Raw genomic sequence first — 144,179 nt, 5'->3', positions numbered from 1 at the left:
CTAGACTCTGACTATTCAGCCAAACCATTGGCTACAGCCTATCAATCAGCACATAAATGCACATTTAACCATTTCTCCTTCCAAGCAAAGTGAACAATCAGGTACACTGCCCAAAGTTCTGTGCCCTGGGAAGATTTTCCTTAACCACTGTCCTTCAGGGATGTCCCAGAGAGGGGTTGTAGTGCTGCAGCTGTCTACTCTCAGGTGGTGCCTGCATATCATGATGAACAATCCATAAACCAGGCCTGACTCTTCTCTTCCTCTGTCAACTAATCATAGGTAACTCCCCATGAGGCCATAAATGCAGGCTGGGAGAGAAAAGGCAGTGTAGCAGGAGTAGGGACCATGGGCACTTGGGCCACTTCCTCCTGTAACTCATTTGTGCCTTTGAGGCCTGTTCAGGCCCAATCACGTATCTATGATGATGGGCCACTTCTGTTTGATGATGGAATGTTGCTGTGCAAACCCAACTTTATGGTTTGGTAGATTAGATAACACCCAGTTCATGATGGGCAGCTCAGGTCACATGTTAACTTGATGGCCCATAGTGTCTTGCCTATTTATTAGTTGTAAGAGGGACATAGTGTCTTGCCTATTTATTAGTTGTAAGAGGGACCAGATGCAACAAGTTATCCTCCACCTTAAAAGGAATATCTCCACATGCCCTACACCACTGGACTCTAGAAATTTCACTGAGGTAGAAAGTCTCTGAATTTTTGTGGAATTTATTTCTCACCTTCTGAAGGCAAATGTCTTACCAATGTTTAGAGGAGTTTGCTACTTCTTGTTCACTGGATCCAGGCCAGCATAGTATCATCCATGTATTGGACCAGTGTGATATCATGTGAAAGGGAAAGGCAATCAAGATCTCTGTGGACTAAATTATGACATGGGCTAGAGAAATGATATACCCTTGAGCTAAAACAATGAATGTGTATTGCTGGCCTTGTCAGCTGAAAGCAAATACTTTTGGCTGACCTGATGAACAAGGATGGAGAAAAAGGCATTCTCTAGATCAACAGCTGCATACAAAGTACCAGGAGATGTGTTAATTTGCTCAATAATGAAACTACATCTTGTACAGCAGCTGCAATTGGAGTTACTATCTGGTTAAACTTATAATAATCCACTGTCATTCTCCAAGATCCACTTGTCTTCTGCAGAGGCCAAAAAAGAGAGTTGAATGAAGATGTGGTGGGAATCACCAACCTTGCATCTTTCAAGCCCTTGATGGTGGCACAAATCTCTGCAATACCTTCAGGAAAGCAATTTGCTTTTGAGTTACTATTTTCCTAGGTAGAAGCAGTTCTAATGGCTTCCAATTGGATTTTTTCACCATAATAGCCCTCACTCCACAGGTCAGGGAACAAATTACGGGATTCTGCCAGTTGCAAGTATGTCTACTCCAATTACATGTTCTGGAACTGGGTATTAACTACAGATGGGTTCAAAGACCTGCTGTGAGACACACCTGAGCCAAAACTCCATTGATCATCTAACCTCCATAAGCTCCTACTCTGACTGGTGGGCCACAGTGACATTTTGAGTCTTCTGGAATTAATGCCACTTCAGAGCCAGTGTTCAGTAGTCCCTAAAAGTTCTAGTTATTTCCTTTTCCCCAAAGCACAGTTACCCTAGTAAAAGGCTGTAGGTCCCTTTGGGGAAGGCTAGGAGAAAGATTAATAGTATGAATTTTCAGTAATGTGCTGGGTTCCTTTCTCAAGGGAACTTAGCCTTCCCTTCATTCAAGAGTTTCTGGGTCTATAAACTGGCTCAAGTCTGGGAACTGATTGAGGGGCTGTGACTCCTTGTTTTTATTATTTAAGTTAGACTTTTGTTTACTTGACCTAAAAATTTTCTGCTTATACAAATCAAGTAAGAATTTAGTAGGCCTTCTATCTATTTCACCTCTAGGAACACCATAATTAACTAGCCAATACCATACATCTGCATGAGTCAGACTATTCTGATTCCTGCTTTGATTCTACTGTCCACTATGCTAACTATACCCAGCTTTTCTTTGGTGATTGAGTGCCACTGCTTGGCCCCTGTCACCCTGGGATCCAATTACTCCCATTGCATTTAGATTTTCCAATTGAGTGGTTGCAGTTCCCACTGTAAGTTCTAGCCTAGAAAGAAGAGCAATTACAGAGCTCTTCAAGAATGCTGGGAGTCCCTGACAAACTTATTTCTCATGGTAATGATTAAAGGTGTGTCTTCTGGACCCTCCCAGTGTGGGAGAGTAGGTCTCAAATGACAAATTCTCTAACACTCCAATATCCCTAAGACTTTGAATCCCCTCCTCTATGTTAAACCAAGAAGGTTGGGCATTTCCAACTCACTCACAGTGAATCATATTTTGGTCCATGTGTCAGCCAACGAAACATATAAATAGAGCCATTTCTAATCCCCTAACCTACAACATTAAACGCAAAATGTCTGCTTAGTGGGCGCATATCAATAAATTTGACGTGATCCAACTTTATGTTCCTTCCAGCATTACCCAACACCCTTACATCCATTTCCATACATATTCCCTGGATTTCTGCTTGTATAAATTAGAAAACTTTAGTTCTTTGGAGAATAGCGACCCTCCTGATGGGTCACACATTGTATCTCACATTTAGGGGTTTGCTGGGACTTGAGTTAGTTATAGGTCTAGAGGCAAAGAGTGATTGTGGGGTGGGTTCTGAAGAGAATCAGCATTGTCTTGCATGGCAGCCATCTCAAGGGAGGCCATTACTGTTTCCTTAGGCAATTCAGGATTAAAACACTCAGGTGAGTTGGAAAGATCAATACTACTATGGATGGAGAGGCCACTACCACTGGGGATGGGGATGCTGCTGCCACTGGTGGTGGGGAGACTTCTTCCACTGGCCAAGAAGGTACTTCAGAATTTAGGGTCTCAATGTCCCCAGCTTCATCAGGGTCTTCTGACATGTCCCCATCCCATTGGTAAAGAAGGTCTCATTCTTTACTAATCAATGCTCTCACTTTAACAGGAGACATCCTGCAAGGTTGGCAGTCTAACTTTCACTATAATTCAGCCAATTGCAAAATGAGATTCTGTATTTTATTTTCAGCAATTTCACTCCTACAGCTACAAGGGATAAAGGTCTCCTACAGGGCACACAAAAAAGAACCTGGTCATTTATGTGGCCCTTGAGCTAAGAATTCAAATTTCTAAGCTCATCTTTCTCTTTCATCACTTCATCCAGAGACATTAGAAACAGTCAAGCAACATCATTATATTCATTAGTTTTCCAAAATGTTCTAAAGTATCTTATATAGAATCATTTAGTTCCTAGATACTTAGAGTGGTTGACTAGGGGTGTCCAATGCAGATATTTTGTGTATCTCTATAAACAATTCATACCATGGACTATCCGCGCTCTCTTCACTATCAGAAACAGAGTCATTATTGTCTCCATATCTAATAATATCAGAGAGCCAATATCAGAAACCCCTGAACCAATTCAGAACACCTGTTCTTAAAATTCTGTTCCTCTAAAACCACTCCTGATACCAAAATCTGTATTAGTCAGGGTTCTCCAGAGAAAGAGACCAATGGGACATATATAAATATACAGAAAGGAACATATTATGAGTGGTTGGCTCAAAAGATTACAAGGTTGAGTAGTCCCATGGTCTGCTGTCTGCAAGCTGGAGGCCCAGCAAAGCAGGTGGTATAGTTCCAGTCCAAGCCCAATGGCCTCAGAACCAGGGGAGCCAATGGTGTGAATCCCAGTACAAGTCTGAAGGTCCAAGAACCAGGATCATCAGTGTTTCAGGGCAAGAATAGATGGATATCCACTTCAAGCAAACAAAGAAAATTTGCCCTTTCTCCACCTTTTTGTTGTATTTGGGCCCTCAGTGGATGACACTATGCCCACTTGCACTGTTGAGAGTGATCTTCTTTACTCAGTCTACTGATTCAAATGCTAGTCTCTTCCAGGAACACCCTCACCCATATACCCAGAAATAATATTTGACCAGCTATCTGGGAACCCTTTAGTCCAATCAAGTTGACACATAAAATTGATCACCACATCTATTATAGGTTAAATTAATAAATGTATGAGTGAGTCAGGTTAGTTCCATAATGTTATCACTTAATAAGACACTTTACAAAGTGGCAGTCAGAAATGCTTTTACACCCATGTAGGCGGGGTGTATGGGACCTCTGCAGTGGGGCGAGGGGGTCTGCGTCAGCAGAACAGGGTGTGTGAATGGGGTAGGGCTGCATTGGTGAGGTGTGTGGGCCCACAGGCAGTGGGGCTTAGCAGATGCAGCAGACTTGTGCCACTGGCCTTCTCAAACAGCCACACAGGGGATCTGTCCCACCTTACAACACCTGAAATGATTGTGTGCTGCCATGCCTGGGGCCAGCCCCACCCAGATGCACTCCTGAAAAAGCTGACAACAGCCTATCAAGCCAGAGGCCTACAGCAATTGTGACCCTCTGAGCCGAACAACCAGCCATGCTGAGGGCCTGACTCAACAGCAGAACAGCAGCAAGTGTGTGCTATTAGACCTTGCAGCCAGCTGTGCCGGGGCTCCCCCACCTAATAAAGTGACTGTTGCAGCCACACACAGCTGAGCCTTACAACCAGCTGTCTCAGGGGCCAGGCTAGCCTACCTATGCACCCACAGCAGGAGCAACCCTGCAACAACAGAAAAGACCATGTAGCCCACACAAGGGACACTCTGGGAACATTTGGAACTGCTGATGAGAAGGAACCACATTGCTGGGTCCCATAAGGCATCTCTTACATAAGACCACATCTCCGAGATTGGAAGACATAGCTGATCTACCTAATACACAGATATAAGCACACAGAAATAGGCAAAATGAGGAGGCAAAGGAATAGGTTCCAAATAAGGGAATAGGACAAATCCTCAGAAAAAGAACTAAACAAAACAGAGATAAAAAATCTACCTGATAAAGAATACAGACTAGTAGTCATAGCATGCTCACTGATCTTGGGAGAAGAATAAATGAAGACAGTGAGAACTTCAACAAAGAATTGGAAAATATAAAAAAGAACAAATTGGAACTGAAGAATACAATAATGGAAATGAAAAATTCACTAGAGGGAATCAACAGCAGAGTAGCTGAAAAAGAAGAACAGATCAGTGAGCTGGAGGAAAGAATAAAGGAAATTACCCATGCTGAACAGATAAAACAAAAAATAATTTAAAAGAACAAGGACAGTCTAAGGAACTTCTGGGATAACATCAAGTATACTAATATCTGAATTATAGGTGTCCCAGAAAGAGAAGAGACAGACAAAGGGGCAGAGAACCTATTTGAAGAAATAATAGCTGAAATTTTTCTAATCTAGAGAAGGAAATAGACATCCAGGTACAGGAAGCACAGAGAACACCAAACAAGATGATCTCAAAGGGGCCCACACCAAGACACATTATAATTGAAATGTCAAGAATTAAAGATAAAGAGAGAATCCTAAAAGCTGCAAGAGAAAGTCAACAAGTTACTTACAAAGGAAACCCCATAAAGCTATCAGCTGACTTCTCAGCAGAAACCTTACAGGCTACAAGAGAGTGGCATCATATATTCAAAGTGCAGAAAGGAAAAAGTCTATAGCCAAGAATACTCTACCCTGCAAGGTTATCATTCAGAATGGAAGGAGAGATAAAGAGTTTTCCAGACAAGCAAAACCTAAAGGAGTTTAATCACCAATAAAATGGCCTTACAAGAAATGTTAAATGGACTTATTTAAGTGGAAAAGAAAAGACCATACATAGGAATAAGAAAATTACCAAAGAAAAAAATCACTGGCAAAGACAAATATACAGTAAAGGTAGCAGATCAACCACCTATAGATTTATATGAAGGACAAAAGACAAAAGTACTAAAATTATCTATTTCCATGATAAGAGGTCAAGGGATACACACACACACAAAAAAAAAAGGTTAAGTATGATATCAAAAATATAAAATGTGAGGTGGTGGGGAGTAAAAATGTAGGGCTTTTAGAAAGAAGTCAAACTTAAGAGACCATCAACTTAATATAGACTGCTATTTACATAGGTTATTATATATAAACCTCATGGTAATCACAAACCAGAAACCTATAATAAATACAAAAAAAAAAAGAGAGAAAGGAAACCAAACATAATACCAAAGAAAGTCATCAAACCGCAAGAGAAGAGAGCAAGAGAAGAAGAAAAGAACAGAGAGCTATTCAGACATCCAGAAAAAAAGTAACAAAATGGCAATAAGTGTATACTTATCAACAGCTACTTTAAATGTCAATGGACTAAACGCTCCAATCAAAAAACAGGGTGGCTGAATGGATAAAAAACAAGACCCATATATATGCTGCATACAAGAGACAAACTTCAGACCTAAAGACACTCACAAACTGAGAGTGAAAAGATGGAAAAAGATACTCCATGCAAATGGCAATGAAAAGAAAGCTGGGGCAGCAATGCCTATATCAGACAAAATAAACTTTAAAACAAAAACTGTAACAAGAGACAAAGAAAAGCACTACATCATAATAAACGGCAGAAAAGAAAGAGGAGAAATTACAGTGGACACCCAAGAAATACAAATGATTATAAGAGAATACTAAGAAAAGCTATCCACCAACAAATTGGGTAAACTAGAAGAAATGGATAAATTCCTAGAATTGTAAAAAGTCCCAAAACTGAATCAAGAAGAAATAGAGAATTTGAATAGACCAATCACCAGTGAGGAGATCAAAACAGTAATCAAAAACCTCCCAAAAAACAAAGCTCCAGGACCAGACAGCTTCCCCAGTGAATTCTACCAAAGATTCAAAGACTTAATACCCACCCTTCTCAAACTCGTCCAGAAAAATTGAGGAAGAGGGGAAGCCTCCTAAGTCCATTACCTGACACCAAAACCAGACAAGGACAACACGAAAAAAGAAAATTATAGGCCAATATCACTGACGCAAATAGATGCAAAAATTCTCTACAAAATACTTGCAAATCGAATACAACAATACATTAAAAAGATCATTCACCTTGATCAAGTGGGATTTATTCCAGGGATGCAGGGAGGGTTCAACATCCTCAAATGAATCAATATGATACACCACATTAACAAAATGAAGAATAAAAATCACATTATCATCTCAGTAGATGCAGAGAAAGCATTCGACAAGATACAGCATACATTTATGTTTAAAACTCTGAATTAAATGGGTATAAGAAGGAAAGGACTCAACATAATAAAGGCCGCATATGACAAACCATAGCTAATATCATACTCAACAGTGAAAAACTGAAAGCTATCTCTTTAAGAACAGGAACCCCAAGGATGCCCACTTTTGCCTCTCTCATTTAACATAGCATTGGAAGTCTCTGCCAGAGCAATCAGGCAAGAAAAAGAAATAAAATTAATCCAAATAGGAAAGGAAGAAGTAAAACTGTCACTATTTGCAGATGACATAGTAATATATATGGAAAACCCTAAGAATCCACCAAAAAACTATCAGAAATAATAAATGAAGAAGGTAAAGTTGTGGATACAAAATCAACATACAAACATCAGTTGTGTTTCTATACACTAACAACGAAATAGCAGAAAGAGAACTTAAGAATACAATCCCGGGCCAGCCCCGTGGCTTGGTGGTTAAGTGCGCGCGCTCTGATGCTGGTGGCCCAGGTTCGGATCCCGGGCGCACACCGAGGCACCACTTCTCCGTCCATCCTGAGGCCGAGTCCCACGTACAGCAACTAGAAGGATGTGCAGCTATGACATACAACTATCTACTGGGGCTTTGGGGGGGAAAAAAAAAAAAGAATACAATCCCATTTATAATCACAACAAAAAGAATAAAATACCTAGGAATAAATTCAATCAAAGAGGTGAAAGACCTGTACACTGAAAACTATAAAACATTGTTGAAAGAAATCACAGAAGACACAAAGAAATGGAAAGATATTCCATGCTCTTGGATTGGAAGAATTAACATAGTTAAAATGCCCATATTACCTAAAGCAATCTACAGATTCAATGCAATCCCTATCAAATTCCCAGTGACATTAGTCACAGAAATAGAACAAAGAATCCTAAAATTTATATGGACTCCAAATAGCCAAAGCAGTCCTGAGAAAAAAGAACAAAGCTGGACTTCAAAATATACTACAAAGCTATAGTAATCAAAACAGCATGGTACTGGCACAAAAACAGGCACACAGATCAACAGAACATAATCAAGAATGCAGAAATAAACCCACACACCTATAGACAGCTAATTTTCAACAGGGGAACCAAGAACATACAATAGATAAAGGAAAGTATCTTCAGTAAGTAGTGTTGGGAAAACTGTAGGTCCATAAGCAAAAGAATGAAAGTAGACCATTATTTTACACCATACACAAAAATTAACTCAAAATGGATTTGATTTGAATGTAAGACCCGAAACCATAAAAGTTCTGGAATAAAACATAGGCAGTATGCTTTTCAACATCAGTCTTAGCAGCATATTTTAAAATACCATGTCTCACCAGGCAAGGGAAAAAAATGAAAAAAAATAACAGATGGGACTATATCAAACTAACAAGTTTCTGCACAGAAAGGAAACCATCAACAAAATGAAAACACAACAATCTAATAATTGTGAGAAGATATTTGCAAACCATATATCCGACAAAAGGTTAATCTCCAAAATATATAAAGAACTCATACATCTCAACAACAAAGAAACAAACAACCCAATACAACAATGTGCAAAAGATCTGAACAGACATTTTTCCAAAGAAGATATACAGATGGCCAATGGACACATGAAAAGATGTTCAACATCACTAATTATTAGGGAAATGACAATCACAATTACAATGAGATATCATCTCACATCGATGAGAATGGCTATAATTAACAAGACAAGAAATAACAAGTGTCGAAGAGGATACGAAGGAAAGAGAACTCTCATATACTGCTGGTGGGAATGTAAACTTGTGCAGCTACTATGGGAAACAGTATGGATAGTCCTCAAAAAATTAAGAACTACCATATGATCCAGCTATTCTACTTCTGGGTATTTATCCAAAGGACACAAAAACACGAATGTGTAAAGATATATGAACCCCTACGTTCATTGCAACTTTATTCACAATAGCCAAGACTTGGAAATAACCCATATGTCCATCAAAGGATGAATGAATAAGGAAGATGTGGTATATATACACAATGGAATACTACTCAGCTATAAAAAAAGATGAAATCTTGCCATTTGTGACAACATAGATGGGCCTTGAGGGTATTATGCTAAGCAAAGTAAGTCAGAGAAAGTCAAATACCATATGATTTCACTCATAAGTAAAAGGTAAAAACAACAACAATAAACAAACACATAGATACAGAGATTATATTGGTGGTTATCAGAGGGGAGGAAGGGGAGGTGAAAAGGGTGATAGGGCACATGTGTATGGTGATAGATGGTAATCAGTCTTTGGGTGGTGAACATGATGCAGTCTACACAGAAATCAAAATATAACGATGTACACCTCAAATTTATATAATGTTATAAACCAATGTTACGGCAATAAAAAAATTAATTGAAAAAAATTTTTAAATTAAACAAAAACAAAAAATAGTAATGCTTTTACAGCTTTTCTTTTGTCAGATTTATTAAGATATAATCGACATATAACATTGTGTAAGTTTAAGGTGTACAATTTGTTGATTTGATACATTTATATACCGCAAAATGATTACCCTCATGAGGTTAGTTAACACCTCCATCACATCATATAATTATCATTTCATTTTTGCTGAGAATATATAAGATATACTATCTTAGCAAGCTTCAAGTATATAATACAGTATTATTAACTAATCATCTTTCCATATATTAGCTCTCCAGAACTCATTCTTCTTAAAACTAGAAGTTTGCAACCTTTGACCAATATCTCCCCGTTTCCCCCATCCCTCAGCTTCTGGTAACCACCATTCTACTCAGTGCTTCTATGAAGTTAGCTTTTTCAGATTCCACATATGAGTGAGATCATACAGTATTTGTTTTTCTCTGATTTATCTCACTTAGCATAATCCCATCAAAGTGATCCATGTTGTCACATATGACAGGATTTCCTTCTTTCTCATGGCTGAATAATATTTCATTGTGTATATACACACATATATATATATACCACATCTTCTTTATCCACTCATCCACTGATGAACACTTAGGTTGTTTCCATATTTTGGCTATTGTGAATAATGCTGCAATAGACATGGCGGTGCAGATCTCTCTTCAAGATCCTGTTTTCATTTCCTTTGGATATATATCCAGAAGTGGGATTGCTGGATCATATGATAGTTCTATTTTTAATTCTTTAAGGAATCTCTATACTGTTTTCAATAGTAGTTGTACCAATTTATATTCCCACCAACATACCTAAGGGCTCTGTTTTCTCCATAGTCTGGCCAACATTTGGTATCACTTGTCTTTTTGATAATAGTCATTATAAAAGATATGAAGTGACATCTCATTGTGGTTTTGATTTGCATTTCCCTAATGATGAGTGATATCAAGCATATTTTCATGTAGCTGCTGGCCATTTGTATGTCTTCCTTGGAAAACTGTCTATTCAGATCCTCTGCTCATTTTTTAATCATCTGCTTTGTATTTTTGGTTGGTTGGTTGTTTTTTGCTATTGAGTTGTATGAATTCCCTATATATTTTGGATATTAACCCCTCATCAGTTTAAGACTTATGAATATTTTCTCCCATTCCATAGATCGCCTTTTCATTTTGTTGGTTATTTATTTTGCTGTGCAGAAGCTTTTTAGTTTGATGTAGCCCCACTTTAATTTTTGCTTTTTTGTTCATTTCTGCTTTTGCTGTGATATCCAAAAACATCTTTGCCAAGATCAATGTCAAGGACCTTTTCCCTTATGTTTTTTTCTAGGAGTTTTACAGTTTAAGGTCTTATGTCTAAGTCTTTAATCCATTTTAGTTCATTTTTGTGAGTGGTGTAAGAAAGAAAGTCAATTTAATTCTCCTAAATGTGGTTATCCAGTTCTCCCAACACCATTTATTGAAGAAACTATCCTTTACCCATTGCGTATTCTTGGCTCTTTTGTAAAATATTATTTGCCCATATATGTGGGGATTTAATTCTGAGCTCTCTAATCTGTTCCATTGATATATGTATCTACTTTTATGCCAGTACCACACTGTTTGATTACTATAGCTTTGTAGTAGTTTGAAAGCAAGAAGTTGATTCCTCAAGTTATGTTCTTTCTCAAGTTCTTTGGCTATTCAGGGTCTTTGGAGATCCCATACAAATTTTAGATTGTTTTTTTCTATTACTGTGAAAAATTCCATTAGAATTTGATAGAGGTTGCATTGAACCTATAGAATGTTTGAGTAGTATGAAAATTTTAACAATATTAATTATTCTGATCCATCTACACAGGATATCTTTCCATTTGTTTATGTCATCTTTAATTTCTTTCATCAAAGTCTTGTAGTTTTCACTATACAGATCTTTCACCTCCTTAGTTAAATTTATTCTTAACTATTTTACTGATTTTGATGCTACTGTGAATGGGATTATTTTCTTATTTCTTCTTAAGATATTTCATTGTTAGTGTATAGAAGTGAAATTGATTTCTTTATGTTGATTTTGTATCCTGCAACTTTATTGAATTTGCTTATTAGTTCTAACATTTTTTGGTGGAGTTTTTAAGATTTTGTACATATATGATCATATAATCTGCAAACAGAGAAAATTTTACTTCTTTCTTCCCAGTTTTGATACCTTTTATTTCTTTTTCTTGTCTGATTGCTCTGGTTAGGACTTCCAGTTCTGTCAAATAGGAGTGGTGAGAGTGGGCACTCTTTTTTTCTTCCTGATCCTAGAAAAACTTTCAACCTTTCACTGATGAGTATGATGTTAGCTGTGGACTTGTCATATATGGCCTTTATTATGTTGAGGTATGTTTATTCTATACCTTATTTGTTGAGCATTTTTATCATGAAACGATGTTATATTTTATCAAGTACTTTTTCTGCATCTATTGAGATGATCACACAATTTTTATCTTTAATTCTATTAATGTGATATATCACATGTATTTATTTGCCCATATTGAAGTATCCTTACATCCCAGGGATAAATACCACTTCATCATTGTCTATGATGCTTTTAATGTGCTGTTGAATTTAGTTTCCTAATAACTTGTTCAGAATTCTTGCATTTGTATCCATCAAGGTTATTGATCTATAGTTTTCTTTTCTTGTAGTGTCCTTATCTGGCTTTGGTATAAGGGTAATGCTAGCCTTGTAAAATGAGTTTGGGAGTCTTCCTTCCTCTTCAGTTTTTTGGCAGAGTGTGACAAGGGTTGGCATTAATTCTTTTTTAAATGTTTGGTAGAATTCAACAGTGAAATCATCTAGTCCTGGGCTTTCCTCTTTTGGAAGGTTTTTGATTACTGAATCAATTTCCTTACTCGTTACTGGTATGGTCAGATTTTCTATTTTCTTATAATTTAGTCTTGGCAGGTTGTATGTTTCTAGAAATTCCTCCATTTCTTCTAGGTTATCCAATTTTTTGGTATATAATTGTTCATGGTAGTCTCTTATGATCCTTCATATTTGTGTGGTATCAGTTGTAATGTCTCCTCTTTCATTTCTGATTTTATTTATTTAAAATGAATAAATTTTTATCTCTTTATTTTAAGAAGTCATTTATCTTTTTTTATTAGTCTACCTAAAAGTTTGTCAATTTTTTTTTACCTTTTAAAAAAAATAGCTCTTGTTTTCTTTATCTTTTCTATTGCTTTTCTGGTCTTTATTTAATTTATTTCCAGTCTGATCTTTGTTATTTCTTTCCTCTCCTAACTTTGGTCTTAGTTCGTTCTTCTTCTTCTAGTTCTTTGAGGTGTAATCTTAGGTTGTTTATTTGAGATTGTTCGTGTTTCTTAACATTGGCTTTTATCACAATAAACTTCCCTCTTAGAACTGTTTTTGCTCCATTCCTTAGGTTTTAGTATGTTGTGTTTCCATTTTCTTTCATTTTAATATATTTCTTGATTTCCCTTTTTTTCAACGTTTAAAAATTTTATTTTCTGTCAGCCTTATTTCCATTTTCTGTTTAAGAGTCTGTGGAAGAACAGCTTAAGACAGTTCAGTGGTTGTTCCTACTTGTTCAGAAGTCTGAGCAGTGGGAGCCACCAGCCAGTCTTCATGGAAGGCTGAGCACTCTAGCCTTCAGTAGTTAACTGCTGAATAGTCACAGAGGACACCTTCATGTCTTCTGACCAGACTTCAACCTCAGATTGAGTAGCAGTAAACTCTGGAGCTGGAGCCATCCATTCACCCTGAAATTCCTCTTTGGTCACAGCCTTTTCAGCAATGGCCTCCTTTTCCTTTTCAATCTGTTCAGGATCTCTGTAGAAGGAGAGATCAAGCATGACCTCCCATGGTGTTCATAGGAGATGGTCCACACATGCACAAAACTTCCTGGGCCAGCATCTACCACATCAGATCCACTGAGAGAGCTACCTTGTTGTTGCATGGGATGGCAATGTCCACATAGCGCAGAGGAGAGTCTGGGTTATACAGAGCAATGATAGGCAGGTTAACATAGACACCTCTGTGAGAGGCTGATGGTCAGCCCTGGGATCAGTAACTACCAGATTCTTGGCTCTTAGAAGGCTTCTTGGATCTTATTAGTGAATATTCCAGGAGTGAAACAGCTAGCAATAGGAGTGGCTCCAGTTGCAGCAGCAAACTTCAGCACAACTCACTGGCCGTTATTCCTGAAGGATTTGTCACTGACATCAGCCAGGTTTTTAATGGTACAAGCTGCCAGCGCAAGCTTCTCCCAGGTTGTTTCCAGATTTGTGATGTAGATGCCATCACTTTTCCTTTTGTAGATGTACTGTTCCATGTGGAAGTCAAGGTTGGCGCCTTGGGTTTCTGCCACAAGGAATTTGAGGACATCCTCCTCCTTCATTTGCAGAACAACAAGGGCTCTGGACATCATGAAATTCTCCCTCTAAATTATGACAGGAACCCAGGGTAATGCCATATGGACCCATCTCTGGGTACTGCAGAAAGGTTTGATTTCCCTTTTGATTTCTTCTCTGGCCCATTGGTTGTTCAGAAGTGTGTGGTTTAATTTCCACATATTTATGAATTTCCAGCTTTCCTCCTGTTGTTTATTTCTGGTTTTATAACACTGTGGTTGCAAAAGATACTTGGTATGATTTCAATCTTCTGAAATTTGTTAAGACTTGTTTTGTGATCTATCATATGATTTATCCTGGAGAATGTTCTGTGTGCACTTGAGAAGAATGTGTATTCTGCTGCTGTTGGGTGAAATGTTCTGTATGTCTGTTAGGTCCATTTGGTCCTAAGCATGGTTCAAGTCCAATATTTCCTTGTTGTTTTCTGTCTAAATGATCTATCCATTGTTGAAAGTGAAGTATTAAAGGCCCCTACTATTTATAAATTTTCTTTATGAAATAAACATTATCAATCTGATTCATTTTCCATCAAGGTTAAAATTTCATAGGTTTCTCATACAGTATAAGGTTTTTCAACTTCTTGGCTATCACAAATTATGTCTAACTTATCACAAGTTAGGTCTCTCACCTTAAGCAAGTTACCCTCTTTCTCTGAATCTTTGTCCCCTCACCTGAGATTAATATAATAGTTATTGGATAGATGTAAAGATTAATGAGGAAAAAAGATGTCAAACACAGGAACGTCATTCAGCACAGTAGGTTAATTTCCTTCTCTTCACTTCATTACTGCACACACAAGGATGAAACTAACTTTCCTACTCTGAAAATGAAAGGATTGAATTTGCATAAAGTTTGTGTCCTCATCAGAAATACTTTTACTTTAACTTTTTAGAAAAAATTAATTTGCAGTGGGTTAGCTTGGTCATAACTTAAGCTGACTCTACAAATCATTGAGTTAAATTCTTTATTGCCTAGCATAAACATTTATCATTTCCTCCACTAAGGTATCCACTATTCTTTCTATTTGGGGAAACCCTTCGTAATACTTCCTGCTTCCATCTCTAGAAACCAAACATACCAGATATCCCATGTCCCTACACTACAGAAGTCTATGTCTGAGCACTAGACCTAGGATTGGGGGAAATTATTTAGCTGTAGAATTAAGAACACCTGATGGATTCTGTTTATTGTATTTATATGAGATGATAGATGCTAACTAAGCCTATGTCAATCATGTCTCAATAAAACTGGAAAAAAATAAAATAAGAACTTACATTCACATCAAAAAAATACATGATGGAGATACAGGAGACAAAAATCATTGTAATGGTTATATGTTTTTAAACATGAATATAATACAATTGCCAAAACTGGGGAAAGGAGTATATATGCAAAATAAAATAAGCTCAAGGATTGTCTCATAAGTATTAATTAAAAGAAAAATATCGTACTTTAAATCAGACGTTGTAGAAGACAAAAGGGATCAAAAGAAGACCAATTTCAATATTGCTTATGATAGGAAACCAGTTAAGAGTAACTAATAAATAAAAGACTAAGGATATTATAGGAAGATAACCATCAGAAAAAAACAGGAACCTTCTTAAACACTAGAAGTTCCACCTCTGAAAGGGAGAGCAAATAAAACAGACCAGATAGTGAAGGACCACGCATTTGCTTATGTGCAGTTTTATATATAAAACAATATGCTAGAACTAAAGTAAAATATATTGGTCACATCAATAACTATTACCTCATCTATTAAGACAAAAAGATTTTCATGTTGGCTAACAAAGTAAAATGCAACTCAATGTTGTATACAAGAGACATACTTAATAAAACAGATTAAGAAAGGTTAAAAATGAAAAGAATTTGCCAGGAAGTACAAATAAAAAGAAAGCAGGGCTTATGATCTTGATATCTGACAGCATTCAGACCACAGGTCATTAAGATATAAAGCAGACAACTTAATGCTAAATGCTATCGTTTACAGGTAAAGCATAGTTATTAATATCTATGCACATCAATAACTTTTATAAAATAGAAATTAAAGGAAATACTAAGAGAAATAGACACAAGTTGGACAAAAAATAGTATGGCTATAGAAAACCATAAAATGTATTCAATAAGGAAAGTCCTCTAGACATACTGAACCCTAAACCCTAATAATTGAGAGTAAATTTTCTCTTCAAGCGCACATGGAACATTTATGAAAATTGATCATATTAAGCCACAAAGAACAAAACTTTAGCACATTCTCAATGGTGAAAATAAAACAAACATCATTACAAACAAGGATAATAATTGTTTGTGATAATTGAGTTGCAAAAGACTGAAAGCAACCCAAATATCTATCAGTAAAGAACTGATTTAATAAACCATATTACATTCCCACAATTACCAAGGAGTTGTAAAAAAGGGTCAAGGACTTCCTGCATATATTGCTATGAAATGATCAAAGACATATTATTAAATGAAAAAAGCAAGTTCAGAACAGTCTATGAAGTTAGCTTTTATCTAAAGAGTGGGGAATATGACATATAGATATATATATATTATATGATAATATATACTTTTTTAAATGGTGATCCACAAGGAAGAAGAACAAGGAGTGGGAGGGACAGAGATGAAAGCTGAACTTCGCTAAAGGTACGTTGTTTTATAGCTTTAACTTTGCAATCATATAAATGTCTTAAATAATTATAAAACTAAATCAACACACACACACAAGCAAACCCTAAAAATAAAACAAATTTAACTTGGGGCCGGCCCCATGGCTTAGCGGTTAAGTGCACGCTCCACTACTGGCGGCCCAGTTCGGATCCCAGGCGCACACCGACGCAACGTTTGTCTGGCCATGCTGAGCCGGCAGCGTCCCACATACAGCAACTAGCAGGACGTGCAACTACGACATACAACTATCTACTGAGGCTTTGGGGAAAAAAAAGGAGGAGGATTGGCAATAGATGTTAGCTCAGGGCCAGTCTTCCTCAGCAAAAAGAGGAGGATTGGCATGGATGTTAGCTCAGGGCTGATCTTCCTCACACACACACACACACACACACACAAAACAAATAAACTTAATAGTATATCGAGTTGGTAGCTTAACTATACAAAGAATTATTACAAGTGATTGTAAAATACAGTGATTGACTGCATTATCTGTAATGAGATATATCTTAAGGGCAAAATTACCCACTAAGAAATCTTAAGTTGCATTCAGTAATCATATTGTTTAAAGTAATAGTATTTTAAAAGTATCATTTGTTTGTTTCAAGATTAATCAAATATATAATTGTGCTAGTAAAATTGGAAACTAGGGTTTTCAGTATGGGAGAAAGGAGATATGATATATAATCCATCAAAGAACTTGGGTAAAAACCCTACCATTTTCAATATGAATTGAAAATATTTATCTGAAACCAGGATGTAGTTTTCTCTTTCAAAAAATACATATTGCCTAGCTCTTTCCACTGAAAAGATCTAGAAGCAATGACTAGCCCAACAGCAATGAGCACACTTAAGTCTCGGGACTGTCGTCTCCAAGTACTACTTTTCACTAAAGAAATGAGGCCTCCTTGGAAAGATAGCCCAGCATATATATAGAAAATGTCTGGAAAATGTTGTCTTACTTGAAAGCAAGTAAGTTACCAAAGACTACCGAAGTTTTGTCAAAAAGACACAAAATCTTTTTTCTTTCCTGTCTGAATAATTCAGTCTACAAGTCACAAGGAGATTCCAAGCAATGTAAACATCCAAGCAAGGGTTTGGAGGTTTAAGTTGCTGCTGCATCCAGTGCATGGTGTCAGAGGCCAAGGAGGATGAGAAAAGAGAACCTGCAGAGCAAAGGGGCAATGGTGACCCAGTGTGGGGGTGTTGAAGACTGAGCAGGATAAGGAGAGTGTCGGTACAAGAAGACGGCATGGTAAGGGTCCAGTGCAATCAATGACTCAGCAAGATGAGGACAGATTTTGCTTTAAAAGGCAGCAGCAGCAACAGAAGATTGGCTACATAAGGAGATTCTTCAAATGAGCAAATTTATTGAGGATAATAGGACCCAGATTTTGACTTTGGAATCAGAGAAGAAAATTTAAAATATGGAAAGAGAGAAAACTAGAATAAACCTTGTATTAGATTGGCATCAGCTATATCAGAGCCAAATTAGATATAAGATACAGAAATGAATATGAATGTGGTTGAATGTGTCTGTATATATACATATATTTGTCTGTGTATAAATATATATATGTGTATATATATATGAATATATTCTGTTTCTAGCTCTGCCACATCCCAATAGCAATGAGCATAACTTGTACCCCGATCCCAGTTTGTAAATTCCTTTCCTCACAGAAGAAACCAGGGATCTTTAGAAAAATGACTGATTCCAGGGCTGGTGCAGGGGAAGATAGATGACTCAGGAAATTATTCTTTATGTTACACAGCGAGGTAGTGCTCAAATAATGGGGACATGTCAAAAAGACAGAGAACCAGCTTGAACAGGCTCCCACTGGTCAAATCTTGCACAATTTGAACATCAAAATAAATAGTGATAGTCACAGTTTACAACTCATTAAATAAAATAGAAATCCATGAGTTCACACTGGTATAAATAAATACAAATATACATGCATACATGTGTATATACAAATATATATGAATAAATAGAGGAGGGAGCATTTCCCTTATGGTTATATAATAACTGGTGAATGTAGGAAGAAAGAAGGATAGGATAGAATTAGGAAAATCACCATTTGGCAACCATAATAGAAATAATCCAAACAAGAAACATAGATGTTTAAACTGGCAGGTGAAAGTTTGATGAGCAATGGGATATTTACACATTCTCAAAGTACCTCCCCACAAAATACATATTGATTGTTAAAACAGATTAATTCTACAGTGGAGAAAATCAGCAGATACCATGTTAATCAAGTGATCATGGTTTACATCAGTAATACAACAAATCGAAATTGTGTACAACCTGACAGAGTGAAGAGAAAGGAACCTAGCATGACTGTTGCGATATTCCTGACAAAAATGCATAACCTGAATTGAATAATGAGAAAACACAAGAGAAACCCAAATTGAAGTGCATTCTACCAAATAACTGGCCTGTAATCTTCAAAAGTATCAAGGATGTGAAAGTCAAGGAAAGACTGAAGAACTGTTCCAGATTGAAGATTAAAGAGACATGACAAATAAATGCAGTGTATGATCTTGGATCTTAAATCCTATTGCTATGAGACATTAAGATAATGGGCAAAACGTTGAATATGGTCCGTGGATTAGTCGATAGTAATGTACCAATGTTAATTTCTTGATTTTGGTGATTATGTAGGAGAATGTACTTATTGCAGGAAACACATGCCAAGTGTTTGGGAGTGATAAGGAGGCATCATGTCAGCAACTTATGCTCAAATGGTTCAGGAAAACATTAAGCTCATCATATCCTTAAAAACAAAACAAAACACAGAAGCCATTTTGAAGGGGTTTCTCCTGCCCAAAAGGAAGGCAATTGGAGGATTAGTAAGAATAATGATTGAAATGCAGTATGTTTAAATCTATGATTTTGAAAAGAAACACATTGATCAAATTTGGAGGTTTTTAAGGCAATAAATCATTGTCTCAAATTTTTGTAATAAACAGGAAAATAAATAAACATTTATCATGTCTTTCATGCATGAATCACATAAATGGAGTAATCAAGTAGCGGATAAAGGAGAAGTTATTTCTCCTTATAGGTGAATTGGAGCTAATAAATGTATCACCATTTTGAAAGTCCCAATGAAATAATGGATCTAAGCAATAATCATCGATGGCTGCTAAAAACACTAAGAGGAAGGTTGATGGTGAACTTTGTCAGATGAAGCTGACAACACCTCAACTCACTAATCTATCTTAATACCAGGCCAAAAGAGACAGTCAGGCATTATGTACCTCCTGATGTGACACAATAGGCAATCTAATATATTAATATTCTTGGCAAAATAAAACAAAATCTGATCAAGACTCTACATCTAACTATCTGTTTATAGAAAATTCTATATAGAGTAAATGATGCTATTTATTCCACAAATAAATAGTAAGAAAAAAAGAGGGAAGGGGAACTGCTATAGATTTAAAGGAACTTAAGAGGCATGTCCACAAAATGCAATACATGGCTCTGTTTGGATCATTATTCAAACAAACCAGCCATAAAGCAAATTGTGGAGATTTGAACATAGTCTGTTTACTAAATAATTTTAAGGAATTGTTTAAATTAGAAATATGATAATATTGCGGATTTTTCTTAACATGCCTCCAGACAGCTATACACAGATAATTATTGAAATTAGGTAATGGATCCATGGGTTCATTGTACTAACCACTCTACTTTTGTACATGTTAGAAAGTGTCGATACTAAAAAGTTTTAAAATGTGTTAAAAATCTTTTTTTAAATACATTAATAAGCTCTTCTTTAACAGCTGGAAATTTCTCCTTGAAATCATATCTCCATTGCTTTTTACATCCAAAATTTTACAGTAATGTATTATACTTCTTCCTTCACAAGTCTTTTATTGACTACCATTCTTCTCAGAAACAAATACGTAAATTAATTGAAATTTTCTTTAATTCCCTGTGACGAGTCTTTAAGTGTTCAAAATTTTCTCTGGATTATTATTTTTTTAATTATTTTATTGAGGTCATATTGGTTTATAACTGTGTAATTTCAAGTGTACATTATTATATATCAGTTTCTGTATAGACTGTATTGTGCTCACCACCAATAGTCTAGTTTTTATCCGTCACCATATGTATGTGCCCCTTTACCCCTTTCGCACACCACCCAACCCCCTTCGCCTGTGGTAACCACTAATCTCTTCTCCTTATCCACGTGTTTAATTATCTTCCACATATGAGTGAAATCATACAGTGTTTGTCCTTCTCTGTCTGGCTTATTTCGCTTAACACATAATATCCTCAAGGTCTATCCATGTTGTTGCACATGGGACGATTTTTTCTTTTTTTATGGCTGAGTAGTATTCCATTGTTTATATATACTACATCTTCTTTATCCATTCATCAGTTGATGGACACTTGGGTTGCTTCCACAGCTTGGCTGTTGTGAATAATGCTGCAATGAACATAGGGTTGCATAAATCTCTCTGTATTGTTGATTTAATGTTCTTTGTATAAATATTCAGTAGTGGGATAGCTGGATTGTATGGTATTTCTATTTTTAATTTTTTGAGAAATCTCCGTACCGTTTTCCATAGTGGCTACGCCAGTTTGCATTCCCACCAACAGCCAACACCATTTATTGAAGAGACTCTCCTTCCTCCATTGTATATTCTTGGCTCCTTTGTTGAAAATTAGCTGTCCATAGATGTGTGGTTTTATTTCTGGAATTTCAACTCTGTTCCATTGATCTGTGTCTCTGTTTTTCTGCCAGTACCATGGTGTTTTGATTACTATAGCTTTGTAGTATATTTTGAACTTGGGGAGTGTGATACCTCCAGCTTTGTTCTTTTTTCTCAGGATATTTTTGGCTATTCAAGGTCTTTTGTTGTTCTGCATACGTTTTAGGATTCTTTGTTCTATTTCCGTAAAGAATGTCATTTGGATGCTGAATGGGATTGCATTGAATCTGTAGATTGCTTTAGGTAATATGAACATTTTAACTATGTTTATTCTTCCAATCCATGAGCATGGAATATCTTTCCATTTCTTTATGTCTTCTTCAATTTCTTTCAATAATATCTTACTGTTTTTAGCATATAGGTCTTTCACTTCCTTGGTTAAATTTATTCCTAGATATTTTGTTTTTTTGTTGCAATTGTAAATGGAACTGTATTCTTGACTTCTCTTTCTGCTAGTTCATTATTAGTGTATAGAAATGCAACTAGTGTATAGAAACGCAACTGATTTTTGTAAGTTGATTTTGTACCCCGCAACTTTGCTGTAGTTGTTGATTATTTCTGATATTTTTCCAGCGGATTCTTTAGGGTTTTCTATATATAGAATCATGTCATCCACAAACAGTGAGAGTTTCACTTCTTCCTTTCCAATTTGGATGCCTTTTATTTCTTTTTCTTGCATAATTGCTAGGCCCAAAACCTCCAGTACTATGTTGAACAAGAGTGGTAAGAGTGGGCACCCTTGTCTTGTTCCTCTTTTCAGAAGGCTTTCAGTTTTTCACCATTGAATATGATGTTTGCTGTGGGTTTGTCATATATGGCCTTTATTATGTTGAGGTATTTTCCTTCCATACCCATTTTAGTGAGCGTTTTTATCATAAATTAATGTTGGATCTTGTCAAATTCTTTCTCTGCATCTATTGAGATGATCATGTGATTTTTATTCCTCATTCTGTTAATGTGGTATATCACATTGATTGATCTGTGGATGTTGAACCATCCCTGCATCCTTGGTATAAATATCACTTGATCATGGGGTATGATCCTTTTAATATATTGCTGTATTCAATTTCCTAATATTTTGTTGAGGATTTTTTTATCCATGTTCATCAGCAATATTGGCCTGTGATTTTTCTTCTTTGTGTTGTCCTTGTCTGGCTTTGGTATCAGGGTAATACTGGCCTCATAGAATGAGTTAGGAAGCATTCTCTTTTCTTCAGTTTTTTGGAAGAGTATGAGAAGGATAGGTATCAAGTCTTCTTTGAATGTTTTGCAGAATTCTCCAGAGAAGCAGTCTAGTCCTGAACTTTTGTTTTGGGGGAGGTTTTTGATTACTGTTTCAATCTCTTTACTTGGATTAATTATTATTAACTTTTCTGTGTTCATTCAAATGTTTGTCTTTTTTAACTGAAGGACAACAAGTAAAGATGAGTTAAACAGAATATCCCAAGTCTTCAGGGAACATGTCCCAAGAAATTTCTGAATACCTCACCTTGACCTTAATAGTGATGCTTAATGACCTTTGTGGGCCACCAATCCCCAAGGTCTTCACAATACCTAGAAACTCAGTCATCAACTTTCTTAGACATTGTACCCGTGAGTCATCTTTTGCTTACCGCATTATCTTTTTGTAAGGTTAACCCTGGGCTTGGGCAGTAAATGTTCTTGCTGGCCCAAGAAATTCCTAGTAAAAATGTAATTACTTAAATCACATATGCTCAGTGTAGAAAGACACAACACAATACAATAACCTTTATTTCAGAGTTTCTTTTCATAAAGTCATCTCTAGATTTTTCTGCAAGAAGTTTACCCATGATTGGATCAAATTGACCACTAAGCCAGTTTATAATGACTGGTTCAGACCAGGAAATTCATAGCAGCTTACATTTCAAATAAAAGCCACCCTTCTAACTGAGCCAACCATCGCAGCTTGAGGAGTGGTGGACTGAAAAAAAACCACAGTGGGAAACAGATATTAAGGTTCCTCACTGAGCAGGTAAATGATTAATTCTTTCAGTATCTCTCTTTTTAGAAGACTGTAATCTAAACGATATATTATTCAAATTCAGAGATTCACAAGTATGTAGAGAAATAAAATATCTTAACTATAATTGGTTTCATTTAGAATCATTCTTAATTTTATCTCACTTGTTGAACAAAAATCTATCAGAAATGAGTTCAAGTTAAAGATGCTATGACACTCGATTCTCGCTTACTGATGGATTTTACAGTGCAACAGCCACTGGAGGTCAAACGCACTCATTGTACCCATGAGTCATCTTTTGCTCACCGCATTTATCTTTTTGTAAGGTTAGCCATTGGCTTGGGCAGCAAATGTTCTTGCCAGCCCTGTGTGCACTTTTGTCCAATACTAAGTCCATTATAGAATTGATGTGCTTCTGTATCTTTGCAAGTATATGCACAGATTTGCCTCTCTTTCAGTGAATATTTATCTATGTATATTTTTTAATTTTCTAGCATGTATTATTGAAGTAGGTTGCATACAGGTAATACAGCATATCAAATTTTCAAACACATTTGTAAAAATTTACCTAATTACTTTTGGGTAACTTTTTTCAAAGCAGTACCTGGGTATAGATTTTGTGAACTTATAAATCTAAATATGTATCCTCCTTACTGCAGTGCATTGATTCATTATGTCACCTTTAAGATACTAATTCCTCTAGGCTTCTGGCATTTCTGGGATTACTCTTTGCATTAACACCCAGCAAAAATTAAATAAAGCCCCAGTCTACTCTGTAAGGGAATTCCAGCACCCTCCACTGTATTTCTGAAAATTATTTACTACGGGAGAGGTAAATAATCTACTATGTGGAGTATTTTTATGCAAAGGTCTTATTCATCTTTACCAAAGGGGGAAAAAAACTTGAATAAATTGAGACACGCCACTCTTCAAAAAGAAAATTTTAAATGTAAACTTTTTTAAAAAAACTTAAATGCAGACATTTCAAACAATTTTGCATATTTTATTTGGATTGTAACAAATTGATTTCAAGATTTACTGGGAAAAATGACAGCTTAGTAGACTCAAAATATTTTTTATAAAGAAGGGTAATAAGGAAGGATTTGCTGTGCCAGACATTGAAATGTTATCAAGCAACAATTATTAAAAGTACTGATTTGTAGATGATTGAAACAAAATGGACAGCCCCAAAACAGATCCTAGTTCATTTTATTTCAGAATATTGAACATGAAAAGAGTGGCATTACAAATTAGTGAGTAATGACTGTCTATTTGATAGACAGCATGGGAAAATTGATGAAATATCTAGAAATATTTGTCAAACTAAATCTATATCCCAAAAACATACATTGATATAAATTTTAAATGGATTTTTAAAACTGTGAAAAAATTAATACACAAAAAAGGAAGTAAATATATACTTGTATATTTTTTTTTGGCCAAGAGGTAAGATTTTCTAAGCAATAAAGCAATTAAAAAATTACAATGGAAATAATAAACATTATAGCATAAACTTAATAGAATCACTTCTGTTGGTCAGAAAACACCATAAACATTTCTTTTTAAATCCTACCAGCAAAAATTTACTTCATATATAATAGACAAGTCAGTGCCATTCCTTATAAAAATCAAAAAGATAAACTCTCGGGAGCAAAATGAATGAACAGAATAAATACATAATACATCAAAGAAATTTTTATTTTTTTTATTTTTTTTTGCAAGTTTTTTTTTTTTATGTATATTTTTCTACTTTCAGATGCTCTCTTCCTTTTTGTGAAGACATATTGTCATTTTTTTTTTAAAGATTTTATTTATTTTTTTTTTCCCCCACAGCCCCAGTAGATAGTTGTATGTCACAGCTGCACATCCTTCTAGTTGCTGTATGTGGGACGCGGCCTCAGCATGGCCGGAGAAGCAGCGCGCCGGTGGGAGCCCGGGATCCGAACTCGGGTCGCCAGCAGTGGAGCGCGCTCACTTAACCACCAAGCCACGGGGCCGGCCCCCCAGCAAAGAAATTTTTAAATGGCTAAATCAGACAAATGTTTCATACCACTGGAGTCAGAGAAGTGAAAACTATAAAAATAATATATTCTTTCACCTATCATATTCATGAAAATTTTTCAAAGTGAAAATCATGAACATTGGTGAAAGAGCGGTGATGGGCATACTCCCACATGTGGCTCAGGTGAATAGATATTGCATAATGGTTCCAGAATCAAGTGAGAAACATATATCAAGAAGCATAAAATATTGTCATCTTTTACCCCAATGATTCCCTATATTAGAGTTTATCCTAAGAAACTATCCAGAAAAATGTGCAGTGGTTTGTTACATATTTTCTCCACTATGATTTTCATAATAGCCACAAATTGAAATATAATCAACTGAGAACTGGCTAAGGAAAGTGTTGGCTGAATCTTCTTTTCCTACACAACTTTGGGTTACAGATTGAAGTTCATGGCATTCAGCCCCACTTTACATACATGTCTAGTAGTCACTCAAGATTATTGCACTAGAAAGGGCTATCTCCCAACTAGATTCCCTGGTTGACGGACATTCTGGACTGATGGAATTGACAGAGGAGAGCCAGCCAAAGTAAGTTCTGCTACAAGGCCTTTTCAGATCATTGTTCCCCATGACAGTGTGGTGACTCACTACAACTGCCTGTCCCAGGCTATAATATGCCACCTGCAGCCTATAATATCAATTCCTCTCTCATCCTAACTTCACCTCTTGCCATTTCCAAAACACACAGAAGACACATTCATAGAGAAACCCTAACCATTAGGCATCGTAGACAGAATTCACAGGTTCGATGTACTTTCCCACACACCTATGGAAATGGTTGAGATGTGAAAAATGAAGTTCATTAACTACAAAGTAAAAAGTTACCAAATATACATTAATAATGTTTAATTAAATATTCGGGAAATATAGCGTTAGTCAACTGTAACGCCTATGAATTCTTAATAGAAGTAAAAATCAAATTTTAATAGCATACTATGTATGTTTTTATTTTTTTTTATTTTTTTTTTTTAATTTTTTGTTTATTGCAGTAACATTGGTTTATAACATTGTAAAAATTTCAGGTGTACATCATTGTACTTCTATTTCTGCATGGTCTACATCATGTTCACCACCAAAATACTAATTACAACCCATCACCACACACATCGACCGAATTATCCCTTTCACCCTCCTCCCTCCCCTCTTCCCCTCTGGTAACCACCAATCCAATCTCTGTCCCTATGTGTTTGTTTATTGTTGTTATTATCTACTACTTAATGAAGGAAATCATACGGTATTTGACCTTCTCCCTCTGACTTATTTCACTTTGCATTATACCCTCAATGTCCATCCATGTTGTCACAAATGGCTGGATTTCGTCGTTTCTTATGGCTGAGTAGTATTCCATTGTGTATATATACCACAGCTTCTGTATGTATGTTTTTAATATGAGACTATACCTATATTTTAACATATTTGATATGATGTGTGGTGGAATCAACAAAAGTAGAAGTGTCTAGGGCCTTGAAAGGTCTACAAAAATAGCCATGAAAATACTACTGGAAGGGGCAAAGGTAGGCATAAAGGAGTTCTGTATACTAGTCTGGCTCCTTTAAAGAACAATAAATGAGCTGTAAAGAAAAGGTCATCCAGTTCTCAGATGACTCTCATGCACCTCCCCCATGGAGAAGTGACAAAGTAACTCCCAACACTACAAGCTAGTTGGTTTACAATGTTCCATAAGAAAAAGTTTGCATTGTTCTTAGATATTGACTCTTGAGTGAGCATTTCCAGTTCTGGCAATACGGTGATAGATCATTTTGGCTATCCAAGCAATAGAACATAGCTCTCTATGCAGCTTGTTAATTGAACACAAAGTGGTCAGGTAAGATGTTTTCCATAATTTGTGAGATTTTGTGGGGAAACGCTGCTCCACTTTTTGTGGGGAAATGCTGCTCCTTCACAATATTGAGTCATCTATGTGAACAATAAAATTTTTATAATCTGTTGTTTCCACTTTCTGGTCCTTCATTACCCTTATCTACAGAGATCAAGAAGTGAAGATAATGGACACATCCAATGCCAGCTCAGGTAGTGACGTCATTTTGCTGGGCTTTTCTGATCAACCTTAACTGGAGCCCATTATCTCTGTGGCTGTTTTGATTGTCTATATCATGACTCTTCTAAATAATACAGCAATTATTCTGGTATCTTTTCTGGACAGCCGACTTCACACACCCATGTACTTCTTTCTCAGTAATCTGTCACTTTTGGACATCTGTTACACAACTAGTATTGTTCCTCAGATGTTGGTAAATCTGTGGGGGCCAAACAAATCAATTACTTATGTGGGTTGTATTCTACTTTTCTTCTTTGCCTATGATTTTGGTGCAACAGAATGCCTTTTATAGGTTGTCATGGCCTATAACCGCTACGCAGCAGTCTGCCAACCCCTTCACTACATGCTTATCATGCACCCACAATTTTGTAAGAAGATGGTGGCAGCATCATGGTTGACTGGCCTGTGTGGTGCCCTGAGTATGAGCTCCTTTGCTTTTACACTGCCACTATGTGGTCAACATATGATGGATAACGTCTTTTGTGAGATGCCTGCCTTTCCTAAGATAGCCTGTGAGTACACCAAAGTAATGTATGCTACCATTTACACACTTGGAGTCATTTACCTTCTTTTGCCACTATTTTTCATTCTCTTCTCATATGGAATCATCACTCAAGCTGTGACTAATGTCAAGTCAGGTAGAGAATGGAAGAAGTTGCTTAACACCTGTGGCTCTCACCTCACTGTGGTCAGCCTCTTTTATGGCAGTGCCATCTACATGTACTTGCAACCAAAGAAAAGTTCCACTCAAAATGTGGATAAATTTCTTACCCTCTTTTACACCATTATCACCCCAAGTCTTAACCCATTAATATTCACTCTAAGGAATAAAGATGTCAAAGGGGCATTAAAATGGTTTTGTATAAGAATTCGGGGTTCAGAGCAAATGTCAATAGAATAGGAGGATTAATAATAACACTGATTAATATATATAATTTCATTTACATGTAGTATCTCATTTAATCTGCACAATGACTTTGAAACTCAGACATCTTTGTTCACATTTTTGAGGAAAGAATCTGGGGTCAGAGAAGTTCATTAACTTGCTGGGGTAATAATACTTCTCAGTGAAAATAATGCAAGATTAAAATACAAATCTACCTAACTTCAATATCCCAACTTTTCTAAAACACCACACTGCTCTGACTAAAAAAAAAAACAAAAACAAAAACAAACAAAAAAAAACTTTGTGTTGTGAATGTAACAAATCATAAGAGACCAATGCTTTCTGTTTACACATGAAGCAGCTAATAAAAATACTTTCATTAGTTTATAACAAGCTTTTCTACTACTGCATCACCTTTAATTCAGAAGACTGTGGTAAATTGTTATCAGTGAAATCTTAGCATCACTTCTCCCATAAGATGTCTCAAATCTTCCATTTCTCCCTTCAGATGAACTGCCACTTGTTTTCCTACAAATAAAGAAATTTACCCAAACTAGTTTGAACTTTGATACAGGCTATAGTTTGTTATTTCTTATGGCAATGTATAATGTTTATGAATAACCCTTTTTGAAAATTATTAGTGAACTAAGTGATTTAAAATAGTGAATTACTAGTATAAAATAATTAAGTATTTTATGTTGTTGTTGCCCAATCTATGACAATGTACATTTGAATTTATAATATGTAGCCATTGAACAGTCTTTTTTTATATACCATTAGGAGAATAGTTGTAAAAATGAGGATGAAAATCTATTGGTGGAAAAAATTGTTTGATTTTTTTCCTGCAGAGGTATTTGCTTAGTCAATTCTAAAGTAACTAACTCATTCTGAAAATGAAAAGTTTTATAATTTTTGAATGATATTTTGACTTTCTTACCTAAAATGGCAAGTTCAGTGAGAGCATTCTAATGAAGGCACTTCCGTAGACACTTTCAAAGTAATTAATAGAGAAGAGAAATGCTAAGTCCTTTAGTTAGGAGTTTATTATGCTATTTTAGATCATATGAAAGACCTATTGCTGTACTAGATTAAACTTTTTTCATGGGGAAATTTTGTCTACATTTAAAACTGTGAGATATTTTTGTTATCAAAAAAAATAATAATTTCAATTGAGTTTATCTCTTGAAGGAGGCCAGCCTTTAAACTGGTATGAAAAAGACTATAATTTCATCTCTGACAGTCTTGGGACCAAGAAGTTTTGAAATAGATATCCACCTGGCATAAAAATATTGATGTAATGACTTTCAATTGCTAATGCAACCATGTGCCATTTCATCTAGTTAATACCTAGTTATGGAAAATAAGCACAATAACAATTTTCCAAAATGAATTCCATTAGCTGAATGATGCACCTACAGATGATGCTTTATCCAAATGATTTTTAAGTAAAATAGTGAAATCTATTAATTGAAAAATTCTACAAGTTATCCCCAATGTTTGAATGGTCAAATTCTTTCACTGTACTTCTTTCTTTTCACTGGATAAAAATTAGTCATAAAAATGCATTCTTTGCTAAAAATTAGTCGTAACAGAGTAAAAAACAATCTAATACATACATAACTAGTTTCAGAAAACTTATTTTAATATTAGAAATTAAAGTCTTTAGACTTTAGAATGTAATTACAGTCTTCAACAAATACTAAATGAGTCCCTACTTTGTGTCAACTACTATAATAGATGTTGGAGATACTTCAGGGGACAAAAGGTAATCCCGGCTCATAGATCTTACAGCAAGTATTATTAGCTGACTAAAATAGACAGTTTTTTCTACCTTAGTTGGAAAAAAAAATTTTAATTCCATGTTACAGAGTATGATATCAGTATGTAATTGTCGATCCATGATTAAATCAATGTATAACAACAATGGTTGAAAAGTCAGGAAATTGTAGTCTGAGAATCTCCTTTACCCATGTTTAAAAGGCAAAAGCACCTCTAAGAAGGTGAAAACCTGTTGTCAGCTGAAATTCATTTCTCATAGCAAGATTTATTCTGATGTCATTTTTAGAAGATGATATATAATGGAATCATCTGTAGGACTTTAAAATCAGAGAGCTATGCTACCTCTCAAAGAACTGAATCATATTTGTCAAAAGGCTGATGCTTAGCCAAGATTGAAAACAAGTGGCCTATGAAATTATAAAATCTAGGGATAGGATATTCATAAATTTGAGTCAGTCCATCACTTCATGTACTCTTTATTTATTGCTAGGGCTAACATTCTGTAATGTAGTGCCAAAATTTCAGATGAAAAGAGAGAAATAGATATAGTAACTCTAATGGAAGCAAGGATATTGGGAGTAAAGAAGACATTTCAAGTATGGGACTTGAAATGCCCACTAGATAAGTTTGCAATGGAAAAACTCATTAGTAAATAATTCTATATCCAAATAAATTGTCTTTTATATGTGATGGCAGAAGACAGAAGCTTTTCTGATATGGAATATCTCAGATAGTAGACAATTCAAGTAATTTCTTAAAATTTTCAGAATTCATGCAGCCAAGGAAAAGATCAATCAAAATGTGAAATAAACCAGAAACAGCAGACTAAAGAAAGGAAAAGCAGTAAAGGATTATTTGTTACCAGGGCATGCAATATATTGTTGATTAGTACTCAGCATCCATTTTAGTATCCTTCTGGTTTGTTTTCTTGTACTACAAGAGCTAGAAAATGAAAACTTAATTAGACATACTCATGTAAGAATTTGAAGTTGAAAGGCAGGTAGAGACTATTCTCTGTAGTGTGTGTCTGTTTTCTCCTGGAAAGTGAAGATGTAGGGATGCCAGCATTTCATCTTGAGCTCGATAGTTGTCAGGATGTAGACTTGGTAGTAGTTTCAGCCAGATCCTCTGCTTCAGTGTGTTTAGTTAATCTAATAAGATTAGCTACAAAAAGAAAACTTGAACTAACACAATGTTCAATGGTGAAATAATTAACATTTTCCCCCTGAATTTAGGAACAAGATAAATTAAAATTCAATTTAAAATTGTACTAGAAACCTTAAAAAAAATTAATAAGTGAATTTAAAAGGTGGCTAGATGCAAGATGAAAATACAAAACTCAACTATATTTTTATATAAGCAATAAACAATAGGAAATTGAAATTTAAAAATAATACCAGTTACAATATCATTTTTAAAAATCAGATACTAGGAATAAATCTAAACAAATTATGTACAAAACCTCTACATTGAAAACTACTAAACATCACTAAGAGAAATCAAAGAAGGTTTAAATAAATATGGAGATGTACCATGTTCATGGATTGGAAGACATAAAATTGTTAAAATGTCAATTTTCCCCAAACTGATCTCTAGATTCAAAATATCTCCAACTATGTAGGCAGAATAATAGCCCCCCAAAGATGCCCCATCCTATTCCTTTGAACCTGTGAAGATAGTATGTGGCAAGAGGAAATTAAAGTTGCAGATAGAATTAAGGCTGCTAATTAGATAAATATGGAGATTATCTTGAATTATCTAGATGAGTCCAGTGTAATCACAAGTGTCCTTAAATGATGGGAAAAGGAGGCCAAAGAGTCAGTGTCAGCATGGTCAATGTGAGAAAGACTAGACTGGCCATTGCTGGCTTGAAGATGGAAAGAGGCCATGAGCCAATGAACATGGGCAACCTCTAGAAACTGGAAAAGGTGAGAAAATGGATTCTCCTCAGAGCCTCCAGAAAATAGTGCAACCCTACCAACACGTTGAGTTTATCTCAGTGACACTCATTTTGGATTTCTGATCTCCAGAAATATAAGGTAATGAATTTGTGTTATTTAAAGCTGCTAAATTTTTGGTAATTTGTAACAGCAGCAATAGGAAACTAACATGCCAACAAAAATTTTTAAGAAATTTACCAGCTGACTCTAAAACTGGCATAGATATACAAATACCTAGAATACCCCCAAACCATCTTGAAAGAGAAGAACAAATTTGGAGGAATTACATTACCTGATTCTTAGATTCACTATAAAACTACAATAATCAGAACAGTGCAGTACTGGCCTAAGCATAGACAAATAAGTCAATAGAGAGTCCAGAAATAGACATGTAGGGTCACTTGATTTTGATAAAGGTACAAAGATTATTTAGCAAGGAAAAGATAATATTTTCAACAAATGGTGCCAAAATTTCTGGATATCCTATGGAAAATATTGAAGCTAAACTTCTACCTTACACTATACATAAAAATTAACTTGAATTGAATCATAGACCTAAACACAAAAACTTCAACTATAAAGCTTCTAGAATAAAATACAGAAGAATATCTTCACAATCTTAGAGTAAGCAAAGACTAATCATAGAAGGAAAATTCATATATTGGACTTCTCAAAATTAAAACTTTGCCTTTTGGGGGCCGGCCTGGTGGCGTAGTGTTAAGTTTGCCCACTTTGCTTTGGCAGCCCATGGTTCGCAGATTCGGATCTCCAGTGCGAACCTGCACAGCACTCATCAAGCCATGCTGTGGCAGCACCCCACATATAAATAGAGGAAGTTTGGCACAGATGTTAACTCAGGGCTGATCTTCCTCACCAAAACAAAACAAAACTTTGTCTCTTCAAAAGACACCAATAAGGAATTAAAAGGTAAGCCATAGTCATAGGTTACTGCATATTCTGGACAGTCTGTAACTGAAACAGAAAAGTAATTAAAATTCCCATAAATGAATAAAATGACTGCTGGGACTTTTTGTCTCCTCTTTTTGGGGAGAGGATGATTTTCATTTGCCTGAACAATAGCTATATGTGGTTAGGCAGAAGCATAAAATTGTTAGCTAGTTTTTAAAAGTTCATATATGTACACAAGGGTATGTATGGATGCTGAGTAACTAAAGATGAGCTGAATATTAAAATGGATACACAGTTAAATTGTGCTACATTGTAAACTTTCAACTCTAAACCTACTTTTCTATATCCTACTCTGCAGTTCTGGATTTGATCATCTAAAACCTCATTTCTTCTTTGCAAGATGGCGTCTAGTTAAATTCTATCAGATCCATAAAGAGGCATTAAAAGACAGGATGAGGCAAGAAGGAACTTCCTTATTACTCTTGTTTTTGTTCCTGTGAGCATTAACCCAGTAACAATACTTCACCCAGAAATAGTAATTGACTTCAATCTCCAAATATTTTAGTGATCCTAAAACCAGTCTCATTGTACCTCTCCAGAGTTACCAGTATCAACAAGGCAGCACTCACTCCTCAGTGCTCCAGAGGCACCAGCTGCAGTCAAGTGGAGACCTCTGTTTGGTAGTCTGAGTCTCAGCTCTGCAAGTCTCTCCTCAACCATCTTAATTCTCTTCCCTTTATATCCCCAACCCTAAGAAGTGGAAGATAAGTCCTACAGTTATCATGTCAGCCATTTCAGAGTTTCCTTTGTTTTTTAAGTCTTCCAACACCTGTTTAAAATATTTTTATATTAAACTCTCTTTGTTTCAATAACTTACATTTCTTACATGCCTGGACTCAGACTAAATCTGTACCTTTAAAAAATCCTTAAAGTATATTTTAATAGCATATAGAATTATAAGGATAAATTGACAAATATACTCTCATGGTGTATAATTTCAATTCACTTTTCTTAGTTATCATAGGTTAGACAACCCCAACAAACAGAGATACAGAATATTAGAACAACAATTAACAAGCTTGACATAAAGTATACATTCTTCTCAAGTACACATTGTAAATTTTCAATTTTTGATCGTGTTCTAGGTTTTACAATATATTTAAATAATTTTTTAAAACCATTTCCTCTGACCAAATTAAGTTAATATTTTAAAGATAATAAAGACAAATAAATTTTTACATATTGGGGGATTGAAACTCATGGTTAAAAGAATAAATTATAGTAGAAATTTAAAATGCTTAGAACCAGAAGAGTGACATCATCAAAATAGTGAAATAGGAGTTTTCTACCATCTTCCCCTCAAAGGACACTGATTTTGACAATCACCAAAAGATGACAGTGCCTCTGTGGAACTCTAGGAGTCCAGTAGAGAAGTCGTAGCACACTGTTGGAACAAAAAAAGTCCAAGATTGCATGCATTGAAGAGGGTAAGAAGAAAAGTTTTACTTTATTACCCATGTCACTCCTCCTCCAAGGAGGTGCCAGTGCCAAGAGAGAACTTCTCAGCCTGTGACTTCTCCTTTGGGGGACAGTCAGAGCATGTGATTGAGCACCTGGCTTCCCCAGCTGTGCAGGACACTGCCAAAGAGACCCACTTCTTTCTTACCCCATTCAGAATGCTGAGATGTGCTGCACAAGTGGCAGGCAGGCAGAGTCTGAGAGAACAGCAGCCAGGGCTCTTGGAGAGCAACAAAGGGATGTAGTTCCTACTAAATGCCTTGCAAACTATATCAGGAAGCCCACACATGAGCCACTGGGGACAACCTCACCTGCAGATACCCACAACTGGCCCAGAGGAAGCCCCAAGGCTCTGCACATCTCACCCACAAACACTCCACCTCTTGGCCAGCTCCCTGTGCATGGCCTCAAGGGTAGAAGGGGAAGCCTTTGCAGACAGCTAGTGAGCATGCACAAAAAGATGGCCTGACTCTGTGAGATTGGGAGAAAGCACAAGCTTGAGCATTCAGCACCACCCTAGGAAAAGCAAATGGCAGGCTTTCAGCATCCAGCCTAACTTTCCAGGATTGAAAGAAGGCAAACAGTCTTAAGAATTCCCCCCTAAGAGAGAACAAGAAGTGTGGAGCAAGCATATCCATAGAAAATGGCTGAGAAAGCCTCAGAATCCTTAACAGGGCTAACAAAAGGTATTTCTCTCCTGAATCAGTAAAGACTGGAGGAGGTGACTGCTTCTTCAAATATGCAAAACTTCAAGGAACAGAAAAATCAAGGAAACACGACACCACCAAAGGAACACAATAATTGTCCAGAAACTGACCCCAAAAAAAGGGACGTCTGTGATTTTCCCAATAAAGAATTCAAAAGAATTGTTTAAGGGAACTCAATGAGCTACAAGAAAACACGGAAAGATAATTCAATGAAATTAGGAAAACAACACAAAAACCAAATGAGAAGTTTAACAGAGATATAGAAATCATAAAATAGAACCAAAAGAAATTCTGAAGCTGAATAATACAATGAAGGAAATGAAAAATGCAATAGAGAGCATTGACAGCAGAAGAGATCAAGCAAAAGAAAGAATCTGTGAAGGAGAAGTCAGAACTTTGAAATTATCCAGTCAGAGGAGAACAAAGAAAAAAGAACAAAAAATAAAAAAGAAAGCCTGCATGAATTTAGGAATACCATTAAAGAAACAATCTAGCACACTATTGGATTCCCAGAGGGACATGAGAGGGAGAAAGGAGCATAAAGCTTATTTAAAGAAATAATGGCTGAGAACTTCCCAAATCTGGGGAGAGATTTGAATATCCAAGTTCATAAAGCTCATATGTTCCCAACAAGTTTCAACCTAAAAGATCTTTTCAAAGACACATTCTAATAAAACTGTCTAAAGTCAAATGCAAAGAGAGAATTTTAAAAGCAAGAAGAGGAAAAAAAGTCCTCACCTACAAGCAAACTCCCATAAGGCTATCAGTAGATTTCTCAGCAAAAACCTTACAGGCCAGGAGAGAGTGGGATGATATATTCAAAGTGTTGAAAGAAAAAATTGCCAACCAAAAATACTTTACCTGGTAAAGTTGTCCATCAAAAATAAAGAGTAGATAAAGACTTTGCCAGACAAACAACAGCTGAATAGAGTTCCAGTTCAAGAGGATAACATAGGAGGTTCTTGAACTCCCCTCCTGCCATGGACACACCGAATCTACAGCTACATGCAGAACAATTTCTTCTAAAGGAAATCTAGAAACTAGTTGAGTGATTCCTACACATCAGGTGAATGAGAAAAAACCCACACCAAAATGTGAAGGAGAGGCTGAGACACAATCTCACCATAAATCCCACCACTGGCATGGCAACACACAACCAGAAGAGAATTCACAACTCCAGCTTCTCCCTGAGAAGTGAAGTGTTTGGACCCCACATCTGGTGCCTCAGCTTTTAAGACTTCCACCTGAGAGACAGGCCCCTAAAACATCTAGCTTTGAAAGCCAACAGGGCTTACATCCACAAGATCCACAAGGATATAGCAAACTAAGAAATAGTTCTCAACAGGCTCATGAGGACTCACAATGGCTATACCCCCAGGGCCCAGCACAGAGGCAGCAGACTGAAATACACCTAGTGTTTCCATGAAAGAGGCCTTTTCTCTCATCTTAAAAGCTATAGCCTAAAGGAAAGACTTCTAATTTAACACACATCCAGGAGGTGACTGCAATCCTTTCCAGAAACTGTGAAGGCATATGGGCACCATCTTTGCACTTTCCCTCTGCCTCATTCCAGGTTGCCAGTACTTCCCAGAAAAGAGCTTTTACACACGTCTGGTGCCCTGGTTTTGTGGCCACTACCCAGGGGACATACCTTGATCACCTGGCTCTGGTGGCCAGCAGGGCTTAGGTTTTCAGGCTCCACAGGACTGTAACAAACAGAGAAAAATTTTATAACTGGTTATCCCCAGAGGGCACAGTGCAGAGGCAGCAGACTGAAATGCCCAACCTTTCCTGAAAGAGCCCTATCTGAAGATCTTAAGAGCTGCAGATTGAGGGTCAGGCTTCTAATTTAATACACATTGAGGGGCCTACTGCAATCCTCTCCAGAGACTGGGGAGGTTGGTGGGTGCCTCATGTTATCCCTCTGCCTCATTCCAGGCTGCCAGTGTCTCCATGAAAGGAAACACATATCTGACACCCCAGCTTTTGTGGCTGCCACTCAGAGAACACATCCCTTGATAGGCTGGCTCCGGGGCCAGCAAGACTTGTGTTCACTTGGATGGTAGCAAACAAAGAAACAGTTCTTAAATGGCTATCATCCCAGGGCTCAGTGCAGAGACAACACACAGAAATACCATCTCCTACTCTTCCCCTGAGAGAGGTCTATTTACATACTTAAAATATGATGCCTGAGGATACACTTTGCAATCAATCTGTATCTACATGCTGACTGACTGAGACTCTCCCCTTTGGGACACTGACAGGCCTTGGCACATCTTCAAATACTGGAAGCCACTAATAACAATGAAGGTTTCTAGGACATTCACAAGGGTTTGAGAGACAACCATGATCTAGGGCAGGGTTGAACAATAAGGTTCATCTCCTACACAAGGCATCTCCTTCAAAACTGGAAGAGGTTGTTTTATCTAATGCATAGACACCAACACAGATAGTCAAGGAAAATGAAGATACAAAGGACTATGTTCCGAATGAAAGAACAAGATAAAACCCCAAAACAGACCTTAGTGAAATGGAGATAAGTAATTTATCTGATAAAGAGTTCAAAATAAATATTATAAAGATGCTGACCAAGGTCAGGAGAACAACACATGGACGAAGTGAGAATTTCAACAAAGAAAAAATATAAGAAAGTACCAAACAGAAATCACAGAGCCGAAGAAGACAATAAGTGAATGAAAAATACAATTGAGGGGTTCAACAGCAAACTAAGCCAAGTGAAAGAAAAGATCAGTGAACTCAAAGGCAGGACAAAGGAATTCATCCAATCAGAGAAGAAAAGAGAGTGAAGAAATCTGAAAGGACTTATATGACACCATCAAACTGACCAATACATGCATTATAGACGTTAAAGAAAAATAAGAGAGAGAGAAATGGACAGAAAGCTTACTCGAAGAAATAACTGATGAAACTTCCCAAACCTGAGGAAAGAAATAAGCATCCAGATCCACAAAGCCCGTAGAGTTCCAAATGAGACGAATCCAAAGAAACTCACAAAAGACACATTATAATTAAATTGTCAAAAGTTAAAGACAAGGAGAGAATCTTAAAAGAATCAAGAGAAAAACAACTTATTACATACAAGGGAACCCTCATAAGACTTCCAGCAGGATTTTTCAGGAGAAACTTTTCAGGCCAGAAGAGAGTGGCATGATATAGTCAAAGTACTGAATGAAAAAAACTATCAAAACTAAGAATACCCTACCCAGCAAAGTTGTTCTTCATAATTGAAAGAGAGTTTTCCAGACAAGCAAAAGCTGAAGGAGCACACCACCAACAAACTGGCCTTACAAGAAATGTTAAAGGGACTTCTTTAAGCTAAAATGAAAGGTTCTTTCATTTGATTAGTAACTGGAAAATATATAAAAGTATAAACCTCACTAGTAAGGGTAAATATATAGTATAATTCAGAATAATCTAATTTAATGCAGGAGGGTTAATCCCTTATAAATCTAGTATGAAGGATAAAAGACAAAAGTAGTAAAAATAACTACAACTACAATAATTTGTTAATGGATACACAAGATAAAAAGATGTAAATTGTGACATCAAAACATGAGGGGGAAGAATAAAAGAAAACTGGGATAGTTATAGTTTATCACACAAACTAGACTTTAAGACAAAGACTGTAATAAGAGAGAAAGAATATCATTATATAATGATAAAGGGGTCAATCCAACAGGAAAAATAACGTGTAAATATTTATGCACCCAACATAGGAGTATCTAAATATACAAAGCAAATATTAGCAGACATAAAGGAAGAAATATATAGCAATAAAATGATAGTAGGGGACTTCAATACCCCACTTTCAACAATGGAGAAATCATCCAGAAAGAAAATCAATAAGGAAACACTGGAATTAAAATATACATTAGGGGCTGGCCCCGTGGCTGAGTGGTTAAGTGCGCACGCTCCGCTACTGGCGGCCCGAGTTCGGATCCTGGGCACACACCGACAGACCACTTGTCTGGCCATGCTGAGGCGGTGCCCCACTTATAGCAACCAGAAGGATGTGCAACTATGACATACAACTATCTACTGGGGCTTTGGGGAGAAAAAGGGGACAAAAAAGGAGGAGGATTGGCAATAGATGTTAACCCAGGGCCCGTCTTCCTCAGCAAAAAGAGGAGGATTGGCATGGATGTTAGCTCAGGGCTGATCTTCCCCACAAAAAAAAAAAAATATATATATATATATATATACATTAGACTGGGTGGACTCCTAGATATTTACAGAAAATTCCACCCAAAAGCAGAAAACTACATTCTTCTCAAGCACACATGGAACATTCTCCAGGAAAGATCATATCTTAGGCCACAAAACAAGTCTCAACGAATTTAAGAAGACTGAAATCAGATCAAACGTCTTTTCTGACCACAATGGTATGAAACCAGAAATCAATTACAAGGCAAAAACTGGAAAATTCACTAATATGTGGAGATTAAACAACATGCTACTGAACAGCCAATGGGTCAAAAAAGAATTCAAATGAGATATCAAAAAATATCTTGAGACAAATGAAAATGGAACTACAGTATACCAAAACTTATGGGATGCAGCAAAAGCAGTTCTAAGAAGGAAGTTCATGGCAATAAACACTACATTAAGAAAAAAGAAAGAGCTCAAATAAGCTACCTCACTTGACACCTCAAGGAACTAGAAAAAGAAGAACAAACTAAGTACAAATCTAGCAGAAGGAAGCAAATAAAGATCACAGCAGAAATAAATAAAATAGAGACTGAAAAGACAATTAAAAATCAATAAAACTAAGATCTGGAGTTTTGAGGAGATAATCAAAATAGACAAACCTTTAACTAGACTCAACAAGAAAAAAAGAGAACTCAAGTAAATAAAATTATAAATGGAAGAGTTGATGTTAAAACTGATACTACATTGGGGCCAGCCCTGTGGCGTAGTGATTAAGTGCACGCACTCCGCTGCTGGCAACCCGGGTTCGGATCCCGGGCGTGCACTGAAGCACCACTTGTCAGGCCATGCTGTGGCAGCGTCCCATATAAAGTAGAGGAAGATGGGCACGGATGTTAGCCCAGGGCCAGTCTTCCTCAGCAAAAAGAGGAGGATTGGCAGATGTTAGCTCAGGGTTGATCTTCCTCACCAAAAAAAAAAAAAAACTGATACTACACAAAAAACAAAGATCATAAGAGACTACTATGAAAAATTATATGCCAATAAATTGGACAACGTAGAAGAAATGGTAAATTCCTAGGAACATACAACCTACTAAGACTGAATTATGAAGAAATAGAAAATCTAACCAGATCAATTCCTAGTAAAAAGATTGAATCAGTAATCAAAACCTTCTAAAAAAGAGAAGCCCAGAACTAGATGGCTTCGCTGGTGAATTCTACCAAACATTTAAAGAAGAATTAATACCAATCCTTCTCAAACTGAAAAAAAATCGAAAAGGAGGCAACATTCCAAACTCATTTTATGAGGCTAGAATTACCCTAATTTTGGGGAGATGACACTAAAAGGATGGTCAACAAAAACACAAATAAACAAGTGAGACTACATCAAACTAAAAACTTTCGGCACCGCAAAAAAAACAATGAACAAAATGAAAAAACCTATGGAATAAGAGAAAATACTTGCAAATCGCGTATCTCATAACAGGTTAATATCTAAATTATATAAGGAGCTCATACAATTCGAAAGTAAATAAAAAACAAACAACCAAATTTAAAAATCAGCAGAGGACTTGAATACACTTTTCCAAAGAAGACATACAAACTGCCAATATATACTTGAAAAGATGCTCAACATCACTAATCATTAGAGAAACGCAAATCAAAACCACAACAGGATGTCACCTCACACCTGTAAGAATGGCAACTATCAAAAATTCAGCAAATAACAAGTGTTGGTGAGGAAGTGGAGCAAAGGGAACCCTGTGCACTGTTGGTGGAAATGTAAACTGGTACAGCCACTATGGAAAACAGTATGAAGGTTTCTAAAAAAATTAAAAATAGAACTACCACATGATCCAACAATCCTACTTCTGGGTATATAACCAATGGAAATGAAAGCAGGATCTCACAGGGATAGAGGCACTCCCATGTTCACTGCAACGTTATTCACAATAGTCAAGACAGGGAAAGAACCTAAGTCTCCATCACTGGAGGAACGGATAAAGAAAATGTGCTGTATATATATACAATGGAATATTATTCAGCCATAACAAAGAATGAAATCTTGCCACTTGTAACAACATGTGTGGACCTTGAGAACATTATGCTAAGTGAAGTGAGTCAGACAGAGAAAGACAAATACTGTATGACCTCACTTATATGTGGAATCTATAAAAGCCAAACTCATAGAAACAGAGAGTAGAATGGTGGTTGCCTGGGGCTGTGGAGTGGGAGAAATGGGGAGATGCTGGTCAAAGGGTACAAACTTCTAGCCACAAGATTACTAGCAATAAGATGAATAAGTTCTGGGAAACTGATGTAGCACAGTGGGGCTACAGTTAACCATACTGCGTTATGTACATGAAAGTCACTAAGAGAACAAACCGTAATGCTCTCATGACCAAAAAGAAAAAAGATATGTATATGAGGTAATGGATGTGCTAACTAACCTTATCATGGTCATCATCTTGCAATATATACATTTTAAGTGTATCACATCATCAGGTACACCATAAAATTACACAATGTTATATATCAATTATATCTCTATAACGCTAAGGAAAAAAGAGATTTATAAAATTATACTAAAATACATTAAGGCAAGCCCCAATAAATTAAGCTATAGCTCATGTCAAATGGTAGGAATATTTAATGTGACATATAAATATGTCGATTTTCCCTATATCGATCTATGGATTGAATCCAACTTCAATCAAATTATTGGCTTTCTTTTTGTAGAACTCAACAAACTGCTTCTAAAATGTATATGGAATATCAAAGGGTTAAGAATAGCAAGACTCTTCTGTCCATCAATGGATGAATGGATAAAGAAGATATAGTGTACGTATGTACAATGGAATACTATTCAGCCACTAAAAAGAATAAAATCTGCTATTTGCAACAGCATAAATGGATATTGAGGGCATTATGATAAGTAAACTAAGTCAGACAGAGACAGAAAAATACTTTAAGATATCACTTATATGTAGAATTTTAAAAAATATATATCATAGATACAGAGAACACATTGGTGGTTGCCAGAGGAAGGGGTGGAGGGGGTGTTAAATGGGTGGAGGTCAAAAGGTACAAACTTCCAGTCATAAAATAATTGTCAAGAAAATGTAATGTACAGCATGATAACTGTAGTTGGTAATTCTATGTTGCATATTTGAAAGTTGCTAAGAGAATAGATCTTAAAGTCCTCATCACAAGAAAAAAAAATTTTTGTAACTTTGTATGGTGTCAAATGGTAACGACTTCCTGTGGTGATTCTCCAGCAATATACACAAATATCAAATCATCATGTTGTATACCTGAAACTAATATAATCTTATGTCAATTATACCTCAATTTTAAAAAAAGAATGGCAAGATACTTCTGAAGAATGTTAAGGAGGAATCTCCTGCCCTACCACATACCAAGATTTATAATGAATATATAATGATTGACAGGATCGTATTAGTTCAGGAAAAGACAAATTGAGCAATGGATCAGAATGTAAGGCCCATAAACATATATGAGCATACTCACATGTACACACACATACATAGAAGTTTGATATATCCAAGAGGTATTATGTCATCACTGGGGAAAGAAAAAATATTTCAATAAATTAAGCTGAAATTTGGTTATCCATATGGAAAAACAAATTTGGATATCCACCCTCCACTGTACACATAAATTAATTCCAGGTGTATTTAGGGTATAACTTTGAAACTTTTAGACAAAATACAGGTTAATATCTTTCTGACCTTGAATAGAGAAGGATTTCTTAAAGAAGACTAGTGAAAAGATTCTTCCATGTTTAAATTTAGAACTTCTGATCAGCAAGAGATGTATTTTTAAAAGTAAAATGCCAAGCAACAAACTGAGAGAAAATATTTGCAGGGCACATAAGCAACAGAGAATTAAAAGCAATTATAAACCCCACCTATAAATTAATAAGAAAAAAAGAGAAACAATGAAATAGAATAACTGTAGGAATCTACAGATTTTTCATAGAAATAAAATTATACATAGTAGTAACTATATGAAGATATATTCAACTTACTAGTTATTAGGGAAATGAAAATCAAGGCCACAGCTACGTAGCATTATAATCTTTCAGTTGGCAATAATTTAAAAGTCTGTAAGACCAAGTGTTGAAGAAAAATGTAGATCTATGGAATAATTTATACATAGCTAGGGTAAGATAAGTTGATAGAATCACTTTGGGGAAAAATATCTTGTAACTTAAAAGTTTAATATTTACTTATTCCATAACCCAGCAATTACTCTCCTAGCTATACACCCAAACGACATTCTTGCATATGTGCCCCAAAATACACATACAAAATTGTTCATCATAACACCTTTCATATGAGCCAAACCTGTAATTAGCAAAAATGTCCATCCACAAGAGAATAGACAAAATAAGTGTAACATATTCACACGTGGAATATTATGCAGCAGTGGAAATAAATGAACCACAGCTACATAAAATATATTGGATAATCTGAGTAACAAAACATTCAGCGAAAAAAGAAAAGTCCCAAAAGCATGTATAAAATATGATAACCTTTGTGGAAGTCAAAAACAACTAAACTTTAAAATACATGCTATTTAGGCTCACACATGTATGTGAGTGCGTTAATATACAAATTTTACTCTAATATAAGTGTGTGATGAACTCAAAGTTCAAGATCATGATTTACCTAGGGGTCAGGCAGGAAGAAGAGAGAGTGTAAAGGCATATAATAGGTAGCTCTAAGCTATAATAAGTTTCCAGTTCTTGCATTGGGTGGTAGGCTGAGAGGTGTTCCTGGTATTATTTTTAATTCATTGAAAATGGAACAAGGATGATATGGCTCATGAACCTAGAATTATGATTATTCCAAACTTTTTTAAAATCAACTATTTTCTTTCCTGTAGACACAACACCTAGATAATATCTATATTTCTCCAACTCGATTGATATCTTACCCATTGAACAAACCAAATTTCAATTAAATGTGTTAATTTTATTGATATGATTTTAAATTATATTTTCAATCTTCAATAGTAAATTTAACATAATACATGAGTTCATCTCTGAAATTACTTCCATGGAAGAAATTAAAAAGAAAAGGAAAATATGAAACCTAAAGTCTTCAGGGAAATTTTCACAAAATTGTTTGGATAAGCCTCTGACCACAGTCAACGACTTGTTAATCACCTCTGTGGGGCACCAGTCCCTAAGGTCTAAAACACATCAACCTAGCAGCCTTTAGAGTTGAATATAAATACTTTCTTGCCAGCTGGTAATGATTCTTGGTGTATACATAGACCAATATAGTGCTCTCTTTGCTTAATTAGACACAAATCTGCGTACTAATGTGTCTACAAGAGTGTACACTAAAAGACTACAAATATCCTATCAGAAATACATCTAACAAAACCTAATTCATTAACTCTTGCACCAATTCCACATCTGGTTTTTCTCTAACATCTTCATTAGATAAAGACTCCTATTGAATCTTGAAAATGTGATTTAAATGCAAATGTGATTGTGGTGTTAGTATAAGAAACTGATAGCTGATCCAATATTTCTTGGACTCAGTGAGTTGCCAAACAAGAATTTTTCTGAATTATCACTGAAACGAAGGATCATCATAATGGGAACATAGAGACATTTGCACTACAGGAGAGCATGACAGCTGTGAATTCTTCCCTCAGGAAAACATAAATGTACTCTAATATTTTTGTCTTCTGGTAAGTATTCTCTGCTATCTACAACAGAGGAAGACACAGAATAGGAAACAGATGCTAGATAGCGTACATCTGAGATAGCATAGGCCTCAGTCTAAAATGAAAGCAAAAATGTGAGAGGTATAGGAGATATAAATAAATACCAATATAACTTGTGCCCTCTCAGGAATAAAGATTATAGCAAATTTCAACAAGAGGAGTTAGTGGATTTTGAAGTTACTGAATGTTCATTATACTAAATATCTTATATTTAATATATCATTTAATCCTCCTTACAACCATCGTACAAGGCACCTACTACTAGAATATTTTACAGATGAGGAAACTGAGGTTTAAAGAAGTTAATTAGCTTGCTCAAGTTCACACAGTGAGGGAGTGACCGAAATCTGCTCTAGTAAAATCACAGGTGGTCTAACTCTGGAGTCTGGGGTCTTAACTAGTTTTATATTGTCTTTTTCTGCTTTGACTTTGTATGGATACAGCAATACAGCCTCTTACTTTTCAATTAATAAAAGAATCCTTTAATAGCTTCTCATTCTTTACACAATTTTAGACAACCACGAAATTTTATGCTTCTAATTTTCTCTCCACATCACTGTATAAATTCAAATTTAAATATGTTTCATTTGTCTTAAATTCACCAAGGAAAGTAAAATGTAAAATTATGCTATGTTCCTAGAAACTGACCTCCATACCATGAAAAATGAGAAACTGAGTTTCCATCAAAATGTAGCATGCCTCTTTTTTATCATCTATTTCTTCAGTGTGTACTCTAAGTCTCATTTTTAATATCACATTCACTTTTTTTTTTTTTAATTTTATTTATTTATTTTTTTATTTTTTATTTTTTTTTAATTTTTTGTTTATTGCAGTAACATTGGTTTATAACATTGTAAAAATTTCAGGTGTACATCATTGTACTTCTATTTCTGCATAGATTACATCATGTTCACCACCAAAATACTAATTACAACCCATCACCACACACATGTACCCAATTATCCCTTTCACCCTCCTCCCTCCCCCCTTCCCCTCTGGTAACCACCAATCCAATCTCTGTCCCTAAAACTAAAATAATATTTAAAATTTGAGACCCAAGCCTTGAACCAATACGGAAAATGTTGAAAAGCATAAAATGAAAAGTTCTATATTTTTATTCACAACATTAAATTACATAAAGTGTAATTCTGGTTTGACAGCACTTCTAATAAGGCTACCTGGGGCCTTATGTGATCCAAAGCTTAAGCCAGTAATGTGTTTCACCTGCTAAATCTAGCTGACATATATTTTAGGAAATATATGTAGATCATAGATGTTCACTCTTCTCTTCAATAGTGTAGCACACGTGGGGTCCTGTGTTCACTTTGGAACTCACTAATCTGAGCCATTTGATAAACCACAGTGTGTCCAATGGATAGCAACCAGAAAAGCACGGTAACTAAAGATCTCATGGCGTCGGGAACAGCGGACAACAATCTATGTGCTTAGTCTGGGAAGATAAATCAAGAGTATATTTGATAACAGATTTTAATATTTAAAGAGACTTAAAAGACATAAAAAGTTTTAATGAGCCAAACTAAACAATATTGTCTAGAGATGCACATTTGGGTAATTAAGCTTTAAAATACAAGAAGGGGATTACTATAAACATCAGGATAGTGGATACTTTGAGGAACACGGAAGGGTTATGATTTGGATGAGGCACAAAGAGAAGCTCCTTGGGTGCTTGGCAATGCTCTATTTCTTGACCTTGGTGTTAGTTACAAGAATAGTCACCTTAACTCACCAAGTTTTTACTTTTTTTCTGTACCCATGTTTAATTTTATAATAAAACTGGTTTTTTAATAAGCGAAACCATGTTGAATTGATTTACACTGTGTTCTTTCCAGAATAAAGCTAAAGAGCCAGTGCCTGGATGTTACAAAGTGGCATCTTTGAGGTCAACGTAAGAGGTAAGTAAGAAGCATTGATTAAAGGAAAGAGGCTGCTTCATGTGCAACTGGCTCTCCTGTTACTGAAGTTACAAAGATAGAAGTTGTGTGAATATTCTGTGGAAGGATCCCCTATCCAGGCAGAAAACTGGATACATGGCTCCTGAGGTCCATTTCAACTCGAAAATTCTATAGCCTTTTAATTTTCAACACTATCCCAATCGTAACTGGTCAAAACAGCTGAGTGCATTCTGTAATCCATGAATCTGGGTAGCTCAAGTCCTCTCCTGGCTCTGAGGTTCATCAGTTCAATATGTACATTGTGTTTATGAGTATTTTTGTGTACATAAGTATGTTTGTGCATTTTAAAAGTTACAGAAAAAGATTTTTAAGTATTCCAGTTTATTTCTAAACCATCATGGTAAAATCACCAGTGTGCAAAATGAAGGAAGAAGGGGTAAAGAATAATGATGATTTCTGGGTACGTGAACATAGTTTTAATTCTTAGAATTAAATATGAACCAAGCACAGTTCCAAATGCTTTCACAAATATTAACCCTCACAACCTCCCTTCAAGGGAGGAAGTGTTATTATCTTCACTTAACATACAGAATCTGGCATACAAACAGGTTAAATAATTGCCCCAGGATACAGTGCTTTCAAGTAGCGAAGCTGAGATTAGATTCCAAGCACTCTGAGTCCAGAATCTATGCACTTAAGCACTATGGTTAATTCAGCTGACATCCTATTACACAAAAACTGGACACTCATTCATTAAATGAAATTTCCATTTTGTATTGAGAAAAACTGCATCTCTACCTCATCCTACTTCCTGGTAATACTAGTTCCTTCTTCATGATTATAACATTATAATGTTCGAACTAAAATGCTTATAACAATGATATACTGTAAGTAATTTATATTTACCTTTTTTACTTTAACTGCAGCAAATAAGGTTATTATTCCTCAGCCCCAAAGACACTATAAATATAAGGAACCCTAGGTCTGAAGTTCATGATCAGAAATAATATGCATAAAAAATCTATAAACTAATTCAGTCATTCAAAATTCCTTCTATTTAATAACATGAGAAAGTATTCAAAAATAGTGAGATTGATGTAATTTTATCCTTTATCTGTATTCTTTTGGAGTTGAAATGAGGGTAGTTTTACCTATACAGCTCCAAAACGAGAGGGTCCACTCATGTAATTGGTAAATTCCCTGGGGAAAAACAACTCACTGATTGTTTAATGAACTGCTTTTTGTTTGAATTGTCTGCCTTGTGAATTTTGCTGACTGGCCAAGTGAGTGAGAGCTAACTCAGATTGTTCCTATATGTATGTCGTAACCAATAGTTCTAGAATTAGTTCAATTTTTGACTCTGCAAGAATTCAATAGGGCTATCTAGATCATGTAATAGCAGTCATGAAAGGAATTCAAAGAAACATATGGCCTCTGTTCATGTAAATAAAAGTTAAAAATAAGATACATTACTTTTCTTGGCACCAAAAACACGTGCAAAAATGGGCAGTGTAGTAGAGAACACCAAAATTGATACAGCAACATGGTGAATGCAATGTTGAAGAGAAGGAAAAATATGAGAAGGATAAGGTTGGCAGTGATAGTGATTATGATTATGATTATGATTGTAATGGTTAGATGTAGACATTTGGAAGTGAATCTAGAAAGTGATTCCGCTACCAAATGGTGGAGCTTATCCCAAGAAAATATGTCATTTAACTTGTTACCTCAAGCTCAACTCCTTTGATAAGAGAAAGATTTGTCATGATCATGTGATGCTTATATCATATGCTCAAGGAGGAACACTCCTCAAAATATAACCCACTCTTAAAATTATATAATTAATTTTTTGTATTTATTACTTAATCAAAATACATAGAACCATGGATGACATAGCATATGAAGACTTTTCAAAGATTTACAATTCAGTGTAATTGAGTTTAACATTTTGTTTTTAGAACCACTCTGATTTTGATTAAGCATGAAGAGGCTTTGGGCACTGAACACAGGGGAAATGTTAAAAGAGATGATCCAAATGGGAGAAAGCGTATAAATAAGTGAGTTTGGAACACCCATGACAAACTCCAGAGATTTTTAGTTCTACCTAAGGATGATAGTATTTTTTGCTACACTGGTGTTGTCTCCTAGCCTTTCATAAGAGGCAATGGAAACAAGCAATGGAAGTTCTGAAACAGATTTCATCCTTCTGGGGTTTTCTGATCAGCCTCAATTAGCACGCATCATCTCTGTGGTTGTCTTCATCTTCTATATTGTGACTCTGGTAGGAAACACAACCATCATTCTTGTATCTTACCTAGACACCCAGCTCCATACTCCCATGTATTTCTTCTTATCCAATTTGTCTTTTCTGGACATCTGTTATACAACCAGCATTATCCCCCAGATGCTGGTCAATCTATGGGGTCGAAAAAAGTCTATTACATATGGAGGGTGTGTGCTACAATTCTTCTATGCCCTAGACTTGGGAGCCACAGAATGTCTTCTCTTGGCTGTGATGGCCTATGACCGCTATGCTGCTGTCTGTCAACCTCTTCACTACACAGTAATAATGCACCCTCAGCTTTGCCAGAAGATGGTGCTGGCTGCCTGGTTAGGTGGTCTAGGCAGTGCCTTAATTCTTTGCTCCTTGACTTTGAAGTTGCCAAGATGTGGGCACCGGGAGGTGGATAATTTTTTCTGTGAGATGCCAGCATTGATCAAGATGGCTTGTGTCTATTCAAAAGTCATTGAGATTGTTGTCTTTGCTCTTGGAGTGATATTTCTTCTAGTGCCTCTATCACTAATTGTCATCTCATATGGAGTTATCACTCAAGCTGTCGTGAGGATCAAGTCAGCAGCAAGGTGGCATAAGGTCCTCAATACATGTGGATCGCACCTCACAGTGGTAACCCTGTTCTACGGAACAATCATTTATATGTACATGAAGCCACAGAATAGCACATCCCAAGATGAAGGGAAGTTCCTTACTCTCTTTTACACAATTGTCACACCCAGCCTTAACCCTCTGATCTACACTTTAAGAAACAAAGAAGTCAGGAGCGCAGTAAAGAGAATATTGTGGATATGAAAATGGTCAGCAAAGTCACGACTTAGATAGAAAAAATCAGGGTGTAAAGAGTTAAAGAAATAATATTGACCTTTACCAACAGATGATGAATCAATTCATTTATTCAAAGAGTATTTCTTGGATGTGTGCTAAATACCAAGAATTATACTAGGTACTGACTTTGTAAGTAAGTAGGAAGTAGAGAGATGATAATGAAATAGATAAATAAGAAATACAGATAGAAAAATAAAATGCAATCCATGTGTTTAAAAAGCCTCAAGACTAATCAGGGACTGCAGATAAATAAATATATGATTATGAAATGTGGTTAAGTACAACAATAGAGCTATGTACAAAGTATTAAGGAAAAATTTCACATGGGCCTTTATTCTAATGTAGGATTATACTGGACACTGATTTTTTTTTCCCAGACCTAACATTTTTATGAGAAACAACATTCCCTTTCATTCATCTGATACTACCAGAGGAGCCTTTGTGGTGGAGACTAACTGCCCACCAATACTTACTGCACCTTCTGCCTCAAGTTCTAACTGGGCATTGGACCACTGTGCTGCAAATTACATTTCCTAGCCTGGCCTCCACCAACACAATGCCAGGGAAGTGATGTGTGAAACTTCTGGGTCATCTTCTCAAATATGAAGCCACTTGCTCTCTTCTTTCTCCTTCCCTCCCCTTCCCCCTGCCTGAAATGTGAATGTGGAGGGTACTTAGCTCTAACAAAAACCCTAAGAGGGAACGGAACAGTAAGATGGAAACAGAACCACTCCACCAGCTGAGCAATGCCTCCAGACTATTACAGGAGAAAAACCTTCTATATTATTTCATATTAATTAAGTCTCTGTATTTTGGGGTCTCTCTATTATGGTCGCTTAGCTTTTATCCTTACATGCTTTGATAAGGGGTTTAGGCTTTTTCCTGTAGGGTAGCGTGGTACTGGACCAGCAGCATCAGCATCACCTGACAACTTATTAGACATGCAAATTCTTGGGCCCCAGCTCAGACCTACTGAATCAACAGTCTGAGGATGGTCCCAGAAATCTGCTTTTTAACAAGCACTACCTGTGATTATGCTAAAGTTTGAGAACCATTGTTGTAGAGAATAGGGAGACATGAAGTGTTTCTAAACAGAAAATTAACACAGTTTTATAAATATTATTAATTTTCTTCCTGATAGATATGTAAAAGAAGGTGGATACCGATATTTCAAGGCTTTTAGACAAGTAGTTTCCAAAAGTCCCAAACATCAGACTCCAGATCAGGGCCAGTCCATGAGACACTTTTTCACCAACCTGGAGAAATAAGCAAATAAGAAGTTTCACCTAAAGTTAAGCAAGTCAACATAAAAGATTATTCTTTATATAATACTATCTTCTTCACTTTGGTTTTATAATTTTCTTTCTGTTATTGAATTATGGTGGTGGTAGATGGTAATTTTTTGGAAAGTGGCTTCATGTTCTTAACAAAACAAAAATCAAGCAATTCTCATGTTTGCTCCCCATTTTTTAACGCATTTTACTAGTAAATACATTCAAAATCTGGGGTCTCTATGCTGGAGAATAAACTACTCTACTTCTCTACAAGTCGGCCATTTCAGAGATTGGAAATTTTCTCTGCAAGTAAGATTCCTCACATTTACAGTGCCCTTGCTATGTCATTTCAAAGGCAGAGTAAGCCATCATCTATCTGAAGTAATTGAACAGGAAGGATGGAGGCAGTAAGGGTATACTGTCTTCTCTCTCTGATCCTTAAACCCTGCATTTCCCAAGGATCTAGAGTAAATACATCATATCTTTATTTTTAAGTTTTGATTCCTATTTGCAGGTAATTTTAAAATTGTCAATTGTTTAAACCTTGGTAAAAATGAATCTGAGGGAGGATGATGATATCAAAAGATAGGGAGAGCATAAAGACAGTATAAATTTTATGGTATTGTAAAGACTATGAAAAAAGGAGAAAAGTATAGAAGGTGAAACTGTAGCCACTGGAAATGAGTGTCAACTTTTCTTTGTGAGAAAAGCTAATCCCAAATCTTGATAAACATTTGATTTATCACTTAAAAACCTCTTACTCAATCTTCTACATTCACTTGAAATCTTACTTCATCTGAAAAGTCCTTACAGATCTCATCAATCAGTCCTTTGTATTCCCTGCAAAATCTGACCATATATCTCTATGGCATTATCTCATTTTATTTATTTCTTTGTATGTGTTTGAGGAAAAGTCATTGGTGAGATGTTCAACAACACAGAACATCTAATTCATGTGTGATTTTGCTGTGTCTCAATTGGTTTCTGACATGAATTGCATATTCAATAAATATCTATACAATGATTAAATGAATGTTTTTTTAATCAATCTACATGAAAATGTTATTAATTCTGCAGAATATGGCACATGTTCATTGGGTAATGAATACTGGGGCAACATTTTCAGGCTTTTGTTAACACTTAAGACCTATGTAACACCTGAGCTTTACTTTCACATGCAAAATATTATAGAATCTTCACAACATCCCTTGGAGGTACATATCAGTGTACATTTGGAAACTAGAAAAATAAGAGGAACAAAATAGAAAGTTGCTCATTATTTCATAACCCCAAAATAATGACTAATTTTTAAATTAATTTCCTTGTAATTTATTCACATCCATATTAAAGTTTGGGTTACAGTCAGTATTCTGCTTTATTTCTCCCAATGTATGCATTCACATCAGACATATCACCACCAAGGGGGTAAAAATTGACTTTTGGGGGCGTGGAAGAAATTACCACAATGTATGGTGGCCCTCAAAAGTCTATCAGAAGTGATTGACAGAGAGGGAGTTAGCCATTTCTGAATATTTTGGAAAAAAAAAAAATCTAAAATCACCTCAAGCCTCACCCTCAACTCATAGATAGTGACTCACAATCACATCAACAGCTGTCTGAGCCCCCAGCTTTATAACTCATCTGTATCTTTGTTTCCAAAGAGCTTTCTAACAGGTTTATGACTACAGCTTCACTGCTATAGAGTTCATATTTCATCACCAGTGTATTCCTCCTGAGATATATTATCATGTAATCAAATGTTTGCTAATTATTTGTTGGCAAAGCTGTCAGGAAACAGGCTGGTGACTTCTGTGTGATGCAGAATATGGGAGGAACAATGGATCCCATTGTCATGAGTCCGTTGTAACATGTCCTTCATAGTAAAATGGATCCCATGGTTTGAGATGTCAGTATGCCAGACAATGAAAGTTCTTGAGTGGTGGTGCTAGCTGAGGCATGAGAAACAGGGGATGCATGTTTGTTTATACAGGTATAGGTATTTTTGTACCTGGCATACATATAAATCCCTATAAGGATGAGTCTCTGACCACTCCAAGGTAGAAAATGTCCAATGTGATCAACTTGCCATCAAATAGCAAGTTAATCTTTTCAAAAGATCATACCATGTCAGGGCTCAGTATCAGTGATCATTATCCTGTCTGAGAAAATTAAAAGTATGTCAAACCCTAGGGTTTGAAAGACAGGGCACATAGAAAGAAAATATATATACACTAAGTAGGGGTATGTATCAGTGTCCCAGGGCTGCTCTAAGAAGGTACCACAAACTAGATGGCTTAAACAGCAGAAGTTATTGTATCATAGTTATGCAGGATAGAATTCTGAGTTCAGGGCGTCAACAGGTTGGTTTCTTCTGAGGGCTGTGAGGAAGAATCTGACCCATGCCTCTCTCCTAGCTTCTGGTGTTTATTGGCAATCTTTGAAAGCTCAAAAACTCATAAAAGTATCACCCGATCTCAGCTTTCATTTTCACATGGTGTTCTCCCTGTCTGTGTATATGTCCAAATTTCCCCTTTCTATAAGTCCACCAGTCATATTGGATTAGGGGCCCACACTACTGATCTTAAAGTAATTACATCTGCACTGAGCCTATTTCCAAATAAGGTCATATTCTGAGGTACTGGGGGTCAGAACTTCAATATATGAATTTTAGGGAGACACAAGTCAATCCATAATGCAGACAATAATTAATATATAATAAAATGTGAGGTAGTCAAAAATATTGTTAAGAAATATAAAATATTTTTGCACTCAACATAAGAGCACCCAAATATATAAAGCAAATGTTAACAGATGTGAAAAGATAAAAGAGAGCAATACAATAATAGCAAGGGACTTCAATATCCCACTTTCAACAATGGATAGATCGTCCAGACAGAAAATCAATAAGGAAATTGGACTTAAACCACATATTAAACCAGATGGACTTAACAGACATTTACAGAACATTCCATTCCAAAAGCAGCAGAATATACATTCTTCTCAAGCACACAAGGAACATTCTCCAGGAAAGATCATATTCTAGGCCACAAAAGAAGTCTTAATAAATTTAAGAAGACCTAATTCATATCAAGCATCTTTTCCAACTACAATGCTATGAAACTAGAAATCAATTACAAGAAGAAAACTGGAAAATGCACAAAGTTAGATAGATTAAACAATATGATACTGAACAACAAATAGAGAAAAGAAGAAATTAAAAGAGAAATCAAAAAATAATGAGACAAATGAAAATGGAACTACAATATACCAAAACTTATGAGATGCAGCAAAAGCAGTTCTAGCAGGGAAGTTCAGAGCACTAAATGCCTACATAAAGAAAAAATGAAAGATCTAAATAAACAACCTAATGCAACACTTCAAGGAACTAGAAGAAGAATAACATCTTAGGCCAAAGTTACAAGAAGGAAGGAAATAGCAAAGATCACAGCAGAAATAAATAAAATAGAGACTGAAAGGAGAGTGAAAAGATCAATGAAACTAAGAACTGGTTTTTTGAAAAGATAAACAAAATAGACAAACCTCTAGCTAAACTAACCAATAAAAAAGAGGACTCAAATAAATAAAATAAATGAAAGAGGCGGCATCACAACTGATATCACATAAATACGAAGGATCGTAAGAGACTACTGTGAAAAATTATACACCAATAAATTAGACAACCTAAAAGAAATGGACAAGTTCCTAGAAACATACAACCTAACAAGACTGAATCATGAAGAAATAGAAAATCTGAACAAACTAATTACTAGTAAAGAATTGAATCAGTAATCAAAAATCTCCCAACAAACAAAAGTCCAGGACCACATGGCTTCACCAGTGAATTCTACCAAAATTGAGACATAATAATGATCCTTCAAAATCTTCCAAAAAATTGATGAGCAGGGAACACACACAACTCATTTTAAGAGGCCAGCATTACCCTGATACTAAAACCAGACCAGGACACTACAAGAAAAGAAAACTACAGGCCAATATCCCTGAATATAAATGCAAAAATTCTCAGTAAAATATTAGCAAAATGAATTCAACAATACTTTAAAATAATCATACATCATGATCAGGTGGGATTTAGTCTAGGGATACAAGGATATTTTAACATCCACAAATCAAACAATGTGGTACACCTATTAATAAAATGAAGGATAAATAAAAATCAAATATTCATCTCAATAGATGCAGAAAAAGCACTTGACAAAATTCAACACTCATTCATGACAAAAAAAAACTCTGAACGAAGTGGGGATAGAGGGAATGTACCTCAACATAATAAAGGACACATACGACAAACCCACAGCTAACATCATACTCAATAGTAAAAAGCTGAAAGCTTTTCTTCTAAGATCAGGAACAAGACAAGGATGCTCACACTCACTCTCACCACTTTTATTCAACATAGTATCAGAAGTCCCAGCCAGGGCGATTAAAAGGCAAGAAAAAGCAATTAAAAGGCATCCAAAATCGAAAAGAAGTAAAAATGTCTCTATATGCAGATGACATGATATAATATATAGAAAACCCTAAAGACTCCACCAAAAAATATTAGAACCACTAAAAGAATTCAGTAAAGTTGCAGGATACAAAATCAATATACAAAAATCCATTGTTTTTATACACTAATAACAAACTATCAAAAAGAAATTAAGAAAACAATCCCATTTACAATTGCATCAAAAAGCATAAAATACTTAGGAATAAATTTAACCAAGGTGGTGAAAGACCTATACATTGAGAACTATAAGACACTGATGAAAGAAATTGAAGACACAAATAAATGGAAAGATATTCCGTGCTCAGGGATGGAAAATATTAATATTGTTAAAATGTCTATGTTACCCAAAGCAATCTACAGATTCAATGCAATCCCTATCAAAATTCCAACAGCATTTTTCACAGAAATAGAACAAACAACCTTAACATTTGTTTGGAACCACAAAAGACCTCAAGCCAAATCAACTTTAAAAAAGAACAAAGCTGGAGGCATCATACTTCTTGATTTCAAGCTATATTACAAAGCCATAGTAATCATAACAATATGAGGTTGGAACAAAAATAGATACATATATTAAAGGAAAAAAATAGAGATCCCATAAATAAATCCACACATAAAGGGCAATTATTTTATGACAAAGAAACCAAAACTATACACTGGGAAAAAGACAGTCTCTTCAATAAATGATGCCAGTAAAACAGGACAGCCACATACAAAACAATGAAACCATAACTCTATCTTAAAACTCTCACAATAATTACCTGAAAATGGATTAAAGACTTAAAAGTAAGATCTGAACCATAAAACTCATAGAAGAAAACACAGAGGAAAAGTTCCTTGACATTAGCCTTGAAAATGACTTTTTTGGCTATGACACCAAAAGCACAGTGAACAAAAACACAAATAAGAAAGTGGGACTACGTTATACTGAAAAGCTTTGGCACAGCAAAAAAAAAATCAACAAAATGAAATGACAACATATGGAATGGCAGAAAATATTTGTAAACCATATATCTGATAAGAGGTTAATCTAAAATATATAAGAAACTCATACAACTCAATAGCAAAAGAACAAATAATCCAATTTAAAAATGGGCACAGGACCTGAATAGACATTTTTCCAAAGAAGACACACAAATGGCCAAAATGTACATGAAAAGACCCTCAACATCACTACTCAATAGAGAAAAACAAATCAAAACCACAATGAGATATCACCTCACACCTGTTAGAATGACTATTACCAAAAAGACAAGAAATAACAAGTGACGTCAGCATCATGGCGGACTGAGTTGTTTATTTTGTCTTGTCCCTCTAAATTACAACCAAACAGACATCCATTGACCAACAGAGGCTTCCGTACACAGCACAACAGGACACCTAAGAGATCCAGGCAGCTATACATCTGAAGGTGGGTAGACTGGACCCCCGGGAAGCAGTGGAACTAGGGGAGCAGCCCTCTCACCCTCCCCCAGTGGCAGCAATACAGGGCACAGATCATCATGCAGTGGCCTGAGTGACTGTGAGGGATGGTGAGGCAGCCTGGCCCCAAGTGTGCAAACACCCAAGGAGTAGAGACAGTGGCTGGAGGTGGACCCAGGTGCAAGCAAATGCCCTTGGGACAGTGGTGGCAGTCAGCAGTGGCCCCCCACATGTGCAAATGCCTGCAGAATTGTGGTGGCACGGTAGCAGCCTCGCTCCACAATGGTCTCTGGAGGTACAGCAGTGGCAGCAGCCTGACCCACACAAATGCAAGCAGCTGGGGCAGGAACACCCAGTCCACAGTGGCTGCCCTCAGACAACAAAATCCACCAGCAGCAAGGACTGCATACAAGTCCCCAGGTCACCGAGCCCCACTAGTGACAGTGACATCCATGAACCCAGCACCACCTGGCAACAGTGCAACCAGCACCCACATACAATTCCAGAGCAGCAGTGCAGGTGGTGCAGAGGACAACAGCACCTGAGCCCGCAGAGAGCCAATTGAGGAACACAATCTAGGCAACAAAAGTAACCAAAGCTATACCTAAATAAGGAAAGGTGACAACTACCACATGAACCAGTAGAGGATCAATTCATCAAACAACACGAGGAACTATATTAACACTCCAGAGCAAAAGGAAAATGACATGTCTCCAGAAACCAATCCTGAAGTCACAGAATGTACAGTCTAAATGACAGATAATTCAAAATAGCTGTCATAAAGAAACTCAATGAGTTACAAGAAAACTCAGAAAGACAGTTCAATGAGCTCAGGAATAAAATTAATCAAGAGAAGAAATACTTCACCAAAGAGACTGAAGCCCTAAAAAAAAAAAAAAAACCAAACAAATTCTGGATAAGAAGAACACAATTAATGCGACAAAAAAATAATACAGAAAGTATTAAAAATAGAGTAGACCTTATGGAGGAGAGAATTAGTGAGCTTGAAGATAGAAACAATGAAATGATTCAGGTGGAGGAGGAGAGAGAACTAAGATTTTCAAATAATGAAGAAAGTCTTTGAGAAATATCCCACACAATGAGGAAAAGTAACATAAGGATTATAGGTATCACCAAGGGAAAAAAGAGGAAGGAAGGAGCAGAGAGCTTGTTCAAAGAAATAACAGCTGAGAACGTCCCAAACATGAGGAAAGAATTGGACATACAAGTACATAAAGCTAACAGGACGCCTAATTACATCAATCCAAAAAGACCCTCTCCAAGGCATTTAATATTAAAACAGGCAAATGTCAATGACAAAGAAAATACATTAAGGGAAGCAAAGAGAATAAAACCACCTACAAAGGAATACACATCAAGCTTTCAGCTGATTTCGCAGCAGAAACCTTACAGGCTAAGAGAGGGAGGAATGATATATTCAAAATACTGAAAGGCAAAACCTATTAGCCAAGAATACTCTATGTAGCAAAGTCATCTTTGAGATATGAAGGAGAAAAAAAAAGCTTTCCCAGACAGACAAAAGTTAAGGGAGTTCATTGCCACTAGACCTGCCTTACAAGAAATGTTGAAAGGAACCCTCCTACAAGAAAGAAAAAGGCAGGGCCGGCCCCGTGGCTTGGTGGTTAAGTGAGCGCGCTCCACTGCTGGCGACCCGGGTTCGGATCCCGGGCTCGCACCGACGCGCTGCTTCTCCGGCCATGCTGAGGCCGCGTCCCACATACAGCAACTAGAAGGATGTGCAGCTATGACACACAACTATCTACTGGGGCTTTGGGGGGAAAAAATAAATAAATAAAATCTTTAAAAAAAAAAAAAAAAGAAAAAGGCAAATATTTACAAAGCTTTGAGCAAAGTTGTAGACAGACGAAATCAGAAAATTGCAGCCCTCTATCAGAACAGGTTAGCAAACACTTAGTTGTAATATAAAGGCTAAGGTAAAGAAAGCATCAAAGATAGCAATTAACACTTCAATTTAGTCACAACTCACAACACAAAAAAGAAAAATTTGTGACAACAAACACATAGAAGGGGAAGAAGAAAAGAATGGAACCCGCTTAGTCTAATGTAGATAAGAGGCTATCTGAAAAAGGACTATATCATCTATGAGACCTTAAATACAAACCTCATGGTAACCACAAAACCAAAAATCCAATGAGAATCACAAATCATAAAGACAAAACTGAGAAAAACATCACAGAAACCCATCAAACTGAAATGGCAGTCAGAAATACAAGGAAAAAGAAACAATGGAAATATAGAAAAACCAGAAAACAAAAGGTAAAATAGCAGTATTAAGCCCTCATATATCAAGAATCATTCTAAATGTAAATGGATTGAATTCACCAATCAAAAGACACAGAGGGGAGAGAAGTCAAGATGGCAGCGTAAGCAGACTCTGAACTCACCTCCTCCCGCAGACACAGCCAATTTACAACTACTCATGGAAAAATTACCCCTGACACAGAACTGAAAGCTGGATAAGAGGAACTCCTGCAACAAAGGACAATCCTAATTGAGGTAGAAGAGGCAGAAACTCCCTTCTGGAGAGAAAAAAATGCCGCCTTCACAAGCTGCCAGCTTCACGGCCACACAGGAGCAGCCCAAAGGTACGCAGCCCTCCCTGAAGGACCAGGGCCCTGAGCCAGGGACTGCCCTCACTGTAGGCACTTTGTGGACCCAGCACAATCGAGACAAGTGGCATAATATCTGACTTTGCCTGCTACTAAAACATTGGGGAGTACTCCCAGAAAAGCTGGTTCACAAAGAAACTAAAACCGGGTCTTAAAGGGCCCATGCACAAACTCACCCGTTTAAGAAAGCAACCGAATATCACCACAAAGAAAGGTGCACAGTGCTTTGGTGAAAAGAGACTCACCTGATAGGCTCTGAGTGCATTGCAGTGAGAGGTGAGACCTCTCCAGGGACGGGGACATTGGCAGTGGCCATTGTTGTGGCCTGGTGTGGGCGTGCTGACACAGACACCATTGGAGTTCTCCCTGGGCCCTGCTAGCCCAGGCTCTGCCCTACCCACTAGAGCACTGATTTAATCTGGCTCAGCCAGGGCAGGCAGCCCACCCTAGAGACTGGCCCCACTCAAACAAGCCCTCAGGCAACTTGTGGGCCTGCCTAGATTGGTAACTGGATTCTCTGCAGCCTGGCAACTGAGCCCACTTCAGTGGGGCAGGGTGTGCACAAGGAGTGGGTGAAGAGTGTGGGGCAGTGGTGGAGTGTGTGGGGCTCCCGCCGTAGAGACACTGGGTCCACTTTAGGAGGCCGGGGCACGCACATGGGGCAGGACTGTGTTGACTGTGTGTGTGGACCCATGGGTGGTGGGGCTTGTCAGCTGCAGAAGACTTGTGCTTCTCAAAGACCCACATAGGGGGTTTGCTCCACCTTTCAAAGCCTGAAACCATTGGGTGCTCCCATGCCTGAGGCCAGCCCCACCCAACTGCAATCCTCAGAAAGCTGACAAGAAACCTAAAGGCTGGAGGCTTATAACAGTTGTAAGCCCCTGAGCCTAACGACCTGCCACGCTGGGGGCCTACTCACTTAATACAAAAACTGCAACAGCAATGTGCTATTAGACCTTGCAGCCAACTGTGCTGGGGTTCCCCACACCTGATACAGAGACTGAAGGGCCCACAACAACTACAAGCAGCTGAGCATTACAACAGCTGGCCAGGAGCATAACTCGGCCTCCCTGGGCGCCTACAGGGAGAGCAAACAGGCCACAACAGAAAGACACACGTAGCCCACATAGGGGTCACCCCTGGAACATTGAGAACTGAGGGAAGCACACTGCAGGCCTCCTAAGGCATCACTTATATAAGGTCACCTATCCAAGAGCAGGAGACGTAGCTCACCTACCTTTTACATAGACACAAGCACAGGGAAAGAGGCAAAATGAAGAGACAAAGTAATACATTCCAAGTAAGGGAACAGGACAAAAGCCCAGAAAAGGAACTAAGTGAAACAGAAATGAGCAACCTACACGACAAGAGTTCAAACAAAGAGTGTTAAGGATGTTCACTGATCTGGGGAGAAGAATAGATGAACTCAGTGAGAATGTCAACAAAGAAATGGAAGATATAAAAAAGAACCAATCAGAAATGAAGAATACAATATTGGACATGAAAAATTCAGTAGAGGGACTCAAAAGCAGACTAGAGGACACAGAAGAACGGGTCTGCGAGCTGAATGAAAGACTATAAGAAATTACCCATGCTGAACAGGTAAAAGGGAAAAGAATTAATAAGAGTGAGAACAGTCTAAGGGACCCCTGGGACAACATCAAGCGCATTAACATCCGTGTTATAAGTGTCCCGGAAGGAGAAGAGCGAGACAAAGGGGCAGAGAATCTATTTCAAGAAATAATAGAGGAAAACTTCCCTAACCTAAGGAAGGAAACAGACATCCAGGTACAGGAGGGACAGAGAGCCCCAAACAAGATAAACCAAAAGAGGCTCACACCAAGACACACCATAATCAAAACGTCCAGAATTAAAGATAAAGAGAGAATCCTAAAAGCTGCAAGAGAAAGACAAGTTACATACAAAGGAAACCCAATAAGGCTATCAGCTGACTTCTCAGCAGAAACTTTACAGGCTAGAAGAGAGTGGCATGATATATTTAAAGTGCTAAAAGGAAAAATTTACAGCCAAGAATACTCTACCCAGCAAGGTTAGCATTCAAAATGGAAGGAGAGATCAAAAATTTCCCAGACAAGCAAAAATTAAAGGAGTTTGTCACCAAGAAACCAGTGTTACAAGAAATGCTAAAGGGACTGATTTAAGGGGAAAAGAGAAGAACACAAATAGGAAAAGTTATCTCTTTCCATGATAAGAGGGTAATGGATACAAATGCACAAAAAAGAAGTTAGATGTGATGTCAAAAACATAAAATGAGGGAGGAGGGGAATTAAAGAGTAGAGCTTTCAGACAGAGGTCAAACTAAAGAGACCATCAATTCTGTATAGAAGGAGAAAGGAACAGAGAAGGACTACTAAAACACTGAGAAATAAAGTTAAAAAATGGCAGTAAGTACATACTAATCAATAGCTACTTTAAACGTCAATGGACTAAATGCTCCAATAAAAGGCATAGGGTGGCTGATTGGATAAAAAAACAAGACCCAGGGGCTGGCCCGGTGGTGCAAGCAGTTAAGTGCGCGCACTCCGCTGCGGCAGCCTGGGGTTCGCTGGTTCGGATCCCGGGCGTGCACCAACACACTGCTTGGCAAGCCATGCTGTGGCGGCGTCCCATATAAAGTGGAGGAAGATGGGCACAGATGTTAGCCCAGGGCCATCTTCCTCAGCAAAAAAAGAGGAGGATTGGCGGATGTTAGCACAGGGCTGATCTCCTCACAAAAAAAAAAAAAAAAAAGACCCATATATATGCTGCATACAAGAGACACACTTCAGACCTAAAGACACTCACAAACTGAAAGTGAAGGGATGGAAAAAGATACTCCATGCAAATGGCAATGAAAAGAAAGCTGGGGTAGCAGTACTCATATCAGACAAAATAGACTTTCAAACAAAAAACGTAAAAAGAGACAAAGAAGGGCATTACATAATGATCAAGGGAACAATCCAACAAGAAGATATAACACTTGTAAATATCTACGCACCCAATGTAGGTGCACCTAAATATATAAAGCAATTATTAACAGACATAAAAACAGAAATAGACAGCAACACAATAATAATAGGGGACTTTAACACTCCACTTACACCAACGGATAGATCATCCAAACAGAAGATCAATAAGGAAACATTGGCCTTAAACAACACACTAGAACAGATGGACCTAGTAGATATATACAGAGCATTCCATCCAAAAACCGAAGAATACACGTTCTTTTCAAATGCACATGGAACATTCTCCAGGATTGATCACATATTAGGCCACAAAACAAGTCTCCATAAATTTAAGAAGATTGAAATAATACCAAGCATCTTTTCTGACCACAACAGTAAGAAACTAGAAATCAACTATAGGAAGAAAATCAGAAAAGCCACAAATACATGGAGATTAAACAAAATGCTACTGAACAACGACTGGGTTAACGAAGAAATCAAAGAAGAAATCAAAAAATACCTGGAGACAAATGAAAATGAAAATACGACATGCCAGAATTTATGGGATACAGCAAAAGCGGTTCTAAGAGGGAAGTTTATAGCGATACAGGCCTATCTCAACAAACAAGAAAAATCTCAAATAAACAATCTAACAATGCACCTAAAGGAACTGGAAAAAGAAGAACAAACAAAGCCCAAAATCAGTAGAAGAAGGGAAATAATAAAAATCAGAGCAGAAATAAATGAAATAGAGACCAAAATAATAGAAAAAATTAATAAAACCAAGCGCTGGTTCTTTGAAAAGATAACAAAATTGACAAACCTTTAGCTAGACTCACCAAGAAAAAAAGAGAGAAGGCACAAATAAGTAAAATCAGAAATGAAAGAGGAGAGGTTACAACAGACACCTCAGAAATACAAAAGATTATAAGAGAATACTATGAAAAGCTATATGCCAACCAATTCAACAATCTGGAAGACATGGATAAAATCTTAGAATCATACAACCTTCCAAAACTGGATCAAGAAGAAGTAGAGAATTTGAATAGACTAATCACCAGTAAGGAGATCGAAACAGTAATCAAAAACCTCCACAAAAATAAAAGTCCAGGACCAGACGGCTTCCCTGGTGAATTCTACCAAACATTCAAAGAAGACTTAATACTTACCCTTCTCAAACTCTTCCAAAAAATTGACAATGGGAGGAAGCTCCCTAACTCATTCTATGAAGCAGACATTACCCTGATACCAAAACCAGACAAGGACAACACAAAAAAAGAAAATTATAGGCTAATATCACTGATGAACATCGATGCAAAAATCCTCAACAAAATACTCGCAAATCGCATACAACAATACGTTAAAAAGATTATACACCATGATCAAGTGGGATTTATTCCAGGGATGCAGGGATGGTTTAACATTCGCAAATCAATGAACGTAATACACCACATTAATAAAATGAAGACTAAAAATCACATGATCATCTCAATAGATGCAGAGAAAGCATTTGACAAGATACAGCATCCATTTATGATAAAAACTCTGAATAAAATGGGTATAGAAGGAAAGTACCTCAACATAATAAAGATCATATATGACAAACCCACAGTTAATATCATCCTCAATGGTGAAAAACTGAAAGCTATCCCTCTAAGAACAGGAACCAGACAAGGATGCCCACTGTCACCACTTCTATTTAACATAGTACTGGAAGTCCTAGCCAGAGCAATCAGGCAAGAGAAAGAAATAAAAGGGATCCATATTGGAAAGGAAGAAGTGAAACTGTCACTATTTGCAGACGACATGATTTTATATATAGAAAACCCCAAAAGAATCCACCAGAAAACTTTTAGAAGTAATAAACGAATATGGTAAAGTTGCAGGAGACAAAATCAACATACAAAAATCAGTTGCATTTCTGTACACTAACAACGAAGTAGCAGAAAGAGAAATTAAGAATACCATCCCATTTACAATTGCAACAAAAAGAATAAAATACCTAGGAACAAACTTAACCAAAGAGGTGAAAGATCTGTACACTGAAAACTATAAAACATTTCTGAAAGAAATTGAAGAAGACACAAAGCAATGGAAAGATATCCCGTGCTCTTGGATTGGAAGAATTAACATAGTTAAGATGTCCATACTTCCTAAAGCCATCTATAGATTCAATGCAATCCCTATCAAAGTTCCAACAACATTTTTCACAGAAATAGAACAAAGAATCCTAAAATTCATATGGAACAACAAAAGACCCCAAATAGCTAAAGGAATCCTGAGAAAAAAGAACAAAGCTGGAGGTATCACACTCCCTGATTTCAAAATATACTACAAAGCTATAGTAACCAAAACAGCATGGTACTGGCACAAAAACAGACACACAGATCAATGGAATAGAATCGAAAGCCCAGAAATAAACCCACACATCTATGGACAGCTAATCTTTGACAAAGGAGCCAAGAACATACAATGGGGAAAAGAAAGTCTCTTCAACAAATGGTGTTGGGAAAACTGGATAGCCACATGCAAAAAAATGAAAGTAGACCCTTACCTCACACCATTCACAAAAATTAACTTCAAATGGATTAAAGACTTGAATGTAAGACCTGAAACTGTGAAACTTCTAGAAGAAAACATAGGCAGTACACTCTTCGACATTGGTCTTAGCAACATCTTTTCAAACACCACGTCTGACCGGGCAAGAGAAACAATAGAAAAAATAAACAAATGGGACTACATCAAACTAAAAAGCTTCTGCACAGCAAAGGAAACCATCAACATAACGAAAAGACAACCTAACAATTGGGAGAAGATATTTGCAAACCGTACTTCTGATAAGGGCTTAATCTCCAAAATATATAAAGAACTCATGCATCTCAACAACAAAAAAACTAACAACCCAATTAAAAAATGGGCAAAAGACCTGAACAGACATTTCTCCAAAGAAGATATACAGATGGCCAAGAGACACAGGAAAAGATGTTCAAAATCACTAACTATCAGGGAAATACAAATCAAAACTACAATGAGATATCACCTCACGCCCGTCAGAATGGCTATAATTAACAAGACAGGAAACAACATGTGTTGGAGAGGATGTGGAGAGAAGGGAACTCTCACACACTGCTGGTGTGAGTGCAAACTGTTGCCGCCACTATGGAAAAGAGTATGGAGATTCCTCAAAAAATCAAGGATAGAACTACCATATGATCCAGCTATTCCTCTGCTGGCTATTTATCCAAAGAACTTGAAAACACCAATTTGTAAAGGTACATGCACCCATGTGTTCATTGCAGCGTTATTCACAATAGCCAAGACTTGGAAGCAACCTAAGTGCCCATCAAGGAACGAATGGATAAAGAAGATGTGGTATATATACACAATGGAATACTACTCAGCCATAAGAAACGATGAAATCCAGCCATTTGTGACAACATGGATGGACATTGAGGGTATTACGCAAAGTGAAATAAGTCAGAGGGAGAAGGTCAAATACCGTATGATTTCCTTCACTAAGTAGTAGATAATAACAACAATAAACAAACACATAGAGACAGATATTGGATTGGTGGTTACCAGAGGGGAAGGGGGGAGGGAGAAGGGCGAAAGGGATAATTCGGCACATGTGTGTGGTGATGGGTTGTAATTAGTATTTGGGTGGTGATTATGATGTAATCTATGCAGAAATAGAAGTATAATGATGTACACCTGAAATTTATACAATGTTATAAACCAATGATACTGCAATAAACAAAAAATTTAAAAAATAAAAATAAAAAAAAATAAAGGTGAAATCAGTAACACAATAGGAAAAAGATGCATGTCTTTTTACCACGAAGATGTTTTATACCATATTTCCCAATAACTAAATAGTCTGTTGTGAAAATATAGCAAAATGCAGACGCAAATGAAAACACCCTATGTAACCCTTATTGTAGTTTTACCATTATTTGGACATAGGCCCCCGCACCTTGGAAAAGACTTTTTGACAATCCTACCTAAAGTAGCACATCTACCATCTCATCCTCTCCCAACCTCATCACTCTTCCCCTGCTTTATTTCCACATACACATACATATTTGTTTATTTTCTCTCTCTTCCACTACACTATATAAGCTCTCTGAGGGCAGGAAATTTGATCACCACGTCCAGAGAGAGCTTTGGAGTGAAGGAGGGTAGGGACAGAGCTGTGAAGCCTAGAACAGCTGAGAACAGGGAGTCCAATCTCCATACCAACTTTAAAGAATGGGCTGTGGATCATCCTATGGAAAACACTGATAATCTACAAACATGTTCTATAAAGGGCCAAATAGTAAATACTGATAGCTTTGCAGGCCACAGTCTCTATCTACTCAATTCTGCTGTTGTAGCATGAAAGTAATACATAAACAAATGAGCATGGCTGTGTTACAATAAAATTTATAGACACCGAAATTAGAAATTTTATAATTTTCATATGTCACAAAATACAATTATTTTCATTGTTTTTCAACCATTTAAAAATGTAAAAACCATTCTCAGTTTGAGGGCCATCAAAAACAGGTGGTGGGTCCCATTAAGCCTGCAGGCCATACTTTGCTGACCTCTGCCCTAGGGAATAAGGTGGCCAGTCTCCAGAGCCACAGCAGGGTGGGGTTGCTTCAGGAACAGCTTTCAGTCACTTGGAGGACAGCCCAATATTCACTCAGGTCTATTTTTTTAAATATTCATATGTATAACATCTAAAAATCAGTTCTTGGTACCATCCTTTGGAAGACATGCTCTAGCTCATTTTCTATTGGCCTGTCAGAACTCTCTTCATAAGCAGAAGGAAGACTGCTAGCTCCCCACCCCTTTTTTGTAGCACCCAAGACAAAGGGATGACATTTTCAGGTTAGATGACTATGGGCCAATGTTGGATAATTGGTGAATCCAAGGCTGATGCCAAAATTTTGTCACATGCCAAGCTCTGCCTTTCCTAAACACCAGATGGAACCTAGATGTAGGAATGTCATCAAAAAGGAAGAAAAAAAGGATTATTCACACATTAAAATTCAAATCTCAGGAAAGATATGAAGGAGCAATCTCACTGAACTGCACAGAAAAGGAAAACCCAATTCTCGTTCCATTTTAGACAAAGACAGAGGATTCATATAGACTTTCCTACAAAAGCACGCAACTACAAAGACTGTATCAACATAGTCAGTAACAAAGAGATCAAGGAAGAATCTCAATTGAGGAGCTTTGCCACTACCTCCTTTAGCCCTTAGGAAAACCACATTTTTCATTGTTTCTCTCCCCTGGCCAGTAGAGGCACTGCCTCCTCTTACCCATCCTTCTCCATCCAGAGCTCGCTCTCCAGATCCCATCACTCCTACAACCTCCTCTATGCTAGGTGAAGCATGTACCCACATCCAGTCCTGTCTCTCTCCGGGTAGGACATCCAGGCCCTGCTCCTCAGGACAGGCCTCCTCAAGGGAGCCAAATCCATGTGAACACCCAGCAAAAAGAACAGCCTTCTCTGGAGAGACTGACATTTTGAGCCAAGGGGCAGGAGCTGCTCTGTATTTTTTGTCCATTGGTGATATAGCTTTAGAAACCAGTAAAGTTCAGAGGCTCTGCTCTGCATTTCAGGTATCCGCCTGCAAGAAAAAGGCAGGAGAAAAGAGAGAGAGAGAAAAGAAGCCATGAATGGGAGCAGTACCACATCAACAATTAAAAATCACAAAGTAGGGGCCAGCCTAGTGGCCTGGTGGTTAACTTCACACGCTCCACTTCAGCAGCCCAGGAGTCATGGGTTCAGGTCCCCCGGGTGGACCTACACACCACTCATCAAGCCAGGCTGTGGCAGCGACCCACATATGAAGTAGAGGAAGACTAGCACAGATGTTAGCTCAGGAACAATCTTCCTCAAGCAAAAAGAGAAAGATTGGCAAAGATGTTAGCTCAGGGCCAATCTTCCTCACCAAAAAAAAAAGAAAACAAATCACAAAAGAACCTAGCAGCTGTAAGGGAAAAGAAATTGGCAGAGAGGAGGAAAATTAAAGCTGTGATCAGAATTTTAGGATTACCAAGCACAGTCTAGTGTGGTGGTGAAGAGCACAGATGCTGACACCAGATCTCTTGGGTCTCCTATCCTCAACTTACCGCTTTGTCACCATGGACAAGTTTACTATCCTCTCTAGGCTTCACATTGCCTATCTAAAAAATTGGGATAGTGATAGTGCTTACCTCATTGGGTTGTTTCAGAATTAAATGAGTTAAGAATACACATACATAAAGCACTTACGAGGCCTGACCCAGAATAAGCGCTATATTCAGGTGTCTGCCAAATAAAATTTTAATATTAAAGGATGAGGAGCTTAGGCTCTTCTCCTAAAGAAGAAGGAGCAAGGGGAGGAGAGAAACATAGGCTAGAAGACGTAAAGAAAAAGATGCTTGGGTAGGCGAGACCTCCTAGACCCACCCCACCCCCGCCCCGCCCCAGAAGGCCTGCAAGGTGCTCCCGCCAGGACTTCACACACGGCTCACAGACCTGCCCCCCAGCCTCACCTTCGCCCCCGTCCTCGCAAGTCCTGCCTTCCCGGCGGTGGCGCGGAAAGAGCCCGAAAGCCCTCCCAGGTGAGGTTGAAGAAACCCCACCCGCGGCTCAGAACCCTGAAGCGTAGACTGTGCCATTCCATTCCGCGGTCTCCGTGGCACGCGCAGCTCACCCTTCTAGGACCAGAGGAGGACTCTTCTCTTTGGTCCAGCGCTGCACGCCCTGAGAAGCTGGACGGTCGAGTCACTGCTTGCCAGGTTGGGACTGTTGCCACGTTTTCAGAACAGATTAGCTTGAATATGAAATTTATCTTCTTCAGTGAGTGAAGAGAGAAAACAAAGAAAGAAAATGGAAGCACGAGTTAATTAGAATTACTTGAATGTAAACTCCACGGGGCAGAGATGTTTAACTGTTTTGTTCACTCATGTATCCCAAGCTCTTAAAACAGGTGCTGAAGAAATACTTATTAAATAAATGATTTGAAATGGGTCTGAAAAAAAATTGCCGCAAAGCATCTTTGACTAATATCAGCATATGCCTCTTATCAGTAGCTTTATTTAAAAGAGAACTATGTGTCATATACAATGAAATGGGTTATAATGTTTAGGATTATGAAGACTCACAAGCATGCATTATAAATAAAGTATGCTGTGTTTTCCAAAATATTTTATTTCTAATATATAATATTTTTTATATAATAGATTTTAATTATGTTATATTTCAGTATAATGATTAGCAGCAGAAACTTGAACAGAAAATATTACACATATGTTAGTAATAAAGTTAGACACAAAAGATATATTTCACAGTTTGAGGAAGGAGTAAATACTTCTTAAATTGTTCTTCCCAACACTAGAATATGAACTTTCTAGCATAAAATTAGGGGATATTATCTTTTTAGAAGAGGAAACTCCAAGAAAATTATTTCAAAAACACATCCAATTAAATAAAATGAAATCCATAAAATTAAAGACAAAAACCAAATACTTGCTAAAGTTCTGTGCTGACCTGGAAAAGTAATCAGGATACTTAACAAGATTATTGGAAGGAAAATGTTTAAAGACCTGTGACAGTTAAAATGAGTGAGCTAGGGCTACATTTTTCATTAAGGATAAATCTCAAAACCATAAAGTTCAGTACAAAGTACATAGTAACCCCTATGAAGTATTCTTGCCAAAAATATTGAACCTAAATCAAATCAAGCCTTTTAAACTTACAGAATATATACAGAGTGAAACTATTTGTATAAATTAGTAAAACATGTAAATTATACTATACAATGTTTGTGGCTACCCACATACATACTAAAAATATATAAACACGCATGGGAATAATAACAGCAATATCAAGATCGAAGGAAGAGGGGAGGGTTTGGGAAGGGGTAGAGAAGGGGATTTAATTGTATCTGTAATATTTATGTCTTAAGCTAGATGTTGAGTGTTCCTTATATTATTCTTTTGTATGCCTGAAATAGTTGCTATTTTTTTCAAAAGCCCCAGGAAATGAATCTGGTAATTTCAACAGATGGCAGAGGGGCCATAGAATTACTTAACACCAATCAGACTTCTATTTTTCCATCAAAGATCATGACCTGCAATTGGGAGGACAAACATTAATATGAGGAAATTAAATTTCAGGACATACAAGGAGATAGTAAAAGAATAACTACTTGCCTTAAATGAGTAGAAGTCTTCATACCCAGATAAAATCGCCTGAAGGATCCTGAATGTCAGGCAGATTGGCCACAGAATCCCTGAAGGCCACTTTTAAGGAGTGCGACTAATGCCCAAGACTGGCAAATATCCAAATTTTCTACTAAAATTTTTTACTAAAGGTGAACTGTGGAATTAACAGACTGAAAAGTTCAACAGGGATCCCTGGCAAAATTCCAGCATTAATGATTTTAGGAGATCATTTATGAGCAATTGGGGTTAACCAAGAACAAATAGTGTAAATAAATTGTATCTCAATTGGACTAGATTATTAAAGTGGCATACTAAGGGTCTGCTGTGGAAGTAAAGTATCTTCATATCATCAAAGTCTCTCATAAATGTACCCCATGAATATATGTGAATTGGATGTTAGTGCTGTTAAGTAGATTAACATCAGGAAGAAAGACTGTACCCACTCAGCCTGGAGGTCTGGTGACCATGTATAGCATCTCTTCTGCAGCCCCTTGCTCAGTGCGTTTGCACAGTATTCACTGAACTCAATTATAGAATTAAGGATTTAATATCCTTAGGGATCAGTCTAATCAAAATCCAATTTCCTTTAGAGGAGAAAGATAAAATTTTATTAAATGGAGGATTGAAGGAATTTTTTTTTGCATAAAAATCATTATTCAGCAATTATTATGAGCCAGGCACTTTCGTATACAATATATTGTATTTTCATCCTCACTATGAGCTTGTGAGTGAAGGATTTATTGTCACTATTTTACAGATGCAGCAATTGAGATGCAAAGGAGTTAAGTGACTTGCCCAAAATATCAAGCTAGTAAGTGGCAGAGCCAGGAATGAGGTCTTCTGCATATAAGAGTGGTGCACTTTCCATAATACTACTTTATAACTAATGTGCCAAGTACTTTCTGATCTCCTTTGCCTTTGAATAAATAGAAGCCCTGATTGGGCTGGAGACACTGCCTTTATATTCAAAATAGCCCGGATATGAGATCCAAGACTCTGGACTTATGAGTTTCTCTTCTAATTTTATCCTCCTTTGTAGTTTTAGGCAAACTTTTAATCTCTTGGGCCTCAGTTTTCTCAAGTGCAAAATGAAGGAATTGTACCTGATGACTGCTATGGTATCTTCCAGACATGCAATTCTATTATTCTAATCATGAAATATGATGCCAGGTGATGTGTTAAATGATTTCAATATATTATCTCATTTAATCCTCATAACAACTCTGAAAATTAGGTATTTACACTGGATCCATTTTGCAGATGAGGAAACTAGGTCATGAAGTATACCTTGCTTAAGCTCATGCACACAGGTACCAAGTAGTTTAGTAGATTGAATTATGGGAATTCAATCCCATAATTAAGTAAATTTGATTTCATTTTGATAATTTTTAAAAGATGTTAACTATGACCATTCACAAAGATATACTATCATTCTCCCCACTGAAAGGAACCAAGACTCCTTGGAGAAATGGCTGATTCCAGGTCTGGAACAGGGAATATACAAAAAATAAAATGAGCCTGAAACATCTTGTCCTGCCAGAAAGCAAAAAAGCTATCAAAGACTCTTAGAGTTAGATGAGAAGGACACAAGAGACAAAATAAAGGGACTCCCACTGGCCAAAGATGGAATCATATGAACATCAAAAAAAATAATAATAATGACTGCAATTGTTTAAGACTCCTTGAATGTTTTTTTTAAATCCATGAATTCATAATGATACTCAAAAAGAGAAATATATATATATATATTAGTTATCAATTACTGCATTACAAATTATCCCAAAATTTAGAATCAAATATCAAATATTTATTACCTCACACAGTTTCTGCTGGTCAAGAATCTGAGAGCAACTTAGCTGTTGGTTCTGGTTCTATTATAAGGTTGCAGCCAAGATGTTGACCTGTGCTGCAGTCATCTGGAAGATCCACTTCTAAACTCACTCATATGGCTGTTGGCAGGAGGCTTCAGTTCCTCACCACATGGGCCTCTCCTTTACAACATGGCAGCTGGCTTCCCCCAGAGTGAATGATCTGAGAGAGAGGGAGAAAAAGAGAGACCAAGATAGAAGCCACAGTTTCTTTTATAACCTAGTATTAGAAGTTAAACATCACTTCTGCCATATTTAATTGGTCACACAAACCAACACTGGTACAGTGGGGGAGGGAGCTACCCAAGGCTCTGAATACTGGAAGGCAGTGCTCATTGATGGCCATTTTGAAGGATAGCTAATACATCACTGGTGACGGCACTTGGGATTCAATTACTAACTCTGAGGATTGGCAATTAAATTGAAAAGTTAACATTTATTCTGTTTTTCCTGTATGAACTACGTTTAAGGATAACCAAATAGCCCTGAACTGATAGGTTGATGAGAGAAAATCCTTCTCTACAAAGGAATTCCAGGTCATAAATGTGAAAAAATTATTGAATTAGAAAATCAGAATTTTGCAATCCCCAGTGAAACGGTTGATTCAGGTAAAGATCACAAGGGATGAAACCACCAGATGAAAGGTTGACGGGGAACTTTATATGGAGGAAGCCAACTATCAAGTGCTAAACTCATTGACCAATCTTAGCATCAAAAAGAGTGGAACAATCAGACCTTATATGCTTGCTGATATAAAGCAAAAAAGTACACCAGTTTGCACTCCCACCAGCAGTGTATGAGAGTTCCCTTCTCTCCACATCCTCTCCAACACATGTTGTTTCCTGTCTTGTTAATTATAGCCATTCTGACAGGCGTGAGGTGATATCTCATTGTAGTTTTGATTTGCATTTCCCTGATAGTTAGTGATTTTGAACATCTTTTCATGTGTCTGATGGCCACCAGCCATTTGTGACAACATGGATGGACATTGAGGGTATAATGCAAAGTGAAATAAGTCAGAGGGAGAAGGCCAAATACCGTATGATTTCCTTCATTAAGTAGTAGATAATAACAACAATAAACAAACACATAGGGACAGAGATTGGGTTGGTGGTTACCAGAGGGGAAGGGGGGAGGGTGGAGGGTGAAAGGGATAATTCGGTACATGTGTGTGGTGATGGGTTGTAATTAGTATTTTGGTGGTGAACATGATGCAGTCCATGCAGAAATAGAAGTACAATGATGTACACCTGAAATTTTTGCAATGTTATAAACCAATGTTACTGCAATAAAAAAAAAAAAAGAGTCCAAAAAAAAAAAAATAAAATAAAATAAAGCAAAAAAGTACATAGCAACAGCTAAGAATTCTTACCCATAAAGGTAAACCAAACTCGAATCAAATCATTAGAGCAGCATCTAGCTAACAGGAAATACAAGGCTAGAGAAACAAATGAGGACACAAATACACAAAGACAGCACGTGGAAAATTCTGGACAAATGACCCAATTTGTTAAACAGGGACAAAAGTAAAAGATCTTAGGAGAAACAGAAATAACCAAATAAAGCATGTAGACTTTAGATCTTGATTCAAAAAAGAAGCGTATTTTGTATATTTAGCAAAGTTTAATAGGGACTCGGTATTAGATGGTAACTGGGAATTATTTTAGTTTTGTTAGGTGGGATAATGGCATTGTGGTTCAGTTAGAAAATGCCATATTTTTTAAGAGATGCATTCTGAAGAGCATAAAATTGAAATAACGTTTGCGTTTTGCATTAAAATATTTCAGCGAGAAAAACGAGACACAGATGAAATAAGTGTGGCAGAGTCTTATTTATTAAGTCTGAGCGATGAGTATATGGGGGCTCATTATACTGTTCTCTCAACTTTCGTGTAGGCTTAAATTTTTCATAACGAATTTTTTAATTTTTGAAAAACGGCATTCAATTTATTTTTGTGTTCTTAGCTAATATTTAAAAGTAACTTTTTCATATATTTATCTCACAAAATTTCTGTCCATGCCAATCAAGACATCCCTCCACGACAATAACGTTTCAATACGATAACGCTACTGGAGCCGTTTACCCCTGATAACCTTGCGCAAACTCCTAGAAGGCTTAAGCCGGAGGAGCGCGGGCGGAGAGTTTCCAGGGAACTCCTCGACCAGCGAGTTGAGGCGTTTCCTAGAAAGTCACCGGAAATGATTACTGGAGGACTAGGAAGTGGAACTAGTCTAGATTTGTCTATTTTATCATTTCTTGGGGAAAATATCGGCGGGAAGGTCTGTGCCCCGAGCCAGGGTGGGACGGGAACTCAGTTGGGGCTCCCAAGCTGCTAGTGGGGCCTGGAAACTGGCTGAGAGGCGGGTGGGGAGGAGCCCGGCGCCGCCACTCGCCGCTCGCCTTTTTTAAATACACCACCTCCTTTGGTGCACCCGGGATTGCTGGCGGGGACGGGGCGGGGCTTTGGAGCCGGGTCCCCTGGGAGTGGGGTCCGCTGGGGTTCCTCCCCCAGACAGGGCTTTCCCTCTGGTATGCCAACTCCCTCCTGCCCTTCTTATTCCAGTGGTTTACCCATTCTTTATCTTTTCTCACCAGCATCCATTCATGTGTTATTCATTCAGCCAGTTCTTAATTAAGCGCCTACTAGTGCAGGCACTGTTTTAGATGTTGGGAATACAGCAGTGAACAAAATAGACAAAAATCCCTGCATTCAAGAGCCTAGGAGCCTATATTTTGGTGAAGAGGAGACCGACAATAAACAATAGACATAGTATATAGGTAACATGCACCATGTTGGAAAGTGATAAAGTGCTACAGAAAAAAAAAAATAGAGGAAATGTAAAGCAAGGTAAGGCATATGGGGATTGGAAGGAGAGGGTAGGTTGCAATTTTAAATAGGGAACCTAAAGTAGGTCTCCTTGGGAAGATGACATACAAGCAAACACTTGAAGGAGGCAAGATTATTTGCCATGAGGTTAGCTTGAGGTGGAGAGAACAACTGATGCAAAGGCCCTAAGATGGAAATGTGCCTAAGATGGAAGAGAAAGAAAGTCCGTGTGACTGAAGAGGATTGAATGAGGGAGAGAATAGTAGGAGAGGTAATAGGCACATCCTATAGACTTGTATGCCACTGTAACAACTTCAGCTTTTATTTTGAATAAGCAAGAGAGATGGTTAGAAGAAATGCACACATTCTATAGGGCCTTGTATGCCATTGATTATTTTGAGTAAGATGAAGCCCTTGGGAGGTTTTAAGCAGAGAGATGAAATAATCCAACTTAAATTTTAAGTGGACCACTCTGACTGTTGTATAGAGAAGAGACAGACGGAAGGCAAGAATAGAAGCAGGGAGACCAGTTACAAGGCTACTGCAGTAATGGGGGGCAAGGCAGGTGATGGTGGCTTGGAGCAAGGTGGTAGCAGTGGAGGTTGTATTCTGAATATATTAACATTTTTAATTTGTCTTCCTGTGCTCCCTCATCTCTCATAGATACCTCAGATCCTCAGTGATTCCTTCTTTTTGCTGCGGTCACGTTCCTTTCTTTTCTCATCCTTTCATCGAATATACAGGAAAAGAAGGTGCGAGATCACAGCTAGCTTAGTGCTGCTCACGAACCCCAAATCCAAGGCAGTGTTTGACACATCGAGCCAAATAGCAGCTGCCCTGTGGGTCAGGAGAGGCACTTGGGCTGACACCACCGAGATTCGTATCCCCCAAAGGAGGCTGGCATCCACCAGAGCCACTTCAAAACTCGTCTGGGCAAAGCCAGAACTGACTTTGGGAGTTGGATCCAGCCAGCAGAGAAGAAACCAGGACAGTATTGGAAGACTGGAAAAGAAAGCTGGGTAAAAAATTGCAACAGGTATGAAGAGGAGGGTCTGCGATATATCACAAGGAGGAAGAAGGGGAAATGAGTCCAGGAAAGGAGGAAAGCAGTGGGAGTGTGGGTGGGCCTGGATTGACCTTGTGGAAGTCTTCTCCTTCTGGATATTATTTTTCATGGATGGCTGGTGATCGTTAAATCATAAATCAAAGTTAAATTTTATGTTGTGTTTTTTACCATAGTTAAAAAAAGTTTTTAAGGGGAGAGAGGAGGGCGAAAGGGATAATTAGGCACATGTGTGTGGTGATGGATTGTAATTAGTATTTGGGTGGTGAACATGAGAACATGATGTAATCTGTGCAGAAATAGAAGTATAATGATGTATACCTGAAATTTATACAATGTTATAAACCAATGTTACCCCATTAGAAAAAAAAAAAAAACAAGAAAAAAAGAGTTTTTAATGTAATGAACCCTTTCTAGTTATAGAGTAATTGGATGCCTTTTCTACTTTTCATAAGGTCAGTTAGGGACTGAGTCCCTGATTTTCTCTCTCCTCATAGTATTTCCATGGAAAATCTTTATAGTTGGTTGCAGTTTCCCATATATTTTTCTCTCCTCCATAACCTCCCCGAATTTATTCTGTGCCCTGCAATAGGTTGTAATGTCAGTTGAGAGTCCAGGACCACCAAGCCAGCTGCTTTGGACCCCTGAAACCCAGCTCCTGCAGGAAAGAGGTGAGGCACACAGGGTATTGTGGCATGGGACCTGAGAATGGAGCAGGGACACCGAATGGATGGGAGATGCTTCCTGGGGCCTGGAAATCTGCTTATTATTGAGCATTTATAGAATGTTTCTGTCATTTCTGTACTAAACTTGGATTAGTATTGAGAGGAGGTAAATTATTCAGTTTCTGCCCTCATCTTAAATTAAATTTGAAAATAAGCAAAGATTCGTAAGAAAAGATTCTACAGAGCAATTTATCAAAGAAATTGATTGCCTTCAATCACTTGGTATATGTACAACTTGATATATATGATAAATAGTTTACCTATGTGTACATAAATATTTACACGTATGAAACTTGTGATATAATTCAGTAACTCCTACTCAACCACAATTTTACCAACTTGTAAAGTTTGAGTATGTGTAATTTTATTTCTGGAGGCTTTTTTGGAACCCTGAAATTTTTTAATTATACTGAGAAATAGAAGATAAAGCAGTGGCAAAAGAAAGAGTAAAGATTTTGTCATGAAGCTTTGGGAAAAGTAAAAGAATTTTATTATTTAGTGATTCTGGGCATTAGAAATGCTCTTTAGTGCCATATGTGAAGAGAAAAATGGGTAAGCTTTCTATAAGAAGTGACTGATGGAAGTGGGACCCAGGAGATGGTATTTGGGAATTCTGGAGTCATAAAATCAGACCCTGAAAGGCATAGACTTATAGACAGAGAACTAGGCACCTGGACACCCGAAAAGTAGGCTTTTTAGTATATCTTACCTCCAAAGAAAAAAAAAGTAAAATACATTTCTAAGTATATTATTGGAACTTCCAGAGGAGAAATCCTGAAATTTCTACCGTATAAGGAATCATAAATGAAAATTAATAATATAGAACATATGTATTACAAATTTAAGAGAGGTAGAAAATAATGGATATTGCTTAACTTGGGTGCTCATTTTATTTCGTTTTGTTAAATATAAAAATATATACATTCTTATGATTCACATCTGATGGAGTCTCCCAGTCCTCCTTTTCTCAAAAGATCTTGAATTCTCTTCCCATAGGTGATTTTAAGGACCATAAATTTACAATTACCTAACATATAATATAAATGAACTAATCTTGTCCCAGATAACTCTGTACACCGCTTTAACAAATAGTATCGTTATGGACTGAATGCTTGTGTCCCCTCAAAATTCATATGTTGAAGTCTTAACCCCCAATATGATAATATTTAGAGGTGGGGCCTCTGGGAGGTAATTAGGTTAGATAAAGTCATAAGGGTAGGGCCCCCATGATGAGATTAGCATCCTTATAAGAAGGGGAAGGTCTCTATGTGAGGACAAAGCAAGAAGGCAAGCCAGGAAGAGAGCTCTTAACAGAACCTAACCACGCTGGCACCCTGATCTCACACTTCCAGCCTCCAGAACTGTGAGAAATAAATTTTTGGTATTTAAGCCACCAGTCTATGGTATTTCGTTATGTCAGCCGAAGTTGACTAAGATAGTTTTGTATTGTTGTTTGAGCATATAGGCTGTCTCCCAAGTTCATTTTTAATTTGAGGGCAGAAGCTGACATTTCAAATTCTGAAGCTAAAAAATAAAGCTTAAGAATCATTAAACAAACACATAGAGACAGAGATTGGATTGGTGGTTACCAGAGGGGAAGGGGGGAGGGAGGAGGGCGAAAAGGATAATTCGGCCCATGTGTGTGGGATGGGTTGTAATTAGTATTTGGGTGGTGAACATGATGTAATCTATGCAGAAATAGAAGTATAATGATGTACACCTGAAATTTATACAATGTTATAAACCAATGTTACTGCAATAAACAAAAAATTAAAAAAAAAAAAAAAGAATCATTGTTTTGATGGGGCCGGCCCGGTGGCGCAAGCAGTTAAGTGTGCGCGCTCTGCTGCGGCGGCCTGGGGTTCGCTGGTTCGGATCCAGGGTGTGCACCGATGCACTGCTTGTTAAGCCATGCTGTGGCGGCATCCCATATAAAGTAGAGGAAGATGGGCACAAATGTTAGCCCAGGGCCAGTCTTCCTCAGCAAAAAAGAATGTTAGTATGTTAGCTCAGGACTGGTCTTCCTCACCAAAAAAAAAAAAAAACAACAACAACAATCATTGTGTGGGTTACCAGATGCTGAGGAGAGGGAGAAGTGGGGAGTTGTTTACTGGGTATAGAGTTTCAATTTTGCAAGATGAAAAACTTCTGGAGATCTATTACACAACATTGTGAGTATTTTTAACACTATTGAACTGTACACTTAAAAATGGTTAAGATGGTAAATTTTATGTTATATGTTTTTTACCACAATTAAAAAAAATTTTAATGTAATGAACACTTTACAAAAAAAAAAGAACTACTATGAGTTAACAAAACTTTCCCAATTTGTGAAGAGGATATGGTAAAAATCCAGCTAGGATATATCTGGAGGGGAGTTTGGGTTAGACAGGAGGATGTTTTGTCAAAACTTATCCACTGGGGGGCTGGCCCCGTGGCCTAAGGGTTAAGTTCAGCACGCTTTGCTTCAGCAGCCCAGCTTCGGTTCCTGGGCACAGACTTAAACCACTCATCAGCGGCCATGCTGCAGTGGCGACCCACATATAAAATAGAGCAAGATTAGCACAGATGTTGGCTCAAGGCAAATATTCCTCAAGCAAAGAAAGGAAGATTGGCAACAGATGTTAGCTCAGGGCGAATCTTCCTCAGCAAGAAAAAAAAAAAACTTATCCAATGGTACACTTAAGACTTATACATTTTACTGTATGTAAATTTTACTTCAAAAACAAGAATGTAAAGAAATAATGAACTCTAATAGTTAATGATATGTGTGATAAAGTGTTTAGCGGTAAAGTATACTGATGTCTTCAACTTACTTTGAAATGTATCAGAAAATAAAATCGATTAATGGACAGATACAGGGATAGTTACATGGAGACATATGTGAGAAAGTAAATGTTGCAAAATGTTAATTGTAGAATATAAGTGGCGAATATATGGATGTTTACTATACAGTTCTTTCAATTTTCTTTATATTTGAAATGTTCATAATAAAGTGTTCACTGAAAAAAGCCCAACTGGGAGGTTTAAGTTTGTTGATGTTATAAGGAAAAGAACTGTTGTATAAGATTACAGAGCAGAACATGTATCTTCTGTGAGCTGTGTGTTGTCCAAGGGGGTTGGGGACTTTTTAAGATAAAGAATTATAAAATAACTTGGGTTTTTAGAGTGCGATAATGGAAAAACTGAGTGGTATCCACAGTGACTCAAACACAGCCCTGGTCTTGGTCAAAAGCTAAGAGTAGGCCAAACCAAAGAAGAGTCTTCTTGGGAAATTTCTATGGGAAGAAGCCAGTTTACTCCTAAACTGAGTTTTGGTAAAATTGGAATGATAGTTTTGGGGGCCTGAAGCCAAGGGGTAATCCTAGAGTCTTACCAATAGGTGACTGACCCCATTCAAGCTTGGACTTGGGGATGTGTTAATGAACTATCAAGAAAGATAAGTCACCATGAACACTGAAGCTACAGAAGGGTTGAGCTGGCCTGCAAGGAAGAAAATAGGACCCCATTAATTGGTAATGTGAAACTGTACTTCTCACTCAATCCGTATGGATTATACCTAGATGCTTGGACGCTGTGAGAAAGTATCTCTTGCATTTTAAAAAGCTGTGTGTACCATTATACACTGGTTTGAGGACGATAGCTTACTGCTAGGGAATTAATAGGAGAAATAATCACTGGGGAAAGTGATTCTTCTCTAATAAGAACAAGGAAAAAATTTTTTCTAATAAACTAGTTGGAGGTAGACCAGCCATTTAGTTACCAAAAGAAATAAGCTTTAGGCCTATCCCTGGATATTTCTGTTTCACACCTCCCCTCCTTTCCTTTCCCCCCACACCCACCCCAAGTCTTTTTGGAGAAAATGACTTCAAAATTCAAATACAAGAAGAGAGATTATCATACAAGCTGGTGATCGTGATTTGAGCCTTTTGGGGAGGGAATAAGGTTGTTCTAGGATAAAGAGAGACCAGAGAAAAACGTATAGTAGGTGAGAGAGGAAGAATGCACATACGCTTGGTTTGGCTGCTGTGCCAGGGCCTGATGCCCAAAACTGGAAACCAAGACTAGAGAAATAATGGAGAAGGAGGGTACTGTGAGCCAGTAGACTTAACCCCTGAGTTAGAGCTCAATAAGCTTCTACATTTGGGGAAGAGATGGTGAAAGCGGAAGTTTTCATCAATAATATGCTACATTGACCCTTGGCTTATTTCTCTTCTCTCAGCTCTACCAGCTGCTCAATATCCTGCCTTTGGCAAAGGTGGAAGCCAAGGAAACCTGCCGGGAGCAAATCTCACACTGGTGAGCCGGGCCCAAGTGGGCTGAGGCCCCCTCCATTCTTCCTGAAAATATATCACTGCCTTCTAAATATGGCCTTATTTTCACTGCATTCCCTGGCTGTACAACTCCCAAATCCAGATGCTCACTCTCATAAGGATCATTTTGTTGGATGATAAACCACTTGTGGATTGTTTCCTCTTTCATTATTTTTTGCTTTTGAAAGCCTATGCTCCCTTTCACCTCATCCCCAAATATATTCCAAACAGTAACAGCCTTTCACTTCTGTAAACCTTCTCCCTACAAATCCTTTTCTTCTGCCTCTGTTTCCTGAGAGAACTATGAAGTTTCCTCCAGGACAGCAGGAACATATTGTTTCAGGAGCCAGTGACATTTGAGGATGTAGCTGTGAGCTTCAGTAGCAGGGAGTGGCAGTGTCTGACCCACGCTCAAAGGCACCTCTATAAAGATGTGATGCTGGAAAATTATGGGAACGTGGTATCGCTTGGTAAGGACTTTCACTGCACTTCGCTTAGTACTTTCTCCCTTTTTTTTTAACTCCTTTATTTATTGATGTATATGGGGTCTCATATTGAAAGTCAGAGCCCTCATTCTTTATCATTAGGATCTTCCCCCAAAATTAGAGTTTTGAGTTGCCTCTGTTACATAACAAGATAATTTTCTGGCTAAACTATTTGCTGTTTCTGATTTTTTGGAATGAGACTCTGCCTGGGTAAAAAGGAGACACTTAGCTTCTGTTCTCCCTGGATTCTTGCCTCCTCATGCCTCTTCTTTTTCATTAGGTGCTCTTTATTCAGCTCCTAGTCATGAACTCTTTCCTAGTGGCCCAAAACAGATGGCCTCCCTGTATAGACTCCCATCCTCCTAAATAGAACAAGGAAATACAACCAAATGGTTATTTCCCAGAATCTCTTTGCCCTTCTGAGTATGACTTTTCTGAGAAAGTCCCTAAACCTGTTCATTTACATGTTACCAGACCCCTGAATAAACTCTTTTCTCTACCCAAATGGACATTTCGTTCCTGTTTCCATATGCAAACAGAGGGGTCAAGGCAAGTGTTAGGACAGTTCTGTGTTGCTCTACACACTGTCTTATTCCTTCTCTACAACCAGGATTTCCATTTCCTAAACCTCCTTTGATCTCCCATCTGGAGCGAGGGGCAGAGCCCTGTGTTCAGGATCTACAGGACAGGGAGCTCCTGAGCTGCTCCTTCCCAGGTAAGTGATGGAGAAGCTCTCAGTCCCCTCCTCTCTTCCATGTGACAAAATGGTTATAGAATGTTCTTAGTGATGGGAAATCCGTCACTAAGAAGGAAATCCAATCAGGAAACCTTAAGGAAGAGGAAAAAAAACAACAACAACAAGCTATTTGGGCAATTATTCTGTCATTATCTAATTGGTTCTTTGCAACCTATCTAATAGGCTTTTTGCAATTTGGTCCTCAAGAAAAGCTCAGAGAATTCGTCTCCCCTCTATATATCAGTTACTCCAGTGCTCAGAGAACATTGCTTTTCTGCCTCCAGTTTTTTTTCAGGATCTTCCCCATTTTGAGTCCTGGGCCTTTCACTCTTACCTTTTCTGTTCTTCCTTATTGTGAAGTTAGTTTCTCTCGTGGCTTCAGCTCTTAGTTCTGATGCACATTCCTGCCACAATGATAATGCTAACCCTCACCTCTTTCCTAGGCAGCAGTCTCATGTTTCTAATTCCTGGTTTTTATTTGGATTTCCCATTGTCACCTGGAAAGCAACATGTCTAAAGTCAAACTCATCTCTACCCACAGGCTGTCTCTCATTAACTCTGCCTACTTCTACATCTGGTTCTACATTTTTCTCACTTTGCCTTTCTGTTCTCTCTTGTCTAGTCAGTCATGAAATATTATCATTTCTTCATTCAAACTGTTTTCTGTGTTTGCCCTCCAAAAAAAATCATTCTTTGTTTATAGGCCAACTCCAGCTGCCGTATCACAATACTACACTTCCTTTCTTCCTCCCATCCAGCAAACATTTATTGAGCAACTATTGTATACCAGGCACTATAGAAGGTACTAGAGATATAGAATCAAATAAAATATGGGCCCTGCCCTCCAGAAGCTAATTTTCTAGTGGGGAAGTCGGGTGAGTTAATAAGTGATTCTATGGTACATTATGGTGAGAGTTATAGAGATATGTAGTTAGAGATATGTACCTGGTATATACAAACATAGAAGAGAAGCATCTAAATCTGACCTGGGGACCAAAAGACTGCAGAAGGAATGACAAATGAACTAAGTTACGTGGAATAAGTGAGATCATTTAGTTGAAGGAGGGGAGAGGCATTCTAGGCAGAGGGAATAACACGTAAGAAAGTATTGAGGAGTAAAAGAATATGAACTGTGACTAATTCAGTATGACCAGAGCAAAGGACTTGGGGTAGCCAGTGGGGAAAGTACAGGAGCAGTACACGGGGGCAAGATCATGATTGATGGAGTTTTTGATAAACCACAGACCTTGAACTTTATTCTTATAATAACAGATAAGATTGATAAAGTACTTACTTCAGTGTTGCAAGTGCTTTACGTACATTGACTCATTTAATTATCATGGGTAGTCTAGATCCCATTTTATAGATAAAGCGACTGAGGCACAGAGAGAAGTTAGATAATCCTCCCAAGTTTGTATAGCTATTAGGTGTCAGAGCTAAGATTTGAACCCAGACAGTCTTATTCCAGAGCTGGGACTCTTGACTGTATGCTTTACTTCCTTTCTGTCTGGTTAACTATGGAGTGCCATTGAAGTATTTTAAGCTAAAGAGTGGCATGATTAGATTTGACTTTTAGAAAGAATAATGTGGAAGCAATGTAGAGGATGGATTAGAGGGGAGGCAGACTGAAGGACATGTGGGGGATATTGAAGTTAGCTGGTGAGAATGCACGTAGAACAAATGAAGAGGAAGGGATAGAGTTAAGAGATAAGAGATTGATTTGGACTCGTTGGTTGCCAACAGTAGAAATTAACTCAAGCTAGCTTAAGCAAAAGAACAAGAATTTGTTTATTATTCAGGGTGTGTCATGGAACCTAAGAGCAGTTATATATCAGGCTTAAGAAGGGACTGGAATGCCATCAGGCCCCTCTCTCCAGCTGTCTTCTCTGCTACTCTGTGGGTCTGCTTCATTCTTCTTTCTTGGCAGACTGACATTCTCTGCTTCTCAGTCTAGGTAGCAGAACATTCCCTCCCTTGCACAATATGCCATCCCACGACCACTGGTTCCCAAATTTAATTGCTAACAATCTGGCTACCTTCAGAGCTTGGCCTTACCTGCTCTTACATCATGATTCCAAAGTCCAAGAAGAGAGAATCTGGCCTAGTTTGAGTCAAGTGTTGCCCAGATATAATCTGCCTTACCCAGATGGGCAGAGTTACACTGCAGAAATATGGCTCTCCAGGGCCGCCTCTTGGAGCAAAGCAGACAGATCCTAAAAGGGGACTGCTCTGGCACTTCAGCACCCCCTCTACAGCTCACTTCACAGGTAGAATTTGTAAAATGTTAACTGAATAAATATGAGAAGGAGTTGAAGATGATTTCCAGTTTCCTGTCTTGGGTGACTAGGTGTATGAAGTTGCCATCCACTAATGTAGGAAATTCTAGAGGATGAGCAGGTTTGTCAAGATTTTTATAAAGTTTCCTGAGTTTGAAATATCCTAGTCCTTTTCATTGTTTCAGCCTATCTCAACCTTTGCCGTAACGTTAGCAATCTTTCCAGCATAGGAAAGTTATTTACTCTTCGAACATCTTAACATTGCTTCACTTCTCCCATCTCATGTATTTCCTTTTCTCTGAACATCTGACATTTTTATTTTCTGGTTTAAGTATCAACTGACAAGTCATGGCCTGAGAAGGAGAAGGCAAGTTCAGAACAAGAGGTTTTTGAAAATGAAGAAGTCTGCTGGGTGAAATTTACAAGTCTCCTAAAGGTTGTTTCCCAGGGTCCTGAGGTTGGTGAAGTTTGTGTACAAGATGTCAAATTAGAGAGTCAATGGGAAATGCCTATGAGGGAGAAACTGAGAGAAGAGAAAGAAAGCTGTGAGAAAGTGACCTTCAAGAAAGGAAAGAATCAGAATATACTTAGAAAAAACTTCAATCCAAACTCAAAATATATTCCATATAATAGAGTTCTTATAGAACAGAAACTCCATGAATGTGCCAAATGTGGCAAAAATTTCAGTTGGCATTCTGACCTAATTCTCCATGAGCGAATTCACTCTGGTGAGAAACCCTATATGTGTAATGAGTGTGGGAAAGCATTTAAGACCAAAAATCAGCTTTCTATGCACCAGATAATCCACACAGGGGAGAAACCCTTTAACTGTACCCAGTGTGAGAAGGCCTTCAGTAGTAGATCAGCTCTTTGCCGACATAAAAAAACCCACAATGGGGAGAAGCCTCATGGATGCAATGACTGTGGGAAGGCCTTCACGACCAGGAACCGTCTCAGTATGCATCAGATAATCCACACTGGGGAGAAGCCTTATGAATGTAATGACTGTGGGAAGGCTTTCCAGTTCAAGCATTCCCTTACCATCCATGGCAGAATCCACACTGGGGAGAAACCATATGAATGTGGGGAATGTGGGAAGGCCTTCAGTGGGCGTTCAGACCTCACCAAACATACAAGAATCCACACTGGGGAGCGACCTTATGAGTGCAACGAGTGTGGGAGGGCCTTCAGCCGGAGCTCAGACCTAAGCAAACACAAAAGAATCCACACTCAGGAGAAACACTATGAGTGCCCTCAGTGTGGAAAAGCCTTCAGCAGCAAGGCAGAGCTCACCAAACATAGAAGAATCCACACTGAAGAGAAGCCTTACAAGTGTAGGGAATGTGGGAAAGCGTTTCGTCATAACTGTAAACGCAGGGCTCATGAAAGAGAACACACTGGAGAGAAGCCCTATCGATGTGGGGATTGTGGGAAAACTTTCCAGGATCAGCATTGCCTTACCATCCATCAAAGAATCCACACTGGAGAGAAACCTTATAAATGCTCCGAGTGTGGTAGAGCTTTCAGTGGGAAGTCAAACTTGACTAATCATCAAAGAATCCACACTGGAGAGAAGCCTTACAAATGTGAGGTGTGTGGAAAGGCCTTTCATAATAGTTCAGTCCTGAGGCAGCACAAAAGAATCCACACTGGTGAGAAGCCATATTCCTGCAGTGAGTGTGGCACATCTTTCCGTCAGTGCTCAGCGCTAATTGGACATAAGCGAGTACATACTGGGGAGAAACCTTATGAATGTGAGGAGTGTGGAAAAGCTTTCCGAGTGAGCTCAAATCTTACTGGACATAAGAAAAGAAAACATAGAATTTGGAGAACCCACAAACTTGATGAGAGTGGGAAACCCCTCTCTCCACTAACTGTTTCTCAGACCCTTTCAGTAGTCAATATTTTGACCACCAACACATAAGAGTAATGATTCTGGTGTTTACACTTTCCCATTTCTCCTCCTCCATCTTAGACTGCCCTTGTCTCCTGATTCCCTGACCCCTAATTGTGAGATCCCCAAAGCCTTTCTCCTTGACCTTCCTATTCAGTGTTTCTTCAGTGAGTACATTCACTTCCAAGGCTTTGTCTGTCAATAATAATAAATACTTACCAGTGTTTGCTTTGTGCCAGCCACTATTTTAACTTGTTAAATCCATACCACATCCCTATAGGATGAGAAAATTGCATAAAAAGATTAAGAAGCCTGCTCAAGATCACTTAACTAGTAAATTCTGCATAAATGCTCCCCGAATGCTCAGACTTAACCTGGGCAATTTCTGTGTGCCTGTACCACATCTTTTGGATGTGAAGTTATACCTCAGTTCAGCACAGAACATTTTTTTAATTGATAAACATTGATCATTTTTAGCACGGTTTTGTTTTGTTTTAACTTCAAGCCTGAATGGTACTTCTCCATATGGAATCAGGGTTGCTGAGATTCAGGGCGGAAAGGGAGGCAGGGCAAGGGCGTATTTAAAAATTACAGATAAGTAGAAGTCAGCTGTACGCTGCTCAAGTAGCAGTTTACACATGGAAAGAGCGTGAAGCCTGTCCCACTATGTTATAAATACACAAAAATTTCTTCCAACTGTTAATTTCTTAAATATTTGCTATGCCTATTTGCATGACATAGGAAATCCTCTTTCAAATGTATTAGTAAATTTATATCCTTCTTGTCAAGTCTTTCAGTGTCTCTTAACAGCCTTCCTTTCTCTTTTAAATGTTACAGGTCCTTACTGCAGACAGAATTAAAATAAATACCCACACACAATAAGCCTGTTAAAATAGAAATTGAAAATCCTAGAAGAGGATGCAAATATGTCAGCTTACTTAACATAATGACCATAATTGAGAATTAAATGTAGTTCTAAGTTCCCTGGCTGGTAAAGAAAGAGATGAGCAAAAGGTTACCCAACACTTCTCAAAGGTGTTTTACAGGTTCATGTTTCTTTAAAATTTAAAGTTTGGGAAATGCTGGCTAGGTGAGTTTTTTAATTCTCTTAACGACTTCTCAGGGCTTGTAAGATGCTAATGTCCTTTCTGAATCTTAAAGGAGCTATAGAAAGCATTGCTTTCCAAAAGTAATTGACCACAGAATCCTGTTTAGGGGAGCATCTTCATGGACTCTTGTTTCATGGAAAACGTTTTGAGAAATGGTTACACATTATCTAAAAATGAAGGACAAGGAGTCTAAGAGATGCAATTTTCTGGTAAATTCCAAAGGGAATTACATGGTTATTATACAAAAGACAGATTAAAACATTGTTCCTTAGGTTCAATTTCTACAGGAAATTAGAGCATATTTTTTAAATGGCCATTTCTTATATAGTTTGTTGATGAAAGCATGTAGGACATAACTCAGTGAAATTGTTTCTATGGAGGATGAAACTGGATATATGGCTTTCAGATGATATATGACTTAAGGACAGAGTTTAGGATATGTCTGGAGAATTGGCAGTGGTTTTCCAATCTTTTTCGAGTTTGAGGACCCCTTATTTGATGATCAACAAATTTCTCTGACACCCTCCCCCCGTGCATGCACACACAACAGTAGTTGTACTTTAGTGCTTGATGACAAAATGTTGTCATGCTCTTCTGAAGAATTTGAGGTTTTGTTAATTGCAACAACATGTATATGCTTTTGGAAAATGTATATACATGTTCAGGGTGTTTATTTTATTCACAAGCTATGGTGTGCATTTGGATTTTGAACTCAAAGTCCTGAGCCCAACTTGAGAACCCTACAATGCATCCCTTCATATCATTTCTTCAGTCAGTTTTAACAGAATCTGGCAAGGTGGCAATTCCTGTTTAAATTCTGGACCATCCTGGAGTGTTGATGTTTTGTGTTGTTGATTGGAGAGTCATATTCTTCAGACACCAGTGGACTGGAGGGGTAGCAAGCCTGACATCCTGTTGTGAAAGCTGAGATGCCTTTGTATTGAGCCCAAATAGAATACTTCTAGACTCCAGTGGTATAAATTGATACAACCACTTTGGAAAACAAATAGATATTATCTTGTAAAGTTGAACTTTACCCTACAACTTAACAATTCCATGCCTAGGTATATATCCTGAGAAACTCTTTCACATAAGCACCGAGATTCGTGTACAAACATTTTCATAGCATAATTGTTCATAATAGCAAAAACCCAGAAACAACCCAAATGTTCATCCACAGTAAATAGAAAAACAAATTTTTCCATATTTAGATAATGGAATATTTTTCAGCAGTGAAAATGAATGAACTATAGCTGTAAACAGTAACATGGGTAATTAGAAATTTCATGTTGAGTGGAAAAAGCAAGTCTCAGAAGACAACATACAGTTTGGTACCATTTTCATAAAGTTCAAAAACAAGCAAGACAAATAATACATTGATTAGTGATATATTTATAGGTTTAAATTATTTATTTAAGTAAAGGAATGATAAACACAGAATTTGGGATAGTAGTTACCTCTGAAAGCAAGTCAGAGTGATGGGATAGGAGAGAAGCACATAAGTTGATGCAAATGTCTTAGTAATGTTCTAGCCCAGAACTGTCCAACAGAAATACAATAGCAGCCACATATATAATTTTAAATTTTCTCATTAAAAAAGTAAAAAATAAATGAAATTAATTTTAATAATATATTTTATATGTGGCCCAGTATATTCAAAATATCAGTTCAACATACAATCAAAGACACATTAATGAAGTATTTTATTTTATTTTACTTTTTTGTGCTAAGTCTTTAAAATCCAGTGTGTATTTCATTTGTAGCACATCTTAGTTTGTACACTAAATTTTCATTAGAAATATTGTTCTTAGAGCTGTACTTGAATTTCAGAACACTTATAATTGAAAAAATCAATTTATAAAGCCAAGTTGTCTCAAACATACTTAAAAGTTTTCCAGTAACAGAATAGAGAATCCTCCTTTAAATTTAAATTTAAACTAATTAGAATTAAAAATTCAGTTCTCAGTCATGTTGGCCACATTTGAAGTGCTAAACAACCACATGTGGCTAGTGGCTACTATATTGGATGATGTAATTCTAGATTTTGAGTGATGTGTTCATAAGTGTTCATTTTAATATTATGCTTCACAACTTGCTGAATATCTTCTTGAATGTATAAAATATAAGAAAAGAAAACAAAAAATCTAGAGAAGCAATCCAGGGATCCCAATTAGTAGAAGTTCCAAAATAATGAGAACATAAAAACAGACAGTAGGAAAGTATCAAAATAATCATATCAGAAAATTTGCCAGAAAGTAAAATTAGTTCCTAGAGGGAAAGTCTTGCCAAGCACACAGTTCAATGAATGATGTAACTTCTACACCAAAACACATCAATGGGAAATTACAAAATACTGTGGATGAAAGATAGTCCCAAAGTTTTCAGACAGAAAAAAAAAACAAAAAAAAACAAATACAAAGGACAAATAGAGTAGAATTGAAATAATCAAAAATAGCACTTGGAGGTGATAGACAATGGAACAATGCCTTCAAAATCCTAGGGGAAAATTATTTTTAACTTAGATTTCTATATCAAATGATTAACCCATGTATGAGGTAAAATAAAGATACCTTGAAGACATGAAAGATCTCACGTGCATATTTTATCATATGTTCCACCCAAACAAATGAGTAAAATCAAGAAGAAAAAAAGAGATATGGGATCCAAGAAACAGACTTTACAGCAGAGGAAGGAAGCAAAGGTAAGCCCCTGATTCTAACTATGCATGAACCAGTCCCAACTGGAGAACTCTGGAAGTTCTCCAGGGAAAAATATTAACTAATGCATTTGACCAGTTAGAAAGAAGTATTTAGTAGTTTCACAGTTATGTTGGAGAATTAGGGAATAATATGTTATAGTGACAGAAAACTAATCAAATGAAAAGATAAGGCAACTAATAAATTTAATATGATCAAAGTTTACAAAAAAGAAAATATCATCATAGTACACTACATGTCTCAGTATAAAAAAATACATTGTACTGAGAGGATGGAAGATGGAAATCAGTTGTGGGATAATGAGTACCAGAGGTCAATTCTCAAATTCCAAAATAGAAAAGACAGTGTCTAAAAGGATAAATAAGGAAATAGCAGTAGGGGTTGGTTATTTTAGCTGAAACTTAATGCACTGATAGTATCCTATATTTATCCTTTTGCAGCATTGTAATTCTTAAGTTTGAATTGCAACTTACACATAAGTGGTAACGATTGAAACACCAAAGTATAAAAGTGAAAATAGTTTCTGTCCCCTTTGCTCTGCCTGTTGACAACATGTAACTATCAAGAACTGTGAACAGTCTGATAGATGACTGTGTTTGTAAGGTAACACATGAGCCTGCCACAGTTTCAAGGTTGTTGGTGGAAGAGAGGAGACACCTGGGGCAGAGATGTAAGGGCAGACAAAATTTTACCTCTATTCTCTTAGGGTTTTCAGCTAGGCCTGCCATAAGACACATGAACAGGAGAAAACATACAAATTTATTTAATATAAGTTTTATGTGACATGGGAACCCTCATAAGGAAATGAAGACCCAAAGAAGTGGCAAAACTGAAAGGCTTTTACACTAGGCTGAACAAAGAGATCAATAGTGGAAAAGTAACTAAAATAGAAGGGGAGGTTAAAGGAAGATAGAAATTATTTAGCACAGTTTGTACAGAATTCCCTCAAGTTCAACTTCCTGTCCTTGATGATAAGAATGTTACTTTCCTCTTGGCATAGAGAGGACATCTTCCAGAGCGCCCTTTTGCACCTGTTTCTTTTAGTGCCTTGAGCTCAAAATAATCCTTATGCCAAAGTGGCATATTCTGCCACCCTTCAGAGACAAAAGACATTTTATTTCTCACAGCAATAGCAGGAGCCAGGTTATCAGCCTTTGTGCAGCTTTCTCAAGCACCAGTTCCCACAAGGGTGACTCAGATGGGCCTAGATGGATGCCCGCACACAGAGTGGGTAGCATTAGAGGAGAGGAACCCGGAGTGTAGGGAACTCAGTAGGAATGCCTGTCCTTTGCTCCAAATGGAGAGGCTATCTCTATCTTCCAAGGCTGTTCTTTATATAAAAATCTTTGAAAGATAGTCCAGAACCAAGGGCAGTTAGTGATTCTGAGGGATATTAGGAAATAATATATTTAGTCTTTGTCCGTGGTTCCTGACACAACTCCTCAATCCCTTGGGATTTCCTGGATGCTAAGAGCCGCTTTTGTTCTAATGAGGCCATTCTTGGTGGGTCCCTAGATAGTTTCAGGATGGGGGCTGGTCATCACAAAGACCAAGCCATGATTAAAAGCCTAGAACCTTCAGCTCCCACCCCTACCCCCAACCTCCCCAGGAAAGGAGAGAGGCTGGAGATTGAGTTAATCTGTCATGCCTACAGGATGAAACCTTCATAAAAACCTCTAAATGACAGAATTAGGAGGGTTTCAGAGCTGATAAACGTATGGAGGTGTTGGAGAGGGGCACACCTGGAGAAGGCATGGAAGTTTCATGTACCTCCCTGCCACGCCATTCCTTGCCCTGTACATTTCTTCCATTTGGCTGTTCCTGAGTTATATCTGTTCAAAATAAACTAGTAAATGCAAGTCAAGTGTGTTCCTGAGTTCTGCGAGCCATTCTAGCAAATTATCCAACCTGAGGAGGGGGTCGTGAGGACCCCTGGTTTATAGCTGGTCAGTCAGCAGTAAGGGAGGCCTGGGACTTGCAAATGGCATCTGAAGTGGGGGACAGTCTTAGGGGACTGAGCCTTTAACTTTTGGAATCTGCATTACTTCTGGGTAGTTAGTGTCAGAATTGAATTGAATTGCTGAACACCCAGTTGGTGTCTGCAGAGAATCAGAGACTTGGTTGTTGGTGAGAAAAAACAGTTAAGAGACTCACTCACAATACATGCAGAAACTGAGAGACTCGTGGAAAATTGTTGCCCAACAGCAACCACTGGGAACAATTTGATGTGTGTCCTTCCACCTATCATGCAATACATATTATTCTCTAACTTCTTTATTCTCTTAAATCTGGAACTTCATTCAAAGTCTACACATAGAGAACTATCTTTTTTGATGGGGTTGTACCATATTTGGGCAATAACTTATCTAATGCTTGTGAACCCCACTAGAATTTACATTCCATGAGGGCAGGGACCCTCTGTGCTCTTCCCTTCCATATCCCCTCCATACCCTCCCTAATTGTAATTCTGGAGCTGGTAGGAGGGAGAGGGGGAGATCAGGGAAGGCTTCCAGAAGGAAACAACTTCCAAGAAAAGGCCTAGAGGATGAGAAAGGGACACGATGTGTGCATAAGAATCTGCTCAGAGCACAGAGAGTACCCCCTCCAAGCCCATCCCAAGCCAGGGAGACGTGGCGTGCATCTGAGCGCAAAAGCCGAAAGGCGCGCAGCGAGTCTAGGGCACCTGGCCCTGGTGGGATGTGTCCTGTAGTTGTGAGACAAGGCGCTGGCGCTTTCTGCAGAGTCTCTTCTCAGATCTCCATAGAGTTCCAAACGTGAGATAAGCCCACTGCAGAGAGGCTGGAGGAAGAACAGTGACTATTCTGAACATAAATTATTCCTTCGAAGGCATTGGCAGGATCTGTCTTAAGTTACAAGTGAAATCAAGGAATCCGAAATCCATGAGTTTGTTTGTAATAAGGATGGTATGCATAAAAGCACTTTTTGTCTGTTACTCATTGCTGTATCTGCAGTGCCTAGAATCGTGCCTAGACTATATTGGCCTCAATAGCGGACGAATAGATTATTTGGGCGCTCATTTTAGGTTGAGCATTGTTCTAGGGCAGTTATCTCTGGCCCCCAGATAAACAGAAGTCAAAGGAAAAGGAGAAAAATGGGCCTGAGTTTGGAAGACGTGAGAACTGTTCACGCTGGAAATGAAGGAAGGGTGTTTATCAGGCCAGGCAGTTGGTAAGGAGAAAAAAAAAAAAAAACCTTGGCAGCGGTGGGATTCGAACCCACGCCCCCGAAGAGACTGGAGCCTTAATCCAGCGCCTTAGACCGCTCGGCCACGCTACCACTTCCGGCGGACTAGCTCTTCCACTTTTTCCCTAAGAGCAAATGTCGTCCCTATGCGACCCCACGTTTGTCTTCTCTCCAGGGCATTTCCTTCTCAGGCGTTCCTCCCAGTACCACCTGACAACCTCTGCCTGGTGTTCGGCCGCCACCAGCCTGACCCCCGACACCTTGCTTCCCCACAGCTGCGAGCAGTGCGGGAGGAAACCAGCGAATGCGGGACGCCCGCCCCTTTAGTCACCAACACAAGAGAAAGGGGCCGCGCGACCGAGTGGTTTCGGGTTCGCCGTGGACGGTGACGCCCAGCCGGATCCCCGGCGCTGCTGAGTGACTCGGGGGTGATTTTGGCCGAGGGGACGCTGTGAAAGAAAGGCAACCCGACGAAAGGGTCAGAGAGCACAGTCTTTGCTGTTTAGGGAGGTAAAAATTCAGAAGGACGGCAGTCTCCGCAGAAATGCCCCCAGGGCCAAAGGCGTTGGGCCGTTCATTTGGAAATGCTAAGATTCGAATCATTTAAAAGTATAGTTGCTGTTATAATATAATGCAATACACTGATAAAGTCGCTGCCTGCGTTTCTCTTCTTAGTGCAAGCGGTGGCGCTTGGGTCTCCCTGACCCAAAAGTTTTGACTCAGACAAGATGTCGAAAATGAAAATACATTGTGCAGATTATGTCAGATATAAAATCGCAATAAAGAAAATTAGCTAACGCTGGAGTTTGTTTTGCCGTTTATCTCCAAGAAATTCAATGCTAAGTGTTTTTATCCAATATTCCAATGAAAATAATCTTTCTTACAAATTCCTATACTGGAATTGCTCATATGGAATTTATTGCACAGTGCCTGGGTGTTAGTTTCCTGTGGCTACTGTAACAAATTACCACAAACTGTGTGGCTTAAAGCAACAGAAATTTATACTCTTATAATTCTGGAGGCCGGAAGTCCAATCAGTATCACCCGCCAAAATCAAGGCGTCCTCAGCGCCGAGCTCCCTCTGAAGACTCTAGGGAAAAATTGGGGTCCTTGACTCTTTCAGCTTCTGCTGTTGGCATACCTTGGCTTGTGGCCACCTCTTTCCAGTCTTCAAGGTCAGCATCTACAAATTTCTCACTACTTTGCCTTCACATGGCCTTCTCTTCCTTCTAAAAAAAAATCAAAAACTGATTCGGTAGTATCTCAATATCCTTAGGTGCAATACTTGAGCAATTACCAGATGTTATTTCCTGGGGAGATTACTTTAGAAAAATGACTAAGAAAAAAGATACTTAAGCAAGCAGAAGCAACATAGTTGCCCCTTACTCTTCTTCCTGGCTAAAGCCTCACTTTCCCCTGTTCCTCCGTATATCCCAAGCTAGGAGCCTCTTTTCTCACCTTCTGTTAATCTGAGTTGTCTGCCTGTTTCTCTCTCTCAGCCCTTCACAACAGCAGTCATCTCCTCTCCACTATCAGGACTATGTATTCCCACCAGTTCTGGATCTCTGAGGGCAAGATGGCCACAGTTTGATGGAGACTGACTACTTTGTGACAACTTTAACCCTCAGAGACACAGAGCAAGAGTACCCTGCTGCTAGGTGCTAATTGGTTCACTGCTTCATCAGCTTCAACTTGATCCATCAAAGGCATCAATCCAGGGACCAGTTTTCTCTCTCTACTCTCTGCGTTCCTCAATAGTAAACCAAAAGGGGGGAAACAGAAAGAAAAAAAATGAAGAAATAATTTGAGAGAAAATGACTATATCCACGAGTGGGCATCAGGAGTCCCACTCATTCAACAAGTATTGCCTTGAGTGCCTACTGTCTACCTGCGCACTGTGCTGGGCTCTGGGTATTCAGCAGAAACACTGACAGTTGCCGTCCTCACCCTCAGAACTAGGAGAGAAGGCAAACATTCATCAAGAAATTACAACTCAGTGTTGTGATTGTAGAAGGGCTGGGATCACACTTAGGTGGGGGAGCTAACTCAGCGCAGATCTGGAAAGGCCTGCTCGGAGGAATTTACGACTGCATTGAGAAATGAGGTGGGGGTAGGGGGCTGGAGTGAGACCAGACTGGCGAGAAGTCTAAAAAGAGAAAAACAGTTTGGGTGTAGGGGGCCTGGGGTCGGGATTGAACCAGAAACCCCTCTCCCTCGACAAGCCCTCTCCCAGGGTGAGACCGAGATCCCTGAAGGAGCCAGAGGTGAGAAGAGGAAGAAAGGAGAAAGAGGTGAAAGAGCATGAAAAGAGGAGGGCTTCTCCCACAGCCCCCACGGACCAGTCGGGGTGATGGGGGGTGGGGGGTCCCCGGGAGCTGCCGCTACTTGACTGTTTCCGAATCTAAGATTCTAAGAATCAGAGAAATAAAGAGCCCAAACGTAAGCCTCAAGAATCCCTAGAAGGTGTAAGGGCCTACGCCACACCGAGTCAGAACAAGGAATTTAAATTGGATACCAACATATCCCTCTTCCTGGTCCCTGGAGAGGCACTTACTAGTACCCTCTATCCGACTATCCGCTCAGTGTGTACTCTCTAGGAAACGAGGAGGACTGCCTTTCTCGCTGGTTCTATTTCAGTCAAGAGGGCCCCAGTTGAATAGCTTCAGCTCAACTGTTGCGTAGGCTGACCATGAGTGGGATTTGGAACCACCATCACAGATTCCTGGAAGTTGAACAGAGAACTCTGATGATCCTCTCTTTAGAGACCAAACTAATTTTAAAGCATTTAAAATCATTTCATTTGGACCGACTGACTTGAGAAATTTTCTGGGAAGCAACTATGTACCTGTAAGAGCCGGATTTGTCAGCAACTGCCATCGGAATAAATGTAGACGGAATTCTAGCTTTACTGTGTGTATGGCCAGAAAGCTTGACACTGAAGACTTATGCCATACCATCGGTAGCAGAGATCTTCCAAGTGCTAGTTCAGAATTCAAAGAATTCAGAATTCAAAGTCCTGAACCATCTGGGAGATTTCACAATTCTGTGCTTTGCTTCTCTGATCTCTTGTCCTGGAATGTTGGTCTCCATTTTGTTCCCTCACAGAAATCTTGCTCATTCTTCAAAGCCCACTTCAAAAAGATCAGTTCTCCACCCTGCCTCCAAATCACACACTCACACACACACACACACACACACACCCCACTGTGCTTTTCCACATTTCATTTTAGCAGATTACTCTTCTGCCCAATAGAAAACTTGTTCAAAATATCTGCCTCCTCCACTCAGCATAAGTACCACAACAGCAGTAATAATAACAATAATAAAAACCCGTATATTAGGACAATAGTATGGCTGAGAGCTTCTTGTGCATTTTTTCATTTACTCCTCATAACAAGAGTATGCAGTAAATATTTTTATTCCCGTTTTACAGATGAGAAAACTGGGTTTAGGGATGTTAAGAGGTAAGATTGTGTCTTGCTCGTTTTTCATCTTCCCTAGAGACTAACGTAGTACAAACCTACACTGGCCCTTAGTATTCACAGATTGATTCATTGACTCCAACTGTTGTCCTTTTTCTTACAGCCGTTCACATTCTCCCTTCTTCCTCTTGTCCTGATGTGGACTTGGTTTTGTTATATATTTGCCATTTTGCCTCTGAGTTGACAAGTTATCAGATAGCAGTCTGGTGAGTGAACAGAACCCACTGTACTAAAATATAGATTAGGGAAATTTTTTCTCCACAGAGAATGAGTAATAGCTCATAACAGATGAAGGAAAAATGTCATAACTTTCAAAGAGTCCCTTGTCTCTAATCCAATTAGCTTTATGTGGAAAGTTAAAAAAAAAAAAAAAAGCATTACACACGTTCAGGAGTCCTACCCAGACTGCTCCCTTGAAAACAGAGATATAAAAAGAAATGAAGCAAAGGATTCGTGTTACGTAGAGAGGAGACAAAATGTGACACCAAGAAATGACGATGGTGTTCAGGAAGTGATTGCCATCAGGCCTAGGGGATTGATTTCCTGTGAAACATCAGGCAGAAAGACACAGAATAGCTTCAGTATATACAGGAATTTGACAAATTATACTACTTTCAAGCTTATGTCAAAACAAAATTTCTTAGACAAATTGATCTTACGTATGTGTCAAAGTTTATTAACTCAAGAAGAGTATTGGCAAGATGACAAAGGAGTGTCCCAGCTCAAAAAAGTTTTGCAATTTGTGAATTTATACATGGGGTTGGGGGGAGAGCAGGGAATGTGCAATTAACTGGAAAAAGAGTACTGCTTCATTTAACATGATCATAAAAACCTCATGTCCCCATCTGTTGTAAAGATCAGGGGCACCACGGTCTTTGTTTGGAAGCTTGCTGAGCATGTGCATCAAACTTTTATAAGAAATGAGACGGAAATAATAAGCACTACATCTGTGGCTGCTATTTAGACAACAAGTAACAAAGATTTGCGCGCCAGTACTGTCAGACAGGAGCCAATTAGCACAGAGGCATCAAACCTTGTCAAAAGTCGGGAGAATAACAATCTGCTTTTTCTCAAGCAGCTATCAGTAAATTTCTCAGCTATGCATTCAGAGATGCTGAATACATCGTTTGCCTGTTTCTCAGTTTTGTGACAGCAGTTTTACTTGGATACTGTAGCCTTCCCCTATTCCCTTTCTTAGGAAACCCCAGACAAATTGTGCCTTCACAGGGGAAGACAGGTGGGGGCGCTGGAGAGATGAGGCAGTCCCGAAACCGCTTTGGTACAGGGTTACATTACTGTGTAGTATTTTTAGGGCGATCCCCCAGCGCCCATCTGTAGCAATGAAACGACAAAATCTGGGGGAGAGGGAGGGCGTTTCAAAATTCCAGCCGCTCTCCGGGCTTCAGAAACTCACGCACAACCAGCTAAGACAAATCTCAGGGAGATGACGTCCCAATTTCTTCTCTCTCCTCTTCGTAGCTGTCTCTTCATCTTATTATGCTAATCTCAACCAATTCCTAAAGTTAATCAACTGCTTCCAAAATTTCCCGTTCACTGAATCATCCAATTGAACGAGTTAAAATTTTAAAGCAGTTAAAAAACTAGTGCCCAGCTCTCGGTCAACGGGTGTTAAGTGCTCATTAACAAAATTTTAAAAAACGTTGAAAATTACATCGCTTGTGATTTTGCACTTGGAATACCAAAACTTGCAGAATTTCTAGGCAGAAAACGCCACAAATGAAAACTAAAAGTTAACTTGTACACAATTTGGTGGTTCGTCTTTACAAGTTTCCCCTTCTGCATGAATACAGGGGGTTGGGGGCAAGAAAAAAAAAAAACAGTTTTCCCTGACCGGGAATCGAACCCGGGCCGCGGCGGTGAGAGCGCCGAATCCTAACCACTAGACCACCAGGGAAGGTGATGAAAACGTTGTGAAAGGAACTTACAAGCGAATGCTCCGGACGTATAAATATGGCTCCCTTTTCCCAATTCTTCAATAAGTTACTTCAAAATCATATTAATTTATTCGTGCACCTCGCGTGGCGCACCAACCAATAAAATCTGGCCGAAAGGGAGGTGTAGCAACGCCGAAGAAGGAGTAATCAGGAGGGATGTAGCTGAATGGGGTCTTTCTCTGCTCCGGATCTGTGGATTCCACCAGGAACAAATTGTAGATTTAACTAAGTCGTTACGGCAGTTCTTAAGACATTAATTTGTAGCTGTCTTCTTGTCTTTATCCTCATAAATTAGTGAACCATTCGAAGACGGAAACAGTTTTTTAATGTATCTTTGGTTCCCTCAAAGTGATTGCTACGGTGTTTATTAAATAAATACCTCATAGTGAATGAAAAGACTCAAATGATACAGCCATTATATCTTTTTTAAGACAGCGTGGGCGGAGCCGAAATAGCTCAGTTGGGAGAGCGTTAGACTGAAGATCTAAAGGTCCCTGGTTCGATCCCGGGTTTCGGCAGAAGAGCCCGTCGTTTTAGAATCGACTGCAATTAAAATATTGAATTTACCCAGTACGAAAATGAAAATACTCGTTGAACTGAAAAAAGGGGGCAACTATTTTCTCAAATTCATAAGCGAAGACACGAGAGGATTGTGTGATGAAACAGTTGTTCCAGTAGGAGAAGCCTAGGGATGGTCTTGGACATCTCACTAGATAAAAAAGAGTCAAATGTGATGAAGAAAACCACGTTCCTTCTTCTTTGTAATGTTTAATATCTTCTTTCTTGGTTCAGGCTCTGTTCCACATATGTTGTTTTCCTCTTTCTCCAAACCTACCGTTTCTTCATTCCCATGGAGTTATTCCAACAACCGCAAGCCAAAGTCAAGGAGCCCCAAAGGATTCCTCTTTCTCCTGTTCATTTCGACTTCACGATCCCTCTTTTCCCCCTAATCTTATTCTCTGTCAGCTTCTAATGCGAAGGAGGCTGATCCTCCAGATAGATATGGAAAAGAGAAGTTTAATATGAGGGATACCAATTACATTTTATTCTCGATTTCATGTCCCTTCAATAAAGACTTATTAAGTGGACTCCTATGCAACTCTGAAGAGAAAGAGAGCCGCAAGGCAGGGGAACTGGAGGAAAGAAGGTAAGGCTCCTGGAACAGAGAGCCTTCTGAGCTGAACTGAAGAGGTGGCTCCTGGCCAGAAGTGAGAGCAGGAAAGCCGAGCATTGAAGGAGAAAAGAGAGCCAGCATATTCCCTTAGCCTCCTTTTTCCTTACCTCCTGATTCCTGATTTTGCTATGTGAACATATCCCAACCTCTCCCTTTGTACTCAGAGGAAAAGTTTTCCCTCATTTCCAAGGCTAATTAATACTCCATCTGAGCTAGTCTGTGGTTTTCTTCCCTTTCCATTCTGCCCTTATGTCTTTGATCCCTCTCTCTCTCTTATCTGCCTCTCTTCAAACTACAGAATGCCTAAATTTCCATCTCTAGACAACAAAACAAGAACACATGCCCACCTGTCTTACCCTCATGCTTTTTCTGTAGACTTTTTCCTTCCACCCACCACCAAACTTGTTGCAAGAGGAATATTTGTCTCCACTTCCTTGCTTTGTCAGTTGCTCATCAGCTGAGGTCTGCCTTCTAATCCCAGGACACCGTTACCATCAATTTCCCAACTTTCAAATGCCTTGGCTCTTTTTTGGCCCTAAACTTAACTTGTGCATGATGTAAACTATTGACAACCCCTCCTTCATGAAACAATCTTCCTTTGGACCTTGGGACTAAGCTCTCTCCTATTCTTCTCTATACTCTCTGGCTGCTCTGTTTCAATCTCCCCTCTCCCCTACTTCTAAGGACTCTTTAGAAATGGCTACTTCTCAATGTCCTGATCTCCATCTTTTTTTAATTAAATTTTTAATTTTTAGATAATTGTAGATTCACAAGCAGTTATAAGAAATAATACAGAGAGATCATATGTACCCTTTACCTAGTTGCCCCCAATAGTAACATCTTGCAAAACTGTAGTGTAATATCACTACCAGGATATTGATATTAATAAAGTCAAGATACAGAACATTTCCATCACCACTAGGGTCCCTCATGTTGCCCTTTTATAGCCACACTCAGTTTCCTTCTGCCGACAACCCCCCCCCCCAACGTCTGGCAACCACTAATCTGCTTTCCATTTCTATAACTTCGTAATTTCAAGAATGTTATATAAATGGAACCATACAGTATGTAACCTATTGTGATTGACTTTTTGCACTCACTATAATTCTCTGGAGATTCATCCAGATTGTTGAGTAAACCAATAGGTCATTCCTTTTTATTTCTGACTAGTATTCTGTGGTCTGAATTTACCACAGTTTATTTGAACATTCCCCCATTGAAAGACATTTGGGTTGTTTCCAGTTTTTGACTATTACAAATAAAGCTGCTATAAACATTTGCATACAGGTGTTTGTGTAAACATCAGTCTTCATTTCTCTGGGATAAATGCCCAGGAGTACAACTGCTAGATGGTATTGACTTGTTTGTTTAGTTTTTAAAGAAATTGCCAAACTGTTTCCCACCAGCAATGTATGCAGCTTCATCAGCATTTGGTGTTGTCACAAGTTTTATTTTAGCCATTCTGATAGGTGTATAGCGACATCTCACAGTGTTTGTAATTTGCATTTCCGTAGTGGCTAATGATGTTGAAAGCCTTTCCTTGTGTTTATTTGTCATCTATATAAAGGTCTTTTGTCCAATCCAATAAGAACATTTGTGTGCAAGTGTTTGTGTGAGAAGTCCCTGAAAAAACTTGAAGTTCAGACCGTTTGCAAATCTGTCTTGGATTATATAGTTGTCATGCAATGCGATTCTTATGAAGCAGTATTTACAACATGCAATCCAGTCTTACTGTTTTAAGAAAGACCCAGCACAGGGTAGAGAAATCCCCAGGAGAATAGGCGACTAAGAAGAGTTTCTTCCGGTGCCAACTAACTGCACCACCCTTCCCTGTGTGCAAAACTTAAAGATCAAGCATAAATTAGTGTTAAAACACAAAACAAAACAACGGGCCCAAAATGGAGTCGTTAATGCTAAGACCCAGACTTGATTAGTTTCAACTCTCTCGGAAATGGAATCTTAAATCAATCAGGAATCACCTGACCAGCACTAGTTAGGTAATCTGCCTGAGAGATCCCTGCCATTCGCTAAAGGAAAGTAACCTTGCAATAACCAACCCATTTTTTGCCTAGGATAACTTCCTTGTTCCTGCTCCCTTCTGCCTATAAAAGCCTTTCGTTCTGTATAGATCCTCGGAGCACCTTGCTATCTGCTAGATTGGATGCTACCTGACTGAAATCAATTTTTGCTCAAAGAGACTCTTAAAATTTTTAATGTGCCTCAGTTTATCTTTTAACAGTACTATCTACACCGCCCTACCGGTCAAGTCAGGTGGTCCTGACTTGCAAAATAATGCTGGGGAACAACGATTTTTCAAAAGAAAATCCCGAAGAGGGAAGTGAAAGAAAAGAGACCGGGTCTCGTCGGATGTCCGGGCGGAACTGCAGGCATTGCTCGCAGGCGCGGTCCCACCGCCGCCCAGCACGGGGAGTTTGACCTGCTCCGTGTCCGGCCTGGGCCGGGTCCCCCCCTCCTTAGACAACCTGGTACCCCCGGGCTCCCCCGGGTGCCCCATGTTGGTGCCAGGCCCAGTGCGGACGCCCGCTCTACACAGCGCCGTAGCTCCGAACCCCCGGACACCCACGATCCGCCGACCTCAGCCTCCCGGGAAGCTGGGATTACAGGCGCGCGCCACCGCGCCCGGCGCTGGGTGGTGCGGCGCGGCGGGCCTAGAGGCTGCGGCCGGTGGCCTCGGGGTGCTGGGCGGCGCGACCTGCGCGGCAATTCCTCTATCCTCAGCCCACCGCTCACTCTAGATTGCCGGAAGTGGCTAATAGAAACGAGCTGAAGAGACAGAGCAAGCACTGGCAGATGTGTGAATAAGCATCCCTTATCATGTTGTCCTCGGAATCTTTGCAAAAATGTCAGTTAAGCAAATGGCTGTAAATTTAACAAGGGAAAAGGTGAAGGACTGTGTTGAGCATTGAGCGTGCTTCACAAACTTCAATGCGTATCCAAAATCACATGGAGATCTTGCTAAAACGCAGGTTCTAATGCTGCAGGTCTAGGGTGGGGTCTGAGATTCTGCATTTCTAAGAAAATCCCAGGTTAGGCCAATGCTGTTGATCAGCGGCGCGTGTTGCAAGAGACAAGGTTGTTGACGCTTTGGAACCTGATGGTTCTACATTTTTCCACTTATTTTAACAGTCACAGCATTATGATATTAGAACATTAGAGTGAAGAGAAAAATAAAGTAAACCCACAGTTCCAGCTCCACAACTGATTATGGACATTTCCCTTCCTCCTTTTTAGGTCTTCTCCTTACACAGACACAATTTTTTGCATAGTTGAAACCATGACGTTTGGACAATGTCATGTTGGATGCATTTCCATTTCGTGGTAAGTAATAAATATATACAGAGAATTGTTCAATCTCTACTTCTGTCCGCCAACATTTCCAGAGACCCTTCTTTGTGCCATCTATACTAGGTCCATCTGGGGAATCTGAGACTACGAAATGCACTCTTCTAAGGAGGGTATGGCCTGATGAAGAATACAGACAAGTAAATTAGTGAGAATTAAGATGTACTCACATATTCTTCCATGAATGTAAGGACAGGGTGTTGTGTAGAGGATCACCAATACAGACACCTAACCTAAGACATGGATGGTTTACTGGAGGAGATGATGACTGAAATGCCTCTTAGAGATTAACTATAATTAGGCAGGTAAGGAAGGTGTGATAATTGTGATTTATAATAAGAAATATATATTTGGTCTTCAGTCACATTGCTGGCACAGAGCTCCTAAAACCCTTGGAATTTCCTAAGTGTTGGGAACCAAAAAGGTGCCTTTTGTTATGTTAATGAGGCGACTTTTGGAAAGCCCCTAGGTCACCTAAGGATGGGGACTGGTTGTCAGGGGAATAGACCACATGATTAAAGGGTTGGAACTTTTGGTCCCACCCCAACCTCCCGGGGAGGGGAGAGGGGCTGGAGATTGAGTTCAATCACCAATGGCCTATGATTTAATCAATCGTGCCAATGTAATGAAGCCTCCATAAAAACCCAAAAAAGATGGGGTTTGGAGAGCTTCTAGGTTGGTGAACACTTGGAGCTTCAAGGAAAGTGGAATACTCTGAGAGGACACAAAAGCTCCATGCCCTTTCACCATATCTTGTCCTTTGCATCTTTTCCATCTGACAGTTCCTGAATTATATCTTTTTATAATCTACTGGTAATCTAGTAAGTAAACTGTTTCTCTGAGTTCTGTGAGCCACTCTAGCAAATTAACCTAAACCCAAGAAGGAGGGTCTTTCAGTCAGAAGCACAGGTAACAACCTGGATTTTCAATTGGCATCTGAAGTGGAGGGCAGTCTTGTGCTACTGAGCCCTTAGCCTGTGGGATCTGATGCTATCTCTGGGCAGGTTAATGTCAGAATTGAGTTGAATTGTAGGACACCCAGTTGGTGTCGAAGAATTGCTTGGTGGTATGGGGGGGGGTGACCCACACATTGGAATTGGGTGTCTGAATTATAGAAGGGCATGGAAAGATTCTTTCATCAGCAGGTGCAAAGCTGACAAGGTGTGAATGTCTGGGACAATCACTAGTTCCTACTTCAATTACAACTGAGTAGAGAGAATCAAAGGTGCATGGGCCAAGAGGAATAAGATTAAGATGAGGCTGCAAAGGAAAAAAGAAGAGTTAACTTGTGTGGTAGCTAGTCTCCAAAAACTGACCCCAATGTAGCAATGTGTGTCCCTCAGTAATCACATCCTTGTATTGCCCATTCCCACAGTAAATCTTGGCTAACCTAATAGAATTTCATTGAAGTGACACTGTGTCAGTTCCAGGCCTGAGTCATAAGAACCCTTGCAGCTTCTGACTTGGTTTCTTGGAATGCTCAATCTTGGGAAGCTTTCTCTCAGAACTCAGTAATCATAATGTGAGAAGTCCAAACCACGGAAAGGCCATGGCTAGACACTTTGGGCAACAGCCTCAACCGAGCTGCTAACATATCATAAACATCAACTGCACTGCCAATCATGTAAGTGAGCCATCTTGGACATCCCAGCCCAATCAAGTCCTCAGAGAACTGGAGTTCTTGCTGACATCACATGGAACAGAATTGCCCAGATGAGCCCAGTCAACCCACAGAATCAAGAGGGATAATAAAGTGGTTTTCTATTGCTATCATAACACATTACCACAAACTTATTGGCTTTAAACAACATAAATTTATTATCTTACATTTTTGTAGGTCAGAAGTCTGGTATGGTCTCACTGCGCTGAAATCAAGGCTTTCGCAGGCTGCACTCCTTTCTAGAGGCTGTAGGGGAGAATCTGTTTCCTGCTTGTTCAGATTGTTGACAGAGTTTCGGTCTTCACAGTTTTAGGACTGAGGTCTCTGTTTTCTTGCCGACTGCAAGCTAATGGCCATTTCCAGCTTCTAAAGGCTGCTGCATCCCTTGGCTCTTCAAAGCCATCAAGCGTGGATTGTGTCCTTCTTAAATCACATCTCAATGACCTACTTTTCTGCTTCCCCTGCCACTTTTCAGGATGCCTGTGATTAGGGTCATCTTTCCATCTCAAGGTCTTTAACCTAAATCACATCTGCAAAGTCCCTTTTACTATGTAAGGTAACACTCACAGGTTCCAGGGATTGGTGAATATCTTCTGGGGATCCATTATTCTGCTTACCACCAGCCACTATGTTTTGGAATTCTTTGTTACATATTAGTAGATAACGAGACCACACTATGAGCTGTATCTTGACAATGCTAAGGACTTTGAACTTTACCTCAAAGGCTATAGGGAGACAGAGAAGTGTCCTTCTGAACATAGAGGTCAGTGTAACTGGTATTTTTGCAAGCTTGTCCTGCCAGTACTGTGGAAGTGGGGCCACAGCTAGCACACAGAGTGCCTTTGTGCAGATTATGTAATAATGACCCACTTTGGTGAATGACTGAGAGAAAGGCAACCCTTAGGGCTGATGAAGTACCAAAAACGGAAAATGCCACTTCTCTCCAAGGACTCATGACTTGGCTTTCAAAGCTCAGGTCATACTTCAGCCCCATTCACCTTCTCCACAGGTGTCTTTTGCAGGGCACCTATGTGTGACAGCCCTGTGTAGAGAAACAATGGGAGACAAGCAATGCTAGAAGCAAAGAAACTGGATTGTAGGCTGTTGCAGAAATAGAGGAAAGACACAGAGGCAGGAGGTGGAGGGAAAAGGTCTCAAGTAAAACAGTGGTAGAATCTGGCAGTGGAAGAAAGGAGCCAGATTCAGGCAGTACCAAGGAGGTAGAATTCACAGGATTTGGTCAGTGGTAGAATACTCGAAGTAAAACAGAGGAAGGGATTGAAAAGGATGCAAATGTAGTGATGCCATTCACCTGTCATCGGAGGAGGAGCAGGTCTTCTCCAAGATAATACTTTACTTATGGAGAAGTGAGATTTGAAAACCAGGGAGAAAACAATGAGAATGACAGCCCTTGAGTCTGGTGCCTTAAAACAATTGTCAATGCGGATGAAGAAATACTATTGCATGCTAGAATGTTTTGAAGTCCCCAAGGTCATCAAGACTGGATTTGGAGCGGACTGAAAGGAAAGCTCCAGAACTGATGAAAATGCTTTGATGGGACTCATCTCCTTAACACACTTGAAGAGAGTTGACTCAGAATTTAGGGATCTCAGAAATCGAGAAGGATGGAGGTAGGAGAATGAGGAGAAAATGGAGGAGAAAAAAAGAAGGATAAGAAGACAGGAACAGGAAAATGTTTCAGGATAAAATCTAGGACAGTTTTCTTGTCAAAGAGAGAAAGATATATGAACACTCTCCTTAATTTTAGAACTGTGGTTTCTTCCTGCTTAAAAATCAGTTTCAGTAAATTTGCCTGCATTATTCTGTCAGAACCCAACTTCTAGGACTCCTCACTCTCCCTGGGTATATATGAAACTTGTGAGAAAAAATTCCACTCATATTGTCTTTCTTTACTTTCTCTGCAGAGGATACACCACAGAGCTTCCCAAACCATGTCTAGCAAAAGGGGTTCAGGTATGCAAGGGAGATGTGGATTCCCTCAGCCCTTCCTTCTCATCCCACCCCACCTCCCTCAGGTCCTAGACTTTTCATTTCTAAAGATTTTTTCTTTCTCCCTTCCTCTATTTTTCAAACTTTTTGTAGTGGGATCCATAATGAGAAATATAGTTTACATCACAACCATTACTTACTTGCAAGGCACTCTGACATTTTGCATTCTATTCTCTTTCATTAAAATCAAAATTCTAGTCATGACTCACTGAATTGATTTCATGACCCACAAAGGCATCATAAACTGCAATTTGAAAAACACACTACCCTTGACCTTACAATTAGCCTAAACTGCAGACACCAACCCAAGATACAAATTTCAATTGTATCTTATACTGACCACCACTTCTTGTCTTTTTAGATCGTTTTCTCCTGCCCACTGGCAAATTATTTAATGCATCCCCCAGCTCCTCACATCTTTACTTCCCTCTTTATAGAGCATAGGTTTTATGATTAATTACCAGCATTACTAGCTTGTATAACCTTCATCTCCTTTGCCCCGCTTCTAACCCTTGCTCAAATCAAACACACCACCACTTTCTCCAAACACTAATCTGAATAGCTGAATGGATAGAGAATAATCCTAACTATGCTCTTCTCTTTAACGCACTCTAAACCAAATTTTTATCCCTTCCACTCCACTGAAACTCCCTTGTCAAGTGCCCAGGAACCTCCCTCTTGCAAAATCCAATGGTCAATTCTCAGTCTTCAATTTGCTCAGCCTCTTAGTAGCATTTGGCCCAGTTGATGTTCCCTCTTTATGGAAACACATTCTTCACTTGGCTTCTGGAACATCACACTCTCTTGGTTTTCCTTCTACTTAAATGCAGTTCCTTCTTTATTTCCTCCTTTTCCCAATCTCTAAATTTTTAGAGGTCTCTAGGGCCCTAAACTAAGTCCTCATATATTCTCTATGTATACCCTTTCCTTAAACGAGCTTACTTTAAACACCATCTAGACCCTGATGGTTCCCAAATGTAAACCCCCAAACCCATCTCCCCATTAAGCATATCCAGTCATGACTGACATCTCCAGTGAATGTTTAAAAGGCATCACAGACTGAACATGTTCAAAGATCTCTTGATTTTCTCCCCACCCTCTAAACCTGCTCCTTCTCCAGTTCTCATCTTGATAAAAACACAGCAGTAATTTGAACTTGTGAAATAAAACTTGGATTCCAAATAAGTTATACTTCTAGTAAAGAAATTGAAAAAGTCTTTTTTAACTTGACTATTTAGCTGTCCTTTTCTGGTAACCTTTTTTTTTCTTTTTTTCATTCGTTCTGAAGCAGTCTTATTTCCCCCAAAAATGAATCATTTATTTGGTGTATGTACACTCTACATAACATCAAACAATGTTGGAGAAAGAGCATATAAATTTCCGTTTTACTGTACTCCTTTTCTCCATTCTTATTCTCAAAGTATTTCCAAATTACTGAAGGACATTCTTCTTATCCCATACTTTGAAAGTAAAATTTTACATCAGGCCAATATTTTAACCTGTTTTCTATGGCCAGCAACAGTGACAGCCATCTCATAGGCACATGCCTGAAGAGGCTATCTCCTTCCATGTCTTTAAAGCCAAAAATCTCACTTAATCCTTCTGCACATTTTGAAGACACTAAAAAGTGACCATAAAATTCAATAAACCATGCGAGTCTCAATATCATGAGTACACAAACCACTATCTTTTTTAGCAGTGTTGTGTACAAGGTGTGCAGGACATTTAGCAGACAAGATCTTTTCATTTTCTTTAGTAAGAAGTTTGTAGGCTAAATAGAATTTGCCAAAATTTACATTTGCTCTAACTGCCAAATATGCAGATAGGTGAACTAGGTCTAGTTTGTATTTAAACAAGATATCAACAGTTGTCTGCTTAATGTTTGCAGTGGTTTCATTAAATCTTCATAGAAATCCAGAAGAAGCCTTTCCAAAGCTGTGTTTCAAGTTAAAGTACATAAGACCTAGGGGAAACATTTTTTTTGTTGCTACAGTTTGACATATAAATTTGATACATTGTAGAAAGCAAGGCTATCTGACACAATCAGCTCCATTCTGCAAGAAGCCAATACATAGTATCCAAGTTTCTCCATTTTGCTTGCCCACATGTTGCAACCTCTGATTCAGGAAATAGAGCAACCAGTAAGATAATGGGTGTTCTTTTCTAGTATTACGCCCCATGCTATTTTGACTGAGGGTTGGTGTCATTTGAGAGACGAAAAAGCCTTTGATTCAGAAGTTCTTGCCTGTCTCATCCCCGACCTGTGCGATTCAGTCTCGCTATGCACTTTCACACCTCCGTTTCCACCATGCCCAATTCCAAATCCTTTTCTACGTATTGTGGAGTACTCTCTGTTTTGGTTATTTACCTCCTAATCCATCTGAACTCGTCCTTCCATTTGTCATTAAAATAACAATCATTTAGCTTTTTTCAGTAACGTCTGGGTCATACTGGCGTTCACATGGTAATCGTTCTCATTTTCATTGTCTAAACTCTTAGAGAATACGGTCATGACACAATGTTAAAAATTAAACCAGCACTATTTCCATGCGAAGCACAACAGTTAATCTACAGTCAGAGCCAAACTGTTAACGCTCACGACTACAAAGCACTCACTTCGCATGGTTAGGACGCATCCCTCAAGTGTGGTGCAACACTGGATGGCCCGTTACTGCGAGCCGAAATCCTTTTCTACATAAATCACGGTTGCCATTATCAGCGGCCCGGGGAAAAACAGCGACTGCAACTACAGAAGTTGGATAATATATGCTGTATCCATTTGACAATAAAATCCGTGTTCCTTTAAGCCCTCCTGGGGGTGGGGCTGTAGAGGTAAAGCTGTGACATGGTTTTTTGTACTTTTCCCAACCTGCCGCACCCATCGTTTCTGCGTCGAAAACCCGGACTTTTCGCACCCCAGCAACAGGTTTCCCGGGAGGTGGGACTTTCAGTGCTAAAACCAGGACATTCCCCGGGCGAACCAAGACAGCAGGCAAACCAGGCTTCTCACTTCTTCCTGTTCCTGTGACCAAGGCTCTCATATACTAGCAGATTCCTAAGAGTTTGAACCAAGGACACCTTATTCTTTAAATCACTCAGTCCCCTATGTCCAAGAACCCCCTTTGGACTTCCTAGGGACAGAGGAGTGATCAGGGAAGACTGCAGACTGTTGAAAAACTAATGGGACTTGAGGAGGTGTTTTCTTAAAATGAGGAGAGACGGCTTTATGAGAAATTTGTGAGGGAGCAAACGAGATAGAGCGGTAGCTGGAGACCGAGGCGCCGAGACAAGGAATTTTTTTGTTGTTTAAGATAGTAAACACTTTAAATACTGATGAGAAAGATCTGGTATGGAAGGAGAGAGGGATAGTAAGAGAGGAAGCGAGTCGGTTTCGTCTTCCATCGAGACAAAATGGATGGAAGCCGGGGCAGGTAAGCGGACACGTTTCTGGGCAGGAAATTTAGGAATTTTTCCTTCTGATGTGAGAGGTGGAGGTCATCAGTTCAGAGAGGAGCGAAGACAGAGGATCAATAGCGACGTTCTTCATCTGATTCAGAATTTAGAAGCTGTTGCACAAAAGGAGAGCATTTCATTTTCAAGATTTTAAGTGAAATGAATCTAGAACGGGACTAGTTTAAGCAAAGTAAAATCCAGTGTTAAAAATATGTCTTGAGAAAACTTCCTCACCTGCCTCCTTAGCGCAGTAGGCAGCGCGTCAGTCTCATAATCTGAAGGTCCTGAGTTCGAACCTCAGAGGGGGCAGTGGCTTTTTCCTTCCGCCAAGAAGTAACCGCCGTTGTTCAGCATATTGTTCAGCATAAATCTACCTCTTGGCCGTTGGGCAGGATGTATGTTGTCAAAAAGATTAAGTCTGAACTTTCTTCCTCCTAATTGGTAAATATAGACATAGATATTCTTCTTTGGTTCTTCTTTACATGTAATGACTTGGTATCTTCATCTCTAATAGACAAACTTTTCTCTAAGTTCCTCTGGTTTCTATTCCATTTTGGGACAGTATCCTTCTATTGGTGCAAATTAATTTACTGAAAAAATGAATGGACAGACAGATGAAAACCTGATATTCAATATTCCCAGAAAGTCTTGTTTTTTCCTCTTCGTATATATATGCAATCTCCTTGCCTTGGCCTCCCTGTATAATCTGATCCTAACTGGTTTCCCATCTGTACTGCACAGAATAGTGTTTCAAAAAAAATGCATGTCCACTGGGAACCTCAGAATATGACCTTATTTGGAAGTAGAGTCTTTGCAGATGTAATTAGTTAAATTAAGATAAGGTCATACTGGATTAGGGCGGGACCTAAATCCTGTGACTGGTGTTCTTATAAGAGATCACGTGAAGACAGAGAGAAACACACAGAGGGAAGAAGGCTATGTGAAAATGGAGGCAGAGATTGAAGTTATGCTGTCACAAGCCAAGGAATACCAAGGATTGCCAGCAACCACCAGAAGCTGAGAAGAGGTAACAAAGGATTCTTCCCTAGAGCCTTGAGAGGAAGCAGAGCCCAGTCAATACCGTGATTTTGGACTTTTGGCCTCCAAAACTGTGACAAAATTAATTTCTGTTGTTTTAAGCCACACAGTTTGTGGTAATTTGTTATGGCTGCCCTAGAAAACTAATATACCATTCCATCTCTCACTCACCAACCTCCTATCACATCAACTCGACCTGTTTTATTTTCTTCATAGGGTTTATTACTGTATGAAGTTGTCTTATCCTTTTATTTGTTTAACACCATTATTGTCTATTCCCCACCCACCCCCTTGGACTGTAAATTCCATAAGAGTCATCACTGGTCTGTTTTATCCACTCCTGTATTTCCAGTGCCTAGAAGAGCCTCTGACAAACAATAAACACTTGTCAAATCAATCAATTAATTAATTAGCATATCAAATGTTATTCTTTTCCTTCCATATTTCCTATCACTATATTACTCCAATCAACATCTCAAATTTGGATTTTTGCAATAATCCCCTCAGGAAACACACCTACTGAAATTCATCCTGCAGAGCATACCTCTCTGGCCCAGTTTGTGCTGGAAAAAGAGAGGGCAATACTTGGGCTGCTCCTGCAAAATGGCTGGACCTCAGAGAGTCTGTATTTCAGGATAGCTCTCTCAACAGTTCATTCTGGTACAGACTTAAGGAGGCATATAATAGAAAACATCTTAACTGTTTCTTCTGGACCCTCAGCCTCTGATCGCAGGAGCCTGCATCTGCCACAGTTTAAGAGATGCAGTTAAGGATTTGAGAGAGGTCAAAGAGCTGGATTGCCTGGCTGTTCGGGCAGTTCCTTAGAGAATACTTGGTTTTTGTTGGAGCCATCACTGTTCAGAATCTGTTCCTCTCCTTTGTAGAATCAGAAACTATTTTTTGATTCACCCAGAGTTTTTCAGGCTTGCAGGACCGACTCACAATAACCAAATGTCAGAGACATTTCAAGCCCGAGTGTGAACATATTATAGCCATATTAGTGGTTGATCAACATATTCTTTCCGTTGTAAAATAAACTCAACAGTGGAAAGCAAATAATTTTAGAAGGTTGCTCTGTGCACCTGAAATTGGAGTAATGGAAGTAATAACGTATTAATGACTATGATGTCAAGCAATGATGGTCTGGTGCATTCACCATCAAAAAGCTAAACGAAACCAAGCAAAGCTGACTTAAAGTTGTGTTGGCTCATGTGGTTGCCTCTGGGCCAAGATGCAAACACGGATTTCTGATCATAGCATGCTATTTTCCTAAGCAAGGTTACAATACCATTGGTTAGATGAGAGTTTTTAGTTCTGTTTAATTTTTACCTTTGTTACCTTTATTGAACTTGGATGTCCAGAAAAGCCTCCTCAGCACTCATTTACCAATCACCTCCTGAGTAGATCACTTCTACTTCACTCTTGGGGAATTCCACAAATGGCCAACCACATCCTTTACAAAAGAATGGAGTAACTTCACTCTGGCTTTGTTTTTTTAGTTAAATGGGATTAACAGGCAAAGAATATGGTTCTGGCACAAAACCATGTACTCTAAGGTGCTCCTTAAATGTTAGTTCTCTTCACAAAGCCTGGGGCCATCTTAATGTAGAGGTCCCACGCACTGACCTCACTATCTGTAGTTTGCATGAGAGTCGTTTACCCATATGTGGGCTGAAATATTTGACCCTAAATGTTTTTCAGTAGTTTATTACAGCCTATGTAATCTATCCCTGTCTTGTATAAAATGAGGTGTATTTTGCAAATGTGCAGTTGGAGTCTAAAAACCAGGAACTACGCCCGAACAGGGACTTGAACCCTGGACCCTCAGATTAAAAGTCTGATGCTCTACCAACTGAGCTACCCGGGCCCCTTGAAATGGTTTTTTTCCTCTGTGATCTAGTGTGAAGCAAAGTACATGAACAAAGTTGTAATGTTTTTCTTTTATAATTCTGTCCATGGTCCTTTTCCTTATTCCCAACTCCATCCTTGCCCGTTTGAATATGGCTCACGACTATTTCCGCCCCCAGCTCATGGAAAAAAGGAACTCCCATCCTTCTGTAATGTAACTTAAACAATTACTTCTAAAAGTTGTATATAACTAGAGTGGTAATCACCTGGGCAGTCTTGTCCTTTATCTTCAAAATTTGTGCTCCAGTCTCTCCCCAGATTTTAAGAATGCCTAGCACAAGAGTTCTCAATTAATAGGTTTTGAGAAATTATCTTGAGCAAGGAGCTCTGCTTTGCCTTCAGTTTACAGCAGTGGAAAGCCACCACCTCTGCCCTCGCAGAGTTTACCCTTTAGAAAGGAGAAACAGCCAGTAAAGGATGAATTACACCATAACTGTTTAAAGAGCCATTGAGATAAATGCTATCAAGAAAAAGCACAGGTTACCAGATGTTTACAGAAACAAACAAGTATAATCTCATGACCTGACTGTCCAAATTAACTGAGACAATGCAAGTAAACTCTTGGAATAGTGTCTGGGACATGCTAACAGTTCAAGGGAAAGTTAGGTGTTAACATCATTATTACTCCTATTGTTCCAAAGTAGCAGATCAGTTAGAACATCGTATGTAATCATTTTTTTGGTGCCACCACAGACAAATTACTTAATCTCTCATCCACTGTCCTCCTTTAAATCTCAGAATAGAAATTTCTTCCTCAAAGGCTGGGTTTAACACAATGACTGTCACTGTGGTACATTTCTAATTATGTAGTTATTCATGCCACTATTCAAAAATGGATTTGAGGTGGTCTACACAACTACACTATGATAAGAGAAAATGGAAAATGTTAATAGACTTAAATCAGGATAAAAGGAGGATAAAGGTAGAAAACTAAGATAAGACAAAATTATGCACACTATAAGTGCTCCCCACCCCACATCTCCAAGAGAGTGGATTATAAGGGGAAGTGACCTCTTCCGGGGGGTAAGAGAAGACTTATCCCAGGAAGTGATGTTTTAACTGAGAACTGAAGGCTTAGTAGTAACTAGTTGGATAAAAATATGGCTCCAGCATTCCAGGAAGAGCAAAGAGCAGAGCACTTTTAGAGAACTGAAGGAAGGCCTGAAGTGCTTGAGTGCAGACAGCTTGGGAGAGTGTTGATGGAGGTAGGGGGTGAGGTAGCCAGGAAGGCAGCGACAGATCAGAGACTGACAGCCTCTGAGGTTATGGCTAGGAGGGCAGAGTGCAGACTTCACCCTTGCAGCAATATAAAGTCATTGGAGATTTTAAGCGGGGAGGAACGACGTGATCAGAGACAATTTCAAAAAGATTATGCCAGTTTCATGTAAAGAATAGGTCAGAGTGGGGCAAGAGATGATGCAAAAACACAAACTAGGCCACTGTGTGGTACAAGGCCATGCAGACTTGACCTGGTGACCATATGGAGGTGGAGAGGAATGGTGCAGAGAGACTGGGGAACATTTAGAGGGAAGCAGAAGCTCGGGCCCAGACCGTCCCTGGGGACTCAGAGAGTAGGAGGTGTCAAGGTGATTCATTCCTCTCAGTAGCTCATTTCCCTAATAAGCTCTTTACTGGGAAAGGCAGAAATAAAGCAGATTAAGAAAAGGCACTTTGGACGTTTTCAGAGTTCTCTGGAAAGCACGGGGCGTTTGCTCTGCTCTTGATCTGCCTTGTGGAAATCTGAGGCAACTGCTTCCAATACTGACCAGTAGGCAAGCTCTGAGTGATCAGACAAAAACAAGGAGAATCTTGGGAGGAAGTGACCTCTCCAGCAACAGTCAACATGGAATAACTGGATACCGGCAAAGCATGTCCTAGGCCTGGGCTTCCAAAATGTTATTCAATTGATTGCATTCAGATCTCCTGGGATTGCTGTTAAAAATCCAGATTTTCAGATTCCATCTCACACCCAATGAATCAGACTATCCTAAGTATGATGCCAGGGGAATCTCTCAAGTGACTCAGTTGTACAGTCAAATTTAGAAATCCAAGTATGTGAGTTAATTATCACTGTGAAACAACGACAAAATTAGTGATTTAAAACAACATACATTTTTTACCTTGTCATTTCTAAGTGTAAGGAGTCCAGGCCCCTCTCAACTGGATCTTCTGCTTCAGAGTCTCTCACAAGACATCAGCCAGGCAGGGCTGGGATCTCATCTGAAGGCTCAACTTGGGAAGGGTCCACTTTCAAGCTCATGTGGCTACTGGCAAATTTAGTTCCTCAAGGCCTATTGAACTGAGGACCTCAGTTTCCAGCTAGATGTTGGCTGGAGGCTGCCCTAAGTTGTTTGCCACATGGACTTCTACAACATGGCAGCTTGCTTCATCGGAGAGTACAAGCCAAGAAGACAATAGAAAAAGTCTGCCAATAAGACAAAAATCACAGTCTTATGAAACCTAATCATGGAAGTGGCATCCCATCACATTTGCCATGTTCTATTGATTAAAAGTAAGTCATCATATCCAGTTTACACTCTAGGAGAGGATTACACAAGAGAGTGAATCCCAGGAGTCAGGGATCACTGGAGGCCATCTTATAGTCACCTGCCATACCAGGTTTCAAAAAATGCAAGTATAACTCCATGATCTGAGTTTTAAAGTTAAACGAGATAATGTAAGCAAAGTTCTTGGAATGGTGCCTGCAGTATAGTAACAATTCAATATATGTCAGTTATTATTACTATTATTACAGTAAAATAATACTGTATTTTGGTTATGTCATCAGGAATAAGCAATTTCTTCCTCAGATGGTTGTGCTTAGAACAATCATTGGCACATTGCACGTTTATGCCATTACTTAAAAATGGATGGGGAAAGCTAAAAAACTAAAATATAATAAAATAGAATTCTGTTAATAGAGTTAAGTCAGAATAAAATAAAGGTAAAGTGGAATTAGAAGATTAAGATGATATCAGAGGGAAAGAAAACTATGCACCCTATAAGACCCCAGAAATCTATTAAAATTGAGACCTGGCACACAGTAGGTGGTAAATAAATGTTATTTTCTCCTCTTCTCACTTTATGTGTCTTAAAGGCAGGGCCTATGTCTTTCCTGTTTTTAAATTTATTCCCTCTTCCTCGTTTGCACATGCTAGGTAACCAATAGCTGTGAGTTGAATGAACTGATTAAAGAATAACAGTTCATGAGAGAAGTGAAGTACTAAAACAATGAATTTCCCAACACCACTGCCAGCTATTCCAGGGGAAAGGAAAAGGAAGAGAATTTAAGGAATGACTTTAAGAAAATGAATACGCCTACTGTTGTGGGCCAAATTGTGTCTTCCTCAAAATTCATATGTTGAAGCCCTAAACTCCAGTACCTCCGAATGTGAGATAAGAAATGATTAAGTTAAAATGAGGCCAGTAAGATGGGCCTTAATTCAATCTGACCATGTCCTTATAAGACGAGGAAATTTGGACATGCAAAGAAACACCAGGGATATGAGTGAAGAGAGGAAAGATCATGGGAGGACATGATGAGAAGGCGGGCATCGCCAAGCCAAGGAGAAAGTTCTCAGAAGAAATCAAACCTGCTGACACCTTGATCTGGGACTTCCAGCCTCCAGAACCATAAGAAAATAAATTTCTATTGTTTAAGCCACCCAATCTGTGGTATTTTGTTATGGTAGCCCTAGCAAACTAATACAGCTACACAGAGGGGTCTCCATTGATTTCACATTTTTATTTTTACAACACATAAAATAATCAAAGATGGATTTATATGAGCTAAGAATAGTACAAAGGGCTAGTGGAACAAACAACTGGATTGATTCACTATTTGGGAGTTGAAGAGGACTGTCATATTAACATACACCAAGAGAAACCAGAATTGTTTGTCTCCTATTTGTTCTCATCATGTCTGCCATGGAGAATGATCTTCAACCTGGAGTGTACAAACAATTCCATATACTTAGACCAATGGAGGAGTAGAGGGAAATGTGGTTAGGGAGTAAAGGTGGACAGAAACCAGATGAGGAGGTGCTGTGTGTGCCCTGCCTGAGACTTAGAATGTTTTTTCTAAAAGTTTGAGGAGATTTTGAAACGTTTTAAACAGAAAAGTGACATGGTTGTACTTGCATTTTAGGAAGATCACTCTGGCATACATGTGGATGAATTGGAGGGAGATGATCCAAGGAGACCAGGCAGCAGTCTCTCTCGAGAATTCTAGTGATAAGGAACAAAGTTAGGTAACAGCCTGAAGGACTTGGACACTGATTGGATCTGGGGTAATTAAGTTAGAAAGCAGGTCTAGGATGACTTCCAAGCTTCTAACTGGGGAGACGGGGTTGCTAGAATAACCTAAGAGAGAAACCCTAGGAATAAGAGTAGTTGAAGGAGTATAGAGTGTGAGGGTTTTCTGTGTGGAGTTTGAGAGATCCAAGCAGAGATTTCCTGCAAGCTAGTGGAGCTCAGTAGAACCCTCTGGACTACAGGGATAAATCTGGGGATAGACAAGGCCATTGATTTTAATGAGGTCACTCGAAAATCCTTCAGGGAAGAAAACAGAGCACTGAGGAGGGAGCCGTGAGAAATCCTGATAGGTAAACAGAGAGGGGAAGGGGTGTTCTCTGAGGAAACCGAGATGACCCAGTCAGAGAGGTAGGAAGACAATACAGAGAGAGTAATACCTCATCAGTTCAGGAAGAGAGTGATTCAAGAAGGGTGTGGTCAACAGTGTCAAATGATATTAAGAGACATTTTATATACTTGGTTAAGAGTTGATTGTCTGTCATGTCTCACCAAAGTATAGTAAACTCCATGAGAGCAGGAGCATTTTCTGTTGTGTACAGTGCTGTACCTCTAGCCCCTATGTGTCAGTTAAGGTCTAGTTAAGAAATAACACCGGGTATTTCAACTGGGAACACTGTGGTAACCCAGAGATAATAACTACTGAAAAGAGCTACCACCTTCTAGGGCTGGGGAAACAAAACGGAAGAGGTTGGGACCTCTGAGAAATGGCATAAAGAGAACGGAGGTTGGAATCAACTGCCACTGTTGGAGCCATCTTGACTGGAATGGCAAAAATCAGAAAAACAGTTCCTCTTCTCTTCTCCTGCCTTCTAGTCTCCCTCCGGTTCCTCTTATGCACAGAACCTAAGAGAAAGCAAAGGTTTGGGAAATGTAATTCACAGATGTTCAGCCCCAACATCACAGAAGAGTATTCAAGTGTGGATTTGAGGCTGAGGGAGAATAGATTAACAGGGAGGGACACAGCTTTGAACAGTGCTTGGCACATAGTAGGTGCTCAGTAAATATCTGTTGATAATTTCACACTCAGTAAGCTGAAATGTTAAGAGCAGGATATCAAATACCAATCTTATTCATTTTTATTTGAGTCAGGTGCTTATCTTGAGTCTCTAAATATCATTTCTTCTTGTTTCTCTTTTTACTCTTTCCTGTATCTTGTAGTTTGGATGACCTAGGGATCCAGTCAAGAGCACTGGAAGCAGGAAATGCAATGAGATTGAGGGAAAAATAATTTTTTTTCTTTTTCATGTAGAATATCATTGGTGATCTGGTGGTAAGCAATTCCAGAAGAACGGCAAAAGATAACCAATCAATAATCAATAAAAAATGCATTGCACGCATACTACACCTTCCACATCCCTGGTACAACCCTCCATCCTCTCCTCCCTCTCAGTCAGAAAGTTTCTTGACCCTGATGTTTTTGTAACAAAGACAACTGCCAAGCATATCTGAAAGGCATTTGAAAAATCTCCTAGCCCTATCTACTACAATTGGTACAAAAAGAACACGAAAAATTTTGGAGTATTTAATTTTAGTGAAAATCACTATTTTGTGTCTGAACTGGTGTTACATAGTTCGGTTAAAACAGCAAATTACCCGTTCAGTCTCATCAAAGCAATTACCTCGGATTTTTTGAAAAGACATAGTGTACACTTTTCGATGGAAAAAAATAAAGACAGAACAAAGATTGGTTAACCTACAGTACTTCATTGTCTCGCGTCTTTTCGGTTAATATTAAGGGAGGGAAGAAAAGACACGCTGCCCCCTCTGAGGTTCGAACTCAGGACCTTCAGATTATGAGACTGACGCGCTGCCTACTGCGCTAAGGAGGCAACTGTCCCTCCCCCTTGTATAAAAGACCTACCAGCATTATTGTAAGAAAGAATCTTTTTTTTAATATACTTTGAATCACAGTGTTTCAAAATAAGGCGGAACTGTGATTTAAATTGGGTCTAAAATATGCCGAGTTTGGATGCCAAAGCCACGCAGAACAAGGCAAGGGCCGACTACCCGCCCAACCCCCTCTCCCCTGCGGCTTTTCTGCGAAGACTTTAGGGGCTGTGAGAGCAACTGAGCCCGGACCTTGGGGGAGTTCTGCTCCGATATCAGCAAGGCCCGGGGAGATAGGCCGCCTTCTGTAAGGCAAACAAGACTTGAGTAGCCAGGACTGCCTCCCTCGTGAGGTTCCGCGGAGGAGCTCGGTCCCCTGAGATGCATCAAGGAGGGCGGGGGAGGGGGCCTCAAGATTCTTTCCTCCTTTCTGCTTAGCAGCTCCCGGGCTCAAACCCAACGCAAAGACTTGCTCACTCCTGAAGACCGGGGGCTTACTCGCTGGAGTCCAGGTGAATCTGGAGCCCGCAGCTTCCACTGGAACTCTTAGTCTGCGTGACCCCTTTTTCCTGTGTTGATGACAAACAGGACAGGAGGCTCCTTCTGCGCCACCTGCGGCGTCCCTGTTCAGGCTCAACCTGGGAGCCGTGAGAAAGCGAAGTGTCGGGAGTCAGGCGGGTCAGGGGGTTCTCGGGCTGTGCTGGGAGTGGGGAGGAGAAGGCTGGAGGAAGGGCCTGCGGGGAGGGCGCGAGCGGCAAGGGAAAGGGAGGAAAGAACTAGAAACCGCCGATGTTCAGGTCCGGGGAAGCGCTAACAGAACGCTACCCAGTGGGCGGTAGCGTGGCCGAGCGGTCTAAGGCGCTGGATTAAGGCTCCAGTCTCTTCGGAGGCGTGGGTTCGAATCCCACCGCTGCCAAGGCTTTCTTTTTTTTTTTTTTTTTAACATGCTTCCCTCTTGGCCAGGTAGATGTTTTTCACGCCCAGTGTAGATATTTCTCAGAAGCTTCAAGTTCAGGCAGGTTCCTCTCCTCCTACCACTTCTCTTTTCCCAGAGGCCAGAGATAACACCCATACGCACTGTCTACAAAACAGTGTCCACCACATGATACGCCTTCAATTAACAAAAAGTTAATGAGTATCTACTGCGCGTGTGATATTTACTCCTTTATTGTATTTTCACCACCCAGAAGTATCCAACATATAACAGACCTCTACTTAATTCATTCAAAAAAATTATTCTGCGCCTACTATGCGCCAGCTACTTACTTAGGCCCGGATGATACAGCAGTAGTTACTTATTACATTATTCAATAAATGATGGACAAATAAATGGCTGTCTCCGTGAATCCGCTTGCAGCTGGAGACAGTTCCCGCCCGGCTGCTGTTCTTCTCAGCATCCCCACATCCTTCTCATTTCACATTTTGAACCCTAATTATGCTGATCTCAGCTGTGGCAACTCTACGCAAGGCACCTCGCCTTGCCATTCAACTCTCCCTCAAATCACACCAACTAGAGGGGCTCCCGCCCCTCAGCGCTGGTCTCTGCGTCTTCCCCTGGGCACCCTCTGTCTTTGCTCCGAGCAGTTCCCTCTTCCCTTAACGCTTATTATCCTCTAGTCCTCAGTTTGGAAATTGCTTTCTCCTGAAAGCCTCCCTTGATCTCTCCCTCCAGAATTACAATTAGGCACTAGGATATGGAGGGGAACAAGAGAGAGGGTTCCTTCCCTGGTGCCTAGTAGGGAAGACAAGCATTAGAGCATAATGGCCCCAAGGTGACATAATTTCCACTGTAAAGAATAAGATTGAACTATGAATGACATCTTAGATATATTGTTGCCAAAAGAATGTTACCCAATAGAACTGATGGTGCTCAGGGCAAGCTACCCCAGGAGACACCACTCTGGTATGTGGATTATTTCGAGCTGAAGACAATAAAGACTCAGAGAACTCAAGAAGAATATTTGAGTTTCCTCTCCCAAACTGCCTAAAGAATTTAAAACAAAAGATCTGTTTCAGGAAGGAGTTATTATCATGATGGCTGTAAAGATAATGTAGGATAGAGGTTACAATAGGAAAGGCACCAAGCTCCTTTTATCAAAAACTCTGTCTCTCCCTGACCACAATATCTATAAATGACCCTGAAAAGAATTTTCTTTCTGGTCTCTGAAGTCCCAGACCACTACCCACCCCCAACACATTCCTTGCCTTTAGCTGCAATACTTAAGCAAGCAGCTTAGACAGAGGGACGAGTTGCTCATTTCTGAGTTTCTCCCATGTATACATGTTATTAAACTTGGTATTATTTTCTCCTGCTAACCTGTCTTGTTAATTATTTGGCCAGCCATAAGAACCTTAAGGAAAAGGGCAGAGGGAGATTCTCCCTCTTCCCCCGACAGTAGAATGTATAGAAGGACACACTTCAAATTGTTCCCAGTGATAACAGTGTCAGAGGACAGGGAAGTGGGAAGATTATAAATTTTACTTTAGACACTTCTGTCTGAGTTGTTAGAATGAGTGGATATTTACTTCATAAGTTGAATGAGTGAATTCACGGATTCATAAATGAATTTTTTAAAATCCCAATCTGATAAATACAGCAAAGGGGAAATGCAGTGTGCTGGGGAGTAGGCAGCAGGCCTCGGCTCAGCCCTCCCTTCCTCTCGCATGCTTTCCTCATTGCTACCCGCCCTTAATTGGGTATTCCTGTTGGTTTCCATTGGGTATGCTCTGTTATCACTCAATACATGACTTATTTTAGTGATTACCATAACTTTTGTAAATTTCTGTGTAATTGTCTGTTTTTCCCCATGCATCATAAGCTTTGTGAGATATAGAACCATATTTCACTTGCTTCCCCACCTCATGAAAACTAAATAAATATTTGTGGTATGTTTCAATGGATAAATAAATACATAAAAGAATATCTTTCTAACCTGTGACGTGAGCATGGTATACAGGGCTGAGGAGCCAGGAAGAGCCTGAGATCTTCAGTTTTAGATAGAGTCAGTGTTCTGTAGCCCCATTTCTACAGGACACTCCAGCTGAACTTGGTTTGGGACTGCTGATTATGCCACACTGCCTTGCTCTTTCTGGATTCAGCTCTGTTACCAGGTGACTGCAAACCATCCTTGCTTAGGTTACCAGGGAGGTGAATTGCTTCTGGATTGTGGGACCCAGTCATCTCTTCCCCTAGTCATTCCCCTCAGTGGTCTTCATTTGTTTGCATTCACCTTGCGATATTTGTGAACCAACCATGGGCAATTCCAAGGAAAAAGTGCAGCCTTCTGAACTCCAGACTCAAGAACAAATAAACCAACCCATGGTGATCTGGCCTATTTTCCAGGTCTTTACCCACTATCCTTTCCTGGGGGGTAAATGTGCTAAGGTTGAAAAAGTGGTCATCTAAGCCCCTTCTTCCTTGCCTATCCTCAGAGAGCAATTTAAAGCTTATAGTTGAATAGTGGGCTTTTGAGGTTCTGATATCATTTTAAAACCAGTGGATCTTTTTCTTTTTCTTTAAGAAATAAGGTTGTAGCTCGTGGAATAAAAAGCATCCCACCTCTGCTGGGGAAGAAAGACTTTCTCTGTTATTCACCTGGATCTGACACAGCTTAGACCATCTTTTAAGGCTAGGAGACTCATGAAGATAGAATGGAGAGTTTATGTGTGTGGAGGGAGTGGATAGACACTTAGGAGATCTTAATAGTCACCTAGCCAAAAGTCTTTGAATTTCACAGCTTCCATCTCCACCTCCCAAACCATATATTCACTTCAACCCATATTTATTGAGCAGCTATTTTGTGACAGGCACCTTGCTTGGTTGGAGATACAACAAAAGAATGAATGCCAAAAAATCGTTCAGGGATTCCTTAGCAATTCAACCTTGGGAGACTACCAGAGGCACATTAAGAATAAATGGCCAATAATTAATATTTACATTGACTAAAGTAGTAATTTATACCCAAGTATGTCTTCCAGTCGTGCTACATATATGATCTTTTTGTTATATGTTGTTCTTATGGTTATTAGGTAAATAATCATGTTATCTTAATAAAGTTGAGATTTAGAAAAATGAATGACCCTGCCCAGTACTCTGACATCCTCTCTCGGTCACCCACACCCAAGGACACCTATCTATGGAGCCATATGAACACTGGAATGTTCACCTGGGAGCTGGGACCTGGAAAGGCAAACAAACAAACAAAAAATGCAATAGCCATCCCCTTTAGACTTGTCAGATTTAGCCTATGGAGAGAAGGAAAAAGAAACCCTCAAAAAAGCCTCACGCTGGGATATCCTACTGAATATTCATTCACTCGTTCTTTCATTCATTCATTCACTCATACTTTCGTCTATGCGTTCATGCAACAAGCATTGATTAGGTTCTACTGTGTACCAGACCTTGGGGTGTCAAAGAGGAATGAGACCCGGTCCCGCACTTAGGGCATTTTGGAGTGAGGCCAGATTTTAAAATTTCAAGCCTGTGGTTACAATTTAGCGGGAAGCACCAGGAAACTCCCAGGTTGCTCTAGAGGTGTCTGCAGGTATTCTAGAATGAATAAGTAAAGCCGTAGTAAGGAGATGTTATATTTTTCTTTTCGTCCTTTCGAACAGTGAGATTAAAATCCAATTTGCCCTTGCTTGGTTCGGAAATGAAAGCAAAATCAAAACCGCCAGAAGTAACAATATTCTTGGATCAGGACCCTCCCCTGCCTCTGACATCGAGGGAAAGAAACTTGGGAAGAAGGTGCGGTGGAAACAATCAGTGAAAGGCCCCTCCCCACCCACCTCCCACCCTTGTGTTTGGCTTTTCCATCGCCCTGCGGTTGAAAAGTGCAGAGATTTTCCATCCAAAGAAAATTGCCCCCGTAAATTTTTAAAAATCAATTAGGAAGAAGAGACAGAGCTTTCGTTTAAAGTGGCTTTTCATTTTCATTTGTATTCTCACTTAAAAAAAAGGGGGGGGGGAGCACAAGGAAAGAGATATCAGGTGGACAGTGTGTCCAGGCATTGTCAACAGGGGTTCCATGGTGTAATGGTTAGCACTCTGGACTCTGAATCCAGCGATCCGAGTTCAAATCTCGGTGGAACCTTTCCTTTTCTTTCTCGTTCTACCTTACTTCCAATCACGTAATAGAGTAAACCATGCTGCTTTCGATTCCAGCACTTTGATTTCTGGTGGGATCGGCTGGTGAGGAAGGACACGAGACTACGTTCCGGATGGTCCGTGAGCTCAGGACCAGCCTGTAATCACCTAGTCTGTGTACATACATGTCTTCCTGTTCCCACAAAACTAATTTTTCTCCCAGGACACCCTGGGGCTAATGAGCGTTCAGTAAACGTGCCTTTAATGAACAAACTAGAGTACAGAGCAAAACGTGATCCGTGTTAAGTAGCAACCAAAACGGAAGAGGAAGGGGACAGACCTCATTGAGGGTCCGCAGTTAGGGTTGAAAAGGAAAAAGTAGAGAGAAGAATGAAAAGAAAAAACGGCTGAGAACGTGGTTGAGATTAAAGAGGGGGAAAATGTCATGTCAGAAGTGGGATTCGAACCCACGCCTCTAGTCGGAGACCAGAATCCTCCATCTGAGGAAGCAGAGCTTGAGTCTGGCGCCTTAGACCACTCGGCCATCCTGACACCTGGGGCAAGCTCTTTTCCAGATGAATAAAATCTTTAGGTGTGATGAAAAATCTTTCAGTGTGATGAAACCCACTCACTATAAGTCATTATTGTTATTATTAGTATTTTCAGTTTAGAGTTTATCCAAGATATGGAAATGTAAACCTTATGAATGAACTGAACCTTCATTTCTCAGCGGAGTCAGGAACTTTGATTGAACTCGCGAGGCTTTCCTTTCAAGCTGGGCTACAATTTCTCTCCTCTCTCTTCCCTCTGCCCTTCCCTGCACGTCCCAGGGCACTGGAGCGCGAGGATCCTAACAACCCGGAACCGACTCCCGACTGAACAAGAGAGAACTCCGTTTATCTGTAACAAGAAAGAACACATGGTGCAGGCTCCGTTCCGGAGAAGCTGCCCGGCAAACCAACCAAATTATGGGAACTCAGCGGGGAAGAAGTGAGCGAGCCAGTCTAGCCCTGGGGAGAAAACAGGCGAGTTAATATAGACCAGAGAGGGGCAAGGTGAGTGGAGTTTCGGGGCCTTGAGCACAAAGACTGGCTGTTGATGTGAGTTGCAGAGGCTGGCCTGGTCAGGAGTTGAAAGAGGGAAAAGCGCGGGAGTGAAACACCAGCGTGGCGCGAAGGGAATGTGGGCACTGAGCCCAAATCCTCCGATCTCGTCCCTCGCCAGGCTCGCAGAACTCGACAAACAGGTTCATGCCCACTCCGTCCACTTTTGGCAGGAGGTTTAAGGTATGTCAGTGGAAACTGATCCCAGAGAAAAAGAACTACAGACACTAACATGCTAAGATCCCCCAACAAAATGGCCTGGTCTCCGCGCGATCCCCAAAGACTCTCCAGTCTACAAGCCTGGTCCACCCCCACAGAGGTCCCACAATCAGGTTTCCAGTTCCTTATTTTGAATATGAACGACAAGCGAGAATCACCAGATGTTTGTAACAATATTTCTACAATAAAGATAAGGACTGATACAGACAGGAGGTAGGAAAAGGAACGAAGATGAAACAAATATAAAGCAAGAAACTAGATTTTTTAAAATTATAGTTAAAGCCTCAGTGAGGTAAGAGAAGATATTGCATTCGTGAAACAAGGAGAGGAGGGAGTTCTTAAAATTAATATTATGATGGTAGACTTCTTTAAAAAGAATTTCAAAATAAAGTTGTAGAAATCTAGAAAGTGTGGAGTGGAAATGGAAAATAGGAAAGAATCGATATGGAAATAAAAGGATGTGTAGTAGACACTATGCCATCAAACTACTGGGGCTTCCAGGAAGAGAAAGGGAGAAAATGAAGGAAAAAAGATAATGACATAACACAAGATTATTTTCCAGAACTGAAGACCTAAAATCTCCAGATTAAAAAAAAAAAAAAGCCCACCAAATGGCCTGCATAATGTGTGACAAAAGCCCCACATTAAAGCACATCATCATGAAATATCAGGACCTTTGGATAAAGTAGAGAGCCTAAAAGTTTCCAGAGAGAAAACAAAAAGGTTATGTATAAAAGATTAGGAATCAGGATGGCATTTCTTCTCAACAGCAACACTGAAAGCCAGAAGGCAGTGAAGTAGCAGAGTGAACCACGCTGCTTTCAATTCCAGCACTTTGATTTTTGATGGGCTTAGGCAGTGAGGAAGGCCTTCCAAATCACTTCTGTGAAGGAAAATAATTTCCACACTATCTTTCTGAACCCAGCCAAACTATCAATCAAGTGTGAGTGGACATTTTTCAGTCTTGCAAGTTCTCAAAAAAATTTTTACCTCCCAATCCCCTTTCTCAGGAAGCTTCTGAGGAATTGTTCCATCAAACAGGGAATTAAACTAAGAAAAAGAAGAGGTGAAATTCTATAATAGGGGACCTAACACAGGAGAGAGGTGAAGACAAGTTTGAGGCTGCCTGCTGCCTAGACCACAATCAGTCTGGGGAGGAGCAGGAAAAAGTAGGACTGCAAGAGGAATGTTTCCAAGGGGGAGAATAGAACTGACATATTGCCTCATGTGTTTGACCATAAAATAGTATCAGAAAGCTGGTGTGGAGTTAGGGACAAATATTTAGATAGTAAGCAAAGACATGAGAGGCAATTATTAATTCCAGGAATAACAAAGGTTGTCAAAGAAAAGAAAAGTAATTACGGAATATCATGTAGCTCAGCTGTGAAAAATATTATGAAGTCATGATGAAAACTCTGAATATTTATTTAACTAAAAATGAAATATATATGAATATAAATTATTATATTAAAGAATTTAATAAATATTTGTTGAATTAATGAATGAATAAGTAAATAAATATATCCACAAAAAGAGAGTCATGAAGCTTAAATGTAAAGAATTCTTATGGATATATTCTTTTTGTGTGTGTGAGGAAGATCAGCCCTGAGCTAACATCCATGCCAATCCCCCTCTTTTTGCTGAGGAAGACTGGCCCTGAGCTAACGTCTATTGCCAATCCTCCTCCTTTTTTCCCCTTTTTCTCCCCAAAGCCCCAGTAGATAGTTGTGTGTCATAGTTGCACATCCTTCTAGTTGCTGTATGTGGGAGGCCGCCTCAGCATGGTGGGACAAGCAGTGCGGTGGTGCGTGCACGGGATCCGAACTCGGGCTACCAGTAGCGGAGCACATGCACTTAACTGCTAAGCCACAGGGCTGGCCCCCTTATGGATATATTCTTATAATAAAACACATTCTTGATTAATATATTTTACGAATATATTCCTTTTATATCCCTCAATCTGTCTTTTCCCTGCTGGGCAAAGGACAAATTAAGTCCACCCTAAAATGCCATTATTAAGACAAAGTGAAAACAGGTCAATTATAACCTCATGGAAATCTTTAAAAGCTGCTAAAACCACCCCAATATATATGAATTGATGTAAATTTTATAGTTAGTTAAAAGAAACAAGTAAATCTGGTGAACTAGTTTTCCATTTTTTTAACTTTATTTATTTTTTTTCCCCCAAAGCCCCAGTAGATGGTTGTATGTCATAGTTGCACAGCCTTCTAGTTGCTGTATGTGGGACGTGGCCTCAGCATGGTCAGAGAAGCGGTGCATCGGTGCGCGCCCAGGATCTGAACCCGGGTTGCCAACAGAGGAGCGTGAGCACTTAACTGCTAAGCCACGGGGCAGGCCATTGGTTTTCCCTTATTGCATCTATTTTCTGCCTTTAGGACAGAGTGTTAAGATGAAACGAATAGACATATACGCATTTACAAATTTATGATATAACTTTTCAATAAATGGTACTGAACCAATTGGGAAAAAAACAGATTGAAACCCCTTTCTCACACTAAACGCAAAAATGAGTTCAAAATGGATCATGCACCTAAATATGAAAGGGAAAGTAAAGCTTCTAGAAGAAGGAAAATATCTTAATAAACTCAGGGTAGGCAAAGATTTCAAAAACAGGAAGTAGTAACCAAAAAGAAAAAAGTTGATTAAGTGGAATTCATCAAAACTAAAAACTTCTGTTCATCAAAAAATACCATTAAATAAGTTAAAAGGGAGGCCATAAACTGGGAGAAAATATTTGCAATATATATATCTGACGAGGAACTCATCTCAGATATATAAAGAACTTCTACAAATTAACAAGAAAAAGACAAATACTTTATTTTTCTTAAAGGGCAAAAGACTGGATCAGGCACTTGACTAAAGAGGCCAGTCAAATGCTCAGTAAACGTATGAAAAGATGCTCAATATCATTAATTATCAGGAAAATGTAAATTAAAATCACAATGAGATACCCTTATAAATCCCCCTGAATGGCTAAAATTATATATATATATAATTTATATATAATTATATATATAAATTATATATATATATACCGACAGACATGTAAATTGGTACAATCGCTTTGGAAAATTGCTTGGCAATATCTAAAAAAATAAACATATACCTCTCCTGTGATTCATCAATTCCACTCCTAGAAATGAGTGCATTTGTCCATCCACAGGCATATATAAGAGTGTTTAGGGAGCTTTATTCACAATAGACAAGAACTTAAGACAACCCAATACCCATCAATGACAAATGATTAAATAAATTGTGATACACTCATACAGTGAATCGCCATACGGCAGAAAAGAAAATTGAATTACTGCTATAGATAAGAATGAATCTTACAGACATAATGAGTAAAAAAAGCCAGAAACAAAAAAGTGCTTACTATATGATGCTATTTATATGAAGTTCAAGAACAGGAGAAATTAATCAGAAATTTGGAATAGTGATTTCTTCTGGTAACCTCTTAGGGTGGATATTGATGGGGAAGAAGCATGAGAGAGCCTCCTGGGATGCTGAGAATGTTCTTCATTTTTATCTGGCTGGTGGCTATGCTCATAACAATTCATTAAGCTATACACTGAAAACTTGTGCACTTTATGCATGTTTTACCTCAATAAGTTTAAAATTACAATATGAGACAATTTCTTATTCAATGTCAATTAGATGCTACTCAAGTATAAATTCTGAAGATGTTAAAAGAAGGGAGAAATTGTTGTGACTTGGGAGCATAGAGAAAGTTGTATGAGAGGCTGATTCTGGAGGGAGGGGACCACCTGCAAGGAAAGCAGAAGCATCTGCTTGTTCAAGTTTAGCCCGGAATGGAAAAAGAAACTGTTCTAGAGCTCACAAAGGTGTTGTAATCGTCTTCAGGCCTGAAATACTCTGGGTCCCTCGATAATTTCTCTCTTGCAGTTCAGGATGCCATTTCTACCTGCACTGTTCTTTTTCATAGCATCCTGTCTCTTCCTTCATAGCCCTTGTCACAATTAGTAACCATATACTGATTTGTTTAATAACCTAATACCACTCCTTATTCTAATTATTCCATATTGGGTAACAAACTACCCCCAAACTGAGGGCTCGTTAAGAGTGATTCTTCTGTTCCATGTGGCATTGACTGGTGACTCAGAATGCATGCCTCTGGCAGTTGGGCTGCTCTTCATTCACACACCTGATGCCTTTGTCAGGGAATGGCTGGAAGGATGGGATCAGTTGAGCCCCTCTCCCCCTCTATAGAGTCCCATGGTGGAGTAGTCAGACATTGTTATGGACTGAATTGTGTTCCCTCAAAATTCATATGTTAAAGCTCTAACCCCCATTGTAACAATATTTGGAGATAGGGCCTTTATAAATGTAATTAAGCTTAAATGAGGTCATAAGGGTAGGGCCTTAATCCAATAGGACTGGTGTCCTTATAAGAACAGGAAGAGATATCAGGGTGAATGTACAGTGAGTAAAGGGCACGAGAAGACTCAGAGAGAAGGTGGCTGTCTGCAAGCCAAGGAGAGAGGCCTCAGGAGAAACCAGCTCTGCTGACACCTTGATCTTGGACTTCCAGTTTCCAGAAAATAAACTGAGAAAATAAATTTCTGTTGTTTAAGTCATGCAGTCTGTGGTATTTTGTTATGGTAACCCAAGCAGACTAACACAGACAACTTCTGTGGTGGCCGAAAACTCTAAGAGACCAAGGCAGAGGATGTTAGTGTTCTTCTAGGCCAGGCCCAGCACTGGTGTAGAATCACTCTGCCACATCGTACTGGTCAGAGCGTTTGTAGGCCAGCCCAGATTCAAGGGAGTAGAGTAGACCATAGTTCTCAATGATGCAATGACCTGCCCATATGGGGAGGAAAGAAACTGATGATGACTATCTTGGAGATTGCTACCATCCTTGCCCCACCTAGCCCCCAGTGGCCTGTGAGCTCCATAAGAGCAGGAATCTTGTCTAGAGTACTTACCAGGCATTCTCTGCTCACATCAAAGTGCCTGTGTTCAACAAAATCCCCCAAACTGGCTGTTTGCAAGGATGGATCAGATTAGCTTTTTCCCCACTGTCTCCAAAGATTTGATCCTCAGGAAATAGAATACAGTTAAATGTTGGGAAGCAAATTATCAATTCAAAAAGAAAATAAAGATAATCTCATTTTTCCATGACAGTATTACCTGAGTATGCTTTGAGTTCTTGAATCTTGTATCTTGTCCCAGATTGGTCGTATAATCTAAGACTCTTCAGGCTCGTCACCAAAAGTAATAACCTACACTAGGATTATTGTCAGGAGAACTAAATAAACACAGCAATACATGTATCTGGTTAAAAAAAAAAAAGTGCCTGGAAGAGACCTGGGTCAGATTAAGTGAGGCCATTTAGTGTAGTGGTTAGAGCCCAGACTCTAGAGCCAGTCTACCTGGATTCTAGTCCTGGCTCTGTCATTCACTGACTCTGTGACCTTAGACAATTTACTTAACAATTTATATGGCCATAAAATGGGGATCATAGTAATAGCACCTACCTTGCAGGATCTAGAAAGACTTTGTGCCTTAATGAACAAAGCTCAGTACATAACAGCTTCTAAGTAGGTACCTATTAAATAAACAACTCATCTCTCCTTCTCCACCAACCTGAAAGAAGGAGAAGAGAAAAGATGAGTGCGAATCATTGTTTCCTAATTTTTTTCCTCCTACTTATTCTCAGTCCTCCTCTAGATCCATAGTAGTCCATTCTGAGAGTTTGCCATTCGGGTTCTGTCTCTGCGGGGTTGCCGGGTGACTACAAAGCCACATCTGTTCAAAAGAGAACTTCTATCTCTTCCCAAAGTACAAGTAAACCTGCTCTCCTTCTCTCTCTCTCTGCTTCTAGCTCTTTTCATTACTGCATGCCTCTCTATTTCTCTACTTTAAGGAATCTCTCTCCTCCTTGTCTGTTTCAGTTTCATTCTCCTCAGAAACAGCTGAAGAGAATGGCACTGAGTATCCTGATTTTTATCCAGCCTATCTGCCCATTCCTCTGTTTCTATTAGTTCTTTCCTTGCTAATGTCCTCTTGTACCACTAGTGCAAAAAGCCTCCAAATCCATCCTCCTGGTAGTAAGGTAATGCCTTTACTATGGCCTGGACTGTCAATAAGTCACTGCTATGTTCACAAAGCTTCAGCGGCTCTCCCTCCTATAAGGGCTCAGGACTCAGAGTCTGTTCACCACAACCAATTTTCTCACCATTGCTCATTTTTTGCATGAATTTATCTAGCCAAATTTATCAGCCCTGCCTGTCCAAATTTTATTCTACATGTAAATTTATTGCAAGTCAGATTCTCTCACAGTTTACCAATATCCTCCAAAATGTTTACTTATTATTGCTCTTACAGGCAGCCACAAAGGATTTGAAGTGGTTGAAAAGAGTACTAACCATACAATAAGAGTTTTAAACTTTGAAATAAAAAAAGAGTCTGAGACGAGAGTATGTAACCCTTGAGTTCTTAGCCCATAACACTTTGCAGTGTCTTGGCTAGCTCTCTAACTATCCCTCCCTTTTTGTGACTTTTAAATTATCTGTACTGTATTTTCTGCTAACAAAATAATATATGCTTGTAGCAAAAATAAAACATATATCACAGAAATATATAATCCAGAAAGTCACTCATAATCTATTCCCTCCTCCCAGTCCTTCCAATACATCACATCCTTAATAATTTGGTTTATATTCCTCCAGATATTTTTTCAGTATTTACATTAGTATTTAATTTTACAAGAAAATTAATTCATCCTACATAATGTACTGCAACTTGTTTTTAACATAACAACATAAGTTGGATATCTTTTCACATCAGTGCACACATTCTTTTTAATGACATGTAATGACATATCATTGTAGCACGTACCATAATTTTTAAATTAACACATTTTTGACCATTTTTTTCTTTGCTGTTTTCTTTTTAACTACTTTGCTTCTCACTCTGTTTTTTTTTTTACATAGTCTCAATTAGACCAAAAAGCTAGATTTGAATAGTAAATAAATCTAAAAATAGCAAGATAAATGCTGTCTTATAACAGAAATTTTCAGAGGCTGTGGAATGGACAGACCACTATCTTAAAATGAGATACCTCCTGCTTCTTTTACTATTAGAAGAAATTTCAGAGCTTATTTGTAAATGGGCCAATATTTCTCAAAATCAAAAAGTAAATTTCTGAAACAAAACTCTTTATTCAAGCAAAACCATCTTTAATGTTTGAGATTTAAAACAGAATATCTATTTCCCTGTGCAGAAGTACTTTAAATACTTGAGAACTCATTTGTGTCCTTTTTTTAAATTTGTTTTGGATAAATAAGGCATGCACATGGTACAAAATTAAAAAAATACAAAAGGTCCACCAACTTTTCACCCCAAAGAAGAATTGCCTCCAGATTACTGGGAGTCCTTTGATCACTTCTCTCCAAGGTTCTTTAATTGTAGGCCTAGTATTCCCTCTACTTTGCTTTCTGCACCCCCGTCCCAGCCATTCATCCCCTCCATATCAATGAGAGAACAAAAGCAAGAAGCTGAAAAGGGACTGTAGTGTTTCCTACTTTGTCACCTTTTACAAGCTACCCTGAAATGCTCTTCCAAGCTGGGGTAAAATGAATGATAAGAAAGCAGGGTTTTTATTTATACTAAGTTTGAGACATTTCTAACATTTCTGTGAAGGTTTTCTTATCTTGTCTTCAAGGTATTTGTGTAGTAAGGAATTTGGCCTCACCAAAAGAGAGGTCTGGTCTTCATCTTCTCCTGGGAGGTAACTTCTAAACACCTGGAATTTCCCTGGTGATAGGAGCGTCTGTTGTGCTTGTTGGGCCCTTGGAGCACACCTGACAGTTTATGCTAACGAGAGTACTCAGCGCAGGGCACACTCGAGTGCATGCACTTCTCAGGTCTGTTTCACAGAGACTTTTGACTTTTGGCTGAGGGGAAATGTTGGAAAGTGAAGGCGAGAGGGAAAAAACGAAGACAAAGGAGGGTTTGGCCATAGTCATGTTTCATAAACTATTTTGAGTGCCTTTGGAGAGAAGGGTGAAAGCCAAGAGCTAAAAGGACGTGTTTCATAAAAACTCTGTGAAATTCAGGTCACAAATAGTGCTAATTCATGGCTTGTGACAGAAACTGCTAATAACCTACCAAATAGCCATTCTCATCTTCTTCCTTCCTTGCTTACAAACCCAGATTTTTATCCTGGTTAGCAATGTGCCCAGAAAGACTGCACCCCCAACCTCCTTTTGCAGTGGCCAATGATACTTAGGCAGGAGTTGTGGAGTAGAAGAGCCTTCTGAGTAGGATCTTCAAAGACAGGGTGATGATTTGTCCTGTAGAGGAGGAAGACAATTCCTCTACCCTCTAGGTCTTTCTGGCTGGTCTAAGAATTAAATTGACATGAGACAGAATAACAGGAGAAAATCAAACAAAGCTTTATAACATGTATACATGGGAGAAAACCAGGAAAGCTGAGTAACTCATTGAATGGTCAAAGCCACCACCTTAAATACCATTTTCAGCTAAAGACAAAAGAGGATGTTGAGGGTAGTGGTTTGGGACTTCAAAGGGGAGGAAGGTAATTTACATGGAAATGGAAATACAAATGGTCCAACTATAGACAATGTGACCTGAGTGGTGCGGTGGGGTCCCAGGTTCTTGGTCCACAGACGCAAAAGAATTTGAGAGTGGACACACGGTAGAAGTTTTAACAGAGGAGGATTTGTTAGCAAAGTGAAAGTACACCCCCAAAGGGAGGGGTGGCCAGGCTCAAGGGGAGCTACTGCGCCAAAGTTGTGGTGGTCGGTGGCTTTGGAAGGTCGGGTCCCAGGGGCAGGTGAGGATCTTGGAAGGTGGACCAACTGGGGCATTGTCTCCACCCACACATTGGCAGGGGGAGATTTTTCCTTACAGAGGCATCTCTGGAACTGTCATGGCGGTGATCCCCTGCAAGGGGGGTCAAAACCTCAATGCAAATGAAGGTATAATTAGGCATGGGGCTACTCTCGGTCAGGGTCCGGGAGAGTGTTGCACGTCTGATAAGCCACTGCCTGGTAATTAGGATGCTGTACCTGGTGACGTGACCTTCCTCCCAGCTCATATCTAGCTTCTTGCCTATCTCATTATGGTATTAGCTCCTTCCTGGAACAGGCCCTTCTATTTTAAATTCTTTTAGGCAGTCAGGGGTGTCAACGCAAATAATCCATAACCAATCTATAAATCAAAATTGGGGTGAGTTTATTATGAGCCAGATCTGAAGACCGTATAGCCTAGGAGAGTCTTTCACAAAGGAATAGGGCACTGCAAAGAAGTGGGGGTGTACAGAGTGGTTATATACCATCAAAGAGCATGTATCACATATGATTGGAATGTCCCTTTTATAATAATTGTGAGATTGCTTTGTCGGCACAGCAATTCAGTGAACACAGCAGGTCTGTGGTCTTGAGGTGGTTGGTCACAAGGTAGCGCAGCAGGTCAGCAATCAGTCCCTAGCCTAGGGAGAGATGCTTATCCTTAAGGAAATGCAGATTTGAGGGAAGTTACATCCTTATCTTTAAGGGCATTGTTCTTGTCTCTGGGACATAGTAAATACTTAAAGCAGATATACAATGCATGCTCAATGGCCACGTCAGGCCCTTTTGGAAGAACAAGTTCAGGCCAAATTAGTTTTACACCAAATGGCTTCCTCATATGCTCCAATATCCTATTGCCTGTCATTTATTTATCAGGGGGAAGGTCAAAGTTTCTTTCAGAGTCTTTTGTTCTTAAAAATAATCAAGTCAAAGAGACACATTTTGGGGTAGCCATTTCTTGCCCTCCCCAGTCCCAATTTATCTGAGACACTTCCTATTTATACCTGTTGTCCTTGTATAATTATTAAAAGCACCCCCTTTCCAACTCAAAGGTGTCCAAGTTTGGACAATGAATTAAATGGTCACCTTTTTTAAACTGGGGGTTCACTCACCTGGGAAAGGTGACCTTTTGCCCTTTCTCCTTCCTGTCAGGATTATGAAACTCCAGCAGCCACCTGGGACTACAAGATGACCTTGAGGGTAGACGCCTGCCCAAGAATGTTGGAGGAGAAAAATAGAAAGAGCCTGAGCCACTAAGGATGATGAATTTGCCATACTAAACCTGAATCATCTTCTTCTGGTTTTCTTTTATGTGAGAGAGATAAAAACTCTGTCATATTTAAGCCCATTATTTGGGTTTCCCATCATACCCAGGAGAACCTAATTGTAAAGGATATAGGGCCCAAATTACTAAACAGAGTCAGAGTAGGGGAAGGTGATACAGCAGACCTTGTGGATGTTTCACCAGCGTCCAGTATAGTCCACTCTACAGTACCCACGTGGTTTGTAGAGTTTTGACTTCAAGGATGGGTCTTGACTGCATTGACCTGTGAGCATTATCTCAGTTCCCTTGCCACCTTAACTGATTCAGGGATGGATAGTAAAACCAAATGTAAGCATAGCAGCACACAGCATTCCTCTGTCCATGGTGATTAGTCCAATAAGTGCCAAACACAAGGCTTCGGTTGCTAGGAGAAAACAAGATGTGGAAGTTGTGATGTGTGGAAATTTTTTTTAACTTTTTTGGGTTTTTTTAATTTTATTTATTTTATTTTTTTCTCCCAAAGCCCCAGTAGATAGTTGTATGTCATAGCTGCACATCCTTCTAGTTGCTGTATGTGGGACGCGGCCTCAGCATGGCCGGGCAAGCAATGTGTCGGTGCGCGCCCGGGATCCGAACCCAGGCCGCCAGCAGCGGAGCACGTGCACTTAACAGCTAAGCCACGGGGCCAGCCCCTTTTTTAACTTTTTATATTGAGATGATTATAGATTCACACATAGTTGTAAGAAATAATAGAAATCCAGTATACCTTTCACTCAATCTCCTCCAATGGTAACATCTTGCATAAATATAGTATAGTATCACAACCAGGAAATTAACATTAATATAACTCACCAACACTATTCATATTTCACTCATATTTATATGCACTCGTGTCTGTGTGTTTAGTTCTATGCAATTTTATCATATGTGTGGATATCACATGTGACCAACACCACAGTCAAGATACAGAACTGTTCCATCACAAGGATCCTTCATGCTACCCTTTTATAGTCACCTCCTTCCCTCACTTCTCCCTAAACCATGACAACCACTAGTTCTCTATCTCTACAATTTTGTCGTTTCAAGAATGTTATGAATGGAATTATAAAGAATGTAACCTTTTGAGATTGACTTTTTTCACTCAGCCTAATTCCCCTGAGATGCATTCAAGTTGCTGTGTGTTTCCATAGTTCATTCCTTTCGATTGCTGAGAAGCATTCCACAACATGGATGTGCCAGTTTGTTTAACCATTCACCATTGAAGCACATTTGGGCTGTTTCCAGGTTTGGCTATTACGAATAATGCTTTATGCAGATTTTTGTGTGAACACAAGTTTTCATTTCTCTGGGATAAATGCCCAATGACATACAGATTTGAGACTCAAAACTACAGCAGCCATTTGGCAACCTCATCAGAGAGACCTCTCCTGACCACCCAATCACTCTCCATCCTCCATATCCTGATTCATTTTTCTTCATGCTATCTTTCATACTATGTATTTATTTCCTAGTTTGCTTATTGTCCATCTGTCCCTCTAGAAAGCAACTCCATGAGCCCAGGAACTTTGTTTTGTTCCCTGCAGTATCCTGGAGCCTAGAAGAGAGCCTGGCACATCATGGACACTCAATAAACACTTGTTGGATGAATGAATAAACAAATGAATAAATCTCAGGCATCTTTCCATATTAGTATACATAGATCTAACTCATTCTTTTTGGTACCTGCATAGTATTCCATTGTATTCCTGCACAGTATTTTGATGAACTTGTCCAGTATCAAAGAATATTTATGTTGGTTCCAGTATTTTACAAATCTAAACAATGCTGTAATGACAATCCTTATGTAATCAATTATTTTGTGTGTATGGGAGAGAAGTGGAGTAGATGGTTCAAAGAGTATATGCATTTAAAAATTTTTTATCTATTGCCAAACTGCTCTCAACCATGTTCTCTCAATTTACATTCCCACAGTGTACGGGAATGCCTATTTTCTCAAATTCTCACCAAAACTGAGTATTGTTGAGCTTTTTAATCTTTACTAATCTCATAAATTAAAAACATCACATTATTTTATTAACGATGAGTGAGTTGAATCTCTTTTTGCATGTTTATTAACGATTTGTTCTTTTTCCCTGTACCATCTGTTCATATCTTTTGTTCATTTTCTCTCTCTCTCTGCTTTTTACTTATATTTGTGAAAGTATTTTGTCTCAAGGAAATTCATCTTTTGTCTTATTTGCTAAAAATATGTATTCCCAACTTTCTTTATCCTTGGACTGTAGAGAAATTATTTGATTTTTAATTTTATGTAATCAAATTCATCCACTTGTGGCTTCTGGGTTTGGGGTTATGTTTAGACAGACCTTCCAGACAATAAGATTTTTTTTTTAATCAATCAGTTTTTTAAGAGCTTTTATGGATTCATATGTTTAAGTTAAATCTTGCATTATTCTGGAATATATCTTGGTATAAGAAGTAAGACAGGAACTTTTTTTTTCTCCAAACAGCTAGCCAGTCTTCCAGGATCATTTATTGAATGTGCAAAACCAACTGCAGTTTCTCCTGCATCTTATACTGAATTCTTATTCACATTTGGGTCTAATTCTCAGTTCCTATTCTGTCCCATTGATCTATCAGCTTATTCTTACTTTAATTATTGTAGCCTTGTGTTTTTCCTAACTATTCTTTATTTTTATTTTTCCAGACTAACTTTAGTATCACTTGGTAAAGGCAGATAAAGGAGATAGAGGAATCAGAAATACCATAGGCCTCATCAGGTCCTCCTCAGTTTGGTGCCTGGAAGAAAAAACAATCCAAGGAGGGAGGGGTCAACAGTGTCAAATGCCTGAGAAACATTAAGAAGACTGAAAAGTGTCCTCTGGATTTAGCCAATACTGTTAGAAATCATTGGTACCCTTAGGACAGACAGGTTGAGTGGAAGGGGTAGGTAGGAATTTATTTTTAAATAAAATATTTTGTTAATAAAAACTGTATTTTATCAGTTAGGTTTAATTTCTATTTCATATGCAGACAATCCAATAAGTAGCTTAAACAAGACAGTGGCTTTAGTTTCTCTCACATATATGAAGTTTGGACACAGTCACTTTGCCGTGAGTAAGAACCCAGGCTTCTTTACCTTTCACTACACCATCTTAGTGCTGGCTTCCGTCTTTAAGATTGCCTCATGGTCCAGGACAGCTGCTCAAACTCCTACCAACATGTGCACATTCCAGGCTGGAAAAAGTATGAAGTGGGAAGGTTAAAAGGTGCACTTCCCAACTGAGTAGGCTTCCTTTAAGAGGCTTTCTCAGAATTCCCACCCAAAAACTTCCACATAGATATCATTGGCCACCCACAATCTCAGGACCATGTTGAAGTAGGAAAGAAGTGCTGGGCTCTGCACAGAGTGGCAGTTAGGACCAGGGACAAGATATACATCAGCACAAGACTGTTGTGACAGTGCATCATAGAACTTTCAGTATGAAGGTACAATCCACACTGTGGGGCCCAACTGCTGCTTTCAGAGTAAATGTTTCACTTTAAATACTGAATCTCAGATCCACATATTATTATTTTCTGTCTTTGAATACAGGACATATAACTGGAAATGACTTGCTCCCTCACCCCCCAAAACAGTCAATAGTGAGAATTTCAGGTTGAAAAGGAACAAAGGGAATATATTGAGAAAATGTGACTACAATCTGTCTAAGTGTGGATCTCTGAGTGTATTCTACTTGGACTTCACTGAGCTTCTTGGATGTGAAGATTTTTTATCATCAAATTTGATAAGTTTTCAGCTATTATTTCTTCACATATTCTTTCTGCTCTCCTTTTTTGCTCTCATCTCCCCTGGAACTCCCATTATGTCAATGAATTTTTGTATACGTAGACACACATGTAACCATAGCTCAGATCAAGATATAAATTATCCATGGTCCCCAGAAGGTTCCCATGTGCTCCCTCCTTTTTTCAATTCACCCCATCCCTATTCTGAGGGTAACTTCTATCACTATGGATTATTTTTTGTCTGTTCTTGAATTTTGTATAACTGAAATCATACAGAATGAACTCCTTTATGTCTAGCTTCTTTAGCTCAACACAACATCTATGAGATTCATCCCTCTTGTTACATGTAGCAACAGTACATTTGTTTTTATTGCTGTGTATCATTCTGTTGTATTAACATGGCACTATTTATACATTTTACTATTGATGGATATTTGAGTTGTTTCCAATTTTATCTTTTGTGAGTAAAGTTGCTATAAACATTCTTGTACACACACACAAATAAATAGAAATGCTGGGTGAGTTGAGGGTGTTCCTGGTTACATCCATAACCAGCTGGACAAGGTTTCATATTGTAGCTTTGCCTTCATGAATTTACCACAGTATTAGCAGCAAAGCGGCCTGGGAAGTATCTTTTAGCTGGTCACGTTGCTATCTAGAATAAAATTTTAAGGAAGGAGTGGAGATTGGGTATAAAATAGTCAACAACAGTCCCTTCCATGTTGCGTTAAGATTGAAACGTTCTTATTAAAATAAATAGCTGTACCAGAAATCCTGAACTGGAGGTCAGGAAGCCAACTTCATCTTGCAAAGATGATTTTACAATTTTTAGTTAGTTTCCAACACTTAAAAATCAATAAATTTCACATAAAACTCCAGATTTGTGCCTTCTCTCTTTTCTTGTGTGTGCTCATGATGGCTTTATTTTTTATTTATTTTTTTATTGCAATAATGTTGGTTTACAAAATTACATTAATATCAGATGTATATCATTATATTTCAACTTCTGTATAGACTACATTGTGTTCACTATCAAAAGTCTAGTTGCCATCTGTCACTGTATATGCTGTCCTTTGAAAATCTAAAACTTTGGCAATATCCTGGGCCCACATTCTCAGGGGTCCTCTTCAGCTAGAGATGAAAAGTAGCTGCCTCTCTGGAAGGACCTCTGTCCTCCAATTAGTCACTGTTGTCATCTTTCCATATTGTGTCCCTGGTCTGGCCTGCTCATAAGTTACCTTCTTGTCTCTAACAGGCATTGGTGTTTGCACCCCTGTCATTTTACAAAGGAATAAATAACAACTGTTATAAAGATAAAACGTATGCATAAAATGTGACAGTGGAATCATCAAATTATTAGTCTAATAATTCAACAAGCATTTAAGCACTTTCAATATGATTAGAGCTATGTGCAAGGTGTAATGGAGAGCATAGAAGGTCTGAAGAGGAGCCTCTGTCCTCATGGAGTTACCTCTGACCTCAGTTTCCCTATTTCTAAGGTATGTTGGACTATGTGAGTGCACAAATCACTTTCTATTCTAAAAGCATGCCCTGATTTGAAACCTTGACAGACAGGTCAAGGGTTCCACACAAGGCAAAGCCAAAGAAAGTCTTAAGAAAATAACCAACTACCAGAATTTGAGGATCTGCATGAACTCGGGAGGCTGATTGGAAAGGAGAGAGATCCACGTGGCCAGCTTGATTAGGTTAAGCTCTAAAGAAGGGGTAGGATTCATGAGGAAGCCTTGAAGAGGACTGTGGTGAGCACAGTCTGAGCCAGAGGCTGGGCTAGCGGCACTGTTAAGAGGACAGTGAAGACGTCAGCCAGAAGTGCTCAGACTGGACTCTATCCTCAAGAGTTTGGACAATGTTCTGGAGGCAAAAAGGAAGCTTTGAAGATTTCTGAGTAATGGGGGGGATCAGAATTGGCCACCCCAAAATGTGTCTCTTTGGCATGAGGATTATTTTGGGCTGGTTAGTTTTAAAAACTGCAGACATGGGAGAAGCTCTGAAAAGTAGAATTTACCCTTTTTAAGAAACATCTATATTTGTAAGTGAAATTTCCATCTGTAACGGTATCTCCCTCTCTGTACCAGGAAAAAGGGGGAATGACTTTATCTCTAGGAACTCTTAGCAATGCAGAACGCAAAGACTTAAATCTGCATAATAACCTTACTCTTGTTTACTGTGCTTTTCTGGTAATCTCCCTCAGCTGACTCCCCCCACCCCCAACATCCTCCTTTGTCTTTAGCTGAAGATGGTATTTAAGATGAGAGCCTCTGCCATTTTGGCGAGTTAGCCAGTTTTTCCTGGGTCTCTCCATGTATACATGTTATAAAGTTTTGTTTGATTTTCTCCTATTATTCTGTCTCATGTCAAATTAATTCGTACCCCAGCCAGAAGGACCCAGAGGGTAGAGGAAATCTCTTCCTCCCCTACAGCAAGAAGTGACAGAATGAAAGAAGCATTTTGAGAAAAGTTTTAAAGATGATTCTCTCCTTTGAGGTGTAATATAAGTAGGTTAGAGGAAAAGACTAGAAATAGGGAAACTAGCAGAACTGGTCGTATTCATCCAGTTACTAATTCATTTAAAAAACATTCTCAAACTGACATTGTTGAAAGAATTTAAATCAAAGTGTAGTAATGAAAATTAAAATGAACAGAGGCAAGTTGAGAGATAAAGCAAAGCTGTCCAAATTCAATTAAATCTAGAGGACGGACAATACTGAAAAAATAGCAAAGGAAACTAGGAAATAGCAAGGTACGGATGAGGCTGCAACGCAAAAGATTTGTAAATCTACTGGATAATGAAAAGAGCCTGAGTCACCGAGGGATTACCAATCTCCCTACACTTTGGGAAGGAAAAAGTATGTTTAGGTCCTATTTGATACAATAACTCTATGCAGTGGGTATTTTATTATTTAATGGATAATTTCCTTATGGCTAAAAAGTAAAAGATGTAATCAAGTTTCCCTCCTTGCTGGGGTGTAATTATTCCCATTTCCCCAGAGAAGAAACTGAGGCTCAGAATAGAAAACCAATTTGCTTAGGCACAGTAGCAAGTAGCAGAACGGGGCTTGTCTCACTCAGTTTCTGTCCTACAGAAATGTTGCCGTCTGATAATGAAGCCTTTCTCTTTTGAAACAAAATTGCGAGCGCCTGTAAACGGAGTTAATGAAGCGCCTCACAGACCGGATGGGGCTCAGTCGGCTACCCCCATCCCTCCAGCCTCCTGGGGAGGACAGA

At 38.8% G+C, this 144,179-nt stretch overlaps 1 protein-coding gene, 10 non-coding genes and 3 pseudogenes across 11 annotated transcripts; 7 read left to right on the top strand and 7 right to left on the bottom strand.

Annotated features, from left to right (window-relative positions):
- Positions 1-13,130: 13,130 nt before the first annotated feature.
- On the bottom strand, positions 13,131-13,998 carry LOC101388373 (small ribosomal subunit protein uS2 pseudogene; annotated as a pseudogene).
- Positions 13,999-27,439: 13,441 nt separating this feature from the next.
- On the top strand, positions 27,440-28,393 carry LOC147915623 (olfactory receptor 2W1-like; annotated as a pseudogene).
- A 20,850-nt stretch (positions 28,394-49,243) lies between these two features.
- Positions 49,244-50,222, top strand: LOC101388034 (putative olfactory receptor 2W6; annotated as a pseudogene).
- Positions 50,223-75,295: 25,073 nt separating this feature from the next.
- On the top strand, positions 75,296-87,876 carry ZNF311 (zinc finger protein 311). Its single transcript, XM_014796320.2, has 7 exons — positions 75,296-75,929; positions 76,572-76,944; positions 77,564-77,642; positions 81,919-81,995; positions 82,353-82,479; positions 83,105-83,209; positions 85,839-87,876. The coding sequence occupies exons 3-7, from the start codon at positions 77,570-77,572 to the stop codon at positions 87,428-87,430; spliced, it is 1,974 nt and encodes a 657-aa protein (XP_014651806.1). The 5' UTR covers positions 75,296-75,929; positions 76,572-76,944; positions 77,564-77,569; the 3' UTR covers positions 87,431-87,876.
- Positions 87,877-94,441: 6,565 nt separating this feature from the next.
- On the bottom strand, positions 94,442-94,523 carry TRNAL-AAG (transfer RNA leucine (anticodon AAG)). The gene has a single exon. It is a non-coding gene; the product is annotated as a tRNA-Leu (tRNA).
- Positions 94,524-99,755: 5,232 nt separating this feature from the next.
- On the bottom strand, positions 99,756-99,827 carry TRNAE-CUC (transfer RNA glutamic acid (anticodon CUC)). Its single transcript has one exon. It is a non-coding gene; the product is annotated as a tRNA-Glu (tRNA).
- A 485-nt stretch (positions 99,828-100,312) lies between these two features.
- On the top strand, positions 100,313-100,385 carry TRNAF-GAA (transfer RNA phenylalanine (anticodon GAA)). The gene has a single exon. It is a non-coding gene; the product is annotated as a tRNA-Phe (tRNA).
- Positions 100,386-103,388: 3,003 nt separating this feature from the next.
- LOC147915619 (signal recognition particle RNA) lies at positions 103,389-103,686 on the bottom strand. Its single transcript, XR_015554195.1, has one exon.
- An 8,077-nt stretch (positions 103,687-111,763) lies between these two features.
- On the top strand, positions 111,764-111,836 carry TRNAM-CAU (transfer RNA methionine (anticodon CAU)). Its single transcript has one exon. It is a non-coding gene; the product is annotated as a tRNA-Met (tRNA).
- A 2,523-nt stretch (positions 111,837-114,359) lies between these two features.
- On the bottom strand, positions 114,360-114,432 carry TRNAK-UUU (transfer RNA lysine (anticodon UUU)). The gene has a single exon. It is a non-coding gene; the product is annotated as a tRNA-Lys (tRNA).
- Positions 114,433-120,543: 6,111 nt separating this feature from the next.
- Positions 120,544-120,616, bottom strand: TRNAM-CAU (transfer RNA methionine (anticodon CAU)). The gene has a single exon. It is a non-coding gene; the product is annotated as a tRNA-Met (tRNA).
- Positions 120,617-121,448: 832 nt separating this feature from the next.
- Positions 121,449-121,530, top strand: TRNAL-AAG (transfer RNA leucine (anticodon AAG)). Its single transcript has one exon. It is a non-coding gene; the product is annotated as a tRNA-Leu (tRNA).
- Positions 121,531-125,635: 4,105 nt separating this feature from the next.
- TRNAQ-CUG (transfer RNA glutamine (anticodon CUG)) lies at positions 125,636-125,707 on the top strand. Its single transcript has one exon. It is a non-coding gene; the product is annotated as a tRNA-Gln (tRNA).
- A 439-nt stretch (positions 125,708-126,146) lies between these two features.
- On the bottom strand, positions 126,147-126,252 carry TRNAL-CAA (transfer RNA leucine (anticodon CAA)). The gene is made up of 2 exons: positions 126,215-126,252; positions 126,147-126,192 (listed from the first exon to the last, which is right to left on the bottom strand). It is a non-coding gene; the product is annotated as a tRNA-Leu (tRNA).
- Between the last annotated feature and the right edge of the window lie 17,927 nt (positions 126,253-144,179).

Source organism: Ceratotherium simum, chromosome 13, assembly GCF_057802395.1.
Source record: "Ceratotherium simum simum isolate JZ-2026a chromosome 13, ASM5780239v1, whole genome shotgun sequence".
NCBI classification, from domain to species: Eukaryota; Metazoa; Chordata; class Mammalia; order Perissodactyla; family Rhinocerotidae; genus Ceratotherium; species Ceratotherium simum.
This window is presented reverse-complemented; position numbering and strand designations above follow the sequence as displayed.

Excerpts from the sequence above, each read along its gene's own strand:
- ZNF311 (XM_014796320.2), top strand. The coding sequence starts at position 77,570 with ATGTCAGTTGAGAGTCCAGGACCACCAAGCCAGCTGCTTTGGACCCCT. Across the intron at positions 81,996-82,352 it reads CGGGAGCAAATCTCACACTG|GAGCCAGTGACATTTGAGGA; the intron begins GTGAGCCGGGCC and ends ATATTGTTTCAG. Across the intron at positions 82,480-83,104 it reads TGGGAACGTGGTATCGCTTG|GATTTCCATTTCCTAAACCT; the intron begins GTAAGGACTTTC and ends CTCTACAACCAG.